A 139453-nucleotide genomic window follows, 5' to 3' on the forward strand; every position below is an offset into this window, starting at 1 on the left:
CCCCACCCGGCTGGGACTTGGTCCCCCTGGCCCAGTCCCGCTGGGAAACGGTCTCAGAAGAAACCATTGCACCCAGGAGGTGGCTGCCATGATTTCCCCCGATTCACAGGTGAGGGAGGGAGCGGGGGCTGCGAGGTTAAGGGACTTGTCCAAGGTCACATCAGCCAACCTGGTGGGACCCATAATCCAGGGTCTTGGCCCTGCCCCTTGGCGGGGGGGTTTCCATGTCTCTCCTCGGGGCCCAGGGCAGGTGGGGGCGGCACTAGAGGGTGTGTTAGGGCAGGGGCTCATCTGTGCAGCTGAGCCAAAGGCCGTGGGGGTGAAGCTAGCAGCCCCAGACCATCTGGCAGTTAGAGACAAAGCTGCTTTTTGCTGATGCCATCAGCCCCCAGCACCTGAGGTGTTACAGCAGCTGGATAGGCTGGGACCCACCAAACTGAAGGGGGACACCCTGCTCGGGGAGGGGAGTCAGAGAAGGGCCCTGCCGGGCCGTAAGGAAGAGCCCCAGAGACCTGGGTTTGCTTCCACACTTGCCCCCCCTTGCACCCCGAGACCTTGGGCAAGTGACTTCACACCCCCCCCCCCCGCCCCCGCGAGTGACCCTTTGCTAAGCCCAGGCTCGGCAGGCTGAGGAGTGTCCCAGAATGCTGGAAAGGGGGGCCCTCCATCAGCGGTGGTACCGGGGAGCAGGGCCTCTGTCCTTGAACCCTCCGGGCAAGCCAGCCCATCCAGCCCCGTCTCCCAGCAGGGCCCCCCCGGAAAACCTCGGAGCAAAAGAAGAGCCCCTCCTCCTCCCAAAGGTGTCCCCTCAGAGAGGTGCTGGGCCCCCAGGCTCCTGTGCAAACCTCAGAGAACGCAGGTCCGGTCCAAAGAGAGGAGTGGGTGTTTGTGCCTGGAGCCCTCCTTGGTCCCCTGGACAGCCCCCAACTCCAGGCCTGAGGCTGACGTGCCCCTCAGGCTCCGAAGTGAAGGAGAGGAAGGGAGGAACGTCCAGTCTCCTGGGGAAGTTTCCAGGCGATAATGGATGGGGTGGGGTGAGAGGGCCAGTGACCGCCCCATCCCCACTGCCTGGAGTGGGCATCCCCAAGAAAGCCACCGGGGGACGGAGGCTGTTCCCAGCCCAGACCGCCGTCTCCGGTGTGTGCGAGGGAAGGTGCTTGTCGTAACCCACGTGGCTCCTCTCCATCCTGCATTGTCTGAGGGGCTGCTCAGCACAGGAGAAGCGTGCTCCGTGTCTCTCCCTCCTCCATCCCGCCTTCATCTCTTCTTTTATCTTTCTTATCCCTCGCGCTCTCCACTTCTGCAGCTGCCTTTTCATCCTCGTTCTTTCTCTCTCTCCCTTTCCCCTGTTCTGTTTTCGTCTTTGCTTCCTCCGATCCTCACGCCTTGGGGTACAGGGCATCCCAGCCCGTGCTGTGAGGACGAAGTTGAAAGACCAGTTAACTGGGAGCCCCCACCTCCCCACCTGGAACGGGAGCCACGTAGCTTTGGTGCCTGTTACACGTCTAACTTCGCTTTACTTAAACATAAAGGGAACAAGAGGTCATGGACATGATGTAAAAGATGACCGGGATCAAAAGCGTGACGATGTGCGGCCCGGAAGAGGAGCAGGAGCACCGGAGGGAGGAGTCAGGGGGCTTCCCGGGGATGGTGCAGCTTTGTTTTCTGGCTCCGATTGCTGCTGGTGCCTCCATTCTGGCCTGAGCCTGGGGCTGAAGGTCATGGGCAGGCAGAGGTAGGGCTGTTCCCCCGCTCCCAGCGCAGGGTGGCAATGTCAATTCCAAAGCACCCGAAGCCCCCCCTTCTCCAAGGACCCCTGCAGGTCGGTAGAGCACCCCCAGGACGCACCCATTTCCTGCCCAGCACCCAGTCTGATCCCTCCTTTTTCCTGGCTGGAACTTGGCCCTCAGCAGGCCTCTCCTCCTGCCACGCCCTCCCGGACTGGGGGACCTAGATCCAGTGTGGCCCAGTGCGAGGACGGCACTGCCAGTGGTCCCACCTTGCTGTCTCCCAAGCTCCCTCCTGAGCCTCAGGCTGTGGGGCCTCCATCCCGTGAGATGGTGCTTGTTGAGCATCAGCTCCGAGCCTGGCTGGCATCACCCGGCGTGCCTGCTCCTCCCTTCAGTCCTCTTTGACTCCTCACTTTATTCCAGGTGTGGGGATGAGGAACAGAGGCTCAGAGAGGTGAGGAGGCTTGTCCAAAGTCACCCAGGATTTGGACCCATCACTCTGACCCCAAGCGCAGTGATTACACGTAGGCCGGTGACAGCCAGCTGGGATCGTCCCAGGGAAAACGGAGGGGCTGAGGCTCAGGGACCCAGGCAGAGGCAGGCAGCCATTCCCGGGGTGCCTTTATTCCGTGCTCACCTAGCACCAGCTGCGGTCCGGCGCTCTGGTGGGGAGTGAGCGCTCTCCCTGCCCCGGGGGTCCCCTCCCGGGGGTTTCCTCCTCTCCTCCACGGGTGGATCTGGGAGAGGGACCCCAGGAGAGACCAGAACCTGGGCTGGGTTGGGGGTGGGGCTCCTCAGTCCCCCGGGCACTGTCCACCTCCCCTGCCTCCTGACTCAGCATCAGTGCACAGCGTGGTGGGGGCTCGGGCAAGGGGCTGGAGTCAGGCTGAGCTGATGAGCCAGGGAGCCAGGGTCCTGTGAGGCAGCTCTAAGCATCTCCCCGAAGGCTACAGAGCTCCTGTCCTGGAACCTCTGTGGCTCCCCACTGCCACAGGACAGAGCCGGAGTTCCCGGCCCCAGCCTGGCCCCCGCCACCTAAGGGCCCAGCTGCTTTCACTCTGTGCCTTTGCAGACTGGTCTCCCTGCTGTCACACCCCTCCTCTCGGCTGGTGCTGCCCCCCTCCTTCCCCCCGCACCCTGCTCTTTGTCCAAGCCCAGCCCAGAGCACAGGGGTCAATGTCTGACCCAGGGCGTGGACGGCCGCACCCCTTCCTTTAGCTGTTTCCCAGCCCTCACTCCTTGGGCTGCAGTCAGCTCCCGACCTGCGTTTCCTACCTTCCTCTCTGCTGTGGCAGCACCCAGCATAGTCCATGTCTGTCTTATCGGATGTCTTTCTCCCCCTCGAGAATGTTGGCTGCGTGGGTGCGGGGACGGTTATTCTGTTCAGGTCTCTGTGTCCCCGGTGTCTCCCGTGCCCAGTCCTGGCCTGACACACTGCACGTGCTCAGTAAGGGTTTGTCCAATGAAGGAGCTCACTGGCAGCCAATGAGAGCGCGGGGCTCGACTGCCTGGGAACCAAGCCTCTCCTTTGCCCTTTGCAGCCTTCTCTCCCGTGGGGCTCGAAGCTGAGCACCCTGGGCGCCATGCAGAAGGCCGGGGCGAGGGGCCGGAGGGCCTCTGACTGCGGCCCTGCCCCTCACCGACCCAGGTGCATCACCAAGTTTGCCCAGGTGGGTCTCTCCCCCTTCTCCCATGGGTGCTCTGGTGGGCGGAGACTGGGTAGCAGGTCCTGGGGCTGAGGAGGAGCTATGGGGAGGACCTATTTCTGTGTCTTCCCTCCCTGACCCAGGCTCGGGAATGTGTGTGTCGGCACAGATGAGATGAGGCTTTGGGGGCTGAGGGGCTTGACCCAGACCACCTGCTGGGAAATAGCAGCGCCTGGACTCCGAGCACAGTGCTCTGTCACTGCTGCAGCTTACCCAGCAGAGCAGTGTGTGCTTGGGGGGGATTTGGGGATGGGGGTCAGGAGCCATGAGCTTGACTTCCCTCCCTCCCTCCCACCCCCACCCACGCCCAAGCAGTACGTGGGTTCCTTCTCCGTGGATGACCTGGACACCCAGGAGGGCGTGTGGCTGGTGCAACAGCAGCTGTGGGCACTGAAGGTAGGAGAGCTGAGGAGGGCACTTCGCTGGTGGGGGTCCCGGCCTTGGAATGGCCCCTGGGACCATCCATCTGATCCCCACCCCCAACCACAGAGAGGGAGCAAGTGAGGCCCAGGGAAGGCAGGGCCAAAGCCATGCTGAGCCACACCCAGGCTCGTGGAGCCACATGCCCTATGCCCAGGGACTCTCTCCCTTCGTTGTCACAGTGTCCCCAGGGCGGAAGCCACAGGTGGGAGATGCGGGGGATGGTCCTGGCTGCGGGAGGTCTGCCAGGGTCAGTCACCCTGCCCTGGCTCCTGCGGGTCCGTTGTCCAGGGCTCAGGCCCCTGGCAGGTGGGGGAGTTGGTTAACCACCCCTAGTGACTGGAACTGAGGCTGGGCTGGGCTGGGCAGGGCCTGAGAGGTAATACCTGCCCCCCAACAACTCTCTTCCACCAGGACTGTCCCCGACGCCGGGCCGTCATCCTGAAATTCAGCCTTCAGGGCCTCAAGATCTACAGCGGGGAGGGTGAGGTAGGAGCCCGGGGGGTGCAGGTGAGGACTGGGCAGGACAGGTGTCCTCCCTCAGGATGTACTTGCCTCCACCCAGGCCCTGCACTGCCCCCGGAGCCTCCCAGCTTCCCAGCCTGCTCAGGGCCTTTGCAGGCCTCTCTCCAAGGAGCCCCCCAAGGGGCAACAGTTTCTCATCCATCTTACCCCTAATCCCGGGGTACACGCCCTCCAAAATCTCCAGGCAGTACCTCCTGGCCTGAGCATCAGGAGCGACCATGAGGTTTTGGCAAGTTCCTGGGCTCCTTCGTAGCCTGCCCAGTGGGCTTGGCCAGCCTCTCATGACGGTGGAAGGGGGGCCAGACTCAGGCTGGAGGCTAGGGGGCCCCTGTTCCTTCGCCCAGCCTCTCCCGGTGCTAGCCAGTGTTTGTTGAACACTGCAGGCCAGACAGTACACACTAGGAGGCGGGGTGCCACTTCCTAAGAGGGGTGCACGTGGTGTCCCCAGGTGGGCACCGAAGAGGCCCCGTGTGCACCAGCAGCCCCATCACAGGGGGGCTGTCCTCACCTGCCCAAGGCGTGCAGAGGGGGACAGTGGCAGAGCCAGGATGCACACCCAGCTCATCCATCTCCGAGGCCAGGAGTGCACCCCAGGGCCTGCGTCACTGCCTCTGCGGCCCTGCAGGCGGGACGCTCTGCCCCTCGGGTCCGGCGGGTTGGCAGTGGGAGCAGGAGGTTGAAGCCCAGTGGCCAGGGAAGGATGAGGGTTTCGATTTGAGGCAGGGTTTGGGCAGGACTGGAAGGAGGGAGAATTCTTTACCCCCGGAGCTGGGTGGGCCCTAAACTGGGCACGCAGGCTGGAGAGCAGGCCCGGAGGCCTGCCAGCAGGTGTGTGGGGCCCGCAGGGCTGGCACACACTGGGCTGGCAGCTGCAGGCCCGGTGGTGGGTCTGATGGAGGCTGTCATGCCCGCTGCCTCCCCAGGTGCTCCTGATGGCACACGCCCTGAGGCGAATACTCTACTCCACCTGGTGCCCAGCCGACTGCCAGTTTGCCTTTGTGGCCCGAAACCCACGGAGCCCGGCCAGCAAGCTCTTCTGTCACCTCTTTGTGGGCAGACAGCCTGGAGAGGTACCTGGGGCCCAGGCAGGGAACCACCACTGAGGCCGGGGTGGAGGGGTGCTGTGCATCAGCATGGGGTTCCAGGGACCGAGAGGCCATGGAGGGCTTGGCCATGCTGTCCTGAGCCCCCTCCAGACCTGGACCCACTGCCACACAGGCTCCTTCTATGGCTCTGCCCACTGAGGACTCCACAAAGCAAGTCAGTGGCCTCAGTACGCCTTGGAGACTAGGCCATGCACTTGGGGATTGGAAGGTCCCCCTGCCACACCTTTGCTCTGCTGTTCTCTCTCCCTGGGTGCCCCTCACCTTCTCATCCTGGCAAATTCCAACTTGCCCTTCAAGGCTCAGCCCATGTGTCTGTGCAGCCCACTGTGACATAAACCATACCTTGGCATCATTGGGCCTGTCCCTAATTACAGACACGGGAGTTCTTCCAGAGCAGAGACTGGGCCCAGGCTCCAGTGTGCGGCTCCATGGAGCGGGTGGGCGGGCAGGTACATCCCGGAAGTCAAAGCCAGTGTGACCACCGCGAACGACAGCCTTGGCAGCCAGTTGTTAGGCCAGCTGAGGCTGGGTCTGGTTCCAGCCCACAGCAAGCACTGGCCATCACCCTGTATGCCCAGCCCGGTGCTGGCTCCTGGAGAGTGGCTGAGACATGGCCTTTGGTCTGGAGCTCACAGTTCCAATGGGTGGGAATGTGTGTGGTGGGTAGAGTGCTGGGCCTTTGCCCGGGAGTTTTTGTGCTTCGTTTTATTAAAGGAGCACGCGGAGGTGGGGATGAGGAAATGAGACCAGAGGTGCCATGCTCTGCGCAGGGTCACACAGCAGCTCCTAAGGGACAGAGCCCGGATCGGATGCCAGGTTCTGTGACTCCAAGGCCTGGGTTCTTAGCCAGCCCTCTAAGAGGGTACTGACCCAGTGCATGGGGTGGGGTGCGTTTAGCCCAGGTATTCCCAGCTGCAAGCATGATGCCTGGAGCAGAGTAGATGCTCAGGTAGGGGAGCTGCATGGTGGTGAGGTTTTGAGGGATAAGTAGGTGTTTTTCCACTTACGGGGAAGAGCATCCCCAGCCAAGGGGTGGCAGGCCCCTTTGGTGAGTGGGTTGATGCCTAAGGTGTTTGCCAGGAGACCTCCCTCAACTGAGCCCTCCCCGCCCTCCCCTCCCCTCCCTAGGTCCAGATCCTGCACCTGCTGCTCTGCCGCTCCTTCCAGCTTGCTTACCTCCTGCAGCACCCTGCGGAGCGGGCACAGCCTGAGCCCTGCCTGGGGCCCGCAGGGGATGTGCCCCTGAAGCCGCTGGCCAGCCCTGGGAGGCCCCCTGGCCTAGTCCGGGAGCCCTTCGTCCGTGATCAGCTCTCACAGAACGTGCGTGCACTGGTCTCCTTCCGGCGGCTGCCAGCAGAGGGGCCCGTGGGCAGTGGGGTATGCAGCACCCCAATCCCAGCCAGGGAGTGGGCAGTGGACAGGGAACTGGGTGAAGTTTGGGGATTATGTGGAGGTGGTTGCTGGACTTCAGAGGGAGGGGCTCGCCTGACCGGACATGGCTAGACCTGATCTGCCAACCCCTCTGGGCCCCTCTTGGTACCCTAGAAGGAGCTGCTAGAGTTGGAAGGCTGTGGCAGTGCCCGCCATTTCCGCCTGGGGAATCCCTACTGCTCCCCCACTCTGGTGCGCAAGAAGGCCATCCGCAGCAAGGTGATCCGCTCCGGGGCCTACCGCGGCTGCACCTACGAGACCCAGCTGCAGCTGTCGGCCCGGGAGGCCTGTGAGTAGCCGGAGCACGCCTGCCCCTTGCGGGCCTGGGGCACGGCCTGTGCACCCGTGTGAGTCGGAGGGATTGGGCCTGAAAGTCTTTCTGTAAGGCCTGGCCGGCGCCTCCGAGCAGAGGCCTGTGCTGTGACTGTGTGTCGTGCCCACGTGAGTGCGCCCGCGCCTGAGTGCCCGGGGCTCGCGGAGGTGATGGAGTGGCTGTGGATGTGCTTAACTGGTGTGGGGGTGCTGGTGTGTGGATGTGCCTTTTGGAGGGCTGGATGTGTGGCTGCTGGTGAGGAGACAAGTGTGGGGTCGTAGGGCCTGTGGGGGTGAGGTGGGCTGGGTTAGGACGAATCAGTCCCTCCCTCTGACTTCTGGATGGCCTTCATAGTTCCTGCCGCGTGGGAGGCATGGCCCCAAGGTCCAGGTGGCCCCGCGTGCCTGGTGGAAACTGAGGGCAGCCTGACCGAGAACATCTGGGCCTTTGCTGGCATCTCCAGGTAGGAGGGGCCTGGCCTGGCTGAATGCCCGGCCCCTTGGGGTGAGCAGAGAAAGAGGCGGTGTGGGCCCCTGCCCCTCAGGGCCCTGACATGTAGGTGCATATTCCTGTGCAAGGGCAGGGCGTTCCTGCTCTCGGGCCAGAGTCTCCAGCATCTTGGGCCTCAGTTTCTCAGCTGTAAAGTGGGGATAATAAGAGGACCTTCGTGGCAGGGCTGTGGGAGGATCAAGTGAGATCATTCAAAGGACTGAAGACCTCAGCACCAGGGGACAGCTCCCTAAAGGTCAGGGCTTTAAAATGCTCCTGATCAGGTCTTGAAATTGCCAGTTAAGGACGCCCTAGAAACCTTTCTGAAAGGCTGAAAGCTTCCTGTTGTGGAGGCCCTGTTCCTGGCAGGTACTTTGTTTAAGATGGTGTGGGCCCAGCCAGGTGGCTCAGTGGCTGAGCGTCGACCTATGTATGAACCAGGAGGTCACAGGGCATAAGTCGGGGTTGCGGGCTCTATCCCCCACTGTGGGACGTGCAGGAGGCAGCCGATCAATAATTCCCCCTCTCCCTTCCTCCTTGAAACCGACAAAACTATATATAAATATATTTTAAAAGATGCTATGGGGCTGATACCCCATTGCCTGGGAGCAACCTGAAGCAGTCCAGACTAGCGGTCCCACCTCCAGCCTCTCCCTCTGCCATCCCAGGCCCAGTGCCCTCGCCCTGCTGCGGAGAGACGTGCTCGGGGCCTTCCTGCTGTGGCCCGAGCCGGGCGCCTGTGGCCAGTGGTGCCTGTCGGTGCGGACACAGTGCGGCGTGGTGCCCCACCAAGTCTTCCGGAACCACCTGGGCCGCTACAGCGTGGAGGTAGGGTGTGGGCAGTCAGCCCCCCACTTGCCCGCAGGCCCCTCTCCCTTTAACTACTGAGCCCGCCTCACCCTCATTCTAGTCCCCCATTGGCTCTCTCTGGCCCCACCCCTTACTTATTTCCATCTAGCTCCTTAGTCAGTGTCCCTGCTGCCCCTGCCCCCACTGGTCCACTCAACCCCGCCTCTACCTATGGGCTCGCCCTCGGCCCCTCTCTAGAGGCCTTGGGAGGGTACCACGAGCAGAGTCTGGGGCTTCACATGCTTCACATTCTGTGGGAATCCCGGCTTTTAAGTCTGCTTTCCCACACCCTAACCCATCTCTTAGCAGAGGAGGAAGCTGACTCAGGGTAGGGGCTTGCTTAAGCCCAGACAGCCTCTGAGTCTCCAGGTGTGGAGTCTTGGATGATCACAGGTTTCCAGGGCCCGGGGTGGGCGGGGCCTTTTTAAATGTGCACCCTTACCTCCATGCCAAGTGCCTCGGTCCCGGCCAGGCTGGGAGGAGAGGAGGAGAGGAAATGGTGCCTGGCTGTGCTGTGAGCAGGACGGCGACCTCCCTGAGCTCGAGTTTCCTCCTCCCTGAAGTGGGGCAGGATCCCAGGCGAGGGGGTGGTTGGTGCCCGGCACCAGCCATGGGGAAGGGGACGCTGGGACTGAAGCCCCTCCCTCCCCCAGCACCTGCCGGCTGAGTTCCCCAGCCTGGAGGCCCTGGTGGAGCACCACGCTGGGACTGCGCGCAGCCTCTTCTGCTCGCTCGACATGGGCCGCCTGAACCCCGGCTACGAGGAGCAGGACTGCGGGCCCGAGGGCAGGCCTCCCCGGACACTCCGGCCCCTTGGCCATGCCAAGTCCGAGGCAGAACTGCAGGGCCTGGGCTAGGAGGCCGGGCCCCGCACCAACAGGCCTTGCCTCCCCCTGGTCCCTGGGCCTCAGCAGGCCACTCTGCCCTGCTTCCACCCCCCTGGTCAGTTCCATCCAGTCTCTCAGCCCCTTGGACCAGCCTTCCATCACGTCACTGACTGTGGCGGAGCCCTGAGATTGGGGGTTCTCACTCGACATGTGGCCCCTGAGACTGCAGGGGGCGTAGCAGATCTCCAGGCTCCTGTGAACTTGCTGGGTGGCTTGGTGCTTGCCCTCTGGGCTTCACTTTAGCTTCCTGGGGGGAGGGAGGGGAGGGTTATTCCCAGTGGAGGGGTAGCCTGTCCTAAGGAGGCCAGGCTGGGGGGCCCTGACTGGGAGTCTCTGGAGAGCGCCTGACTGAGGCAGCCAGACACGGCGGGTGAGGTGCCTGGGGAGGCAGGAGGAGTGAGGTCTCACTTTGGGCAAAGGCCTGGGGTGAGCCACCCTCTCAGGAGAGACAGAGATGACTCAGTGGAGCCTGTGGGCCGCCCCCTGGCTGCGCTTCTCAAGTCGTCTGGGGTGAGGGAGTCTTCCCTGGAGTTCTGAGGAGCAGGGTAGGAGGGTGCAAAGGCCAGGGTGGAGGAGCCTCCATCTGAAGCCCGTGCGCGGAGTGGACACCGTGTGCGGAGAGGGACGTGAGCCATCAGGGCAAAGGGTCGCAGTGCACCGCTTGGGAAGGCTGGTCTGGACTCAAAACCACAGGGTTGTGATTCCCGCTCACGGGGAAGGTTGCCCAGCCTCACCCACTCCCCCATGACACACACACACAGTGCGTTTCCTTTTGCCGGTTGACTAGGGGGGATAGCAGTGAGCTTAGAGGGCTTAGAGCCCAGCTCAGCTTGCAGGCTGCAGTGGGTTTGGTGGCTGCCTGGGAAGTCACCTGATGAGGGGATTGCCCTTAGCGTGGTGCTGACCGGCTGTCAGGAGCCGCCGTGCCTCCCTAGGCTAGTTCCATTGGGGAGGGGGTCAGAGCAGAGCCATTCTGAGTTAGAACTGGTGTGGGCTCTGCCAGGGGGGCTTGTCCTCAATGGACAGAGGGAGTCACGGACATGATTGTAGTCTACAGGACGGATCCCGTGCTGATTGGCAGGTGGACACGAATCTGCCAAGTTAGGGAGGAAGTTCACCGTGGGTGAATTTCTGTGTCTCAGGCGGAGGCCTAGTCATGAATCTGGGGCTGCCCTCCCCCTCTCCTGGGAGTTGGGTGTGACTGTTCGGTGCCTTGAAAGTAACAGATTCTGACTCCTCCCACGAATAGCAGCCCCGCAGAAGAGAAAGGGAGGGAGGGTCCCCACATTTCCCTGGCAAGGAGAGGGGTTTGGTGACACAGTGCCCAGGATTATGGCACTGGAGTCGCACATTGAAGACCTGGTAACTGGCCCAGGCGGAGGCCAGAGAGAGCTTTGCCTGGGTGATGGATGTGCTTTGTTGTGCAAATTATCCAGGTGGATAAGGTGTCAGGGATGTCCCAAAGCACTTTAACATTCCTCTTCACAGCATCTGTTGTTCACGTGGCACCCATAGGGCAAGGTTTTTGACCCGTGTGTGCAAACACGTCCGTGTCTTAATCGTAGATCAGTTTTCTCTCTTTTCCAACCAGCGCCACCTGGGTAGCCCAGTTCTCTGTACTGTATGTACTTGAAATAAAATGCATTTCTTCGGATTGTCTGGTACAGACTTTTCCTTTGAAAGGTGATGTCTTTGTTCAGTTTTCCTGTTTTGTTTTTGTTTGCCAACATACCTTCAGATGGTGCTGAATGGCAAACCAGACAGGTCTTGTTCTCAGAGGCAGAGAGAGGATGTCCTGAAGGGATCAGATCAGTATTTTCAAATCATCTCTCTCCTGCTTAAAAGCTTCAGTGGTTATTTCCTATGGGAAAAAGACCCAAGTCCTGTGCTCTGGCATCTCGGGCTTTCCTTCTGCTCCTGCACCATGCCACAGGACCTTTGCACAGCCTGGACAGGTCTTGTCCTCCCTGCCTTTTGCCTGGTTAGCGCAACCTTAGCATCTCAGCTCCTGTCACTCTCGGGAAGCCTTCGGGAGAGGGGTGCGGGTAAGGTTCCCTTGTTGGATGTTCCATAGAACTGATCCTTTAGTTTGTAATGATCCTTTAGTTTGAAATTGATGGGATTTTTGTAGGTGGGAGGTTTGTTTTTGATGTCAGTCTCCCCCACTAAATTAGACTATGGGCTCCAGGAGGGCAGGGATTGGGCGGTCTCCCGGCGCCCACCACGATGCCTGGCAGGTAGCTGACAGGACTTCTGTGCGGAGTGGAGCCTCGAGGCGGCTGTTCTGGCTGGAGGGACTTGTGCCGAGCCTGGCAGCCTCTACAGCTAAAAAGATTTTGGCTCTCAGAGTGTTTGTTTCTTAATCTTGAGGCTTAGAAAAAACGAGGGCGGCATTAGGACAATTTGCCTTGTTCCAGGGACTCTTTAGGGATGTGAGAAAAGCAAAATCCTGGTTGCCTGTCTCGGTAGGCCCCTGACCCTCGCGAGCGGCCCCTCCTCTTGTCTCTCTCTCCGAGGTGGAGTCAGGCCTGGCCTCCCCCGCTCCGCTGGGCAACCTCGGGCCAATGGCTTAACCTCTGCACCGGGGCTGTGGGCAGCGGGCGGAAGCGCCTGGCGCGGAGCAGGCAGGCAGCCCGCGTGCAGGCTTCGGGCCGGGAGACACCGGTCCACACTCCGGGCGGCAGAGCGCGGACAGCGCGTGCACGTTCTCGCGAGCCGCCACCTGTGACGCCACGTGCGTTGCTATGCAACCGCGAACGCCGCGGCAGCTTGAGGGCTAGCGGGCGGCTGGGAGCTTGGGTCCCGCGGCGCCTGCAGCGCGGATCCTCCACTTCCCCGCCCGGGCCGGGCCTCAGGGATAGACGAGCCCGGCCGCGGAAGGAGCAGCGGCCCCGGCTCCGGTCCTGCGACTCCCTCGCCGCCGCCTTCCTCCTCTCGGAGGCCCCGCGAGGCGTCCCGCCCTCCCTCCGCAGCCCTGTCCCCGCCACGAGGGCCCGCCCCCTGCGCCCGGCTCTCGCCGCGTCCCCCGCTCCAGGCGGCCCCGGGTCCCCTGCCGGGCGGTTGTCTGTCCCGACCGCGAAGTCCGGGCCGGCCCGGGGGAGCCCTGCCGCGGCGCGATGGCCTCGGAGTCGGTGAAGGTGGTGGTGCGCTGCCGCCCCATGAACCAGCGGGAGCGGGAGCTGAACTGCCAGCCCGTGGTGACGGTGGACGCGGCGCGCGGCCAGTGCTTCATCCAGAACCCCAGCGCCACCGACGAGCCCCCCAAGCAGTTCACCTTCGACGGCGCCTACTTCATGGACCACTTCACCGAGCAGATCTACAACGAGATCGCCTATCCGCTGGTGGAGGTGAGGGCGCCGGGAGGCCGCCCCAGGACTGGCTGGGCAGGACTTGGGGCCACCCTGAGGGGTCCTGAGGGACGGCGCAGCCCCCACGCCGCCGGAAGGCCCTTCTGGACACCAGCAGGTTGGTCTGAAGACCCCTGCAGGCAGGAGAGAGCAGGAACCCGCCCACGAGGTCTGTGCCCAGGTCTCCAGTGCACCCAGTGCCAAGGCCGCCCGCACCCCCATTCCTTACAGCCCCTTACGTTCCTTCGTTCCCACAAGAATCCAGCCTGCAGGACCACTTGCCCCCACCCTCACCCGGGAGCTTCAGACTTCTCCAACCCCCCCAGCCACGTCCTCCAGCTTCCTTCTCCTCCTCCCTCTCCCTCCCCCTCCCAGGCCTTGGCCTCTGCTTTCTCCCCTCCGCACTCAGAGCCCCTCTTCATCCTATGGGGAGGGAGGAGCTCTCAGCAGTCCCTGCTTCTGCTGCTTTGAGCTTCATAATTTGGGGGGGGGGGGGCAGGCACTCACATTTCACAGATGGGGAAACTGAGGCTGGGTGGGAGGAGAATGGCCAGGCCCCCGCAGGGCGTCTGATAGAGGTGGGGCTGGATCTGCACCTGCTGTCCGCCCGGCAAGGGCTCTTCCCTTTCTACCAACATCTCCCCAGCTGCCCGCGGAGCACTGGTTGAGCTGTGACAGGTGGTTCCAGGTAAAGAGGGAAAGTTTGGGAAATGCTTTGTACACCCAGGACGATGCCCAGAGGACGAGGGCCGCTCTCCCCAGGGGTGGTCCCAGGCTCTGGGGATGGCAGGCTGTTCCTCTCTGTCCCGGATTTCCGGGCTGAAGGGACCTGAGGGGTCATCTCGTCCAGTCTCCTCCCCATCGGATCCTTGTCCTTGACTGTCCACCCAGTGGAAGGGGCTCACTTTCCCCACAGCTTCCCAAAGTCCCCCCTTTGCTGCCGGGCTCCCAGAAGACCCTCGTACACTATAGCACATCTCAGTTCAGATGCGCAAGTGTCCCCGATAAAATTAAACAAGGCACACTAAACTGTGTTTAGTGGGAGAATACTTTATGCTGCTTCAGCTTTTAAGTGTAAATTAATTAAAATAAAGTAAGTGCAGTATCTCATTTGCCCCAGGCATGTGTCTAGTGTGGCTGGTAGCTACCCCCCTGGATGGTGCAGGGGTGTTTATGTTTATGCAGAGCGGACTCTTGTCGGGGTCTGGGTTTGGGTCAGTACGCGGGGCGCTGCACCATGTTCCTGGGACCTCGGGTGCCCCTGGCTCCGAGGAGCCCAGCTGTGGCCCTCGTTGGGTGCTGGGTCTGCCACAGCCTGTCTCCCCCCCCTCATCCCTGTGTGCAGCCCTCGCAGCGGTCAGGGTTTCCGCAGACAAGGGAGAGCTGATGCCTGTCCAGTTCTGCCCAGTAAAATGAGGCCTCCCTCCAAGGAACTGGGACTGGTGGCCGGTCTTCCTTCCCCAGCAGTCCCCTGGGACCGGAGCCCCACGCGGTCTCCGGGGCGGGTCTGTGCAGTGGAAGCAGGCACAGATGCCACGTGGGCCCTCGGGGCCCGCGAGCAGCTCTCTGGCCCAGGTTCTGACCCTGGGTTCCCCCCTCCTCACACGAGGTTCTAGAATTTGTGCCTCATGTGTGAGGGCGGGGACTGGGTGTCCGCCTGAGTCATTGTTCTGTCCCCTGCCGGAGCACGGCGCCTGGCACAGGGAAGCCAGTGCCTACGGAAGGAATAAATGCATCTGAATGAAGAAGGACTTCAGGGTGCCACCCGTTTGCCCTACCTTTCTTCTCAGCTGCTGCTTCCATCCCCCTCGCCCCAGCCTCTCTCCTCTCTGTCAAGCTGTCCCCTCAGCCTGGAATGCCTTCTTCTTCGGTCACCTGTCAAAACCCAAGCCTCCCCTTCAGTTCCCCCAGTTCCACTCACCCAGGAGGCTGTGCCTGGTTCTTCCCACACTGTCCCCTCCCCCACACTCCCTCTCCTGGCCCAGGGCCTGAACTCCCCACATTCCACTCGCCTCCACTTGCCTGTATGGGAATCACTCCCCCACAATCCATGTGACCCAGGTGGACATTGAGTGAGCACCTCTGTACCCCAGCACCCCCTGCCAGTGCCTGCAGTGCTTCTCGGGTAACCCTCACTCAGCCTTGCAGGTGGTGCTGTTCTGACCCTTCGTTTCAGAGGAGGAAACAGGCTCCACGTGCCTGCGTACCAGCAGGCCAGGGGCACGCAGTCAGTAAAGGGGGGAGACTGATGTGAACCCAGGTGGCTAGACTCCAGGGCACACGCTCTTAACCTCACACAGGGACAGTCTCCTACCCCAGCAGGCACTGAACTTGAGGACAGAGCTGGGCCTCATTCGTGTCTCCCTGCCCACCCCCAGCCCAGGGACATCGAGGTGGGAGGCCCAGGAGGGGTCCCGGGTCAGCCCCTCAGACCTGGCTCTGGCCCTGGCCCTACACCAGGCCGCGCTGGGCCTGCTGAGCACCGGGTTTGGGTCCTCCCCCGCAGGGTGTCACTGAGGGCTACAACGGCACCATCTTTGCCTATGGCCAGACGGGCAGCGGCAAGTCCTTCACCATGCAGGGCCTGCCCAACCCACCCACCCAGAGAGGCATCATCCCCAGGGCCTTCGAGCACGTGTTTGAGAGTGTGCAGGTACGGGCTCGGGAGGGCAGGGGCAGGGCTGGTGCCCGGGCGGCGGGTCCCAGAGCACTTGTCACTGTGGGATGAACCGGGGCCTCTACAGCTCGGATGAGCGGAGGCAGGCTCTGGTTTTCTAAATGTGATGGGAGAACTGAAAACTGAGGCAGTGACACCTCGCGGTTCCATGTTTTTCTCTTGCTATTTTTGGATTTTTTAAAAATTTCATTTTAGAGAGAAGGGGGAGGAATAGAGAGAAACAACGATGTGAGAGAGGAACATCCATTGACTGCCTCCTGCATGCCCCTTACTGGGGATCGAGCCCACAACTTGAGCACGTGTCCTTGACCAGAATTGAACCTGGGACCCTTCAGTCCGCAGGCTGACGCTCTATCCACTGAGCCAAACCGGCTGGGGCCAGCTTTCCTTTTTATTGAGCAGTTGCTACAGACCAAGCCTTGTGCAAAGCCCTTTAGTATCCTACTGAGCCCCCACCCGGGTCCTGCAGGTAACCATCGTCCCCATTTTCAAGAACGGGAAGCTGAGACTTGGAGCCTCTATGGGCTGGCTCAAGACCAGTCATCCCAGCCCTAGCTGGTTCGAATCTGGTCAAGGGCACATGCCCGGGTTGCAGGCTTGATCCCCAGTAGGAGACATGCAGGAGGCAGATCAATGATTCTTCCTCATGATTTGTTGATGTTTCTATCGCTCCCTCTCCCCTTCATCTCTGGAATCAATAAAAAAATATTAAAACAACCAGTCATCCCAGCGTCCAGGCTGCAGGTGAGAAGTGCAGGTGACATCTGTGGCAATGCGCAGAGATTCCTGCATCTGGGAGATGGCAACGTGGGGACCGGGACCCTGGTCCGCTGCAGAGTCCACTGTACCTGCACCCGGGACTCAGCTGGTGAGAGGGCTGCCAGGGATCAGCCCAGGGCCAGTGCGTGGTCCAGGCCTTACCTGTGGCCTCAGTTTCTCTACCTGAACAATGGGGAGGCCTCTCCCATTTCTTTTCCTTTGAGGCCTGTGGAGAGAGCATTAGACAACAGCAATATGAGAATGATGTGACTCTGTGAAGCCTGTCTGCCCCCCCGCCCGCCCCGCATTGCCGTGATGCCGGCTGCAGGGGCTCAGGTTGCAGGGCCAGGTGAGGCAGCAGGTGCTCAGGTGTCTGTCTGTGCTCTCTGCCCACTCCCTGCAGTGTGCGGAGAATACCAAGTTCCTGGTCCGGGCCTCCTACCTGGAGATCTACAATGAAGATGTCCGTGACCTCCTGGGGGCTGACACCAAGCAGAAGCTGGAGGTGGGTGCGGCCCTGGCATAGGCGGGTGGGGGCCGGTGGAGAGGGGAGGTTGGCATCAGGTGGTGGTGGTCCCTCAGAAATACAGGATAGGTGTCCTGAGTGCACAGGTGCTGGTTCAGAGTGCGGTGAGGACTTGTGACCCACGAGGTGGCTGTGAGATTCAAGAGGGTGATGAGGGCGCGCTGCTCAGCAGAGCTGGTGTAGAGCAGGTGTTGAGTGTGTGAGCGATTCCAGGCCATTGCGACTCCCAGCAAGGACAGTGGGTATGACTGGCGGCTGCACAGTGGAATCCCAGGGAGGAGGCAGGGCTGATGCACACGTGTTTTGTGCATTGTCCTCCGTCTCCCAAAAGGCTAGAACCGCAATGAAAGAACATTCTTTCCCAGCACGTGAAGCCAAATTAGATGCTTTGGGGGTTCCATCAAGATGACAGAACTGCCCTGGCCAGTTTGGCTCAGTGGATAGAGTATCGGCCTGAGGACTGAAGGGTCCCGGGTTCAATTCCGGTCAAGGGCACTTAACCTCGGTTGCTGGCTGGATCTCAGGCCCTTGTTGGGGCGGTGCAGGAGGCAACCAATTGATGCATGTCTCTCCTCCGCCTTCCCACTCTCTCTAAACATCAATGGAAAAGCATCCTCAGGTGAGGATTAGCAACAATGACAAAAGGATCCTTGCAAGATGACAGAACTGATCCTCTGGGCTCTTTAAACTCTGAGTGGGCCTGGGCAGGTCCAAGGAGGAGAGGCCAGTGCGGGGAGGTGCTGGCGGCTGCCCCCCAAGTCTGGTGCTTCTTATCTGACCAAGCAACCAATGGGGTCCAAAAGGCCCACACCCAGCGTCGGGGGTCGGGGGTCGGGGGTCGTCCCACCTCCCTCAGAGGCAGAATGTCCGAGTTGGGGGAGTGACAGTCATTAATGAGCATCAGCCCTGGGCGGTTGCTATGGAGATTCCCATGTTACAGGCGAGGAAACTGGCCTGGGAATGAGGGTCGCTCGGTCCCTGGGTAGGAAGTGGCAGAGTCAGGGTTGGACATTTTCCATGACCCAAACGGCTTCAGTCTCCCCAGGCCACGTGCCTCCACAGCCATGGGGGTGAGCAGAGCCTGCCTGTCCCCTCGATGGCACAGGACCCTGGAGCCGCCCATGGGGGGCAGGGTGTTTCTCTGCTCGGCCCCAGAGCCTTCTACTGGCCTCCTGACCCCCCGCTTGCCCTGGCTTCATTGGCGGGGCTGTGAGTGCCTCTCTGATGGGGGGCCACTCCATGGCCCCGTGGAACAGACAGACTCGGGAGCAGCTGTCATGCCATGGAAATGTGCCAAGTATCTGAGCCGGAAGGACCCTGAGAGAGCTTCTAGTCAGCCCTGTCCTGGTACCGATGAGGAAACTGAGTCCCAAGGAGAGGCAGGGGCGTGGCCAAGGTCACATGGCAAACTGCTTGTTGTTGTACCTGAACTCGTGGGATGTGCGTGGTCAGGTGCTTTCCTCCCAGTGTTTTGGGGCCAGCAATATAGGAAACCCCTGGGGCAGTAAGAAGCCAGAAATAAGGTTCCAGTGAGGGAGGGGCATGTTGATTCACTCATTCAACAAAACCTTACTGGGTGCCGGGGGCCAGGCCCCATGCAGCAGGTGCACACAGGTGTGCACTCTCTCCCTCCCTGCCAGTCCCCATCCAGACCAGGACCCCGCCCCTCCTCCTCTGCTCCTCCCAAACACAGCAGTGCTGTGCCCGTTCTGTGCAGGAGCTCCAGCCGCCCACCTGGATCTTTTATGTCTTTTCCAACAGCTGAGTCGCTCCTCAGCCCCCAGACAGGAAGTGGGGGGAGAAGCAGCACAGGGAGCTGCTCCCACTGGTCACCTGAAGGGCCGGCCCCGGGACACGGGCACAGGGCCCTCCCCTTCCTTGTGCCCCGGCCCCTCGACCGGCTTGGTCACCAGGCCCTGAGAGGCCGGGCTGGCAGCTACACGCGCTTGCCCCAGCTGGGCCGGGGCCTCAGGCCTGGGGAGCCGGGCCTCTGGGGGGCCGCCAGGGACAGATGTGCTCCAGGACACGCCCCAGGGTGCTCTGAGCTTTGACCTGGTGCCTCGCAGAGAAGGCAGAGGGTTCTCACGTCACCTCACAACAGCCTGAGGAGGAGGTGCTGCTCGTACCTTTATCACAGACGGAAACCGAGGCTGGTGCCTGGTGAGAGCGGCCACGGGCGCATCAGTAAAGGGCGGAGACCGGATCCGAACGCAGGTGGTCGGGCTCCAGCGCACCGCGCGGGGCCTGATCGTTTTGGTAATGGGGGTTGTTAGATCAGCGAGGGCCAGCAAGAGATTTTGGGGAGCAGAGTTACACCTCCTCCTCCCCAAACCATGAACTATCATGGAAACAACCCGGCAGTGGGCGGAGGAGGTCGGCCTCAGGGGGGGGCCCTCCGTCAGGCCCTGCACCCCGTGTCCCGGCAGCATCAGGACCCCTCCTCCGTGGGGGTGTTTCCTGGCTCCGGATCCGGATCTGTGGCCCACATGTCCTGCCTGTGCGCCAGGCCCAGCCATGCCACATCCCAGCTGGTTGTCATGGCGACGGGGCAGCCCTGCAGCTGTGGAGCAGTTACCAGGGAACTGGGCACAGCTGGTGGCTGTCACTCAGCGCCTCCCAGCTCCGCGGTGGGCGGGGCAGGAACATCAGGGGAGGGATGGAGGGAGCCCGGGATCATGAGGTGGGGGAACAAGCCTTCCTGGGTCTAAACATGGGGTGGGGTGACCCCTCCATGAGGGGGTGCCTCTCTGCCCCTTTTCTGCTCGTGAGAGACGGTGTCCTCACCTCTTCCTGACCTGTGCTCACTCCGCCCCTCCAAGCTCCCACAGAACTTTCTATCCGCTCCATTCTCTTCTCAGTCCTCATGGGCAGGCAGAAGCAGGCTTTATTGTCCTCACTTTACAGGTGAGGAAACCGAGGCCAGAGAGGCAAACTGACTTCCCCAACTAGAGCAGGTTCCCATCCCAGGCCTGTCTGACTCAATAGGACTGCCTTCTCCCTGAAGCCGGGGGCAGCCTCTCACCTAGACCTACTGTGTGCCAGGCAGCCTTCTAGGTTCTTCCAGGGAGCGTAAAGGCCGCTCTCGGGCACACAGGCGGGCGTGAATGCAGCCGCCAGGTGCCGCGGCCTCCCGCTGGCTCCACGCAGCTCCGTGTGCAGGGTCTCCCCCTTCTGTCCCACCGCCGCCCCAGGCCAAGGTCAGCCCGTGTCATTTCAAGCGTTAGCCACGGCAGGATGCTCCAGCCTCTCCCGGCCGTCCCTTTGGACTCTTCCGCTGTCCGTCACCCCAGTGACGGCGGCCACTGAGAGCTGTGTGACCCCAGCAAGCCGCTTCCTTCGCCCCCTGTGCCTCAGTTGTCACTGCCGCAGGGGGCAGCAGGTCCCAGCGCCCCCCGGGACCCTGAAGCTGCCCAGAGCAAAGCCTCTGAGCCTTCGGCGGCTCAGACCAGCAGACGGGCGACTTTTGTCCTGATTCACTGCTCTTGTCAGAGCGGTTTTGTTTCTTCTCACACTTGAGAAATATTGCGTTTCACAGCTCTGTGTCAGCAACAAAACAACTTGGCTGCCTGGATTGCAAGCAGGGAGCCACCGGAGAAATTAATTTACTCACTGCCATTGTGCGGAGAGCCACTTGAGCGGTGAGCCAGCGGGAGTTCTGGGCAGCAAATGGCACTTCACAGGCATGATCCGGGGCTGGAGGAGCATTCCTGTTGCCTGGGAGCCGTGGCAGAGGGCACAGAGCCAGGTTGATGGGGCAGAGGAGGAGCACTTAGAGCCCTGGGGTGACTTCAGTGCCAGCCCGGGGAGCTCACACTCCCAGACCGAAAACCTCCTTCACAACAACAGCACTCGCAGCAGCAGTGAGGGCAGCGGCCGGCACTGAGGGAACACTTGCCGCGTGCCAGGCTCCGTGCCAAGCGTTGTATGGGCTTTAGTTTGCTGAATCCTATAGTTTACCGTCTCCTTAGGAGATAGGTATCTCATACCCATTTTACAGATGTGGAAACTGAGGCTTAGAGAGGTTAAGGCACTGGCTCAAGGTCCCATAAGTAAGAGGCAGGGGTGGGTTGGAGGCTGGCTCCACCTGCAACAAACCCTCTGCCCAAGAGGGTATTTGAGGTGCTAATCGGGGCTTCGGGAGGGCAAAGCTGGTCTGAATTGGGCCCTTCCCTCCGGGCCCCGGGCCCCACCCGCCTCTGACCCGCGCCTCCTGCCGCAGCTGAAGGAGCACCCGGAGAAGGGCGTGTACGTGCGGGGGCTGTCCATGCACACGGTGCACAGCGTGGCCCAGTGCGAGCGCATCATGGAGCGGGGCTGGAAGAACCGCTCGGTCGGCTACACCCTGATGAACAAGGACTCCTCGCGCTCCCACTCCATCTTCACCATCAGCATCGAGATCTACGCTGTGGGTACGTGCAGCCGGAGGGGGTGGAGGGGGCCGGGGGGCCTGGGGCGGGATCCCGCTCCTAGTGGCCAAGACTCTTCACCTCTCGGAGCCTCAAGGGCCCCAGCTGACTCTGGGAAGGATGCTCACACTGCTGGAGGGAGTGCTAGGACCCCTGCTTCCTGGGTAAACAGCAGCCTCCACAGCAGCCGTGGTCCTGGCGGCTGTGGTCCTGGCGGCTGCGCATTGCTACGCGCCATGCGTTCTCTCTGCATGTATCTGGCCGTGGGTGGGGCTGCCGGAAAGGGCCTTACTCGTGGCCCGCTTCCCGCCAGTCCTCCACCAGGTGCTGCAGCAAAACTAGGCCAATTCTGGTTTTAACCAGCAGGAAACTAAGGAGGAAGCCCTACCCCTGCCCCCACCCCGTCTCATCTCATGTGGAACCATGTATGGTGTCATCTAGAGGCAAAGATAGAATTACTAATAGTAGAAAGAGCAACAAGCCATCGTTTAATGAGCACTTGCTACGTGCCAGGCACAACCCCGAGCCCTCGCACCTGTGCTGTTGATGCAGGCCTCGCCACACCCCTCAGGGCCTTTGGTTCCCGCTTTACCGAGAGGAAGGCTGAGGCTCAGAGTCAAGTGAAGTTTTTTCCCCAAGTTTCACAGCCACCGAGGGACGGAATCAGGCTTGAACCCCCTCAGGTCTGAGTCCTCAAAATCTGTGCTCCGAGCCCCTGCTGCCAGCCAGAGGGCAGGTGGGTCTGTTCCCTAGCACAGCCGCAAGTCGCTGCGGAACTGGGCTCGTCCTCAGAGGCTTGCGCTCTGTGCCAGGCCTGCGAGGACCCTGGAAAAATGTGCTGTCGGTTTGCTTCACTCCTCCCAACAACCAGCGTTAGGGGAGCTCTGGTTAGTCTCACTTTGTGGATGGTGGAACTGAGGATCAGAGAGGTGCATGGCTCTGCCAAGGTCACACAGCAAGTGGGATGGGAACCAGGTCCAAGAGTCTCCAAAACCAATGCTTTCTGCCTTAAGAATACAACTCCCGCCCTGGCTGGTTTGGCTCAGTGGATAGAGCACCGACCTGCGGACTAAAGGGTCCCATGTTCGATTCCAGTCAAGGGCACATGCTCCGGTTGTGGGCACGATCCCCAGTAGGGGGCGTGCAGGAGGCAGCCAATCAATGATTCTCTCTCATCATTGATATTTCTATCTCTCTCTCCCTCTCCCTTCCTCTCTGACATCAATAAATATATATATATATATATATATATATATATATATATATATATATATATATATATAAATAAAGAATACAACTCCCTGGTGACTCATACACACACACACACACACACACACACACACACACACACACCCCTTTGGCCTCACAGGCCATCTGTAGGAGCTGCTGTGATAGCCATAGAAGTCTGCTGCTCAGAGAATAGTCTACCTCCCAGCCCCTGCTTCCCAGAGTCAGACAGCCCTGGGGCTGATCCGGGCTCCACCGCTTAGCAGCTGTGGGCCTGGGGCAAGTTAAATGCCCTTCCCGAGCCTCAGTTTCCTCATCTGTAAGAGGGGCACAGTCAGAGCATCTCCTGCATGGGGCTCCTGTGTGGCTGAAATGAGGCCCTCGGTGGGTGGGGTGCCTGATGGCCAACTGCCCTCATTAATGGGGGGGAGGGTTGCCCACCAGAGGCCCTCACCTCTCCGCCGGGTCTGCCTGCAGACGAGCGGGGCAAGGACCACCTGCGGGCAGGCAAGCTGAATCTGGTGGACCTGGCGGGCAGCGAGCGGCAGTCCAAGACAGGTGCCACCGGGGAGCGGCTCAAGGAGGCCACCAAGATCAACCTGTCGCTGTCCGCGCTGGGCAACGTCATCTCGGCCCTGGTGGACGGGCGCTGCAAACACATCCCCTACCGCGACTCCAAGCTGACGCGGCTGCTGCAGGACTCCCTGGGCGGCAACACCAAGACGCTGATGGTGGCCTGCCTGTCGCCTGCCGACAACAACTACGACGAGACCCTCAGCACGCTGCGCTACGCCAACCGAGCCAAGAACATCAAGAACAAGCCACACATCAACGAGGACCCCAAGGACGCCCTGCTGCGCGAGTACCAGGAGGAGATCAAGAGGCTCAAGGCGATTCTGGCCCAGCAGATGAGCGCCGGCAACCTGTCAGGTGGGCGCCTCAGGACCAGCTGGCGGGAAGGGGCAGGGGACCCAGGAGAAAGGCTCTGGCCCTTGGTCTGCCTGCCGCCAGCTGAGCCGGAGAGACGGAGGCAACGTCCCACGTCCTCTCAGCTTCATGGAACCTGGCTTTGGACCAGTGAGGGAGAGCCCTGGGTGGTGACAGCCGGAGGTGTCTGCTCACTGATGCCCCAGGAGGAGGCCAGTGTGTCCATCCTGATCCATCAGCTGGCGGGGGGGGGGGGGGGGGGGGGCTCTGTCGCTGGCTCCCTGCCCCCTGTCTGCCCGCTGTCTCTGAGGCAGCAGCGTGATGCTGTGCTGCTCAGCAGTGGGGTGACTCACTCCCCGTCCAAACCCCACTCCCACTCGGCACCTTGTGATGGCAGCACTCACGCCCAGGCAGTGGGCTGTCATCTGCTGGTAGAAATCATGCCTGGCAGGTCTGCACGGTTCCTGCAGCTGCAGGACGCCAAGGTTTCTTCTCATCTGAGAAGCCTCTGGGGAAGGGAGCACAAAGGAGCCTGAGTCCATCTCTCCATTCATCCAGCTCCCCAGCCACCTTCCTCTCTCTCCATCCATTCTATACACCCCCATTCATCTACTCACCCATCCATCCATCCTTCTACTTACCCACCCACCCATCCATCCATCCATCCATCCATCCATGCATCCATCCATCCTTCTACTTACCCACTCACCCATCCATCCATCAATCCATCCATCCTTCTATCCTTCTACTCACCCACTCATCCATCCATCCATCCTTCCATCCATCCATCCATTCTTCCATCCATCCATCCATTCTTCCATCTATCCATCCATCCTTCTACTTACCCATCCATCCATCCATCCATCCATCCATCCTTCTACTTACCCACTCATCCATCCATCCATCCATGCATCCATCCATCCATCCTTCTACTCACACATTCATCCATCCATCCATCCATCATCCATCCATCCATCCATCCATCCATCCATCCATCCATCCTTTTATTCCTTTTTTCCTTCCTTCCTTCCTTCCTTCCTTCCTTCCTTCCTTCCTTCCTTCCTTCCTTCCTTCCTTCCTTTCTTCTACTTACCCATCCATCCACCCACCCACCCATCCATCCAAAGTTCTCTGAGCACCCCCTCCGTGTGGACCTGTGCTGGGCACTGGGGACACAGGTGAATCAGATCCAGGTTCTACCTCATGGTACCTCCTCTCCTGGGGAGGGGGCTCCAGCAGACCATCATGTGGGGTGAGGTGAGTGAGCTTCATCTGTTCTGTTTGCTGCCACACCCCCAGGCCTAGAGCAGGTGGTGCTCAAGAAATCTTTCCTAAATGACTGAGTAAAGTAGCACTTTACATAGACACGCTTCAAATAAGCTCAATACTTTGAAGTCCTTTAGAATGAGCCTGTGGTTGTCTTTGAGGAATGCTGCTTAGTTCCTGCAAACGGTGTGCACCTGGGTCACAGCCCCTCATTTCTGTCCCCCCAGCCCTGCTGGCCAATCAGGTGCTCCCAAACCCTGTCCAGACTGAGGAGAAGCCATTGTCCCCGCCTGTGATCCAGCATGACACGGAGGCTGAGAAGCAGCTGATCCGGGAGGTGAGACCCGGAGCAGGTGGGAGAGTGGGCGGGCAGGTGGGGCCCAGCAGGAGACCACTTTCAGAATGATGTCCTTTCACCCCCCTCACCTTGGGGTCGGCACTACAGCCTCCCTTTTGGAGTCACACAGCGGGCAGAGATCCTGGGGCCATGACTTGCCCAAGGTCACACAGCTAAGGAGAGTCAGAGCTGGGATTTGAACTTGGGTTCCAGACTCCAGAGTCCAGTTCATCCCACATCAGTGGGAGAACAGGGAGGGGTGTGGGGTGTCTGCAGGAGTGCCGTCTCTCCGCACAGCAGGAATGGGTGGCTGTGGGTTGGAGGAAGCCGAGAAGGCCTTCCTGGTAGTGCAAGTGGCCTGTGCAAAGGTGCGAGGTCAGTTGGAAGGAGTTGTTCCCCGCAGCAGGTGCCAAGAAGCCCGGGCGGAGAGCAGGGCAGCTGGGGTGGGCAGTGGGGAGCCCCTGGGTGCCCATTTGACTGGGGTAAGTGGGGTGTTAGCCTCCCAGAAAAAGCTGTCACTTGGGTCCTCCTCCCACATGTGGGCTCCTAGGATCCCGGAACAGCAGGGCAGGTAACACCTGATTTGCAAATACGGAGCTGATCTCTGGGGTTGGGGGGCGGGGGGCACTTAACACATCCAGCCCCCAACTCCAGGCTCTGTTAGCTTCCGGAGTTCCTGCTAAAGGGCACTTTCTGAGGCCCGAAAGTGATGGGGTTTGGCACTTGACAGTCCCCTTAGGGCCCTGGCTTTTTCTTGGTGGAGAACCCAGTGCCAGCAGGAACAGCTGCAGGGCCTGGGCCTGGACGTGTCTGTTGCTGGGCCTTTGCCCCTCAACTATGACCTCAGGTGGGACCAGCCCTGAGGCCTGGGAGCCTGGTCAGGCTGTGGGGGCCTGGGGCCCAGCCTCGGGGGGCAGGCCAGGTAAGGCCTGGGGGCCTCAGTCCTGTGGACTAGAGGGCTGGGGAAATGGACTAAGGGTCCCCAAGAGCGGCCCGTGGCAGGCAGAGGCTGTTACTGTTCGGGGAGCGGCCCAGCTGGACACTGTCCTGGCCCCGTGAAGGTTTGGGAGCTCAGCCGCTCTGTCTGCCTGTTCCCTGCTGGGAGCCCCCGGGGCAGGGTGAGGAGGCAGCCTTCAGCAGTGCCGAGCCCAAGCCCACACAATGAGAGGTCCCACTTTGGGGGTTCAGAGTGGGTCTGGCATCACAGCAACAGGTGGACGTTGGTCACAAAACAGTGGGGTGGGAAGGGTTGGCCAGGGGGTGAGATGGAAGCTTCCTTCCCAAGGAAGACCCGTTGGGTGGGCAGGCACTGCCCCCTAGTGGTCACCAGGGAGAAGAGACGCTGTGCAGGCTCCAGGGTCCATCTACCTGGGGAATGGGGGTGCCTGCCTCCGCCCCAGGGGGCAGCCCAGTGGACGCCACCAGAGGCCGCCACCACCAAGTCTGCTTCCTGACCCTCGAGTTTCTTCTGTGAGCCACACTTGGAGGAAGCGTGGAGAGGGCCTGTCCTCTCGCCCTCCCATTCCAGAACCAGTCAGGACGCTCGGGATTAGGGAGGTGGCCCCTGTGTGCAGTGGGTGGAGAGGGTGCCGGGCCAGAAAATGACTCTGCCACGAGCTGGAGGTGTGACTGTGGGCTTCAGTCTCCTAGCCTTATGGGGCAGGATTCGAACTAGAAGATTCCTAGGGTCCATGCAGCTTTCACCGTCTGCAAGTCCGGTTCTCACGGCCTCTGTGACCTTGGGCAGGTTGCGTAAGCTCTCGAGCCTGTTTCTCAGCTCTAGAACGGGTATAATAGCAGCTTTCCTGCTGCTGTGAGGGGGGACATGCAGGGGTCTTATTGCTGGGGTTTGCACTCTGGGGTTTGCACCCATTGAATCAGCGCTTTCTGAGCACCTTCTAGGCACGGGCACTATAGCTGGAGGCGCACATGGGATCCAGGAAGAGGTTTATTGCCTTTAATATTGGAAGTAATAGAGCGGATTTTGTAAACTGCTGGGAATGGTCTCGAGCCGAGGGAGAAGTCCGTGATGTAGGAGGGAGACGGGGATTGAAAGAGTGAAGTCCTCAGGTGGGGTGACTCAGTGTCAGATGGTTCGTCCACGGTCACAAGAGAGGACGCAGAGCTTTGGGGCGGGCGGACCTGCAGGTGGATGGAAGGTGCGGGGCTGGGAAGGTGAGGAAGTTCATGGCCAGTGGGCTTCAGAGTTCTCTGTGAAGTGAGAGACAGGACGTGGGCGGGGTACGGAGGGCTGGAGGGAGGGGAGTGGGAGGACTGGGTTGAGGACCCTTTGGTTAAAACCTATCCGTTGATGCGAAGAGGTGCTCATGATATATTGCTGTGTGGGAAAATAGACGACAAACACACACATGCATTGTTAACCGTCAAACATGCACAGGGGAAAGTCCAGGAGGGTCTTCAGCAATTAATTATCCCAGTGCTGGGTGGGCAATTTAATTCATTTCTTTTGGCTTACTTGTATTTTCTGGATCGCTTCGGGGGGGAAGGCATACTGAAGGCTGTGTTTTGAAATGGTGATAAAACGCTTGCCCTCCTGTGCTCCTCTCACCCCCCACTCCCCCCCCCCCCCAGGAGTACGAGGAGCGCCTGGCCCGGCTGCGGGCCGACTATAAGGTGGAGCAGGAGTCCAGGGCCCGGCTGGAGGAGGACATCACTGCCATGCGCAACTCGTACGACGTGAAGCTGTCCACGCTGGAGGAGAGCCTGCGCAAGGAGACAGGTGCGCGCCTGCCCCGGCTCTGGGGGCCCGCCTGCTTCCCGCCTCATTTTACTGTTGGCGTTTATAGAGCACTTTGTACGTACCAGGGGCCGGGCTGTGTCCTCCTCACAGCAGCCAGCGAGGTAGGTACCGCAGTGACTCTCATTGTATAAATGAGGCAACTGAGGCACAGAGAGGGTAAGTCACACAGCAGGTAGAGTGGAGACAGGATTCGAACCCAGGCCGTCTGGCCCCAGAGCCAGTGTCCTCACCCACAGCACTGCTTGCGTGGAGCCTTGGCCACAGGCTGGGGCCCTCGCCCAAGGCCAACCGAGAGTTGTAATGTATTCCCCGTGTTTCATGGGTAAGTCCTTTTCTAGAGTTTCTGCATTTTTTACTGTCTCCTCTCATTTTTTAGTCTATCTGTTACCAAAGCAGCCATAGCCCATAATAAACATTCAATCATTAGTAAGATCTTGAACCTTCCTGGAAGTTTTAGTTCATATATATATATATATATATATATATATATATATTAAAGGCCCAGTGCACAAAATTCATGCAGTGGGTGTGTGTGGGGGGTCCCGCAGCCTGGCCTGAGCCCTCTCGCAGTCCGGTTAGGCCAGTGATGGCGAACCTCTGACACGCATGTCAGTGCCATTTCTGATGACACGCGGCCGCTGAGGCGGCTGCATGCCGAGGATGAAACATTTATGTTATTTAAACTATAAATATTGCGAAACAATGTTTTTTCCTCAAAGGGACACACTACCCAAGTTATGCTCAGTTTTTTGACGAAGTTTGAAACACCAAGCTCAAAAGGTTGCCCATCACTGAGTTAGGCTAAGCCAGCAGTCGGACATCCTTAGTGCTGCCGCGGAGGAGGTAGAGGCTCCCGCCACCACCGCTGCACTCGCCAGCCATGAGCCTGTGATGAGCATCTGCCTCCTGGTGGTCAGTGCACATCATAGCGACCGGTCATTCTGCCATTCGGTCGATTTGCATATTAGCCTTTTATTATATAGGATATATATGTATATATTATATATATACTAGAGGCCCAGTGCATGATTACAGGGGAGCTGGGTGCCCGTCTGCTGGTGCACCAGGCCTTTCAGAAGCCTCCGGCGCCGTGGAGGCTTCTGAAAGGCCTGGTGCCTGAGCGGACAGGCACCCAGCTCCCCCGCTTTTGATGGTCTGCGGTGGGACGTGAGCTCGCTGCCCCAGAGGCCCCTTCTGTGCCGCAGCACAGCCATGGCGCAGACGCTGAGCTCGAGCCGCCGCTGGTGACGCAAGCTCAGCGTCCCGCCGGCCCAACCGGCCACCCCGGCCACCCCAAGTCCCGCCCCCCCGCACCTCCTGGCCAATCGCAGGCATAGCGAAGGTACGGTCAATTTGCATATTTGTCTATTATTAGGTAGGATTATTATTGATTTCAAACAGGAAGGGAGGAGAGAGAGAGAGAAACATCAATGATGAGAGAGAATCATTGATCAGCTTGCATATCCCACACTGGGGATCAAGCCCGCAACCCAGGCATGTGCCCTGACCAGGAATTGAACCGGTGACCTTTTGGTTCCTGGGTCAACACTCAAACGCTGAGCCACACCGGCTGGGTGTTTTTTTCTTCTTTTTGACATTCTAGAATGTTCCACTTCATCACTATCATCCAAACACCTATGGTGCCAAGCAGCCCAGGCTTCCTAGTACTCACCCAAACATTGTAAAATCCATCTTGTAATGATGACGATGTTGGACACATCATCAGTTCTGTTATTGGGCATTGCTGTGTGCCAGGCCCTGGGTAGGAAGGTGCTCAGGGAGGAGGGACGCACTGAGTCCTCACGTTGCAAATGTGCAAACTGAGGTTTGGACAGGTTCAGGCCACTGAGCTAGGGAACGTCCGAAATGTCTCAGGGGAGCCAGACACAAGTGGCAAAGAAGCAGATGGGATGTAGGGGAGGTGGTCTAGTGCCCATGGCTGGGAGCGCCAAGGAGGCCTGTGTGATCAGAGTCCGTCCAGGCTGGCAGGAAGATGCCACGCTCCGTGCACACCCAGAGGAAGGGCGAGGCAGGGTCTAGCATTTTCTGCGCCTCAGAGAGCTCCCTCCTGTCCCGTTTGAATGCTGTTCTCTGAGTGATTTTATTCGGCCTAACATTCATCCACAGTGTTCAACTCCCACGGGTCTAGCATATCCATCCTGTGGACAAGAGCCTTGAGCTGGGCACTTCAGTGGGGACCCCTTGGGGATTTGGGGGTGAAATCTGTTCATCAGCTCTCACCTGGGGAGGCAGTAAGACCCACAGGCTTGCTTGTTAAAAGCAGTCCCAAGGCAGGTGGTAAGAGCCCAGCACTTAACAGCTGGGCAGGGCAGAGAATGGAGAAACCGCAGGCTGGTCAGGGAAGGCTTCCTGGAAGAAGTGGAAGGAGACAGGGTTTGAGTTCTGCTGCGGGGGAGAGGGCTGGGGCAGAGATGGGAACCGATATCTGGGGGTCTGGGGGGCTCTGACTCTTCGGGTGGTCTCTCGGAGATGGCGGGTTTGGACCAGCTTCCAGGGAAGGCCTCCTCATTGCAACCTTTAAGGAGCTAAGGGAAGGTCTCCCTCTGCAGAGGCCGTCCTGAAGGCAGAGGTCCTCTTCAACGCCGAAGTCATGTCCAAGGCCGAGTTCGCCAGCGTGTCTGAGTACACACCTCCTTTCCAGTATGAGATGCCGGTGAGGCCTGAGACGCGCTCCGTAAGCGACACTCCGCCCAGCGAGGGCGTCTCCAGGGCCGGGCCTCCTTCCCAGCGTGAGGACCTGCCCAGGGCCGAGACCGCCAAGTCCGAGAGCTCCTTGGGGTCTGACGAGTCGTCTACACCGGAAGAACCCTCCACGCCCGAGGCCTGCCCTGGGCTCCAGGCGCCCTTGAACCCGGAGCTGTCCTCTGTGCCCGCGGTGGAGGCCAAGAGCAAGTACTTCCTGGATGAGCTCAGCCAGGAGGCCCTGCTGGGGGAGGAGCCCTTCCCCCAGGAAGAGGAGCCCCAGCTGATGCCCCTGGAGCTGTTCCCAGGCCTGCACGACCCGTTCGCCGAGGTGGAAGCCAAGCTGGCCAGGCTTTCGTCCACGGTGGCCCTGGCCGACGCGCCCCAGGCGGACGTACCCAAGGTCCCCATGCAGGTAGCCGACGCCGTGCAGGACGCCAGGCGGGAATTCGGCAGACGGAGCTCAGCTGGGAGGGGGCGGTCCCCGGGCGCACAGGGATGGACGGCTCCCGCTGCGGCTCCAGCTCCGACCCACCATCTCGGTGGTGGCTCTGGCCCGTGGCCGGCTCAGGGCACTCCTGTCCAGGGGTCTGGGAGAGACGAGCTGTGTGTCGTGCTCTGTAAATGGGTAGGAAAGTTGGGATCAAGATACAAGGCTATGCCCGGTGGGCACCTGCTCCGCTGATGAAGGGACACCTGCAGGGGAGCTGGCTGAGTTGCCATGGTTACACTGAGCTTCCAGGCCTGAGCGAGCTGGAGGAGGCCTTGGTCACCCTCATGCTCTCGCGGGTTCAGAGCAGCAGGCTGGCTGGGTCTGCGGGGCTCCAGCTACCATTCGGGGATCCGGCCGCGCTGCTCCTGCCGCCTTTCTGTCCTCTCACTTTCCAACCCTTTTTTTTTTTTAATGTTGAAATGTTTTCCTTTTTTATTTTTTTCAAATATATTTTATTGATTTTTTTACGGAGAGGAAGAGAGAGGGATAGAGGGTCAGAAACATCGATGATAGAGAAACATCGATCAGCTGCCTCCTGCACACCCCCCACTGGGGATGCGCCCGCAACCAAGATACATGCCCTTGACCGGAATCGAACCCGAGACCTCTCAGTCCGCAGGCCGACGCTCTATCCACTGAGCCAAACCGGTTTCGGCTCCTTTTTTATTTTTTAAAACATTTTTATTGATTTCAAAGAGGAAGGGAAAGGGAGAGAGAGATAGAAACATCAGTGATGAGAGAGAATCATTGACTGGCTGCCTCCTGCAGCCCCCTACTGGGGATCAAGCTGGCAACCTGGACATATGCCCTTGACCGGAATTGAACCCGGGACCCTTCAGTCTGCAGGTTGACACTCTATCCACTGAGCCGAACCAGCTAGGGTGAAATTTCTTCCTTTTTTGTTTGTTTCTTTCCTTGCCTTGCCTTTTCTTTCCGTGGGTGTATTATGTGTGTGTGTGTGTGTGTGTGTGTATACAGAGCACAGGCCTTTGAGTCAGACAGAGCTGGGTCCAGGTCCTGGCTGTGCCACTCAGTTGTGTGACCTTGGGCAGTTGCTATCTGGGCCTCGGTTTCTTCATCTGTAAAATGGGGCTGATGGGTGCTTCCTGTGAGGCAGGGCAGGTAACGCTCCTGGAACACAGCAGGTGCCCTGTCTCCGCTCTCCTGTTTCCTCTCTTCCCTGTTCTCTCCCTTCATCTCATCACTCTTGTTCCTGCCCCTTCTCTCCTCGGTGACGGGCAGGAGGAGGAGGTGGTGGGGGTGGGGAGCTGCAGGGGAGGCCGGGGTGGGGCATCAGAGGCTGACGCTGGCCCCACCGTCCCTCCTTCTCTCCCACCCGCCCCCCTGCAAGCACCCCACCCTGACAGATGTCCCTGAGCTCAGTGACTTGGGGGCTGAAGCTGAGGCCGAGGGCGGCCTCCTGCCTGAGACAGTGAGTACCCTGGGCCAGCTGGCTGTGCACTGGGAGGGACCCGGTCCTTCCTGTGACACTCCACTTGTCCCCTCCCTCTCCGGCCTCAAGTTTTTCATTCATAAAACAGGGACAACCACCCCAGCCCACCCCCCCACCCCCCCAGCTCATCGGAGGTGGCCATTGCAAAGCCATACACAAGCTGGCGGCACTGTCAGACCTCTTATTCACGGTTAAAAAGAGGCCACTGTTCAACAGGGATTTTCCAGCTTCCCTCTGCTCGGAACCCTTGTCTAAGGCAGAGAGGCCCAGAGTGCGTGGGGGGTGGGGCCCTGGGGCGCTGTCAGGGACCCCACCGAGGGCCAGGGGGGCATTTTGAACACTGCTGCTCTCAGACCCCACCCTTTTCTGCTTAAGAAAGCGCAGCAGGCCACAGGGAACGAGAGGAAAGCTTTAAATCTCCTTACATTTTTGGAGAGAGGAAGCTACCCGCCGACCTCTGGACCTGCACACTGGGTAGGAGCTGGCAGATGGCTCGTTCTTAGCGGGTGGCAGAGGGGTAGCCAGGGAGCCCTACTGTGAGGTGACATTGAGAGGGGACCCAAGAGGGACAAGGGGCCAGGGGAGAGCAGATGCCAGAGTCCTGTGGCTGGAAAGGGCTTGACTTTCTCAGCAACAGAAAACGAGGCTGGAGCAACAGCAGGGTGGATGGGGTGGCGGGGGGGAGGCCGGGGTGGGCGCGGAGGGCGCGGCAGGCCATGGAAGAAACTGGCTTTTCTGCAAAGGCAGTGGGGACCCCTGAAGGGCTGTAACCAGGAAAGGGCTGAGGTCAGTTTGTACCCACAGAAGCCGGGAAGCCGGGAGGCGGGCGGGAGAGGGAGGGAGCGGGTGCTGTGGAAATGGCAGCAGAGGGACTTGGTAGCTGCATTTCTGTGTAACTGGTGTCCCTAAGCCAGAGGTGACCCCCCCTCCCCCATGTGAGGGCCCCGATGCCCCGGGGGGGATGGAGGCCACCGTGAGCTTCTGTCGGGCTGCCTCCCACCTCCACTGAGGTCTCTCTGTTTCTCAGGAGGCTGACCTGGGCCAGGAAGGGGACACAGACAAGGTGTTGGCAGCAGAGCCTGGCGGGGGCCCCGAGGCCGAGGTCCCGCCCCTGCTGGCCACGACAAGTCCGAGAAGGGACAGTGTGGGCGTGGAGGTGGCGGTGCTGACCGACGACGTGATGCCCATGGTGGACCAGCAGCAGGTGATCGCCCGGTAAGCACCGCAGCATGGGACCCCTCATGGGGCGGGAAGGAGCTGTGCCCGGATGTGGGGTGCCCAGATTCTTCCCGACCCCCCACCGAGGCTGCACAGTCCCTTCTGGCCCTGGAGCACGCCCCGACCTGCTGTGAATGCCCGGCCTGCTCTGCTGCTGACCATCAGCTCTGAGGCGGGTGGTGGCTATGAGCCCGCGTCCCTTTGGAACAAGGCAACGTCTGAAACGCTTTGTGGCGCTTTGCGGGACAGCGAGGAACCCCACACGAGCCTCTCCTGTGGTTCCTCACAGCCTGTTCTTTAGAGAGCAGAACTAGCCCTGGCCAGTTTGGCTCAGTGGGTAGAGCGTCGGCTGCCGACCGAAGGGTCCTGGGTTTGATTCCGGTCAAGGGCACATGCCCTGGTTGCGGGCTCGATCCCCAGTAGGGGGCGCGCAGGAGGCAGCTGATCAATGATTCTCTCTCATCATTGACATTTCTATCTCTGTCTCCCTCTCCCTTCCCCCTGAAATCAATAAAATACATTTTTAAAAAAAATAAAGGGCAGAACTCTTAAACAAATTTGAACATTTTGGATATAAATATTTTTTAAAATATATTTTATTGATTTTAGAGAGGAAGGGAGAGGGAGAGACAGAAACATCAATGATGAGAGAGAATCATTGATTGGCTGCCTCCTGCATGCCCCCTACTGGGGATCGAGCCCACAACCCGGGCATGTGCCCTTGGCCGGAACCGAACCTGGGACCCTTTAGTCCGCAGGCCGACACTCTATCCACTGAGCCAAACCAGCTGGGACTGGATATATTTTAAAAATGTTTATACATGTCTCCGCCCGATGAAACATTGTGTGCTGGATGTGTTTCTTTTGCATTGAAAACTGAGGTGTGACGGACACATACGTGAGTGTCAGGCAGGCCACGTACTGATTCCCTGTCTGTGTCCATTGCGAAAAGATTGCCAGCGTGAGCCTAGGTAACATCCGGCGTCACAGTTACCACAATGTCTTCCTTGTGAGGACGACTCGTACAATTTATTCTCTGAACAACTGTCCGATGTGCGGCACAGGGTTTTCACTCTGGTCTCTGTGCTGTTCGGGGCATGCCCGGGAGTTATTTATACTGGAGGCTGGTACCTGTTGACCACCTTCACCATTTGGCCAGCCCCACCCCCAGCCCTCCAGCCTGATGGGTTCTGTGTCCGGGAGCGGGGCTGGCTGGCTTTGCTTCTGAGAGTCCGTGTGTGAGTGGGAGCAGCGGACTGGTCTTCGTCTGTCTGACTGACGGCTCTCGGCATGTGCCCGCGGGTGCTGGCTGTGGGGGATCTCCCGGCCAGGGCCAGCTTTCTTCCCGTCGCCAGGCTCCCGGGAGCACAGCGGTGCCTGCCCTGCGGCTGCCCATCAGCTCTGGGCGGCGGGTGGCGGGTGGGTGAGCTTGGGGTCCAGGGGAGATCCTCACCCTTCCTGTTGGGCACAGCCACCGCCGTGGTAGAGTGAGGTCCGGTAGGAACCCTGGTTCTGGCCCTGAACCTACGGCCTCGCCTCTCGGAGCCTCAGTGGAGGCCTGTGGGGAGTGGGGTTGTTGGGAGGATTCCGTGGGTCACACTGGACGGCGAGTGCTCAGTGATGTCACGCGTGCTCTCCTCCCACGCTGGCAGTTTGCAGCTGTTGGAGCAGCAGGTGGTCGGTGGGGAGCAGGCCAAGAACAAGGACCTGAAGGAGAAGCACAAGCGACGGAAACGCTACGCGGATGAGCGCAGGAAGCAGCTGGTGGCCGCCCTGCAGAAATCGGACGAGGACAGCGGGGAGTGGGTGCTGCTCAACGTCTACGACTCCATCCAGGAGGAAGTGAGGGCCAAGAGCAAGCTGCTGGAGAAGATGCAGAGGAAGGTGAGGCCTCGCGGAGGCACCACTGCCCCCCCCACACACACACACACAGACACGGCTCTAGGCGGCATTCACTCACCCTTTACCCAGCATCTGTTAGTGCCCACTGTGCCGTGCCCGCCGTGGAAGCAGCCACAGGGTCAGGTGTGTGTCTGCTGTCCTGGGGCTTACTTTTAAAACTATTTTTTTTTCATTGATTTCAGAGAGGAAGGGAGAGGGAGAGAGAAACATCAATGATGAGAGAGAATCATTGACTGGCTGCCTCCTGCACATCCCACAACCTGGGCCCGCAACCCGGGCATGTGCCCTTGACCAGGAATCGAACCATGACCTCCTGATTCATAGGTCAACGCTCAACCTATCTGTGACTACCCGTTGAAGGGATTTTTATTCACGTTGGGGTGTTGTGTTGCGTTTTTAATGTCTGGCTCTATGCCCTTGTGCTGTGAGGGGGGTTGCCTTCTGAAATGCACTGACATTTTCTATTTCTTGTGGTAGCTCTCTTCTGTTTACTTCATAACGACACAGCAGTTACACTCAAGAGAAATGAAAATATGTCCACACAAAAACTTGTACACTAACGTTCATAGCAGCATTATTCATTATAGCCCCAAATAAGCATAAATGTAAGGACTGTGGCATATTCACCCAACGGGATAATATTCAGCATAAAAGGAAGTACTGATACATGATACAACACGGTGAACCTTGAAAACACTATGTTACGTGAGAGAAGCCAGACACACAAAAAAGATGACATAGTGTAAGATTCCATGATTTCATTCATAAGAAATGTCCAGAATAAGCAAATTTATAGACAGGAGGTAGATTGGTGGTTGCCTAGGGCTGGGGTTGGGAGAAGTGGGGAATGGCTAATGAGTATGGGGTCTCTTTTGGGGTGATGAAATGCTCTCACACTGATTGGATAATGGCCGCACACATCTGAATATACTGAAAGCCACTGAATTAACTGTACACTCGAAATGCCTCGTTTCCAGCTTCGGGCGGCAGAGGTGGAGATCAAAGACCTGCAGTCGGAGTTTGAGCTCGAGAAGATCGATTACTTGGCCACCATCCGCCGGCAGGAACGTGACTTCCTGCTCTTCCAGCAGCTGCTGGAGCAGGTGCAGCCCCTGATCCGCCGGGACTGTAACTACAGCAACCTGGAGCGGGTCAAGCGCGAGTCCTGCTGGGACGAGGACAACGGCTTCTGGAAGATCCCGGAGCCCATGGTCATAAAAACCAGCCTCCCAGTAGGTCAGGAGCCTGGCTGGCCCTCGGCCCTCCCTCCCCTCCTCCACACTCTGCTACCCTGCAGACTGACCGGGAGCCCTGGGCCTCGTCCTGCTGGCTGTGGGTGAAACAGACACGTGACCCCAAGATTCCAAAACATGGGGGACCTGAGAGAAGGGTGTGTGCTGAGTCAGACAGGTGTGGGTTGGAATTCTGGCTCCGTCACTCCCTATGTGACCTCTTTGGGACTCAGTGTCCTCCTCTGTGAAATGGGGATTAATAACAGCACCTTCAAGGGTGCAGGTGGCTTAACATGTGTTAATACACGTAAAACCCTCAGAGCCTACCCAGGCACATCTTAAATGCGGGGTGCCCTGAAGCATCATCGTGATCCTGTCATTTCACCCCACAACCATCCTGTGAAGGACGAGGCCCAGTGCGCCTGGTTTGCAGGAGGAAGTGGAATCTCGGAGAGCGTGCGCGCCTGTCGGTCACAGCGCGAGGGGCAGGGCCAGGGATGCACACGAGCTGTCCCCTGCAGGCCGGCTCCACTTCCGCCTGTGCACGACCTCTGTGACCTTAAGACGGCCACAGTCCCTCCTGGGCTTTGGTGCTCTCATCTTCACAACGAAGGGTGGGATAGATGGTCTTCAAGGCGCCTCCTCCTCCATCGAGTCTCAGAGTCTGGCCCGACTGACAGTGGCTCTTTCTGCAGCCGCGCAGCTGGCTCTGCCCATGCAGACAGCAGTAGCTGTTACAGCCCACAAGGCCCCGCCAGTTCTCCCCCCGGGCAGAGTGTCGTCCAGGTCCCATGTCTCTCGTGTTGATGGCCACTGACACCATCTCTGCTGAGACTCCAGGCAGCTGCAGCCTTCCTCCCTCCCGCCCCCACCAACCTGCCGTCTTGCCTGGAAGCCGGGGAATGGCTTCTTTGGGGTCTGAGCCCCCCTGTTGTGTTTCCCAGAGGCATCCCTTTGCTTGGGCCGGGAAGTCCTCCCTTGGCCCCAAGCCTGAGCCAGGCCTAACGCCCCCCCCCCCCATGGAGAGAGGGTGCAGCCCACCCTGCCCTTCTGCCCCCATAGGGAGCAGCAGACACTTCAGCTTTTGTTTTCTCGTAGCAGTTTCAACAGGGCTGCAGAACAAACCGGTCCGCAAAACCTCCGCAGCAGACAGCGGCGAGCTAGGCCTGGTAAGACCCCGGAGGGGGGGGGGGGCTGAGGGGGCTGGCCCCAAGGTGCATTACCACGGGAGCTGGGCTTCCACTTCCATCCGCCCTGAGGATTCAAGCCGGGGGCTGGACCGGGTCCTCCCTGTGTCCCTGTTGGCACCCAGACCTTCAGCCCTCTGGCCCTCATTCAAAGCCACGTGTGGTCCTAGCGACCAGGGGGAAGGAGATGGTTCATGTCGGCCCCGCTGCTGGGGAAGCACAGAGGCGTCCGCTCGAATCCCAGGGCCCGCAGTCCAGTTTGGTTCCCTGGGCCTGGCTGGTCTAAAGCTCTGATTGGCTGCTTTTGATAGCTTACCCATATGAAAAAGGGCAAGTTGTTCCTGAAAAGCACACACACAACATCCTTACCCTGGGACCACTAAGGGTTATGTTAGTCAGAATGCTTTTACTTCCAGTGATAGCTACCCAAAGCAAACCATCACAAGCAAAAAGGGGAATTGACTGGTGCATGTTAAGAGGACCAGTTTCAGGCATGGCTGGATCTAGGGGCTCAAACAGTCAGGCTTCCCTTCGTATTCCAGCTTTGGACTCAGGCAGGCTTTCTCCAAGTGAGAAAGGCAGGAAAGATGGCTGCTGGCAATTAGTGACCCAACAGAGAGACCCGGTCTCTTAGAGCGTCCTCACACCAATGCTTGTGTAGATTCTGATCTGTTCTGCCTGGGTCCTGGGCCTGCTCTTGGACCAATGACTATGTCCAGAACATGGAGTTCTGTGATTGGTCCAGTGTGGGTCACATGTCCAGCTGTGTAGCAAGGGGTAGGTGGATGGGAGTGGTGGTATTAGGGCACTCTGAATGATCACCCCACCAGGACGATGTCAGGGGGAGAAGGATAGGTCCCTGAAGGGAAGAGATTCAGGGTGAAGAAAAAAGTCCACGAGAGTGAAAAACAATAGTTCTTGGTGATAAGAAGACTGGGACCCCAATTCTAATGATCAGAAATGTGCCCCTGAGCTGAGCACACTATTGCCTCTTCTGTGATGTGTCATGATGGGTTTGGGTGTGTGGTGGTGTCCTGGCCCTGCTGGAGCTGGCACGATGCTCTCTGTTGAGGTTTGCAGGAGGGAATGAGGCACTTCCCGTTCCCAAGGGAGGGGTGGGGGTGTGTAGGCTCGGCTGGCTCCCACCCCAGGAGGCCGGGTCTGTAGCGGACACACCGAGGGCAGAGGGCCAGGGAAGCCCCATCCCACCAGGCTGGCGGAGGCTGCTGAGCCCTGGGTGAGGGCCCACGTAAGAGCTGCACAAAGAAGGGGTCTTAACCCGAGAGGATTTGGGATCCCAGCAGGAAGAAGACCGCTACAAGCTGATGCTCAGTCGGAGCGACAGTGAAAATATTGCCAGTAACTACTTCCGGCCAAAGCGGGCCAGCCAGATCCTCAGCACAGACCCCAGGAAGAGCCTCAGTGAGTGCCCTGCCCACCTCTCGCCCTCCGGCCTCTTCCCGAGAGCCCTCTCGGCCCTCTGCCAACTGGGAGGGGCGTGACGGGTGGATGGAGTCGGACAGGCCTGGTCCTCAGCTATTCAATGCGGGGAGACACGGGACGAGGTAAAATGAAATGGGGACACGGCCCAGCCCAGGGCCTGGCACGCAGTAAGTGCTCAATACACAGTCTCCCCTTTCCTCCTGGGGGAGACGTGCTCTTTGATTCATCTGCCTCCCCTGACAGGCACTAGCCCCCCAACACTGGTCAGGGCCTGGCGTGGGGCCACAGGACTCTGGTCAGTGACCCGCTCCCTCAGCTGCCAGGACGTTGGCTTTCCCCTGAGCCAAGGGGGCAGACAGGGTCACAAGAGCCAAACACTTTTCAGAAACAAGAACTGAAAATCACCTCATTCTTCTGCTTTTAAAGATTATAGGACTTCCAGTAAAATACCCGTGAAAAGCCATCTCAGTCCTATATTGAGGTTATGTAAGAGACAAAGCGGGTGGAGGTGAGGAATAAGGAAAGAAAGGTTGGGCAGGAAATAAACCAACATCAGTTGAGAACCTGGCACTGTGCCCATGCGGCAGATGAGGAAACTGAGGCCCAGAGAGGCTCAGCCAGGCGTCTCTGACTGAGCTCAGGGTGGCTGCAAGGATGTCTCAGGCCGGCCTAAATCTCTGACCGGCTGCTTTTGATAGCTTAACTTTGTAAAAAAGGGAACGTTGTTCCTAAAAACAAACAAACAAACCAAAAAACTATTCTTAACCGAGGACCACTGAGGGGTTTTCTCCCAAGTGGTGGGGCTGGGCTTTGAACCCAGGCTTGTCCGGCTCGAGATCCCAGGCTGTGTCCCAGCCCAGACCCTTTGGACGCAGACATAGTGCTGGGCCTGAGGCCCCGACCAGGGCAGCGTCTTAGAACTTGGGGTCCTAGCAGTGGGACCAGGGCTCTGGCTGGGTGGGGGCTGGGCCAGGGGCTGCACCCACACCCCGTGCTGTCTTTCCACACCTGCACTCCTGGCTCACCAGCGCCCTCCGTGCCTCTCCTCCACAGCACACCACAGCTCGCCGCCAGGCCTCAGCTCCCCCCTGGGCAACAGCTCTGCCATCCCGCCCGCCCAGGCCCCTGAGATGCCCCAGCCGCGGCCCTTCCGCCTCGAGTCCCTGGACATCCCCTTCACCAAGGCCAGGCGTAAGAAGAGCAGAAGCAGCTTTGGCGGCGAGCCTCTGTGAACACAGCTGCCTGCTGGGGGCTCCTGTGACTGCCAGGCCCTCCGGGGCAGCCCCCGCTGGGCCTCCTCCCTCCTGCCCCCACGGTGACAGGGGCGCTTGAGGGGGCCCTCGCCCTGGAGGACACATTCCCTTCCCTGTTCCCCAGAGAGCCCACTTCTGCCCGGCGGGAGCCCCTCAGAGCTGGACCATCCTTGGGAAGGCCCACTCCAGCTCCCAGTGCCACGTCAGTATTGCCACCTACTCACCTGCCACGGAGCCCGCCACCTGTGCCCACCAGTGCTGTTCGGTGCCTCCACGGGCTCTGCCTGGAGGCCTTCACCAGCAGCCCCGGTGTGGTCAGCAACCTCCCCGGGATCGAGCTCAGCATGTGGTGCTGGAAAACTGCCTCTGTCCAGTTGGCCCACTCCCTGGGGGAGCCCCGCAGGACGGGTGCGCGAGGCCTGAGCAACTGCCCCCTGCTGCCCGCTGCCAGCTGCTCGGTGGCCCACGGAGACCGCTCCACAAGAAGCTGCCCCAATAAACTGTCTTTCACCTACGAGCCCCCTTCCCTGGTTCTCTGGCAGCGGCACTGGGCCCCTCCCTGCCTGGAAGCTCTTCCTGGGCCAAAGGGTCTTAAGTAGCTGAGGCCATGAGGACAAACAGGCCCCAGAGTTCCCGTGAGGCCTGCAGGTGTGCGCTCCAGGGCTTGTTTCTGGGGAAAGCATCTGAACTGTCATTAGGCTCTCAAAGGATCTGCGGCCCAGGAAAGCAGAGCCCTTGTGAGGAAACATGGGAGGCCCAGGTTGGGTCTGCCCTCAGGGGCTGTGCTGGAACCGGGTGCCCTGACATGGCCAGAAACGAATCCAGGCCACCCTAGCAACCTAGGCCACACCCCTCCCCTTGTTCCTTGTAGCCCAGGCCTGCCTCATGGGAGGGGCTCATACCCTTGAGGGAGAAGTTTTGGCCTTTGGTGCTGTCCTGAGCCTCATTTCACTCTGAGTCTCATCTGTGAAACAGGGATAAACACCCACCTCCTAGAGTTCATGTGGAGGTAAAATGAGGTCGTTTCTAACGTTCCGGTGCACAGCAGGTGCTCCGGGTCAGCCCATCCTTCCTCCTCCTCTATTTTATATTAGTTACTGTGGCTCATGCCACAAACCACATGCTGGGCCAGGGAGCTCACATCCTGGAGAAGCTGGGGTGGGGTGGAGGGTGCTTAGGTACCTACTGAGGCAGGCTGCAGATAACACTTTGATTAAGAGGCAGCCAGGTCTTCATGGGAACAAAGTCCCCTTGGTGAAGGGAGCAGCAGCAGGTGTTGCGGGGTGGGGATGGGGGTCTCCCATAAAGGATGGAGAATATCTGGGGAGGCTAAAGATGGGAATGTGGGGAGGAAGAGGGAGCTGCATGAGCAAACGGCAGGAGGTGGGGAAGCGGAGGGTATGCTAAAGGTCAGAGGAGACCTGTTCCAGGTAAGCCCTGGGTAGGGACTAAGAGGAGCACGAGGCTGCAGACCTGAGAGCGAAGAGCCTTGGGGTGTCCGTGGGCTGTGGCTGACTCCTAAGCAACGGTTTGAGTTAGAGGTGGACTGAAATCTTGGAGCTGCTTGTGGTAGCGTTCACTTAGACCTGTGATGGCCTGAGGCAGGTGGGAGGTGAGCCCTGCCCCTGATCCAGGTAGAAGGGGTGGGAGCCAACATTACTGAGAGGTTGCTCAGCCTCGCCCTGCACTAGCGCCTTAACCCGCTCTCGTCCTCCCAAGAGCCCAGGCCTGTTCCGAAGGCACACAGATGGGTAGGCGAGCTGCCTCTGGCCATTTTATTTCCAGCCTAGAACAGTGGCCTGGAGAGGAGTGAAATCCCCGGGTAAAGGGGCTAGTGAGGGACAGAGATTGGGAATGAGCCCAATTAGAGCTTTTTTGTCGCTGGGCTGGTCCACCGCCCTTTCGCTGCCTGCAGCGTGGGCCACCAGGCAGGGCAGGCCAGGCCACGCCAAGGACCCTGGGCCCGCAAGCCGCGGGAGTCTAAAGTGTCCCTGTCCCTGGTCTTATTTTTCCAATCTCTTCCTCTCTGGAGATGGTGGAGGTGGGGCCTGGTTCCCAGTCCCGAGGCTGTCCTGGACCAGAGAGAAACGAAAAGGTGGTCCAGGGAGGCCTCTGTCAACACCACGCGAGGCCGGACCGCTCAGACTAAGCGTCCTGTTGATTGGCCGGGGCTGCAGAGCTGTCTGTCTAGGATTGAGCCGTTTTCTTTAGGGAGGCGGAGCCTCGCGCCCCTTCAGCCAATAGGACTGAGAGGTTCCGCCTACAACGAGGCACTTCCGGTGGTGCTCCTGGCTCGGTTCCTATCATCTGAACGGCGGCTCTTGGAGCCCGGCCCCGGCGTACCCAGATCACTTCCGGGTGGAACTCCAGGATCCCGAGCCGCGATTGGCTAGATGGGGTACTTCCGGTGTCCAGGTGCTCTGGTTCCTTGGCAGGAGCAGAAAGATGGAACTTGGCGCCGCCGCCCGCGTTTGGTCCCGCTTGTGGCTGCTGCTGCTCCTCCCCTCGCTTGGCTTGGTCGGCGCCAGCGGTCCCCGCACCCTAGTGCTGCTGGACAACCTCAACCTGCGGGAGACTCATTCGCTTTTCTTCCGGAGTCTGAAGGGTGAGACGGGGGTCCGAGGGGGCGGCGGGTGAGAGTCTGAGTTTGGAAAGGTCCCCCAGCCCGAGGGCAACGGCCACCCTCCCTCGCACTCGTTTTCCACGAGCGGGCCGCCCAGGTCTGGCCTGGCGCTTGGGGGTGAGGGGAGGGCTGTCGTGGTCTCTGCAGCGGCGGTTTCCCTCAGCCTCATTGCCTCTTTTCTCCTTGTGCAGATCGGGGCTTTGAACTCACATTCAAGACCGCAGATGACCCCAGCCTGTCTCTCATTAAGTACGGGGAGTTCCTCTATGACAATCTCATCGTCTTCTCCCCCTCGGTAGAAGGTAAGGGCTGCGCGTCACCCCCACAACCGGGATGGTAGGTTCAGGGCCGATCTGTCACTTCGTTCTGGATCTTGGGCATGTTCTGGGTCATGGGATGGGTCACTAGCCCTGGCCACAGCTGCTGCCGGTGAAGAGGAACGTGTTAACTTCTGTCCTGGGCCAATCAGGGCACAGCTCCTTAAAAGACACAGCTGAGGATTGTAGGGTCAAGCGTTGCCACAGACCATGGAGCCTGGGGCCCTGCTAATCTGAGAAGTGAATTTTCTCTGTAAAGCGACTGATAGGAAAGATGGAGAACCCCCTAGCAGGGCTGGCCTGGGTGGAAGGAGGAGACGGCATGCTGTTAATAGGGCGTGCTGTGAAGAGGCTGTAGCAGTTGAACTTGTGGGTTCATAGTTCTCAGGCGGAAAAAGAGCCTGGCAATGATCTAGCCTGGCTCCCTGTTTGAGGCTGGATGGATAGGTCTAGACAGAATGAATATCTTTACTTCAGTATTCCTGTGACAGAGAGCTTACACTGCAGTCAACTCCACCACTGGACAACTGTTACGTTCTTATATTAAATTGGAATTTGCCTCCTATTTCCGACTTTATTTGGGGTGGGGGAGAGGGCCTTAGAGAGTAGGGCTAATGCTTTGATTACAGGCACAGCCTTCACGTAATCATAGCTGGTTCAGCTGGTTCTTCTCCAGACTAAATACCCCAGTTCCTTTGGCTGTTTCTCTTTGCCAAGCTTTTTGGGGAGCATCCAGTCATTCTCTTCTTTAGTGGCTTCCATTTATCTTTTTCTCCGAGGGCTCAGGTTGTGCCTGTCTGAGGTAAGACAGGATTGCCATTTCTTCCTTCAGCTGATGAAGTTCAGGAAGTCTTTCGTTTCATTGGCATCTACTTTATTCTCTGTAGTTCCTGTGAGGTTGGATTCAGCCAGATCCCTGAAGTATTTTTCTCTCGGCTCCCAACAGTTATCATGATTCCCCCACCTCCCCTGCAAAATGTGCCTTTCGTGTTGGCTTTTCGGAGGCAAGTGAGTTGGGTGGAGGTGAGCCCAGGTTGTACAAATGAAAATCCTCAGGTTGCTAAGGGCGGGGGGCGGGGAGAGGTGAATGGAGCCTTCAGCTGGTTCATTGGCGTTTGTCCAGTTTTTTCTGTGTCTGGAGCTCTGAAAGAGATCCTCACGGCGACAGAGAGCCTGCCCCTGAGGAGTTCTTTCAGTCCGTCTTGGAGGCGATAAGAATCAGGACCTGAAATGAGATGCCAAACCCTGTGTGGGGGTGTACCCGGTGGAGCGCAGGAGCCGTCTGCGTTGTGCTCAGGAGGTAGAGTGGGAGTGTCGCTGAGGAGGAGGGAAACGGTGGCTGAGACAGGGAGAAGGTGGGTGGGAGAAGGTAGGTGTCAGAGAGCCTCACAGTGTTTCCCAAGTGACTTCCCGTACCTCCTTCATATTTACCATATTCCATATCACCTGTGCTAATAGTGTTTTTATTTAAACTGACTTTTTAAAAACTAAAGTAACATTTTAAAAGGAACCCAGTAATGAACCCAGTATCGCCACGGAAATGGAGTCGGTGTCACCCTTGCCTTCAGGAGAAGGCAGCTATGAATAGGTTCCCTGCAGTGCTGAGCTCTAACGGATTCTGTTTTCTGCGAAGGCTTTGAAGTCCTATCAGTCGCTTTACAAGAGGAGATGAGAAAGTGAGGGAAGTGTTAAAGCCCAGAATCAAACTGAGACACCCTCTCTGACAGAGGAACTCTCTCTGAGATTTGACGTTATTTAAAGCTCTGCCCCACATCACCTTGTCACCTTTCCTGTCCTTGGCAGAATGGGTCCCACACTTGGGGAAACACGGCCGCAGTCCTTCGGGCACTCCTGGGAGGAGGCTTGTACCTGCTGGTGGGGGTCAGGGTAAGGGTTTGGTCCCTGCTTCAGGGGCCCTTCTGTGGCCCTGGGACCACCGTTAGCCCTCCCGGGTGTGAGAACGCTGGCCTGGCTTCCGTTGCCGAGTCAGTGGGTTCCTTGCCCTCTCTGGGATCAGGAAGCTTCCAAGTTGAATTCAGTAAAGTAATGACTACAGAAGAAGGATCCTCTGTACCCCCAAAACCTGGGTCCCTTTTTGTAGGTAGGGAAATGGACTTAGAAAGGTGAAGGGATGCCTAGATTTAAGCCCAGGTGTCTCCATTTCAGCAGCGGCACTCTTGACATTTTGGACTGGATAATTCTTCATTGAGAGGGCTGTCCTGTGTACTACAGGATGTGTAGCAGCATCCCGGGTCCCTCTACCCACTAGATGGCAGTACACACGCCCCTGGTGACAACCAGAAATGTCTTAAGGCATTGTCCCTAGGGGACCACTGTACCGTAAGGAGCTGTTACTGAATTGTCTAAGACTGATGGCTTCTGTAGGAGAGTGATGATGGCTTTGTAAATGTAGTTCCCAGATACATGTTCTGTCTGAGCCTGAAGGAAGAGTAAGGTGCTTTGTTTTTGTTATTTATGTAAAAATTACCAAATTAAAGAGGGTCATTCTCATATTCAGATCTTTACAGCTAGTTTTGGATGCTTATGGCAGACACCTGACCAAATTGACCAAAAAAGGATATAATCTCACAATTACAGATGTTGGAAATTAATGACCCTTTTTAGTGATCACTTTTTTTTTTTTTTTAAAGCACAGTATATGAAGTGGCTCTGTTATGGCTACAATGGATATAAACCTGTAGGATTTCTAGAAAAAACTCTACTCATGTTGGGCAAATGAGTACTAGCCTCAGTGACAGACAGCATCATCCTTAGAGTCAAAAGTGCTCTTTCTCAGACAACTTAGACTGAAGTGAAGTTGATGGGCTCTTGCAAACCATGTTAGGTGACCCCCAGAGTGGCTCTAAAGGTGCAGGCGATGAGTTTGAATGAAGTTGTTCCATGAAGTGAGTGGGAAAATGCAGCATTTCTAAACAAATATTTTATATAGAGGCCTGGTGCATGAAATGCGTGCACTGGGGGTGGTGGGGTCCTCAGCCCAGCCTGCGCCCTCTCGCAGTCTGGAACCCCTCAGTGGACATCCCTCTTACAGTCCGGGATCCTTCGTTCCTTACCACCTGCCTGCTCGCTGCTCCTTAGCACTGCCGCGGAGGCGGGAGAGGCTCCCGCAACCACCGCTGCACTCGCCAGCTGGGAGCCCGGCTTCTGACTGAGCGACACTCCCCATGTGGGAGCGCACTGACCACCAGGGGGCAGCTCCTGCATTGAGCGTCTGCCCCCTGGTGGTCAGTGCACATCATAGCGACTGGTTGTTCTGGTCATTTGGCTGTGATGGTTGCTTAGGCTTTTATTATATAGACTAGAGGCCCGGTGCACAAAATTCGTGCACGGGTAGGGTCCCAAGGCCTGGCCGGCAATTAGGGCCAGTCGGGACCTTCCAGCTGCCTGCAGGGCCTTCCATCGTTCTGCACTGCCCCCAGGTGGTCAGCACACGTCATAGTGAGTGGTCGAACTCCTGGTCGATCTAACTCCTGAGGGGACAATTTGCATGTTAGCCTTTTATTATATGGATTATATAGATTAGAGGCCCGATGCACGAAATTCATGCAAGGGGCTTGGCCCCCGCTGTGGCAGTGGCTGCCTCTGCCTCAGCCCCCATTCGCCGTGGTTTCATCCAGAAAGTCATCCGGTCTAATTAGCATATTATGCTTTTATTATTATAGATGTAACTTGAAGAGTGTATAAATAACGTGACAACTATAATTGGTGGGTGTTTGACTATTTAATTTATACTTGTAAAAGTTGAATTCGAGCCATTATTTTTGGATCATCACATTGGGAAAAATGGGAGAATTGCCCTGTATCAGGGCATATATGGTAAACATTCCTCTCGTTTTGGGCCTCCAGAGGGCAATATTCTGTTATTGTGGCTGGTCCGCCCCCTCCCCTTCCCTACCCCCCCCCCCCCCCCCCCCCCGCAATGTCAGAGGAGCAGTGAGAGGAACCTTCTGGATCACTGAGTCTGGTACTTTTTTCAGATTTTGGAGGCAACATCAACGTGGAGACCATCAGTACCTTTATTGACGGTGGAGGCAGTGTCCTGGTAGCTGCCAGCTCAGACATTGGTAGGTCTGATCTCAGAAGTTCTGGTGCTTCCCCCATTTCTCCAGGAAGCTTGGAGAGCTTTACAAATGGAAGCTGCCAGATTGTCCTTCATTGGGTGGTCCTTGCCAGCGAGTGAGTGAGGGAACTACAGAGCCATTTAGTCCCTCCTGGCCTGTGACCAGAACCAATGAGATGCGGGTCCTTTTAAGGGCTGGGAACCGTTTTTCTCTGTTTTTGTCCCCTCCCCTCTTGTTTTGTGGTGATTCTTTCCTTAAAAAGAGGAGACATGTAGGGAGACCCTAATTGGGTAGAACACAAACATTGGACAAATTTTTGTCTTGTTTACTATTTTGGAAAATTTTAAAGATACTTAGAAGTAGGAAGAACCATGAACAACACCTGGCCAATCTTGTTTCACCTTTTTTAGTATTGACAGCTTTTAAGAACCACATTGCGGGGAGCGGTGGGGGGGAGGGGGGTTTGGTGAAGTGATGATGATGAAGAGAGAAACCTTGTAAGCCGGGGCTCATTCAGGTCAGGTTTGCTGAGGTGGTACTTTGCTTCAAAGGGGGTCTTGTGCGGAACCAAGGGCACTGTGTATTTGTGGAGGGAGAAGGCCAGGTGTGTGTTGTTGATTTTTACCATGCTGTCGCCTAGGAATCCAGCTGGTGATGCTGCAGGGCCCTGGGGAGGATTGGGAGAGTGAATCATAAGGATGCCAGGGCAAGTGACATGGCTCGGCCCAGGCCACCCCTAAGGGCTCAGCCAGGCATCTCTTGGGTCTGTGCAGGTGACCCTCTTCGCGAGCTGGGCAGTGAGTGTGGGATTGAGTTCGATGAGGAGAAAACAGCTGTCATTGACCATCACAACTATGACATCTCAGACCTTGGCCAGGTAATCAGACCATCACCTTCCAGGTTTAGTCCCATGTAGCACAGCTCACCCTAGTAACCGTGCGGGAGCCGGGAGGGACCCCTGTTTGGGGGGCACCTCTCCCTGACCACCGGCCTCCCCTCTGCTGTTGCAGCATACGCTCATTGTGGCCGACACTGAGAACCTGCTGAAGGCCCCGACCATTGTTGGGAAATCGTCTCTAAACCCCATCCTCTTTCGAGGTGTTGGGTGAGTGAGCAAGGAGAGGCCAACAGAAACCTGGGAGGAGCGGGGTCACTTTGTTTTGTCAGGAAACCTACCAGACTTGTGATCATTTGAGCGTATTCCTTCCTCCAGAAGATGCAGGTGGGATTAAGTCATAATGTAAGAGTCAAAGCTTCATAATTACAGCAAGAGGAGAGCTAAGAGTTTGCCTATTAAGGAAGTAGGATTCACTCCTGCGAAGAGATGGCCCTTAGGGAGCCCCAGGTCCTTTGGGTGCAGTTCTTGGGGTCTGAGTTGGGTGGTTCTTTTCCTTCCCCAGGATGGTGGCTGATCCTGATAATCCTTTGGTGTTGGACATCCTGACAGGCTCTTCCACCTCGTACTCCTTCTTCCCAGATAAACCTATCACCCAGGTGAGGGGCCTTTGCAGACTCGAGACCCCATCTCCTGGGCCTGGTAGCAAAGCGCTTTTTTATTGAAGAGGAGAACTAAGCAGGGAAGCATGCTGCCGAGGCTGGTGAAACAAGAAGTGGGGGAGGGGGAGTGGGCAGAGTGGTGTCTCAGGTAGGGCCTAGGTTGTTCAGGTCCAGCCTGCGGTCCTCTTGCGCTCGGGGCCCAGCGGCTGTCCTTGGCCCTGGCTCTTGGGGATGACAGCCTCATGTTGCTCCTAGTATCCCCATGCCGTGGGGAAGAACACCCTCCTGATTGCTGGGCTCCAGGCCAGGAACAACGCCCGGGTCATCTTCAGTGGTTCCCTCGACTTCTTCAGCGATGCCTTCTTCAACTCGGCAGTGCAGAAGGCCATGCCCGGCTCCCAGAGGTACATGCCAGGGGACTTAGAGGCCTGTGGTCTGGGTGATGGGGTCCGATGGGAAGGAAGAAGCCTTTTGGCTAAAAGTGTCAAGAGGCTTAAGTATCCGTAGATGCTTTAAAATTACTTAAGGATTTGACTTTGTTGCTGTATTGGTAGTGCGGGCACTCCAAGCTAGTTATGCCTCTCGGGAGCACTTTGAAAATGGTGTCCTTGCTGTACAGGTGACACCCAGAGCAGCGCCACCTCACCTTTTCATTCCCGTGTTCCCACTGGGAAGGAGTTCGCTCTGGTGCTCCAGCCTCTGCTGTTTCCTCCTGCAGGTATTCCCAGACAGGCAACTATGAGCTGGCTCTGGCCCTCTCCCGCTGGGTGTTCAAAGAGGAGGGTGTCCTCCGTGTGGGGCCCGTGTCCCACCATCGGGTGGGCGAGACAGCCCCACCCAATGCCTACACTGTCACTGACCTTGTGGTAAGAGCTTGGAGAGGGGGGCCCGGAGGTTTTGGCCAAGTTGGCCCAGCTCAAAAGCATTTATGCAACACTGTGTTGGGCCTACGGGGTCTAAATGTGGATGACTACGTTAACCTCTGCCCTGAAGGAAGTCAGTTTGGGTGCAGAAAAACGGAGATCTTGATGGCGACCTTGTGGGAAGTGCGGGAGCAGGAGGGGCTTCTCTGACTCACTTGGCCGACCGTGGGATCCCTAGAGAAATGCCATTAGAGTCGGGTTTGAGGCAAGAGACGTGGGGAAAGGCAAGAGAGCAGTGAATGTGGAAGCAGGGATGCCCAAGAGTACTGGCACCCCAGGGGTGGAGCGCAGTTTGGGTGCAGGCTTCCACTGGCTTGTGAACAGGTGTGGATGGCAGTTAGAGGGGTTAGCCTGCAGGTGGTATTTCAGTTACTGCCGGGGGTGGGGCTTGCCCAGGTTTTCACAGCTCCTGGGAGTTCCTGCCGGATTTGTGATGGGGACTCGGCAGCTCTGAGGGTGGCAGCCTCCCTCCAGTCACAGGCCCCCTGCTAACTGGCCTTTCCTCTCAGGAGTACAGCATCGTGATCGAGCAGCTCTCGAATGGCCAGTGGGTCCCCTTTGATGGGGATGACATTCAGCTGGAGTTTGTCCGCATCGATCCCTTTGTGAGGACCTTCCTGAAGAAGAAAGGTAAAGCAGTTCTCCCAGGAGGAGCTGCAGGAAGACAGTCCCCGCCTGTACTCTCTCAGGAGGCTGACCGAGCAGCACTCTGGGAACCCCTCCTGGTTATGTGTTGATCTTCCCCAGGTGGCAAGTACAGTGTCCAGTTCAAGTTGCCGGACGTGTACGGTGTGTTCCAGTTTAAAGTGGATTACAACCGGCTTGGCTACACACACCTGTACTCTTCCACTCAGGTAAGCACAGGCCACAGCCCATTTCAGCCAGCGTGTCCCACCGAGCTGCTGGCGGCCGGGGCCCGTCACTCTGTCCTATTGCAGGTGTCCGTGAGGCCGCTGCAGCACACGCAGTATGAGCGCTTCATCCCCTCGGCCTACCCCTACTACGCCAGCGCCTTCTCCATGATGGCCGGACTCTTCATCTTCAGCATCGTCTTCTTACACATGAAGGAGAAGGAAAAGTCGGACTGAGGGCCTTGGGACTCCTTACAGCACGGAGACCGGAGGGTTTTTAGTAGGATTGGTTTCCCCCCCTTTTTTATTTTTATTTTTTTTAAGCCATGGGACAGTGGCATAGCCGTACCTCAATGGGAGATGCAGCACTGAGTACAAAAGAGTGGGGGTCCAGGGATGATTTTTATGTGAGTTTTTCCATCTCGTGCTGAGTGGTATTTTTCAAATGTGCAGCTACTCTCATTTCTAAAATAAATAGAAACATTACCCTCAAACTTCATCTGGCTCCCCCTGTACTTTGCTAAAGAGGGTAATGACTGGACACAAAACATTAAGTGTCCTCTTTTAATTTTGCCGAAGACTAGACTGGACTTTATGAAATGATAGTGTTTCCAAACTTCTCAAGGGATAAAATAAGGTTAATACACCGAGGCCAGTGGGGAATTGCTGAAATGGGAAATCTAAGGTAACAGCACTGGCCTTTATAACAGACACAGAATGGTTTGGTTTTCAAAAGAACCTTAAATGTACATTCACTTGCTTTAGGCCAGCGGTCGCCAACCTTTTGGACCTTGCAGACCACCAATGGTCTGTGGACCACCCAGTTGGCAACCGCTGCTTTAGACAATAGCCATATTCCTAAAGAGCTTGTGCAAAATTATATGCGAAATCCCTTCCATTGTTGATCTCTGCCCACAAAATTTTTTTTTCTTTATGGTATAAGAATCAGTCTTAAAGCCAAACAGTCCAAGGCACATATATATTCTGCAGTTGTAAATATGCATTTAATTCTTCACAATTCCTGTAAGAAATGCTAGTCAGGAGGAAACCGGCAAGTGTAAAACACCATGCTGTTCGTTCCCATTCCATTGGTCATTTTAGCTCTGCTAGACTCAATGCAATAGCTGGAGCGCACAGGCTCTTGTTTTCCAGGACTGCATGTTTTTCATTCTGATATCTAAATATACTGACCTGTGCAAACGCTTGCCTTAGCTCAGGTAGCATGCTGCTGACAGCGCTGCCTTGGCCTGGATCCGTTATAAAGTGGCGTGCAGGTCCACCCCTCCCCAGCCCAGCCTCATTTAACAGCCCAGTCATCTACTCTTCAGAGGTCTGTGAAGACAGAACATGAGCGTAAGGTAGGGCTTTGTGGTCAGCATTTAACACCTGAGTATATCTTCTCACCTTTGTAGGCTAAGATCTTACCACAATTTTAGCATCCATACACATAGGGGCCAAGTGATTAGTGCTTTTTTTTTTTTTTTTTAGTTTGGCCCTTTGACTTCATCCAGATCAGGGGGTTGGCAAACTATGGCCTATGGGCCAATCCAGCCTGCTGCCTATTTTTGTATGGCCTGCAAGCAAAAATTTTTAAAAACCATTTAAAAACGTAAAAAACAAGACTATTTAAGTGACACATGAAATTCAGTGTCCATAAATAAAGCTTTACTATTGACATGCGGCCACACTTGTTCGTTTCCATATTTAAGACTGCTTTGTGCTACAACAGCAGAGTTGAGTAGCTTCAGCAGCTTGGGTGTTTACTCTGGGGCCCTCTATAGGAAAAGTAAGAGAAATTTACGTAGATGCGCCCACAATCGCACTGCTAGAGTTAATAGCTACACACCGTGAACTTCACTCAACTTGTTCCTCCCATTTGCCAAACCAGATGCCTTCTTTTCCACTGACCAGCCCTCTCTGTGCCACCTTTTCTCCTGACTCTCCCCTCACACCTCAAGACACCCCTGCCCCCCTTCAGCATTCACAGACCATCACGACATAGATGCTGCCAAGTTCTTTTAGTAATTCACCAGCTACAACAGCCTTCATGGGGCTGCCCTCCAAGAGTAGAGGAGGAGGGCTGCCTGGCACAGCGCCTCATATTCCAGGTTGGCCAGAAATAACATCTTCATTTTTGTTTCCACACAGCTCTTCTCTGTAAGCCTGTCGGCCAACAGAGTGGCTGCTGATTGTTGGAGGAGCCAGCCAATCATCTTGTCTAGTTTCAGATTCTTCAGGGCCAGAGTATGTTCACCCCAGAGGCTTAAATGAAGCACGTTAGCAGCTACTCGGGCAGATGGTCTCTGCAACAGGAAGGGAAGCTGAGGCTTAGAACATCTGTGACAAAGTGTTCGGCCCACAACCCTCTTCGGAAAGGAATCCTCATTTCAGGTTCTTCCCTCCCCTGGTCCCAACCAAATTCTTCTCCGCTCTTCTCTCTCCTACCACACCTTTCACTCTCCTGACATATTGGCTGCTTTCTACCCATGCTCCAGACTTTCCCATGTTTACAAATTTGCCTGGGGGCAGTGTGCTCCCAATGGGCCTCCCCATCCTGGAGGGCCCACAAACCGCCTCCTGCTAGGAACACTGTCTGGAATGAGTTGTATCTCATAGTAACTAGTAGCAGCAAGCATTACTGTGACCATGACAGCACACTGTGCAAGACGGGAGGTAAGTGGAAGAACAGAATTTGAGACCAGGTCTGCCTCAGCTCTTCTCACTAAGCATGCCACCTGAACAAGACCTGCCACTCCACTGTGTGGCCTCTCATGTTAGCCTTTAGATTCCTTATAGTAACTTCAAAATGTCCAGATCTGCTGTCATACATGTCTTCACACCTACTGTCTCATTAGATCTCAGCCGTTTCCATAAACTACATCTCCAACAGACATTTCTTAAAAATGCATCTTTCTGCCCTGAGTTGTTTGCCTCAGTGGATAGAGCGTCGGCCTGCGGACTGAAGGGTCCCAGGTTCGATTCCGGTCAAGGGCATGTACCTGGGTTGCAGCACATCCCCAGTGGGGGGTGTGCAGGAGGCAGCTGATCCATGTTTCTCTCTCATCTGATGTTTCTAACTTTCTAACACTCTCCCTTCCTCTCTGTAAAAAATCAAAATATATTTTTTAAAAAAATGCATCTTTCTCCCTCTGAGTAATGTAAGCAACTAAAGCCAAGAACAGTTGACTTGCTGGGATTCTAATTTGGTGGCTAGTTCCCCTATTCCAATTCATACTAAACTCTATTTTGCTCTCCTATACTTGTTTTTTAAATCTCTGTAAGGCAGAAGAGTTGTTGGTCACTCTACATCAGGCAGGGGTGAGGAACCTTTTTATATTTGTAACATCATTCTCAGGCTACACAAAATTAACTTAAAAATTAGCCTGCTATATTTATTTGGTCAAACATTTAATTAACTCACCCCTAATGCCTTGGCAGGGACAGTCCAAATGATTTTGCGAGCTGTATGCCCGAGGGGCACATGTTCCCAACTCCCGCTCTAGTGCTTGCCCAACACTGATATTTACTCCGAGGTTTCTACCTGCAAAATCCCTGCAAAACCTGGGGATGGCCTCACCTTGCTGGCCTTCCGCTGCAGCAGTGATCTCACCAGCTGTCTGGCATCCAGAGGCACCAACTCGGGCAGTGCAGGCAGCTGAGTCTCTTGGTAGCTTCGGCTTTCAAGGTAGACTCCACCCTCGCCGTAAAAAGGATTGGGGAGCCCGAAGATTTCATAGGCGAGTGCTCCCACGGCCCAGGCATCAGCCTTGCTGTAGTCAATCACCGCCCTGGGGCCAGGGCAGGCCGTGGACACCTGCTCGGAAAGCAATGGATGAGCAATCACGTTGCTGGCATTTCTAAGCTACTCATGCCCCTGCATGCCACCTGATTCATGGGCTAATCTGAACTCTCCTAAGGAACCTAGAATTTTGGTAAGTTGTAGCTCAGACCCAGAAGAATCTGCCCAGGCTGTCGACTTTGTGCTGACAAAACATGCATCTCCCAGGAACATTAGGGCGATCCAGACTAAAGCAAAGTGGCAGGAAAGGGACTGGTGCCAAATCATGGGTCATGAAAGCTGGAGGAGTTGAGAAAATGATGAGGCATGAAGTCTTGTTCTATCAGTGGAAACACCAGAGTCGCTGATGGTGCATGACATCTCAGCGGGACTCACCTCAGGAGCCATCAGGCAGCCGTTTCCGCCCCGATCCACATTCCAGCTGGTGAACGGCAACTGCAGGCCGATGCGTTCATCAGCCAGGCAGCAACCAAAATCCGAGATTACCAGCCAGGGGCAGCCGTCTGGGGAAGAGACAGGAGGTAAGCGACTGCTTCTCCATCTTTCCTCTGAGAGGCCCTCCTAGGAACCTACTAAAGCCACCATCAAGACGTAGAGGGGAGGGGCTAACAGGGACTCGGGGTTGGTACAGGAGAGCAGAGGCTCTCCAGAGAGCCAAATGGGAAGGCCAGCTACACGAATACAGAAATGCCTCTAGAAAATAAAGGCTCCCTGACAAAGCCCTCGAACAAAGAACTGGATAAAAGTTTGGATCAATCTAGGTTGGCCGGTGTTCTCAGTGGTTAGAGCCCATGCACCAAAGGGTGCCAGGTTTGATTTCTGGTCAAAGGCAACCAATTGATGTGTGTTTCTCACATCAATGTTTCTCTTTCCCTCCCCTCTCTCTCTAAAATAATCAGTGGAAAAAATATCAAGTGAGGATTAACAACAAAAAAGTTGGGATCAATCTAAATAATGAAGTCACTGGACCTGTCCCAGGGCTGAAGGACTGCTCATAATTTACTCAACAGCTGGTGCTTGGCTCAAATGACCTCTAAGGGCCCTTATTTGAACCTGAAAACCCAAATCCAAACCTAAGAATGAGGTGCATTAGGAATTCGTTATTTGTAAAAGGATTCACACAGACTTCCTTTAAGAAGCCAGTTCCTGCCCTAGCCAGTTTGGCTCAGTAGATAGAGTGTTGGCCTGCGGACTGAAAGGTCCCAGGTTCAATTCCGGCCAAGGGCACATGCCTGTGTTGTGGGCTCGATCCCCAGTAGGGGGCGTGCAGGAGGCAGCCGGTCAATGATACTCTCCCATCATTGATGTTTCTATCTCTCCCTCTTCCTTCCTCTCTGAAATCAATAAAGAAATATATTTTTTTAAAAGAAGAGAGAAGCCAGTTCATCTGGTAATTTAATTGCGTATTTACTTATTTTAAATCTAGATCAAACATGATCGGATGTATGAACTACTTTACAGTATCCCCAAACAATTAACCATCCACCTTCTACTTGAATGCTTCCAGTGATGGGGAGGGGGGACTCATTATTTCCAGAGGCAACTGGGCTTATATTTGGACAGCTTTCAGTTTGAAAATTCTTTCTTATATTGAGCTAAAGTCTACCTCTTTTACTTTAATCGAGAAAACTTCCACCACTAGGGTTGTTCTGTAAATGGGCAACAGAAAGGAACTAGGGAATGTTAATCACTCCACAAATCCCACGGAGAATGAAAGCTTCCACTTTGAAGGACAGATTGCGCATGTCTTGTGTACAGAGCTAAATATAGATACAGCTTATAATAGGACATAAAAACCAAAAAGGACTTATGTCCCCAGACCCCTGGAAAGCTGCAGTGTGGGCGGGCACCTACCTGCATCCAACTCCACAAGGATGTTGTCAGATTTTAGGTCTCTGTGTGCGACGCCCTGTTGAACCAGATGATCCACTCCTTCCAAGAGCTGCAAGATCATCACAGTGGCGAGGCGGGGGCTTGGGGTCTTCTCTCGAAGGTACTGGCGCAGGGTACAGGGGTAGCTGGTGGAGAAGGTGACGGAACCTCTATCATGCACTGACACTTGTTAGCATCTTATTTATTACTAGGATGATGGGCTTGCCTCTTTTTCCTGGAGATGTTTTATTTCTTTTTGCCCCAAGTATCCTTTGTTCCCACCCACTATCCTGAAATTAGCAAGAGCCAGGCCTCACATGTTGAAAGTAATAGTATAGATTTCATTTCCTTAAAATGTCCATGACTGCAGTGTTAAGGGGTACAGAGGGGGAGAAGAACTGTGTATGTTAAAAAACAAACAGCCCTAGCTGGTTTGGTTCAGTGGATAGAGCATCAGACTGTTGACTGAAGGGTCCCGGGTTCAATTCCAGTTAAGAGCACATGCCCGGGTTGCAGGCTCGATCCCCAGTAGGGAGCGTGCAGGAGGCAGCTAATCAACGCTTATCTCTCATCGTTGATGTTTCTCTCTCCCTCTCCATCTCTGAAATAAAAAATATATATATATATATCTATATATATATACACAAACACACAAACACACAAAACAAAAACAGGTAAGGCAGCCACAGAGAAGGGACAACAGTCAAATGCACTAAAAGCACTAGGTGAGCCAAAACCGGTTTGGCTCAGTGGATAGAGCATCGGCCTGCGGACTCAAGGGTCCCAGGTTCAATTCCGGTCAAGGGCATGTACCTTGGTTGCAAGCATATCCCCAGTAGGGGGTGTGCAGGAAGCAGCTGATTGATGTTTCTCTCTCATCGATGTTTCTAACTCTCTATCCCTCTCTCTTCCTCTCTGTAAAAAATCAATAAAATATATTTAAAAAATAAAAATAAAAAAATAAAAGCACTAGGTGAACCCAGCCGTGTGGCTTAGTGACCTATGAAGAACCAGAACGGTTTGGTTCTTGGACAAGGCACATGTCCAGGTTGCAGGCTCAATCCCCAGTGTGGGGCATGTGGGAGGCAGCCGACCAATGAATTTTATCTCATCGTTGATGTTTCTATCTCTGTCCTTCCCTCTCTAAAATCAATAAAAACATACATTTCTACTAATAGAGGAATATGCAAATTGTCTGTGATGCTGTCACAGTAACAGTAATGACCGAACAGCAGGCTGCGTGGGGCGACCAGGCTGGCAGGGGTGTTAGTGAGGGACGACCGAATGACTGAACAGCAGGCTGCATGGGGCGACCAGGCCAGTGGGGGCGGGGGGCAGTTAGGGGTGACCTGGCCGGCAGTTGGGGGTGATCAGGCTGGCAGGCAGAAGCGGTTAGGGGTGATCAGGCTGGCAGGGGGGGCAGTTAGGGGCGATCAGGCCGGCAGGCACGTGTGCAGTTAGGAGCCAGCAGTCCCGGATTGTGAGAGGGATGTCCGACTGCCCGTTTAGGCCCGATCCTACCAGAATCGGGCCTAAACGGGCAGTCGGACATCCCTCGAGGGGTTCCAGATTGGAGAGGGTGCAGGCTGGGCTGAGGGACACACACCCCCGTGCACGAATTTCATGCACTGGGCCTCTAGTCTATAATAATCTATAATAACAACAGCATAATATCCTAATTAGACCGGACGTCCTTCCGGATGAAGCTGGGGCTGCAAGGAAAGCCCGGGTCCTGGGTGCCTGCCAGCAGCCAGAAGGAAGTCTGGGTCCCGAGTGCCTGCTGGTAGCCGGAAGGAAGCCTGGGTCCTGGGTGCCAAAGGGAAGCTGGTGCCAGCAGCTGGGGGAAGGAAGGCCTACCCTTGCACGAATTTCATACATCGGGCCTCCAGTATTTTAAATAAAAGCACAAGGTGAAAAGTCTCTTCTAAATGAAGAGATTCTGTTTATGGAAACTTGCCCTTGGCATGGCCTTATCTCCCAAAGGATGAGGATCCTCTTCCCTGTGACCCTGGACTCCAGGTGCACAGAGGCAGGGAACAGCTCCCACTCACTCCAGGTCCTGCCGTACTCCTGCCACTTACTTCTTCATAACGAGGAAAAGTGTCCGCCCGTGGCCCACGCCTTCGGGGTAAAGACGTGGGGGCAGCACATCTGGGTAGTCGACCAGGGCCCCTGGCAGCAGTGGGACAGACGATGTGAAGGCGCGGAAGACCCGGATGATGTTAGGGTGAGGAGCCAGTTGCTTCGGACCTCCCTTAGATTTTCTGTTTCAGTCAAAAGGGACAAATGTATGAGGCCAGTAACAGGTAACAAGAGTTGGAAAGATAATCTAAGGCCACAGTAAATACTGCCATTCATTTATTCACCGTTTATATCGAACATTTACTACAGATCTGCTATGTTCCAGATGCAGAGCCTGGTGTTAGAGAAAAAAAACCATTAAGATGACGCATCACATTTGATGAGCCCAGAGAAAAGCCAGTCCTTCTTTCCATCCATCCTTCGTCCATCCACCATCCCATGTGGCAGATACAGTTGTTAAAAGCACCTGGAATCAGACTAGGCGCCTGAGTTTGGACTCCAAGTCTGCCACTGTACATCCTTGGCCAAGTAAACTTGTCTGGGCTCAGTCTCAAGTGCAGGGAAAAAGGTAGTAACATACCTCATAAGGTTAATAATACTTGTAAAGAAAGGACTAGAATCTCTGTGATTCCAAGTTCTCGCAATAACACTTGGTGTGGAGTATGAGCTCAATAAACCTTTGTTGAATGAACGAATGGATTCAGACAGTTGGGAGTAGAGCTGTCACCTACCTGCCCTCCCCACCCTCTTTCTCCAGGAGCCCCACACTCACAGCCTCAACCAAAGACGACTGGACTAAGGGTAATAAGCCTGGACACATCTGAGATCCAAATGGCTGACAGGAAAAGGGAAGGGACTAGGTGGAATCTCTCTTTGAGGGTACGAATGCAGTGGAGCTGGTGAAAGGATGATGAGATGTGCTTGGGCCACTGGAAGCCAAGGAGGTGTGCAAGCCAAAGGCAGGCAGGGACAGAAGAGCCATGGGGTAAGAACTGAGGACACTGGGTGGCAGAGGAGAATGGAATAGAAGCCCAAAGACATCAAGATAATTCTCAGGGAGCATGACGCCTGCCCTGTCCTCAGAGCTGCCTCAGTTCCCGAGCTCTGTAGGTCCAGCCCATGTGTGGCTTCTGCTCTTTCTATTCACTGGGCCCCTGCTCTGTGCAATCAAGAGTCAAGGCATTGTTCCCTTGGGCCACTGGGGCTAGTGGCAGAATCAGGATCACAGCTGAAGGCTGTCAGTGCCACATGGGAAGGCTCTGCCAGCTGTCACGGGAGTCCAGAGAAGAGTGTGGCTGTGCTGGGGAGACATGTGCGTGTGGGTGTTGGAGCAGGACAAGAGGCTGTGGGGAGGGCAGCCCAGTATGGCTAACTTCATGCAGAGACAGAACAGTCATGGAGGAGCTTGGTGCCTTGGGGAGGGCAGTAGGAATTCGGTATGGTGGAGCGTAGCCTGTAAATGGGACAAGATCCGAAATCAGGGGGGTCCTAGCCGGTTTGGCTCAGTGGCTAGAGCGTTGGCCTGTGGACTCAAGGGTCCTAGGTTCGATTCTGGTCAAGGGCACATGCCCAGGTTGTGGGCATGCAGGAGGCAGCCAATCAATGATTCTCCCTTTCTCTCTAAAATCAATAAAAGTATATTAAAACAAAACAAAGAAATCGGGGGGAGTGGGGTGGGAGAGGGCAATGGGGGAGAGGGGGAAGGAACATATGTAATACTTTCAACAATAAAGATTTATTTAAAAAAAAAAGAGAGAGAAAGAAATCAGGTGGGAGAAGTAAGAGGAGCAGATGCAAAGGGCCAAATCTGAGATCTCTAGATGAGCAAAGGCTCAGCAGAATACACCCAGGGGCTCTCAGGGAAGAGTTTCTCCTGAGACCGCGTTAGATGTCACCTGTACTTCAGTAACAGACCTTTGGCCATATTCACCTAACCATTCAACAGACACTCGCTGAGCTGAGGGGGAACGCAGGAAACAAAACTTGAAAGTCCTGGCCTCAGAGAGCATCTAGCACAGCTGAAGAGACTGGGAATAAATAGACACACTCCTCTATGATTTACAGTCTGATGGTGGTAATTGTGATGAAAAGAAACTAAGGCACGGTAAAGGAATGGAGAGTGGCAGGGACTGTTTCAGACGAGAAGTCTGGGCAGGACTCTGCGGCAGGGACATCTTAGTGCTCACAGCACCCTGTCAGCAGGCTGAAGCTGACACCACAATATTAGCCCCCGAATGCAGCTGACAGTGTGGTCCACTTTCCCCACACAGGAATCAGGAGAAGAGGACAGTGCTGAGCCCACAGAGCTGCCAGACCCTCAGTTATACTGGTGCCTTCCAAGCAATGCAAGAGGTTTTCCATGTACATTCCCTTAAGTCCCTATTTCTACCTTCCTGCTTCTGACAGAACTAGATTGATAAATCAATCCTCTAGTAAATCACCCGACGTGCAGCAGGCCCACCTCCTCCTGGTGGTCTGCAAATATTACAGTGAGCACAATTCCTGTTGTCATAGCTCAAACCTATGGACTTACGGGTCTTACGAGCCACCGTCCGCAAGGCAGCTGTCCACTGCTCCTCCGAGGGCAATGCTCTTTTCCTACTGCTTTGCCGAGCTAATGACTAGTCATCCTTCAAAAGGCACCACGAACTGCCCCTTCAAGAGGCCTTTCTGAATGGCCCCACCCTTGCCACGCACACACCACCTCTGAGTTCCCTCAGCACCTGAGCGTACACCATTCTAGAACTTACCACGCCTGACTGCTCCTGAGACATCTGGCTCCTGGGCCTCATGGAGAACTCTTGGGGAACAGGCCACTTTTTTTTTTTAATCTGTCAGCACCATTAGGTGCCCTGCAGCTGTTAGAGGAATGAATGCTACCTCTGCTGGGGGCAGAGTTCAGTTGGTACAGATAGGTGGTGCTCCACTGGGCATTACTTAGGAAGAATCAGAAATCAGATCCATTTCCTACTTTCTGAAATGGGCGTTTTGGGATGGCCCTCTCTCCTCACTCCAGTGTGCATGGGCAGGTAATCTACAATCTTTCCCAAGTTAATGACCCACCAATCGAAAATCCATCATTAACTACACCATTCAGTAAGCATTTGCTATCATCTGCATGTCGTGTCAGACACTGTGCTGAGTGCTGAGGACAGATGATGGTTTTGCTCTCAAAGAACTCACAGCCAGTCTGGTGGGCAGATGGGTGCTTACCTGTAAGTGATGTCTCCATACTCCCCGGCCAAGGCCATTCGACTAGCTGGGACTAGCTCCTGGCTCATTGTTCTAAAAATGGCTTCGCTGGAGGAGCCCGCCTGAAACAAATCCACAATGAATCCAGGGTTATACAGACCCAAGCAGAATGGCAAGTCCAACCCCCTCCTTGCAATCCAGATCAGAACAGCTACTGCTTAGGATTGATTTTGACCTTCAAGATAAGCCCAGCTGGCGTGGCTCAGTGGTTGAGCATTGACCTATGAACCAGGAGGTCACGGTTTGATTCCTGGTCAGGGCATATGCCCAGGTTGAGGGCTTGATCCCCAGTGGGGACCTGTGGAAGGCAGCCAGTCAATGATTCTCTCTGATCATTGATGTTTTTATCTCGCTCTCCCTCTCCCTTCTTCTTTGAAATCAATAAAAATATGTTTTTTATCGAGCTTTCTTTCCAATGATAAAGCTTCATTTTTGAAGTGTTGAAGCTGTTGCTCCCATTAAACTGTGGCAGGAAAGGAGACTAAGGTAATTACAAACGTAGTTCTATGTTTTATAAGCACTTTGTTTGGTCTCTGCAAGGAAATACCAGTCATTTCCCATGAAATACAGATGTTTCTACCAACATAATATGTTTTGACTGAAGGAGCATTATGCTTTGGGCAGTATTACAAAATAGCTGGCAAGTGCTTTCTGTATTTAAATATTGTAAAAAGAAAATAAGTTATAATTGTTAAAAAGCAGAACTTTTGTTGCATTTTTTAAAATGTTGAAGTCAATTTGTATGTTTGTTTGGTCAATGTTTCCGCAGTATTTATTAAAACATACTTTTTATTCTCCTTCAAATAAAAAAGTAACCATGTCTTTGTCAAAAAAAATAAAAGTATGTGTTATTTTTTTGGGGAAAAAAAGATAAGACAACCTCTTAAAGTGGCAAGCCAAGGTTAGTCCCTCCTGAGAGATAGGGCAGAGGTGTCATCCATGCCAACTCAGAGGATGCTTCCCACACCTCAAGTCTTGGCAGTTCAGATGCCAGAGCAGGAAGAGATATCAGGATGGTCAGGGCATGGGACCCTTCTTCCTGCCACAGATGCCTCTGGTAACAACCAGACCTAGCCTCTAGGCTCCCTTCAGCAGACAGGTCAGAGCCTCATCAGCCCACTCTAGGTAAAGTTGTGCTGAGTCACAGAACAGCTTTCCCATCTCCCAGTAAGAAACAACCAACCAATAATACCAAAGAGGAAGAAAATCACCTTATTCTCCTCTCTCACTATGAACAGCTCTCAGTACCCATGAAACTTGAGCATCAAGAATATCCTGTAAGAATCAAGTCTTTTAAGTTTTCTGAATGCAAAAGCTCTCACGCCCCAACCAGTGAAGTTTTGACGCAAAGGGTTCAGATGCTTGTTAGCTATTAACTCAGCTTGGAAGGGCAACAGTCTAATAACCTTCCTTCCCCAAATCAAAACAAGCAACTGCACTTCAGGGTCCAGCATGAGCTCATGGCTGTTTTCCACCTTAGACTTGGATGTATGCTCTGGGCAGGAGAAAGAACATCAGGTCTTGATGCATTTTCTAAGCCCGCCTATGTAATGGTAAGGTAAAGAAATTACTCTCAATAGACAGAAATCTGTTTTTGTGGGGGGAATACCGGTTAATAATGCAGATTTTTTCCCAATAGATGGAGTTATACATGTTGATATATATGCGATTTGATATGTATGCTATTTTGTTGTATTGACAGCAGCTTCAAAACTTCATATGTCAAATTTGTTGAAGGTGTTAACATCATAGATATTTTTATGCTTAATAATGTCGAATTTCGTGCCAAAAAGAGCATTTGCGGGAAGTTTTAATTCATTACTTTATTTTTTATTTTTTATTTTTAAATATATTTTATTGATTTTTTTACAGAGAGGAAGGGAGAGGGATAGAGAGTTAGAAACATCAATGAGAGTGAAACATCGATCAGCCGCCTCCTGCACACCTCCCACTTGGGATGTGCCCGCAACCAAGATACATGCCCTTGACCGGAATCGAACCTGGGACCCTTCAGTCCGCAGGCCGACGCTCCATCCACTGAGCCAAACCGGCTTCGGCTCATTACTTTATTTTGAAGAAAATTGCTGCTGAAAGTTATCGTATACTCTGGGAAGCTTACGGTGAACATGCTCCATCTCAAGATACTTGAGAACGCTGGTTTAAATGCTTTAAAAGTGATGATTTCAATGTGAAAGACAAAGAACATCCAGGTCAACCGAAAAAGTTTGAAGACCAACAATTACAAGCATTATTAGATGAAGATGCGTGTCAAACTCAAAAACAACTTGCAGAAAGATTAAACGTTGCTCAGCAAACAATTTCCGATTGTTTACAAGCAATGGAAAAGATTTTAAAGAAAGGAAAATGGGTGCCACATCAACTGAACGAAAGACAAATGGAAAAACGAAAAATCATCAGTAAAATGTTGCTTCAACGGCATGAAAGAAAGTCTTTTTTGCATAGAATTGTGACTGGTGATGAAAAGTGGATTTATTTTGAGAATCCCAAATGCACAAAATCATGGGTTCATCCAGGTCAACCATCAACATCGACTGCAAGGCCAAATCGCTTTGGAAAGAAGACAATGCTCTGCGTTTGGTGGGATCAGGAAGGTGTGGTGTATTATGAGCTTCTAAAACTAGGTGAAACCGTTAATACTGATCGATACTGACAACAAATAATCAAATTGAACCACACTTTGATCGTAAAACGACCAGAATGGGCCAGAAGACATGGCAAAGTAATTTTGCTTCATGATAACGCACTATCACACATTTCAAAACCGGTTAAAGACACGTTATAAGATCTTTCCTGGGAAGTATTAACCCACCCGCCGTATTCACCAGACCTTGCTCCTTCAGATTACCACTTGTTCCGATCGATGGCACACTCACTTTCTGAGCAGCACTTTAAAACATATGAAGAAGTGGAAAATTGGGTCTCTGAATGGTTTGCCTCAAAACAAGAAACGTTCTATTGGGACGGTATCCACAAATTACCTGAAAGATGGGGGAAATGTGTAGCTAGCCATGGACATTACTTTGAATAAAGCACTTTTGATGTTTCTCTTGAAATTATCGTGTTTTCTTTGATTACAAAATCCGCATTATTAACCTTTACACCTGGTATACTCAATATCCCAACACCTGGAGTCCTCCCAGAATTGACAGCAGGGAGGTGATAAGCAAGCCTCTGATCTGGAGGTAAGGTGGAGGGTGAGGCTAGAGATAAGGAGTGTGGCTCTTCTTTTCCAGTGAGGCGGGTCATGGGAAGGAGAAAAGATGGTGGTAACTGTAGTCCTGAAATGAACTAACTGATCAGCCAGGACTGCCAGCTGAGAAACCAATGGTTTAGGCACTTGTTACTCAAACTTTGTTTTACAACTAAGCTTTGGGAGCTTATTGACAGGCAGAATCTCAGGCCCACCCCAGACAGATCAGAATCTGTCAATCCCCAGGTGATTCGTGGACATACTACGTTTTGAGACACAGGGCTTCATACTCCTGACTACATAAGCACCTGGACTGTGGAGAATCTGTCTTTTCCTATCTACTTCCTGGGAAAAGCATCATCAGGTCCCCGAGATTGGCACTCTGAAGATGGAGGCCCATTCTTACCCTGATGTTCCACATCATCTTGATGGCTAAGGGGAAAGCAGGGGGCTGCGGAGCTCGTGCCTCTTCTCCTGGTGGGATGACATCTGGGGCTCTCCCTGGAAGAAGCCGGAAGCTCTTTGCCACCTCCAGGTTCCGGGGCAACACAGGCATGGTGGCTTCATACACAGCAGCACTGCAGCCCTTGCCGATGGACTGCCCTATCAGATACTCCTCCAGCTGGAAGCCCTGCCAGCGTCTAGTGTCCAGTGGGTCAGGGAGCAGCTTGCTTTTCTGTGTGAAAATGGTCTGTGAGGAAACACACACACTGTGAGAGGCAGACTAGGAAGGCTAAGTAATGGGAAATGGGGGAGGGAAGGATAGCGGGGCAAGGTCTTCAGGTACAAGATTGGGAGCTGGTAAAAACACAACCAAAGTAGGTTTCACTGCTCAGCCGGGGCTCAGGCCATCCTGCCTTCCTCATTACTCAGAATAATTTTTCTCACAGTCGCTTCACTGCATCAGAGACAACTCAACACTGAACATCGTTAGTTAAGAGGTCAGGACTTCCAATTTCTGCAGTTGACACCCGCCACTCCTTTGCTGCCCGTCAAGCCCCAGCACAATGTTGGAGGTTTCTGATTATGGAGACAGCTCTCTCTGCAAAGACCTTGGCAGGCGGCTAGTGGATGGCTGCCAGGAGCTGTAGATGGGCAGGAGTATGTGGTCAACAGCACCCTCCACCTGTGAATGACCTCAGGTCACTTTTGCAGACAGGGGGTAAAATCAGGAGGGTCCCTGGAGCTGAGTCATTAAATCCTATCTCTACCTCTTAGGAATCTGGTGGATTCACTCTGTTTTCAGAAAGAAAACAAGAGTATAATTCTGATGGAAATAGATGGAAATGCAGGTGTTGGTGGGGATGCAATCCCCCAAATCAGAGTCCTTATGTACTTCAGGCAGGTAACATCATTTGAAGTCACCCAAGCTTCACCTCAAATCCTATCTGATCTGCTGATCCCTTCCATTCCGTGGTTAGTTACCCACCTCTAGACTTTCCTACTCTCACATCATCCCTTCACCTGCTTCTGAGCCAGATCAAACTACAATGCTTTCAATGTCACTCTCTTTTCTGTTCAAAAACCTAGCCAGTAGGTTACTCAGGACCTTGTCCTGGTATTTTGTGTATTTGAAAACTATTTCACCAGCTGGTCTGTGCACCACCCATATTTACCTTTCATACACCACTCTCTGAACCTTTGCTCACACTATTCCCCTCCCCTTCTATTTCTATTGTATTATTTGCCTGGCTCTTCTCTACTCTTCCATCAAGTCCCAACTCAATCACTTCCTCCCAGTATAACTAGCCCTGACAAACCAGCCCACAGCAACCTTTCCTTCTGGAGGAGTCCTAAAGCACTTAGTGTCTGTAAACGAATACACCTTGCACCGTAATAAAAGAAAGTCTATCTGGTCTTGTCAACTCAATTCTACACTCCATGGAGCAGAAGCAATATTTTGTGGCATAATCCTTTATCAAGTATCTGTTCAAGTTCCTGCTTTCAATTCTTTTTTGTGTACACTAAGAAGAATTGCTGGATCATATGATAATTCTATTTTTATTTTTTGGGGAAGCTGCCATGTTGCTATCCACAGCAGCTACTCATGTACAGGTTTTTGTATAAACATAAGTTTTCATTTCTCTGGGTAAATGCCCAAGACTGCAATGGCTAGGTCATACGGTAATGCATGATTTTGTTTTCTTTTTAAAGAAACTGCTGTTTTCCAGAGTGTTTTACCATTTTATATTCTCGCCAGCAGCCCAGCTTCTCTGCATCCTCACCAGCATTTGGTATTATTACTATTTTTTATTTTAGCTGTTCCAATAAGTATGCAGTGATGTCACATTGTGTTTCCAACCTGCATTTCCCTAATGGCTAGTGATCTTGAACATCTTTCCATACGCATGTTTAACATCTGTACTTCCTCTGGGTCAAATACACTCGCATGTCTTTTGCCTATTTTGTAACTGAATTCCCCTCCATATGCCTCCATCTAAATGGAGCAGCCACTCTTCTACTGTGACACCATACGGAACTTTAGTATTAGAGATGCCAGATCTGGTGATTTTTCCCCCCAAAGAAATCAAACACCTGAATTTAAAAACTGTAACTAATTAAAAAATTTAAGTGAAGTGTGAGAAAAGGACGTGTAGAGGGTAAGCTTAGGAGGACAGAGCTCCTCCGTTACAAAAAGCCTCCATAATTTTAAGCAGGATTATCAAGTTTCCCACCCGTGGCTTCTGCCAGTTGAGCAACAGCAAAACACAAGGACAGTAAGTAGCAGTGGACTAGGTCAGATGTCACCTGTCATCCCAAACTAGCCAGAGCTCAAACATGACACACTCCAGTGCTGAGTAATAAGAACTGGGCCTGGTACCAGGAAACAGGGGAGAGACTGCTTGGTCCTGAACCAGCTGTGTCCTCGGGCAAGTCACTCCATCTCCCAGCCCCGCAGCCCTCCACGGTCAACTGCAGAGGCAGTACTAACTCAGTCTGCGGCTCCAAGCCCAGGCAGAAGACGGACTCCCTGGAAGAGGGAATTCTGCCAGCAGATGACCTTCACTCTTGAACTGCAACGATGGCTGTTTCCTGGGTCTGCCCACCTACCCTTAAGGTTTCGGATTTGCCAGCCTCCAGAATTGCAGAGCCAATTCCTTAAAATAAATCTCTTTTTCTATAAACATATCCTACTGGTTCTATTTCTCTGGAGAACCCTGACTTATGCGGATTTTAGTAGGGTAGAAACAGAGGTCTCTGAACTGTTTTTAAGCAATTTTTAAAAGCCTAAGAGCCCGCTGGCTGGTGTGGTTCAGTGCTGGAGCCACCATCTGCCAACCAGGAGGTCACGGTTCAATTCCCGGTCAGGGCACATGCTCAGGATGCAGGCTCCATCCTCAGCGCGGGGCGTGCAGGAGGCAGCCGATCAATGATTCTCTCTCATCATTGATGTTTCTCTCTCTCTCTTTCTCCCTTCCTCTCTCAAATCAATAAAAATATATTCCAAAAATAAAAAAGCCTAAAACCCCCTACATATCCACTCACTCTAGATAACTCCACACAGGTTAACTAAAACCGTTTGGTGTGATGTCTTCCTTTCTGTTAATTTTAATTTGGCTTCAGCTGCGTCACTAACTGTCTGGCTAAACTGTGGAGGCAGCCTGGCTCAGTGCTTAAGGGCACCACTCTTTACTGTTTTGAGTTCAAGCAAGGTATTTTGCCTCTCTGAAAACGCTTCCTTATCCATAAATTGTGGACGACAACTACCTCAGGGATAGAATGTTATGACTTGTCATTACATTTTTAAAAACTGACACAAAGCTATGAGCAATGGTGCAACAGTACGTATAATTAGCAGCTTATCTCCCAAAGCATGTTTGAGGAAGGAAACACAGTAAAACGAAAGTGAGATGCTGTCCCTCCACCAGCAGACCAGCAACACTCAAAATGAGCCTTATTTGGTGATTTTCAAGGAATGTCCCAGTCTGAGGAGGGAGGATAGATCGACTTAATTCAGGGCTCCGGTCACTAAATGCCCCCAGGCCCCGCCCCTCCTGGCCCCGCCCCCACCAGCTGAAATCCGCTCCAGCCTAACTGCGGGCCCCGCCCCGCCCCGCCCCCTGCGGGCGCTCACCTGGATCTCCTGACAAGCCGAGGCCGCCCGCCGGCCCTCCGCCTGCTTCTCCTCAACCAGGCCCAGCCCCAGCCCGAAGGCCAGAAAGACGGCCCGGCCGCAAGGGCCCGCGCCGCCCCGGGCCCGCACGACGAACTGCCGCTGGAGCCGCGCCGCCAGCCCCGCCACCGACTGGCGGAAGAAGCGGTAGCGGTCGGGCAGCCCGAGCCCGAGCCTGCGCGGCTCCGCGCCGGGTCCCGCGGCCTGGCCCGGGCGCTCTCCGCGACCCCGGGCCGCCGCGGGACCCGGCCACTCCGGCCGTCCCCAGCCGTAGGTCGGGCCAGGTTTGGCCGTGAAGCGAAGCAGCAGCGCTCGACCCAGCTGCAGGCCCCGGCCCAGCGCCTGTCGCACCGCCATGGTAGCGAAGCAGGCGTCCGGCACGCGAGTCACAACAACAACAACAAACTCCGGGGGGCGGCGCCTCTGCGCAGGCGCGTGCGCGTGCAGGTGGCGTCGATGGGCGGGGTCACGGGTCCGGCAGTTCCAGCGCTGAACGCGCGAGGGCGCTGTGCGCGAACCTGGCGCTGGATAGTTTCTTGCCCTTTTGCACTTTAGACCCTGTGTAGTGGTGTTGCATGTCAGGCAGGTCCTGAAAGAACATTGCTGGCCCAGGGAATCTGGAGTATCACCCACTAGACTCTTTACTACTGTTAATTTATTTAATCTTCCCACCGAGGAGATAGGAATATCATTTTTATAGATAAGGAAACAGGCATTTAAAGGGCAGTGACAACAATCACAGTGTCAGAGCTGAGGTTAAAGTTCATGTTGCCTTGCCTACTGAGTCCTTCCCCTCCCCAATGCCCTTAGACACCCCTCTACAAGCCAGAAACCCTTGCTAGTTTCTTAGGACCCCAAGAGAAATATTACCCAAAGGCCATGTTTTTTCAGATGAGTGAGCTGAGTCCCCAAGATGTGGGGGGACTTACCCGAGTGATACAGCTTGTTAGTGGCACATCCTTGTTACCCAAACCAGCTGTTAGGAATGGCTGATAAAGGGATTCATTTTCTTTTTTCTTGTTTGTTTGTTTTTTAATGGGAATGTTCAAGCATACACAAAAATATAATAGTATAGTGAACTCCATGTACCCATTAACCAGCTTCAACAATTATCAATAAACTAGAGGCCCGGTGAACAAAATTCATGCACGGAGGGGGGGTCCCCTCAGCTCAGCCTGCACCCTCTCCAATCCGGGACCCCTTGGGGGATGTTCAACTGCCGGTTTGGGCCCTCTCACAATTCTGGACTGCTGGCTCCTAATCGCTCACCTGCCTGCCTGCCTGGTCGTCCCTAACTGTCCCCCTGCCTCCCCCCGGCGGCCTGGTTGCCCCTCATGGCCCCCAGCTGGCCTAGTCGCTCCACACAGCCTGCTTGTTTAGTCATTTGGTCGTCCCTCACTAACCCCCCTGCCGGATTGGTTGTAGGCAGCCATCTTGTGAGGGCATGAGGGTTAATTTGCATATCACCTCTTTATTATATAGGATGGTCATTATTTATTCACCTATAAAAAAAACCCCACACAGGCCCAAAATGGCAACACTCCTGCTAAAAACCCATGATACCAAACCCAGATTTAATACCCAATCTAACTGCAGTTTCAACCTCTCCCAGAGACATAACCAACATGGAATTTTCTGGTCAAGCTCAGTAATCTGTTACTTAGGCCCTCTCCATCTCCCATAGATAAAGGTGCTGTGAGCAAGGGGGCGTCTCTGAAAGGAGTCACTCACACACGTTTGTGTCTTTCCACAATGCCAGTTTTATTAGGGGAGACCCCACTAAGACAACAGTCTCACGCAGGTTACACACAGAAAAGGGGGAGCTTACATGACAGGAACCAGCAGACTGAGCATCTGGTGGGAAGTCCTGCGTTCTAGGTGGAGAGGCGGCGTCGGTCTCAAGCCAGGTGGCTACAGTGGCAGCGTGAGTCTGGTGGAGTGGAAGTCCAGCAGGGCTTTGAGGGTGACCCATCGTACAGCCCAAATTCCTAGCTAAAAGAGAGTCATGGGGCCTGGCCAGCGTGGCTCAGTGGTTGAGCATCGACCTATGAACCAGGAGGTCACAGTTCGATACCCGGTCGGGGAACATGCCCAGGTTTCAGGTTCAATCCCCAGTGTGGGGCGTGCAGGAGGTAGCCGATCAATGAAATCTCTCTCATCATTGATGTTTCTATCACTTTCTACTTCCCCCTTCCTCTATGAAATCAATTAAAAATATTTATAAATAAAAATAAGCCGAAACTGGTTTGGCTCAGTGGCTAGAGCGTCGGCTTGCGGACTCAAGGGTCCCAGGTTCGATTCCGGTCAAGGGCATGTACCTTGGTTGCGGGCACATCCCCAGTAGGGGGTGTGCAAGAGGCAGCTGATCGATGTTTCTCTCTCATCGATGTTTCTAACTCTCTATCCCTCTCTCTTCCTCTCTGTAAAAAATCAATAAAATATATATTTTTAAAAAATAAATAAATAAATAAAAGAGAGTTGTGGTAGGTAGTCCCTTCCTAGGCCTGTAGCTTCCTTGACAAAGGTCAATCTTTACCTTAAGTGAGCCTGTCTATTGTCTTTTTGCATCTAGGATAACATACCTTTGAAATATCAGAGTAATCTTTTCCAGACCCTCAGGGCATGACCAGTGGGCCAGAGCAGAGACCACAGACTCGTCCTTGTTACTCTTGTTTCCTGCATACCATCTCCACGTGCTGTAAATATTAATTACTAGCTATCCTGTATCCACCGATGTAAAAGAAGTATGTGTCTCTCCATTTTGCTTTTTATCCAATCATAGAGATTCCCTCCCCCGCTTTGCTTCCTCCTGCCTCCTTAATCTACCACCAATGGGTTTCATATAACCCTTCTATATCTCCTCCTTTTATTTCAATGTATGAAATAAGCTGCAGCCCTAGCCAGTTTGGCTCAGTGGATTGAGTGTCGGCCTGTAGAGTGAAGGGTCTAGGGTTCGATTCCAGTCAAGGGCACATGCCTGGGTTGTGGGCTCAATCCCCAGTAGGGGGTGTGCAGGAGGCAGCCAGTCGATGATTCTCTCTCACTGATGTTTCTATCTCTCTCTTCCTCTCTGAAATCAATAAAAAAATATATTTTAAAAAATAAAATAAAATAAGCTGCAAAACTGCCATTCTCCAGAGCATTTTCTCAATCCATTGATATTTTTCTTCCCGGCAATTGTCATTAGTTTGGCTCAAATAAACTAAAAAATTCTAAACGGGTTTGGGTATTTCTTATGTGGACACAGAGGCACATGGAAATCAGATATTAATTTTCTTTATTGATCTCAGAAAATTACAATTTAAAATGCTCTGTTGAGCACTAGCCGGTTTGGCTCAGTAGATAGAATGTAGGCCTGTGGACTGAAGGGTCCTGGGTTCAATTCCAGTCAAGGGCATGTACCTCAGTTGCAGGCTCCTCCCCAGCCAGGGCCCTGGTTGGGGCTCGTGCAGAAGGCAACCATTCGATGTGTTTCTCTCACATTGATATTTCTCTCTGTCTTTCCCTCTCTCTTCCACTCTCCAAGAAAATCAATGGAAAAATATCCATGGGTGAGGATTTAAAAAATCCTATATAATAAAGAGCTAATACGCTAATTAGACCGAACAGCCAAACGACCTTCCAGACAAAGCCGGGACTTGGAGGGCCAGCCGAGGCTGCGAAGGGCTGTGAGGACCAAGCCCCTTGCACGAATTTCGTGCATCGGGCCTCTAGAAATAAAATAAAATAAAATAAAATAAAACAAATAAAATAAAATAAAATGCTCTGTTGAAATTGTCCTTTGGAGAAAGATAACGAAGAGAAGATAGCAGAAACTTCACAGTCCGGTGACCACAGGCTCACTCCTGGAAACTTAGTTGGGGCAAAGGTCTCATTTAAAGTTTAATCTATTCATCTGCTCTGTGTCCTTATCATTACAGCTCTTGTCTTTAATGTCTACTGAGAGGGAACAAGAGGTTGTCTGAGATCTTTAGTTTTCAGTACAAGGATTTTCTTTACTCTTCTAGGAATGTAACATTTTACCAGGAGGCTGGTGATGACGACTTACTCCTGAAAGGAACATTGAATGGATTGTTTTGAGCTAAGGAGTGCATTTGTTATCAGCCTTTGGATTTAGTCCCTGAAGGTGCAAATAAACTCGCCAGACCTGGGATTCTTTTTTAAAAAAAAAAATACATTTTATTGAGTTTTTACAGAGAGTAAGGGAGAGGGATAGAGAGTTAGAAACATGGACAAAAGAGAAACATCAATCAGCTGCCTCCTGCACACCCCCTACTGGGGATGTGCCCGCAACCAAGGTACATGCCCTTGACTGGAATCGAACCTGGGACCCTTCAGTCCGCAGGTCGACGCTCTATCCACTGAGCCAAAGCGGCTAGGGCCAGACCTGTGATTTTTAACTCACCCTCCTGTTGTTGTAGTGTACCCCCATCTTACAAAGGACGCCTCAAGAAGTCGAATTACGGAGTCACTTATTAAAAGCCGGCGGCATACGAGGGAGCTATTCAGCACTCCAAACCTCGCAGCCCCGAACAGCTTGCCACATCTGGCTTATATTGGCAGAATATCACAAAGGTATTGATTACATCTTTGGGTCTGGAATGAGGAACCTGTTTCATGCAGAGCATTTACAGAAGCAAAATTAAGCAAGTTAGTTATCTAAAGTATAGTTTTTGGGTCTACAGATCACTGAATCAACAGAAACACATTATCTGGGACCACCGGGACAATTTAGAATAATTGTGCTGTCCAGATTCCGGGACCACTGAGTCAACAGGAATGCATTATCTGTAGCTGCTGAGGCAATTTGGGGTCTGTTCTGATTCCGGGACCACTGAGTCAACCGAAACTCGTTATCTGTAGCTACTGAGACAATTTAGGATAATTGAGCTGTCCTGGTTCCCAGAAGAATGTGCTTCAGTGACCAGTGAGATCACAATCAATGGGATATTCAAACCATCATCAACGGAGTATTGGGATAGCATACATAAGTTCAGAAAATCAAAATAACTTTCTATTGTTTTAGCAAACAAATAAGTACAGAAGCCAAACAGCAGTTTCTACCTGAGATGATTGCTACCATAACTTCACTGTGAAACCAAAATCTCCAGAGCGATATTACTTAACCCTCCATTGTAGGCTGTGTAGTTTCTTATTCAACAGAGAGCACTGGACTTCCGGTCAAGATGGCGCGGGACTGGTTCACCTCTGTAGATAAATCTAAATGTCTCTGACGGGTCTGAACCAAGCACAGTATGAGGCTGGATTCTTTGGCAGCCGTATGGATTGAAAGGGCAAGCAAGATTACTACACAGAGATGCTTCCCGGAGGAATTGCTGGGATTCTGTTCTCCCTGCTGGGGCGGAGATACGGTTTATCATAGAGGAGCACCCAGCCAGCTTTCCTAGGACCTATGGCCCTGACTCCACTCGTGCCCCTCTGTTCTCTGGAAAAGGGAAACCCCATGGTGGCACCAAGTCTCAGGTCTTAAGAGATGGCCTGAGGCTCTCTGATAACATCTTCTGTCTCTTCAGTGCTGTCCCAAGAAGGGCAATTTGGGGTATGGTATATGGTTTTCTGCTGAGGTATCTGTTTATACTAAAGACTTAATATTCTATAGGAGAGTGTCACTCATCCCTACACCGTTATTATTATTATTTAAATATATATTTTATTGATTTCAGAGAGGAAGGGAGAGGGAGAGAGAGATAGAAACATCTGTGATGGGAGAGAATCATTGACCGGCTGCCTCCTGCACACCCCCCACTGGGGACAGAGCTCGCAACCTGGGCATGTGCCCTTGACCGGAATCGAACCCGGGATCCTTCAGTCCCCAGGCCGATGCTCTATCTACTGAGCCAAACCAGCTAGGGCCCTAGGCCCCAGTGGTCGGCAAACTCATTAGTCAACAGAGCCAAATATCAACAGCACAACGATTGAAATTTCTTTTGAGAGCCAAATTTTTTAAACTTAAACTTCTTCTAACGCCACTTCTTCAAAATAGACTCGCCCAGGCCGTGGTATTCTGTGGAAGAGCCACACTCAAGGGGCCAAAGAGCCGCATGTGGCTCTCGAGCCGCAGTTTGCTGACCACGGGACTAGACCATTATTAAACATCCCCAGGTACCAGGCAGGCTTTGATAGGCTCAGCCACAAGAATCAGAGAATGGAGGGGGGTTACTGGCGAGACCACAGGGGTCTCCCTGCTCTACACTCAGCTCTGTGGGCGCCCTTCTGTCTTCGTTGTACCTTCCTTTACTTTCCAGGCAGCGAGACTGTGTAGTTTTCATAAAATACATAAGAAGCATCACTTAACCTTCCCCAAAGGATACGGTGTGTGTGTGTGGGGGGGGGGAAGCTGATGCTAATGGAAAAATGGAAAAAGACAAGGAAAAAACCCACACCCGCCAAGGGCATTTTGACCTTCTTGTCTGGCACCGTTTCAATACCCTTTGTCTCCTCCTGGCAGGAGACAGACAAACTTTCCCAGGGCAGCCACATCCTTTATCCACAGCCCATTTCAGACACGCTATCTCTGAATTGCCAGCAGAGGTGGAAGGAGAGTTTGCTAAAACTGTTGACAGCGCAAAGCCGCTGCCAGATGAAAATCCGGCCGCTTGAAAGGCCGGGAGCCGTGTTTGGAGGTTCCAATCAGACAACAGGGGCAAAGAGTGAGATCTCACGGGGACGAAGTGCCTCTGTTTTGCCGGGACAAGATGGATGAAAACGTGCTGGTGGTGGATTAGGGCGATGTGTTGTTGAGAAATTCAGACAGTCTGTGGTTCAATCGGCTGCCCTGCAGCGATTATTCGAAGTAAAAATATGGTTCTGTGGCCTGCTGCCTAAAGTCCGTCACAGGCTCTTTGCCCCTGCCAGTGCCCGCAGGGTGAAGACTGAGCTCCTTAGCTTGGCACAGAAGGTCCTTTACCATTTGGCCCTGGCGTCTTTCTTGCTGTCCGTCTCCCCTGCCTCTATGGTCCAGCAATGCTGAATTCCTTGCAGTCTTCCTAAACATCACACGGACCCCCCTGTCTTTTTTTGCCTCGCTTTTCCCTTGCTTGTCCACAAGTAACTAATGTTGTTAATATTTTGTGCAATCTCAATTTCTCTGGGTTATATATGGGGGATAGATAACTTTTGACTTACATTGTCAGACACCACTATCCCAAATGCTGGAAACAGCTCACAATTCAAAGGAAAATCTTTGAAAACTTGCTCCGTTGATTGTGTTGAGAAGTGAGCAGAGCATGTGGGAAGATGACTCATTCTGTCTTGATTTACCTCTTAAAAGAATCTTTAAAAAAATATTGTTATTGATTCAGAGAGGAAGGGAGAGGGAGAGATAGAAACATCAATGATGAGAGATAATCATCAATTGGCGGCCTCTTGCACATCTTCCACTGGGGATCGAGCCCGAATCCCAGGCATGTGCCCCCGACTGGAATCGAACTCAGGACCCTTCAGTCCTCAGGCCGACACTCTATCCACTGAGCCAAACCAGCCAGAGCAAGAATCCTTATCCATACTTGAGGTCACCTCTTCCAGGAAGCCTTCTTTACCCTTTCCTAGATTGAGCGAGATGTTCCTTCTCTGGTTCCCTTTCTGAAGTGTGAGTTCTGTAAGGACAGGGATAGTGATTTTTAAACCTTTGATCCCCCAGCTCCCAGCACAGGGCCTTCTGAGTCCCTAGCCCTTGCTGGGAGCCATCTGGGAACACAAGCCCTCAGTGGGCAGGCTCACTGCTAAGGAGGAGGAGAGAGAAAGGGGCTGGGCTAGCCTTTTGAACTCCCAGTCACCAGACTCACACCTCCTTTCCGACAGTGAGCCAGAAGGGGATGGAGGAAAACCATAGGAATGTTGAGTAGCTCACCCCCCACCCTCAACAGAATCACCCACTGCATTTGTGCTCTGGAATTTACCGATATTGACAAATGAATTTCCTTTCTAGGACTTCTTTCTTTGTATTCCCTTTTTGTGTGTGGTTTTTTTTTTAGATTAAAAAGTCCTTCAAATAAAAGGTTTAAAACACACACACACACACACACACACACACACACACACACACACACATATATATATATATATATATATATATATATATATATATATATATTTATTTATTTATATTTATACATACTAGAGGCCCAGTGCACGAAATTCGTGCACAGGTAGGGTCCCTAGAGGCTGCAGCTGCTGGCCGAGACCTCCCTTCCCCCCCGCGCCCCCCCCCCCCCCAGCTGCCTGCTGCAGGCCTGGGCCTCCTTTCCCGTAGTTGGCTGGCTGCCCCGCCCCCCCCCCCCCCCCCCCCCAGTTCGAACTCCCGGTTGAGGGGACAATTGGCATGAGGCTTTCATTATATAGGATGCTCATCATGAAAAGCAACAATCTCCTTTTCTAACTTCTAAGCTCAGAGGCAAAAATATTTTACTCTTTTAGCTATTTTTGCTATGGTTTCCTTCAGATCTCTAATACCTCTTTATTTGGCAGCCTGAGCTATTTAAGGCACAAAGCTGACCACGTCATCCTGCTGCCTGAGACTGATGGCCTGCTTCCCCTAGCCCTGCTGCCACCCTTACCTACTCTTCCATTTTTCTTTACTGTTCCTTGCCCATGTGCGAGAGCCCAGCCCCTGGTATTCATGCCTTTGTGCAATCCCCTCCCCTTGGCTGTGGACTGGACCTTAAGGACCTGAGGAATAGAATTTGGCAAAAGTTATCGGCTGTCACCTTCATGGTTAGGTTGCAAGAAGACAATGTGGGCTTCTGTCTTGCTCACCCTTTCTCACTCTCCTGCTCGCTTCTTCATAGGAAAGCCAGCTACTATGTGGTAAATTGCCCTGTGGAGAGGCCCACGTAGCAAGGAAGTGAATAGCCACAGCAACAACCCACAGGAACTAAATCCCGCCAACAACCATGAGAGTGAGCTTTGAAGTACATCCTTCCCCAGTCTAACCCTCGGATGAGACAGCAGCCACCAGATGACCCAGCTCTGCCCAGATCCCTGACCTGCACAAACTGTGAGATAATAAATTTCTGTCGTCCCAAGCCGCTAACTTTTGGCATAATTTGTTACACAGCAATAGATAACTAATGCATCATTATGCCTTTTTTTTTTTTCTGTTCAGTCATAGAGTTTTCAATTCCCCCCACCACCTTAACTTCCCCTTCCCATACCCCTCAAAAATGGACAGACTGGGTGTTCCTTCCAAGCCTGTTTCTGTGCCCATATAATCATGTTCACAATATTACGGATGTGGGAGACCTACTGGGCCACCCCTCATTCTTGAACAGTGTCCTCTGGCTTCATATCTGACACAGGCACCCCAAGTACCCAGTGTCCGTCAGAGTTGTGCCCTCTTCCCTGCCAAAAGGAGATCCTAAAGAATCTTGTCGCCCTAGCTGGTTTGGCTCAGTGGATAGAGCGTTGGCCTGCAGACTGAAAGGTCCCAGGTTCGATTCCGGTCAAGGGCATGTACCTTGGTTGCGGGCACATCCCCAGTAAGGGGATGTGCAGGAGGCAGCTGATTGATGTTTCTCTCTCATCGATGTTTCTAACTCTCTCTCCCTCTGCCTTCCTCTCTGTAAAAAAATCAATAAAAATATATTAAAAAAAAAAAAGAAGAAGAATCTTGTCATTTACATAAGCAATTAGCAGCAGCTGGCAAGAGCAGCGGACATCTGCATGCTTCTATTTCTTCCCATGGGAATCTGGGACTCAGCTGTAGGGTCCTAAACCCCACAGAAGGCTCTGAGCAATAGAACATGTGCTGCTCTGAAATCTTAGGTCCTCAGAGCACGGGGACTGCAAAATGAAAATAAATTTTTAAAATTATATTTATTTATTTATTTTATTGTTGAGAGTATTACAGATGTCCCCCAACCCCTTCCCCCATTAACCTCCCTCCTCCCAGCCCATCCCATCCCAGGCCTTGTGCGTATATTTTAAATAAACATCCCAGCCCCTCTCCAGCCAAAGGAGTGTTGTTCTTCCCAGTGGACATTAGTCAAACAATTTCTGGCGAATTGCCTTTGACAATCTGTTCCAAGGAGTTTATAATGCTGGGCTTTAGTCCGTTAGGCAGTCCTCATTCTTTGCCCCTCCCCAAGCCCTGGTTCCTAATGCAGGACCCTGCTGATGCCCTGGCTGGAACCTCCCCTCCTCAGGACTGCCCTGCCCCTTCGTAGGCCAGCTCCTCTCCTCCTGGGAGTGCTCCCCTTGGGTGACGTGAAGTTCTAGAGCCATTAGCTCTCAGTTCCCACAGGTACAGCCAGAGCCGTGGAGGGCAGGGGTTTTATCTGTCTCATCATTGCTACCTCCCCACAGTTTGGCCCAAGCCCCAGAACAGAAGGCACTTCATAAATAATTTGCAAATCAATGAATAGATCGGCTATAAAAGACGGCTGCCTGTTTGCAAAAATCAAACCCATGTTCAAACCAAAATGTGTCACCTTTTACAGCTGCCCTGTACCAAGAGCTTACTGAGGGCCCAACACTGGGCTCTTCTTAATGTGCATTATCCCGTTCAACCCGCACAGCAGCTCCATGGGGGGGGGGGGGGGGGGGGGGCGTCCCCTCCGCTTTAGATGATGACAGCGAGCGTCAGAGTAATGAAATCACTCGCGCAAAGCCACACAGTTTGGAGGCTGCCCGACTCCAAATATTTAACCATTGTGCAATACCATTTGGTTCTTATGAAATATTCAAAAGTTTCGGAAGTTTAAAAAATACAGATATGAACAAAGAAAAAATCACCCATCTAGATTCCCACTGAGCAGAATTTTAACTGATATTAGCATCGTGGTCTCTTTAATTCCAGCATTCTCTTGTTTTCTTCCCCTCTCCCCCCACCCCCATTCTGAGACCACCCAGAAGGGTGCACAGAAGACCCGGCAGTCATGGCTCAGGAAAGGCAGAGCGGGGTGCTGCATCTGCCAGATGGCACAGGTGGGTCGGGGTGTGCTGTGAAGCCAGTCCCCCCAGACACATCTGTAGCTGCTCCGGATCCGATCGGAGTGGGGGACTCCCAGGAAAGGACAACACTTCCTGTGCTCCCAGCAACGCGCTTGCCTAGAAGGAGGAAACCGGTGCTCTGTTCCCACCCTAGGACTCAGGCAGCTCCTCCAGGGAGGACAGACACTCAGAGCTGTCACCCTTAGCAGGTTGGCCTGGCTCTGTCCCTTATTCAATCCCCACCTGCCTAAGAGAGAGAGAGAGAGAGAGAGAGAGAGAGAGAGAGAGAGAGAGAGTGTGTGTGTGTGTGTGTGTGTGTGTGTTGCAGCCAATGCACTAATGGAACAGACCCTCCTCACACCCCAGTACCTACCTTGCACTTGGGACCTGCCTGAATCACAGTATTTCTGTGCAATAGATCTGTTTACACCTCTCTCTCCTTGTCAGAGTGCAAGTTCCTCAAGGTCAGAGACTTTCTTATACATCTTCTCTCTGCAGTATTTGCCATATAAATGGTACTCAGATACATAAAGGCAGCCAGACATCAGCGGTGGGAGAAGGGAAAAACACTTGGAATCAGGCAGACCTGGTTCAAATTCCAGCCTGCTACATATTAGCCGTGCAACTTTGGGCAAGTGACTTAACCTCTCTGAGCGTGGATTTTTGTCCATTGGTAAAGGGAGGGCAGCATACTCTGAGCTTGATAAGTGAGGACTAAATGGGTTCATATGTGTTGATCACCTTAGCACAGTGCCTCGCCAAGAGAATGCACTATTTCTAGAGACCACCGTGGAACTTTGCCATAGTCCTAGAGCAAGTTACTTACCCTCACTGAAGCCCAGCCCCTCGTTTATAAGAAGAAGGAGCCCCAAACAGACTGGAAATGGCCACTACAGAGAGTTAGACCCAGCTGGGGGAGGGGGAGGGTCATCTCCCTTCTGGAGACACAGGGCCAAGAAGCCCAAGAACCTCATCTCGCCACACCGAGGGGCACACAGTGCCAAGGGCCCATTCCTCTCCCCGCGGCCAGCGGCCAGGGCTTTGCACAGAGACAAATCGCCTGTCCCTCCCAGGAGCTGCGGGCAATGATGGAGACGAGCGCATGTGCTCTCCCGATGTTTATAATTAGAAAAGTCGCTCAGAACGGGATAGAACTTGGGAAGGCTAATGGGGAAGCCGTCCGAACTTGGCCTGGATTTTAGCGAGGGCCCACAGGAAGGAGGGGAAGGCATGGGGTTCTCTGGTCTGGGTGGCAGGAGGGTTCCAGGGAGGGGCCATGACCCAGGCTGGAGTGAGACCCTCGGTCACTTCAGTCGAAGACCGAAGTGCTTGAGGATCATTCGCAAAAGTCATCTCTGCCCAACCCCTGTGGGCTCGGGGCCCATCCGGCCGGTGTCCCAGGTCCGTGCGAAGGTCTTCATGAGGCATTCCGACGGCTGGCTCCTGAAGCACTTGTGGGAAGCCAGGCTCTCCCAGGCGGTGGGCGTTCTCCATCTTTCACTGGATCTTCTGCAGGTCCTCAGGCCCAAAGGAGGCAGGCAGCAGCTCCTGGACTGTCCTGACAACATAGGTACCGTCCGGCTTGGTCATGTAGACAGCCCAGTTGGAGCCAAACTGGAAAAAAGGCAAAGCTCGTGTGAGGGAGGCAGTGTGGCCGAAGGGTTAGGGCAGACCTGGGTTTGAGTATGGCTCTACCTCTTCCTTTCTAATGTTCCTCTCCGTGCCTCAGTTTCCTCATCTGTAAAATGGGAGTGACAATTACACCTGATTCACAGAGCTTGAGGGAAGCGCCCATGAGAGATGGCATGTTAAGCGGTCAGTACAGTGCTTTGCACATTGTTAATGGGCAACGAATGTAATTATGGATTCACCCAGGGCTTTATGAGAACAATATCGAACCCCTGGGCGGCCTCCTCCTGCCAGGACAAAGAACGACCAATACCTGCTTCCCTTCCTCCCAGCATCTCGGTCACTCCTCACAACCAGGAGAAGGTGCACCCCGGATACTGCACCTGAGTGATTTCATCCTTTACCCTGGAGGTAGGTGCTATTATTACCCCCATTTTACTGATACGAAAACTGACGCTTAGCAGGGTAATGTCAGCAAAGCAGAATTTTAGCCCAAATCTGTTTCTACATGTTTTCTTTACACGATCAGGACTACCCTTGCTTGTGACCTTGGGCAAATGACTAAGCTCTTTGGGTCTCAGTGTCTTATTCTGTGAAATGGTTTCAGAGACAGAAGGTAGCAGGCAGGAAGATGCATAAAGGAAAGAGACTTGACGTGGGAATCAACAGACGGAGGCCTGCCTGGCCGGGTGTTGTGATAATTACAGGTGATGGGCTGTGTAAAGCACCTGTATGCAGTGCCTGGCACATAGTAAATGCTCAATTATTGGAAGCCATTCCTGTTGATTGCTAGCGTTTGCTCATGAGCGCTCAGGTTTGCAGCCTGCTGTTTCCACGCCTCTGTCTGAATCTCCAACTTATTACCAGGCACAATCAGCCTTGTGGCTTTTTAAAAATTAATGTGCTCAGCAGGCTGTGCCTGAGGGTGTGGGTGAAAGGGAGTTTTACGGATGAAAGTTGAGTGAGTTTAAGTGCCTGGTCCCTAGTCCCCAAGCTTCATCTCGTATGATTAGCATTTTGTTTTCCGTGTTGCCTCTCTCCCCTTAGGCCTTCTCATTTGCTTTCTCTCGTTTGCCAACCAGCAATTGGACCAACTCAGGCCTCAGGAGCCAGGGAGCTGCCATCCTGATGTGGTTTCCTGATGTGGCCTTGGGCTTGCCGGGGAGTTGGGCAACCATTTCTGCCCCTCTAAAGTGCGATGAAGTCCACACTGTGAAAACAGCGCCTTCACGGTGGCATTCTGCACCTGGACTCGGGAAATGCGTTCTGCTAGCCGTGTCTGCTTTGCAAAAACAGGGAGCCTGCATATTTGACAGATGCCTTGAGACCCCAAGGCACAAAAGCAAAACTGAAACAACCCATCTGCCCCCAAATATAAACAATCGCAACAGCAGGAGCCTGGCGGAGGAGCAGCTCCTATTCTGCAAAGCACACCGTGTCTCCTCCAGGGCCGCGATGAACTTGTCCTGTTTGCCAAACCATAAGGGAAGGAGTCAGCCGCAAGGAGCAGGCTTCGCAGCCGGTCTGCTCCTGATAATGGCTCGTCTCTGCTGTGGTCCGGCGGTGATTGCCAGCTCCCCGCGACCCGCACCGTCCTTCCCAGGTCATTTCACTTCTCTGAGAAACGGGGATAAGGACCCACTCCTCCCGCCTAGGCTGGGGGCAGGGATTACCTGAGATGCTGCGCTTAGTGGGGCTGATGATATCACATCAGAGCTCAGAGGTCTGTGGAAGCTTGAAGCTGGTGGCTTTAACCTTTTGAGATTCTGGAGGACACAGACCTTTCTCAGAGTCCGCGGAAGGTCCTGACTTCCTTTTCCCCGAATGCACACGCACATGTCAGAAACGTCCACTGAGCCTGGAGTAAGAATCCAGCCCTTTGCCCTGGCTGGTTTGGCTCAGAGCGTTGGCCTGCAGACTGAAGGGTCCCAAGTTCGATTCTGGTCAAGGGCATATGCCTGGGTTGCAGGCTCAATTCCCATTAGGGGGCATACAGGAGGCAGCCAATCAATGATTCTCTCTCACCACTGGTGTTTCTATATCTCTCTCCCTCTCCCTTCCTCTCTGAAATCAATAAAAATATATTAAAAAAAGAAAGAATCCAGCCCTTTGTTTTTAGAGTTGAAGAAATCCAAGCCTTCCGTCAAGACGATCTTTATAAAAACTACATTGGCTTCCTTAAGTCCCTTCTTTATTATTATTATTTTTTTTTACCAACTTTTGTTTTAATGTCCTAATCCTATATAATAAAAGCCCAGTGATCCAATGGCAGAACTATCAGAACAGCTTGACCAGTTGCTATGACATGCACTGACCACCAGGGGGCAGATGCTCAATGCAGGAGCTGCCCCCTGGTGGTCAGTGCACTCCCACAGCTGGAGCAGCCACTCAGAGGGCAGGTCACAGCCACTTGACTGACCGGGATGAGCAGTGCTCCCACAACGAGCGATCCCCACAGGCCACGCCCCCCACCAGTGCACGAATCCCGTGCACCGGGCCTCTAGCATATACATAAGAAAAGGCTAAGTGACCGACCATATGTCCATCTAACCATCTGACCAACTGGCTGGTACATATGACGTGCATTGGCAATTTAAATGTTGATTCGCACATGCGCGATACATGTAAAGCTCTGGCTGGCCAAAACCGGTTTGGCTCAGTGGATAGAGCGTCGGTCTGCGGACTGAAGGGTCCCAGGTTTGATTCCGGTCAAGGGCATGTACATTGGTTGCGGGCACATCCCCGGTGGGAGGTGTGCGGGAGGCAGCTGGTCAATGTTTCTCTCTCATCAATGTTTCTAGCTCTCTATCCCTCTCCCTTCATCTCTGTAAAAATCAGTAAAATATATATTTTTTAAAAAATTGCTCTGGCTGGCACCAATCGCACACATGTTTTAATTTTATAATACTATATAATATATACTATTTTGACATGTAATTTTTTGCAGTAATGTAATTACCTCACTAATCTCTCTTCTAATTAATTTTCTTTCAATGTTCATGAATCCGTGCACCCAGCCACTAGTATATGTATATATATAAAAGTCTAATATGCAAAGTGTCTCCTCAGGAGTTCGACCGGGAGACCGGGAGTTCAATCACTCACTATGACGTGCACTGACCACCAGGGGATGGCACAGAACAAAGGAAGACCCCAGCTGGCAGCTGGCAGCCAGGGAAGGAAGGCCCTGGCCAGCAGCAGAAAGGCCCCAATTAGCCCTGATCACCGGCCAGGCCTAGGGACCCTACCTGTGCACGCATTTCATATACCAGGCCTCTAGTATATATATAAGATGTATCACTATAACCATTTTTAAGTGCACAATTCAGTTTCTTTTATACTTGGAATAAAATATACCCTCCATCCCATGGCCTACAAGGCCGTGTGTGATCTGGCCCTGCCCATCTCTGACTTCATGTCCTACCCCCCTTATTCACAGTGTCCTAGTCTTCTTGACCTTCTCATGACTTGTCAGATTCACCAAGTGATGGGCATTACGCTTGCTGGTTGCTCCGCCGGAAATCTTCTCTAGACCTCTGTCTGCTCCGTCTTTTCTCATTGTTTGTACCCCGCTCAAATGTCATCTTCAAAGAGAGGCCCTTCCTGGGCATCTAGAGCAGGGGTTGGCAAACTTTTTTCCATTGGGCCTTTTGGATGTGGACGAAAGGGGCCACATGCTGACCGGACAAGCTCAGGGGAGGCCTGCATGGTGGTCTTGCAAGCTCAGAGACCTAAAGTAACCACAAAGGATGGTCTGAAATTAAACTTTAACTAAACGCAGTTATGGTAGGCAGTTACATCCTAGGCCAGTATCTTCACTGACAAGGTCAACCTTTACCTTAACTGAGCCTATCTGTCTTTTTGCAACTATGATAACATACCCTTGAAATGTCTGGGTAACTTGTAACTTCCCTTTTTCTGGAGCCCCTGGGGCACAACCCAATGTGGTGGGCGCCAGGACAGATACCACAAATTCCTTCATTATCATGTTAATTGTTCCTGTACCCACCTAAGTATGTGTCCATCATTTCACTTTTTATCCAATCCCAGGGGTTTTCCCTGCTTTGCTTTCTCCCCCCTCTCTAATCCATCACCAATGAATTTCATGTAACCCACCTATGTCCCTCCTTTGATGGCAATGTATAAATACAAATGTAACCCGCCATTCTCCGGAGCATTATCTCAATTCGTTGAGGTTCTGCTTCCCGGCATATGTCGACAGTTTGGCTCAAATAAACTCACAAAAATTCTTTACAGGTTCCAATGTGGGTTTTTTTACGTTAACACGGGTCATAAGGTCTGTGTTGTAATGGCTCATCTCTGCTGTGGTCGGGTCAAAGCAGCCATGCACCATGTGTGAATGAATGGGCGTGGCTGTGTGCCAATAAAACTTTATTTAGAATAAATAGCTGTAGGCTGGATTTGCCCATGGGCTATTGTTTGCTGACCTCTGGCTCTGACCTAGAGTATTACCTGCTGCCCCTTCTGTCACTCATGACTCATTTTTCTGCATTTTTTCCCTCCATAGCCACGTCCTCACTCTCAGAAACTCTACTGTTTGCTTATTTTGCTCCTTGTTTATTGTTTGTCTCCTGCACTATAAACTCTGTGAGGGCAGGACCTGGCCTATGTTTTCACGAGGGGAGGACACCCACTCAGAGAGTATCTGTTGAATGAAAGAATTACACCCAGTGATTCGGGTAGGCTCAGGAAGGCCTTTGAAATCAGCCAGCCCAGCAAACAGGGCAGCTTGGCTTCCCTCCCACAGCCTGGGGAAAGCGGGGAGGCATCCGGTTTGCATTCCAGAAAGAAAGAGCTGCTTACCTCTCTCATGACTTGCCTGCAGGCCCCACATGGTGAGATGAAGTCATCTTGCAAGTCACTGGGGAAGGAGAGAGTCACAGACAGGTCAGTTTTTCCTGAGACATGAGGACAATGGCGGAGATTCAGGCCCCCTTCAGGGTAAGTCAGGCTGCCAGGCAGTTCCTGACTCACAGGCTGTGTCCTAGAGGCTGGGATGCAGTGCTTGGAGGCTTCCCAAGTTGCAAAGGCGAGGCCATGGGCAGGGCCATTCTTTCCATTAGTGCATTTAATAAACATTTAGTGAGCACGTACTGTCACCCACACCCTAGGACACAAAAGTTAAGGAAAATTGGTCTCTGGCCTTTAAGAGATTGCTCAGTCCAGTAGGAGACAGAGAAAACTGCCATTTTACGCAAAATGCAGTAAGAGTGCATGGTAAGAAGGAGACAATCTCGCCGAAACTGGTTTGGCTCAGTGGATAGAGCGTCGGCCTGCGGACTGAAAGGTCCCAGGTTCGATTCCGGTCAAGGGCATGTACCTTGGTTGCGGGCACATCCCCAGTGGGGTGTGTGCAAGAGGCAGCTGATAGATGTTTCTCTATCATCGATGTTTCTAACTCTCTATCCCTCTCTCTTCCTCTCTGTAAAAAAAAAAAAAAAAATCAATAATAAAAAAAAAAAAACTGGAAGAGACAATCTCTGCCTACAAAGGGAGAGAGATTATTTTTTAAAATATATTTTATTGATTTTTTACAGAGAGGGAGGGAGAGGGAGAGAGAGTTAGAAACATCGATGAGAGAGAAACATCGATCAGCTGCCTCCTGCACACCCCCTACTGGGGATGTGCCCATAACCAAGGTACATGCCCTTGACCGGAATCGAACCTGGGACCCTTCAGTCCGCAGGCAGACGCTCTATCCACTGAGCCAAACCAGTCAGGGTGAGAGAGAATATTTTACGGAGGAGGTGGCATTTGGCCCAGTCCTTGGAGGAAGTGTAGAGTTTATAAGTCATCATTAGTGAGCACCTGCTCTGCTCTGCATCAGGCACTCAACATCCATTATTTTATTTTATTCTTGGTACAACCTGAGTGTCAGAATGACCAGGTTACCTGCAAGGAAATGAAGCAACAGAGGTGCTATTCTGAAGCCCTGGTTTTTCTGTGTTGCAAGCAAAGAAAATGGTATGTGCAAAGCCCCCGAGACATGGAAGAATAAAATGCATGTGAGTAGCAGGCTTAATCCCCATCCCTGGTCAGGGAGCATGCAGGAGGTGCCTGATCAATGTGTCTCTCTCACATCAATGTTTCTCTCTCTCTGTCTCTCCCCCTTCCTTCCACTCTCTCTAAGAATCAATGGGGAAAATATCTTCAGGTGAGGATTAACTCCTCCTCCTCCCCAAATGCATGTGACTCAGAGAGAAGACTGAACTTGCATCCCAGAAAGTTCGGATAAGAGGAGTTTACAGCAAAGGGGTTGTCTCTCAGAACTAAGACGCCTACAGGCAGTCTTGCAGCTCTGAACAGGACAAAGGATGGGTGCTTAAAGAAAGTGGATTTAGCCCTGACTGGTTTGGCTCAGTGGATAGAGCATCTGCCTGTGGACTCAAGGGCCCCGGGTTCGATTCCAGTCAATGGCATGTACCTTGGTTGCGGGCACATCCCCAGTGGGGGGGGGGGGGTGCAGGAGGCAGCTGATCCATGTTTTTCTCTCATCTCATTGATGTTTCTAACTCTCTATCCCTCTCCCTTCCTCTCTGTAAAAATCAATAAAATATTAAAAAAAAAAAGAAAAAAGAAAGTGGATTTAACTGTGGGAACCTCCAAGCCTGCTGGATCCCCAGAGGTTAAGCCAGCAGCCACCATTATCCTTGTTCTTCTAGACCCACAGCTCTGTGACATCTCTGAAGATTACAGAATTCCAAAGTTGGTTCTTGGTCAGTTCCTCCTTTTGATAAACATGTGTGACTTTGATCAAGTCATTTTAACTCATGCGGGCGAGGCTTGCTTCTTTGCCTGTAAAATTGGGGGATTAATGTCATCCACTTTGTAGGAATGCGATAAAATGAGAAGGTGAGAGAAGACTTTGTAAACTTTAGAATGCTATGCACATATTGTCATTGCTTATACTAATTATCAAGCAGATATTCCTTCATATATATAAGCTCTGTTGTAAATTTTGTACCTTACCATATACAGCTTTATTATCTACTACGTGCTCTATATAGTATTTGATAATTAATTTATCGTATGATATATTAATAATTATCATATTGTTTAATATGGCCCCCGGTTTGGCTCAGTGGATAGAATGTCGGCCTGCAGACTGAAGGGTCCTGGGTTCGATTCCAGTCAAGGGCATGTACCTCGGTTGCAGGCTCCTCCCCAGCCAGGGCCCTGGTCAGGGCGCGTGCAGGAGGCAACCAATCGATGTGTTGCTCTCGCATTGATATTTCTCTCTGTCTTTCCCTCTCTCTAAAAATCAATGGAAAAATATCCTCGGGTGAGGAAATAAATAAAAAATAAATAAATATTGTTTAATATGTGTCCAGAATGTACGAGGCACCCTGCAAAGCACTTTCTAGGCATTATTTCATTTTAACTGACAAATATTTATTGAGCACCTACAAAGGCCAGGCACTATGTTGCTGGGGATACAGCAGTAAACAAAACAGGCAAAATTCATTGCACAATGGAGGTTTTTTAAAAATATATTTTTATTGATTTCAGGGAGGAAGGGAGAGGGAGGGAGATAGAAACATCATCGATGAGAGAGAATCATGCATTGGCTGCCTCCTGCATGCCCCCTAGTGGGGATCGAGCCTGCAACCCGGGCATGTGCCCTGACTGGGAATCGAACCGTGACCTCCTGGTTCATAGGTCGATGTTCAACCACTGAGTCATGCTGGCTGGGCCATGATGGCTCCCTTTTATATTGAAGATTCAGTTAAAGAAAGGTTCTGCTCTTTGAAAAGTCGGGTGCTCTCTGAGCACATCCCTCCCAGCTTCAGAACCAAAGCCCGTGGGAACGTGAAAGAGTGGGGACCCCTGCCAGGATGCACACGGAGCCACATGAGCCCTAGTGATTAGCAGGTGGCAGGTGTTGCAGCCAGAGCCTTTCATAAGCTCTTGAAGGTTGGACTCTTGTTAATTTTTTCTTCATTCCACACATGTTGACCTAGAGCCTGCTCTATGCTAGGCAGCATGAGGAGAGAGCAACAAAGACCAATTGGAGAATCCCTGTCTTCAGGGATGTTACCAGCCGGAAAGTGAGATAAATCTGCACATGTAAATCCATAACATGGACAGACTGGTTAGGACTCTGGGACAGGTGCTCTGAGTGAAATCCAGCCTCCCTTCCATGGCCTGCTAAGGCCCTGTATGATCGGGCCCCTGCTAAGCTCACCACCTCCTTTTTTCAATCTTGTGACATGCAGAGCCAACTGTCCAATGGCCAGCTGGTTGGACAAGGTGACCTGCATCAGGGTTTTAAAGGGGGGTGGGATAAACGTGAATTCCACTGGGAGGCTGGGTTGGGCCTAGGGTTCAAAAATCACAAGATGGTGCATCCAGGCAGCATACCTCTAGGGACTGGGAGACAGCCTGATAATAATCCTGGCTTACACTTAACATCGCAGTTCTCTGTGCCAGTCACTCATTTAACCCCCTATCAACCTTATAATATAGGGGCCACGTGGGTACTTTTATTACCCACATGCTCCAGATCATGAAAGGTGATGTGACCTGCCCAAGGTCACAGAGCTGTAAGTAGCAGAACCAGGACGTGGACCCAGGATCTGTGGCCCCTGCCTTTGGTAGTTTTGTACTTTGCAGAAGAAATAATGATAACGTTAAAACAATAGTTTCAATGTACTGCACACTCTGTGCCAGCAACTTCACTGAAGTCCTTTCCTGAGTCCTCACCGCAGCCCAATGGGGAGGTGTTCTCCGCTTTATAGAGGAAAAGCCAGGCTCAGATTGCTGAAGCAACCAACGTGCTTGAGGTTGCTAGTGGAGCCAGATTTGAGACCAGGTCTCAATAACACCCAACCCTGGGGTTTGATGTTGTCGCCTTCTAAATCTTCACCGGAGGATATTTTTCCCCCCATTGATTTTTAGAGAGAGTGGAAGAGAGAAGGAAAGACAGAGAGAAATATCGATGTGAAAGAAAATATCGATGTTGGTTGCCTCCTGCATGTGCCCTGACCAGGGCCTTGGCCGGGGAGGAGCCTGCAACCTCGGTATGTGCCCTTAGATCGGAATTGAACCCAGGACCCTTCAGTCTGCAGGCTGATGCTCTATTCACTGAGCCAAACCAGCTAGGGCCCCAAGCCTGGGTTTTTAACCATTACCCAACATTCCTGCCAAGAGTAAGAACTGAAGCTTGAAAGGTATCCCAGAACGAGCTGGGTGTCTCGGGACAATCCCTCCATGCTTTCCCAAACTCTCTCCCTCTCCTGCCTGTGCTGGTGTGGAGGGTTTCCTGTGGTTTGTGCTGACCTTGGTCACACGTGGAGGCCAGGCTTATCAGACTCGACCGGCTGGAAACTTATTGACTTTGATGACTGCAGCTGGGACCCCAGTGGGACAGGCTTATCTCCTCATTAGCAAAATTCCATTCTGGGCTCTGCTCTCTCTATCTTACAGACCTCACAGGGGCTCTCAGACTCTGCTCACGGTTGTCCATGCTAACAGGGGAGCTTCCATTCATCCTCTAAGTCCATGCTCTCAATTGAACCAACAACTAATGCAATAATGACTATTTCTGGCTCGGGGATGCTGGTGCAGGCTGAATACCCGGAGCGGAGCAGTTGGGTACTGGGAAAATGCAGGTTTTATGTAAATAGGGATATTTGCTAATCGTCGCTAGCAATACCCAGTCATGTTTAAAAGTAGATAATGAACAAGAGAAAAAGCCTTTCGCTGGGAGCATGCTAAACAGAGCAAGGCTACCGGGCCATTAACCTTTTGTTGACTTTGGCCTCTTTTCCCCCAGAATGTCATTATTTTCTTGGATCAGCTTTGAAATGGAGTGATTTTCCACCCCTCTTGACTTTTTTTTATAAAGTGTAATTCACATCCTGATCTCTGCTTATCCACAAACAACGTTCCCGGCACAGCCTCGTGTATTCCTCCAAAGCCAGGGGAGCCAGGAGCGGCCTTGGGCTCTGGAAGCCGGCCTTCTCCATAAGTGGCTGCAGTTACTCAGGGAAAAAAACCTTTAACAACCTGGTCCACCTCGGGGCCAGACAGAGGCCAAGTTTAGAATTTTATAAAAGAAATGGGGGCGCTTTCTCTCCAGGGAGCAGGCCCATGGCATTCCCTTGGGCCTCTCCGTCCCCCATAGTCTTGTGCACCCTAACTTCGAAGGGACCTCAGGAGACTTGCAACCAGGGCAGCAATGGGCATTACCAACTCAGTCCCAGGGAATGTAACCCTAACCTCTAAGGGGCCCCGTGATATTTTTGCTATGGTCAATAAATTCCTGCTTTTCTAAAAATAAAATAAAATAAAATAAAAATAAAATAGCCCTAGCCGTTTTGGCTCAGTGGATAGAGCGTCGGCCTTTGGACCAAAGGGTCCCGGGTTCGATTCTGGTCAAGGGCACGTACCGTGGTTGCAGGCTCCTTCCTGGACCGGGCCCTGGTCAGGGCTCGTGCAGAAGGCAACCAATCGATGTGTTTCTCTCAAATCGATGTTTCTCTCTCTCCCTAAAAATAAATGGAAAAATATCCTCAGGTGAGGATTAACAACAACAAAAAATAATAATAAAAATTAAACAAACAAATAAATACAATGAATGGAGGCTTGTTTCTATCATGCATCCCTCGGGGTCCTTGCTCTAGGTCCTTATGTTTCTGCCAGAAAGGTCTGGTAGCTTCACCACGATGGAGAGATAATTTACTCCTGCGCATGACCCACGCAGCCAGATGTCTCGAAAGACCAACACTCGGTCAGCCATGCAGTCTCCCAAGTCATTTTCCAGGCACGTGAGCAATTTGCCATTAAATCAGAAGCATAATGGGGTCCACATTCGTGAAAGAGCTCATTCATACGCTCAAGTCCCAGAGCCACTGCGTCTGGGTCCAGGGCTGAGAAGACCTGAAGGAGCTGCCCTTGAGGGTATGTGTGTGGGAGCTTGGAAATGTACGTCCAGGGCCTGTGGAGGGTGTTGATCAGTGCTTTTGTTAGTCAGAATCCGGGCTGGAATCTGACTAGGTGGAACCATGCCCGGGTCTACCTTGCTGCCACCCCACCAGCTGGTTTTGTATCTGGTGCTTAGCACCTACAGATGAGTGTTGTCAAGGGCAAGAGTCCACTTGCACCGTGACGGGTCCCAGTGTCAGCTCAAGGAGAGCAGGGAACAGTGTTGGACCTCCTGGCACAGCATGGCGCAGTGGAATGAGCCCTGGGGTGAGACTCTACAGATCGGGTTTTGTCCTGGCTCTGTCACTAATTCCCAGGAAAGTTGTTCAACCGCCCTGGGCCTCAGTTTCTTCAGCTGTGAAATGGGGGTAAGTGACAGGTCTAGGCAGCCAGGTAATTTTTTGGTCCCTCTGGCTTTAGGTGTCTACGCTGCTTTTCTGTTGCATCTTGGAGAGACTCTGTTGTACTTTGTGCTGAAATTAGAACACAAAGACACCTGCCCTTGTCGTAGTTGCCTTGGTTGTACACCTGCTCTGCAGTCTCACCGAGGTCAGAGTCCATTTCTTGTTTACCTCCTTACCCTCAGCACTCAGCCCACCGTCCTCTACAGTGCCTGGCACAGAGGAAGTATGGAATAAACATATGTCAGATGAATGAATGGAAGAATAACAGGTGCACGTTGGCTGAATAGATGAATGACTATGGCTGTGACCCAGATTTCCCACTCACCTGGCAATAGCAATTGCCCTGAAATCTTTGTATCCTTCTGAGATGGCCTTCTGGATAGCGGTCCGTTCAGCACAGATGCCCAGCGGGTAGCAGGCGTTTTCTACGTTGCACCCTGAGGAGAGAGGAGAGCCCAGTGATATTCCGGGCAGAGTCACTTTCTATTGCATGTGCTGAGTAAGAGGCTTGCCCCATTCCAGTGCAGGGAGGGACCAGTTACTCCAAACAAGGTGGAGAGAAGAAGAGGGCAATTTGCCCTGGCCGGCTTGGCTCAGTGGATAGAGCGTTGGCCTGCGGTCTGGGGGGTCCCGGGTTCGATTCCAACCAAGGGCATATGCCTGGGTTGCGGGCTCAATCCCCAGTGGGGGGTGTGGTGTGCAGGAGGCAGCCGATTGATGATTCTCTCTCATCATTGATGTTTCTATCTCTCTCTCCTTCTCCCTTCCTCTCTGAAATCAATAAAGAAATATATTAAATAAAATAAATAAATAAATAATTTTAAAAATCTTTAAAAAAAAAGAAGAGGGCAATTTGACTCAAACCACTGGGAGCGTCCCTTCCCAAGAACCTCCCACTCTTATCACTTTACAGAGCCCCCATCTGGAAGCACAGCCAAGGAGCAGGGGCAGGATAACAGAGCAGGTTAAGCCAGCCTCATCTCCCCAGCAGCCGTCAAGGCCAAGGGAGACGCTGAGCTTAGGAAAGTGAGCACAACCCCAGCCCTGAATCTAAGAGACAGAAGCTACGGGGTGGGGATGGGGGTCGGGGGTTCTGATTCAAAGACTGGGCCTGTGCAAAATTTTTGGTGCTGGTTACCAGCTATCAGGGCTCAGCCAACTTCTCTCTGAGCTGCATTGCAAAACAAACTGTCAAGATCAACAAACTAACAAACAAAACACTGGCAAGGCCCGGCTGGCGAGGCTCAGTGGTTGAGCGGCGACCTATGAACCAGGAGGTCACGGTTCGATTCCTGGTCAGGGCACATGCCCAGGTTGTGAGCTCGATCCCCACTGTGGGGCGTGCAGGAGGCAGCCAGTCATGATTCTCCCTCCTCATTGATATTTCCAGCTCTCTTTCCCTCTTCCTTTCTCTCTGAAATCAATAAAAATATATTAAAAACAAAAACACTGGCAAGCTTTGCAAAAGGTGCCTGTGATTGCACAGGTCTTAAGGTGATCCCCAGTTCTCCAATGGGAGATGGGGTGCTAAGGTGGCATAGCCCACAGTCAGGGAGTCCTCCCTGTGTCCCTCTCAAGGGTGTCCCAAGGGGACAATGGACAAAACAGGTTGGCTGATGAAACTCCCCATTTTCAAGGAAATGAGACCAGGAGCAAATGGCACAGAGTCTGGGCTTTCCCTGCCCATCGGGATGTGTCGCTCTTCATAGCTTACCTTCCTCCTTGAGGCAGAGATATTGTTTCCCAGTATTCATTTCCTCCTTTCTTTAAGTAATACAAGTGACTCCCATTCCAATAACCAGATCACATAACCAGGCAGCTAGAGACTATATTTCCCAGACTCCCTTGCAGCGTAGTATTGTCATGTGACTAAGTTTCTGCCAATGGGATGTGGCCCAAAGCGATGAAACTTCTGGATCACATTTTTTTGTCAGGAGATTGCTTGTCCATTACTTCCTTTTCCCCTCCACAAGCTGGCAAGGGGCGGGACACCTTTGACCACATGGCTTATTGTCATAGGGATGGAAAAGCAACAAGACAGAAGGAATCTGGAGCAGAGTCGAGTTGCCTCTTTACTCTGATCAACTGCCTACTCTGAATTGTTGTGAGAGAAAAAGAGATTTGTCGTGTTTGAATCACTGTATGTTGGGATTTTTGTTACAGCAGCTTAACCTATTCCTAATGCAGAAATTTATGCTGAAAGTGAGATGCAGCTTTAACAAAAACATCTAAAATACGTGGCCTTGGCTTAGCAGGTGGGCAATGTGAAAGAACTACAGACAGCCAGGTGGGAAGCGGCTGCACTTGCTACTCGGTGACGTATTATTTGAAAAGCCCCACCCTGCGATAACCTGGAAGGCAGAGGATATAATCTGCCACTAGGATTTCTCCACTTGGCAATGGGAATCAGCCCTGTGGCCAAGATCTGATTAAGGGGATCATCTTCTCATCTGTTTCCAGTGCCTGGGGGTAACTACCACAAAGGTGAGGCAGCAGGTGTGGGCCAATCAGGGAAACCAGCTAGTAAAAAAAAAAAAAAAAAAAAAGTTGACAGGCTTAAAAACTATGCCCATAAAGGATTGTTGGGTGTGGAACTACTGTGTGAAAGTGATAGGAAAGAGACCAGGAGGTTTCTAAGATTTTGATAGACTTAGATAGCCAGAGAAGGAAGCCACAGGTCTGGTCTCCAAAAGCCTGTGATTGTTCAGTCCCTAAGAAACCCCTGGCCCCCCAAACTCCACCCTCAGAAGTGAGCTGAAAGCTGTGTGCTCCCAAGGAGGGGAAGTCCTTTCTAACACTCCTTTCAGATGTGCAGCCAAGAATGATAATGGTCAAGGAGGAAGTTCTCAGAGGGCCACAGGGGGTCCTGTGGCAAAGACTGTTCCCAATGTTCACGCTCCCAATAGAATCCACTGGAGTTTAGCTGGGCAAGTGGCTACTCAGCTGGAGACTACATTTCCCAGCCTCCTTAGGAGCTATATGTAGTCCAGTAGTTTTAGCCAATGGGATGTGAGGGAGTGTGCGACTTCTAGATGATGTTTTTATGGGATCATTGCTTGCTGCCCACTTCCTCTTCCCTTTCCCAGGGGTAGAAACACGGATGTGATGATGTGTGCCAGTTTTGAACACGTGGATTAAGACACCACTCTAGGGATGGCAGGACAAGACAGAAGGAATCTTATCTCCTGAACAACCTTGCAGAGCAGAACAGCCCATTTGACCTGGGCTCCAGCCCAGTCTGGTCTGTTAGATGAGAGAGAAACAAGCAGCCATCTTGTTCTAGTCGCTGTATTTGTTTCATCGGCTCATTCTGTTCCTTCTCTAGCACACTCCCTTTTTTAAAAAAAAGTTTTTATTGTGCTTATTTATTTAAATATATTTTATTGATTTTTTACAGAGAGGAAGGGAAAGGGAGAGAGAGTCAGAAACATCGATGAGAGAGACACTGATCCAGCTGCCTCCTGCACACCTCCCACTGGGGATGTGCCCAAAACCAAGGTACATGCCCTTGACCAGAATCGAAGATTTTGGGTTGTGTCCACAGGCCGACACTCTATCCATTGAGCCAAACTGGTTAGGCTGTGCTTATTTATTTATTTAAATATATTTTTATTGATTTCAGAGAGGAAGGGAGAGGGAGAAAGAGATAGAAGCATCAATGATGAGCGAGAATCATTGACTGTCTGCCTTCTGCACACCCCACACTGGGGATCGAGCCCGCAACCCAGGCATGTGCTCTGACCAGGAATCGAATGGTGACCTCCTGGTTCACAGGTCGATGCTCAAGCACTGCGACACACTGCCTGAGTTCACACTCCCTTTTTCTAAGTCTGAGTCTTCATTGTGATTATGCAACGTTTTTCTCTTCCTGTATTCATCCAATCTGAAAATTGTTTGGTCATTATCTCTTCAGATATTTTCCTCATATAGTTTTCATTATTTACTGGACAAGTTAGGAGGAGTTCAATTAATCATGTAACTCATTAACCATTATCATGAGTCTCAGGACCAGGGCATTCAAAGTCCCGCTGCTGGAATGGAATGGCTGTCACTAGACAGCTTGCCCCCAGGGCGAGTGTGTGCACGAACAGTGGTGTAGGGAATGGCTGTGCAGTGTTGGGTGGAGGCAGGTTTGGGATTCTACTTTGGGGAAGAAGGCAGGTGTATATACTGGTCACCAAAGCATGGACTATAGGGAGCATCTATTATTTTGACAATTAGCACCTCTTCCTCTTTTTTCCCTGGGAAAGAAGCCTCACCTCATTCTTTAGGATGTTTCTCTGTCTTTCCCTCTCTCTGAAAGATCAATGGGAAAATATCCTCTGGTGAGGATTAACAAAAAAGAAAAAAAGAAAACAAAAAAAAAGAGGAAGACAGCTCTTGGCCATATACTATAATCCTGAAAGGCTGGACAATTTTGTTTTGTTTCCTTAAGCCCAGAAAACGTGTCAGTGACCTATCCAGTCAAACCAGCTTTATCCCTGGTATTGCCTTGGCTTAGTCTGAAACACACAGGGGAGGCTGGGATGGTGCCAGCTGAGAAATCCGTAACGATAAGATTGAGCCAAATAGTGCTGTGATGACGGTGCTATTGTGACTAATTGCTTTCCTTTGTTTTTGTCTTTTATTGCTTTTCTTTTGAGATACAGGGAACTGTTTCTCTCCCCAGCCAGCTTCCTGATACTCACCTGAAATGATGGTCCTTAAACATGCCCTCCCCGCTTTGCTGACCTTGACCGGCACTCCCTGGAGCACGTTATCTGCATTGTCATTAATCCTTTTCACAACTCCGACAGGCAGATACTATTATAATCCCATTTTACAGAAGGTAAAGATGGGCTGGTGGAAGGGGGTCAGGACTCACATCCGAGCCTGTCAGAGACAAGGACTGTTCTTTTTCGCTGGCATTTCAGTGAGGCCACGTTTCAAGGTGGTTTGGTGCTTAAGGCAGGGCTGGGGCCAGATATTATCAAGACATCAGCAAGGAAGGAAGGTCACCAACAGCGAGGTGGTCCTGACCGTCACGCAGAGAAGAGAGCAGTGCCAGAGAGCACGGTGCCCACCCGCTCTGCTGAGATTAGCGCGGTGGTTCTCACATGCAGGCATGTGGGCATCAGCATCTTCTGAAGGGCTTTTCGAAGCAGATTTCAGAGCCCCACCCCTGGAGTTCCTGCTTCACTAGGTCTGGGCTGGAGCCCAAGGTTTACAAGTTCACAGGAGGTGCTGAGTCTCTGGGGGTCTGGGGCCACCTCTGAGAATCAGTGGACTAGAGAAATGTCACGTCCATGTGCTTGAAGAAATACTACACTCTCTCCATGTTCCTGCCTCCCTCTACACCACAAATGTAATGCAGTTTTATGTAGGAATTATGTTCTAACTCAACTGTAGAGTTAGGGTGGGAGGTTAGGGAAGCTCTTCTTTGTAATGAGGTACTTTTGAGTGACAGTGGAGAGGGCCAAGGGATGAGCCTGTAAGGAGAGGCGGTGCTTTGATTGCCCTGGAAGTGCTATGGGAGGGGCGGGGCCTGCAGTAGGCCAACCACTGTGGAGAGGGGTCAATATAAAGCACCAAAGAGTGGTTGTGGAGGAGGAACTGAGTGTAGGGAGGGAGTCCGGAGGGCTGGGCTGATCTAGGGGAAGACAAACGAAGGATCTGATGTAAGGGTTAAGCCAAGGCAAGCTGGACTCAGCCATTAACGGGGACATCCTTAAAGGTCTCTGTTTATCTGGTTTGTTCCTCCCAGCATTCATTATGGATGATCCAATGAAGAGGCTTTTCCCCTAAATGACAATCGCATATAAAAGTGCTGAAGTCACTCTAGAGAGAGGAGCGATGGGAGAGATAGACGTGTCCCAAGGGCATGAGCTGAGGAACAGAACCCACCCTTCCCTGGGGTGGAGCCAGCAAAGAGTAGACCATAATTCTCCTCTACTCGACGCCCATCTGGCATTCCACAAACACTGGCTGAGCCCTGCCACGCGGGAGGCCCAGGGCTGACTCCATGTCCCTGCCCAAAGCCCCTTCTACCCCGTCTTAACTTCTCTTTGTGTCCTCACCCCCTCGGCCCTCAGAGCTCTTTCTTCCCGGTGAGCCCCTCTCCCCGCAGCTCCCCCACAGCCACCACAGAAGGTAATTCTTGTAGTTATCAATTACCATCCTGGTGGCCCATCTGTGAGGGGCATAAGGCCTGGCCAGAATGGGGGTAATAGAGAGAAAATGCTCATTACGAGATCCTGACAGCAAGGCTGTCCTTGCAGCCAGAATTGCTTGGACACCAGCTGCCTCTGAGGGTGGAAACTCCACAGGCCGGTCTTCTGTGCAGCTGGAGAGTCACAGAACTGGGCAGACTTGTCCCTCTAGCAGCTTTTTAAAATATATATATTTATTTTATTGATTTCAGAGAGGAAGGGAGAGGGAGAGATAGAAACATCAATGATGAGAGAGAATAATTGATCGGCTACTTCCTGCTTCCTGGGGATTGAGCCTGCAACCCGGGCATGTGTCCTGATTGGGGAATTGAACTGTGACCTCTTGGTTCATAGGTCGAACACTCAACCACTGGGCCACACCCGCCAGGCCTTTCCTTTATTTCTAACTAGAGGCCTGGTGCATGACATTTGTGCACTGGGCGGGGGGAGGGTCCCTCAGCCCGGCCTGCGCCCTTTCGCAGTCCGGGAGCCCCCGGGAGATGTCCAACTGACAGCTTAGGCCAGCTCCCGTGAGCTGTGAGCCCAGCTTCTGGCTGAGCGGTGCTCCCCCTGTGGGAGTGCACTGATCACCAGGGGGCAGCTCCTGCATTGAGCGTCTGCCCCCTGGTGGTCAGTGCGTGTCATAGGGACCAGTCATTCCACCATTTGGTCTATTTGCATATTACCCTTTTATTATTTAGGATATAGCTCATCCCAGGCCTGGTCCATTATCCCATACAATAGCTCTCAGATCTTTCCTTCCTCTCCATTCTACCTGGTACTGTTCTAGTCTGAGCCATTCATTCACGTGTTCACTGAACCTTAAATGAGGACCTACTTTATTTATTTATTTAGGAGAGAGAGAGAGAGAGAGAGAGAGAGAGAGAGAGAAAGAGAGAGAGATTATTTATGGATTTATCGGTTGCTTCTTGTATGTCCCCTGCCTGGGGATCGAACCTGCAAACTTGGCATATCAGGGTGATGCTCTAACCAACTGAGCTACCCAGCCAGGGCTGAGGACCTATTCTAGGTCAGGCAATGTGCTGGCACTGTGGACAGGTGAGCAAACCAGATCGACATGGACCCCTGACACTCCTTTCTCTGGCCCAGCCCTCCTTGAGTACCTGTCAGACTAATTGTCCACAAACACCAGTTTCATGTTACTCTTCCTTGACTCCCTATGTCCTACCTCATCGAACCTCAGTGTCTCTACTTGGCCTTCAAAAGTCCTCCACAATCCTCCAAATCATCATATCAGCATTTTATTATTGTTGCCATAGGAAAGCGAGTGGCAGCTGCAGGCATTATGCTGACCGGTGCTGTCAAAGTCTCTCCAGGTTGCTTGCGCATGCAGTACCCTATCGTCAGTTCCATCATACTGTCAATAGCAGCGGTAGAAACAGCCACCATGTGTGACCTTCTTATTGCCAGCCAGAAACGGTGCCAATCACGTTATAGGCATTAGCTCCTTTAAAGCCTCACAATCCGAGGTGAGATTCAACACTGTCAGTGACTGAGGCAGACGGGCACCCACAATCAGGGAGGACCTTGGCTGCCATACCAGGCCAGGCAAGCTAGCTCTGACCACAGCCATCCTGAAAAGCGGCCATTATGATCCCCAGTGTACAAACGTACGCTGAGACACAGAAGGCACAAGGGCCATGCCCGGGGACACACCGCTGACCAACAGAAGTACCAGGATTCAAATCTGGGGGCCTCTGACTCCAGAGCCTTCCACCTATCGGAGGAGCTCCCTCAATCCCCAGGGCACAACCCCCTCTCTAGTGATACCGGGTCCTTCCCTGCCATTTAAACAGTCCACGCTCCTGCTCCCCTCACTCATTCACTCCTACAATCATTGGCTGTGGGTGTACAAGAGGAGGGGACCTCCCTGGGCGCAAGGACTATGCCGGTTCTGCTCACAGCGCTATTCCCAGCGCCCGGTACATTACCTAGCACATAACTGGTGCTTGGCAAATGCTTGTTGAATAAATCCACGAATGAAGGGATGAAGAGGGGATGTGGAGGCATTGGGAGGAATCAATGGCCCTGGTGCCAGGGGGCCGGGCGGGTTGCAATGCTGTTTGTGGTGGTGGTTAATGTTTAATACTCATCTGAGCCACCAGGCCAGCCTGCATTTCCACATGATTCTTTATTCCCTCCGGAGGAGCAGGCGTGGGTGCAGAACTCTGGGCTCCAACCCCAGCTCTGTGGTCTTGGGCTTCTGCTTCCTTCTCTGCTAAGTGGAGCTGTAATAACAGCCTCGAAGGGTTGTAGGGGTGAGATGGATAACACTAGCAGCCTCGGTCCTTTCACATACCAGCCCTCACTCGAGGTTTTACTTTTCCTGTTCAAAGATGTTTAAGACCCAGGTGACTCATGAAACCCCCCCACGCAGAACCTCAAAAGACAAGAAATAACGTAGGAGAGCCCAGAGGGGCGCTGCAGAAGGGGCGGTGTGGGCCCCTGCTGGACGCAGAGCTGAGCAGCAGTGGGAGGAGTGGCTCACACCTGCCCCGGGGCTGCGGGGGGTCGCTGATTAGATAGATGTACGGTGTGGGCCTCCGGTCCCTTACAGAGCTGTCGCCAAGCGGGAGGGGCATTCTAGGCAGCGGGCGGGGCAGTTCCCTCTGTCCCTCTGTGCCAACTGTCACCTGCCCTCCGAGTGGTGGTGGAAACGGCAAGGGTGGAGGGGGCATGGCTTCCCGGCCCCCTCCACACCACCTTCCCCACGGCCCTAAAAGAGAGCGCCCCTCGCTTAGCAAAAACAAGTCTGAGTTTTTGTTCAAGTGAGTTTTTCTATCAAACCAACGAGCCAAAGAAAAAGAGCTTAGTGCCAACTCAGATTCCTGTGCCCACCTCCCCAGACTGGCATTCATTGCTGGTCACTCAACGCCCCTCCCTCCCTGCCCCCCCCCCCGCTTCTTTCCTCCAAGACCCTCTGCACCCCATTCATTAACAAGTCGCACCCACCTGGATTCCTTGCGTTGCCTACAGCCATCTCCCAGCACGGAGGGTGGGAGGAAGAAATCAGGATTTGGGGGATCCTAGCCCTGGCTTCCACCTCCAGCGCCCCGTGTGACCTTGAACAAGTCATGTCCCCTCTCTCGGCCTCAGTTTCTTCACTGAGACATGGGTATACCACCTAGGATGCTGGTGGGAGGTGGGGATTTGCTGATGGAACTTGTGGAAGCCCCAGCAGGTGCGGGACCCAGAGGAGGGCTCAGAAGGTACCCTCCCTCCCAGCACCCAGGTCTGCTGATGCTCTTGATTCGTGCCTTCCCCTTCCAGCTTCCTTCCCCATCCCTCCTCCGCCTTCCAGTCTTCCAAGCATGGAAAGCCCCTAGATTTGAGCAGCACCTTCCTGCCCACAGCCTGGGACATTGGGCAGGGCAGGGGCGAGTGGCATTACAGGGGAGGCTCAGCCAAGAGGGGGCAGCGCTGGGCTCCTATCTTCTGGAGCTTCCCACCCCTTCCCGCTAATCCTCCTCTCACCCCGCCCCGCCCCCCCAGGCTGTCTCGGAGGGGTGCCCCGGGGCGATCCCCGGGGGGCCTTACCGGAGAAGATCTTCCCGTCCCAGGTGAGCAGGGCGGCCCCCACGGGGAAGTGACTGTAAGGACAGTACGCGGACTTCTTGGCCTCCTGGGAGCAGAGCAGCAGCCGCTGGATGTCCTCGGGGTCCAGGGCGCGGGCAGGACGCTCCTGGGCCATGTCGGCCCCGGGGTTCGCGGAGCAGACGGGGAGCTCCCGGCTCGGCTGGGCTGGGCCCCGCGGCCAGGGGCTCCTCCCCCGGGGTGTCTCCCTGCCCAGAGGCTCCCAGACGCACCTTCGGGGATGCGGGCGGGGCCAGCTCCGGAGCGGAGCCGCAGCGCAGCCCCTGGTTCGGAGCCAGGGGGTGTGGCGTGTGTCCGGGCGTGGAAGGACGTGACGGCCCACACGTGGCTCACCCTCTCCCCCGGGGCCGCTCGCACTGTAACACACGGGTGGGGGGTGGGTCCGGGGGCTGGTGTCGCTGCGCTGCGGGTGACCGAGGGCACACTCCTGGGGAAGGCGCTGCGGGTGGGTGGGAGGGAGGGCTAGGAAGTCCTGCTTGTTGAATGACATTTTCTCTCCTTCAGGAGGGAAGGGATGAAGCTGAAAGGGCAGGGCCGGGGCAGCTACACTGGTTTCCTGAGCGAGGAAGTAAGACCAAACTATTTCTTTATTTTCACCTGGGCGGGTGGCGGGGGGGGGGGGGGGGGGGGTGTTCTTTCAGCGTGTTCCTGTCTCAACCCAGGATTGAAAAGGATCTCAGTGGTCCCTGGCGGGTTTGGCTCCGTGGATAGAGCATGGGCCTGGGCTTGATCCCCACCCAGTAGGGGGCGTGCAGGAGGCAGCCCATCAGTGGTTCTCTCTCATTGATGTTTCTATCTCTTGGCTTCTCTCTCCCTTCCTCTCTGAAATCAGTAGAAAATACATATATTTAAAAATATATATATACACACTAATAAAAGGGTAATATGCTAATTAGACCGGGAGACCTTCCAGGAGACCGGCCAGGCAGGTGAGCAGTTAGGAGCTGGCAGTCAGACATCCCCTGAGGCGTCCCAGATTGGAGAGGGTGCAGGTCAGGCTGAGGGACACCTCCCCCCGCCCCTGCATGAATTTCGTGCACTGGGCCACTAAAATATATATAAATATATATCTCAGCTGGAGGGAACCTCTGAAATCATCTTTCAGGCAAAACAAATATTGGGGTGGTGGTAAAAGAAATGGGTTTGCATCCTGGCTTCACCATGTTCCACATGTACAGCTGTAGGCAGGTTACTTGACCTCTCTGAGCTAGTTTCCTCTCTGCGGTGGGGATAATAACTGGACGGTGAGCTGAGGTGTTTTCCCGGGGTCGTGTCTTGCGCTGCCGAAGAATGAGCTACACGGACGGGAAGATTTAAGCAAAGTGTGGAAAATATATTACAAGCAGATTCCGACTCCCCACAAGAGGAGGGGGACCCAATAATGGGGTGCCCATTAAAACCTCGTAGTCCAGAGGTATATATTTGCCACAGGCTGCTTCTTTGTCTATGTGTGTCATCACCTGATTGATTCCCTCAATTGTTTTTGCCCAGCAGTGGACCTAAATTTTCCCTGTTTCTGTGTGTTCTTTCTCTGTTCCTGTGCTGAGCTTTTTCTGTTTCTGTGTGTGCGTACATTTTGTTTACTGCAGGCCCTCCCTTGGTTTCCCATGCCTCCCACTTTGAGTGCAGAAGCGTTTTATTATTTCTGTTTGGTTGGTTCCTGTGGTTAGGCTGGCTCAAACTGCCATGTCTGCCCCTGCCTATGATTCACCCGCCTTTGTTTTCCACTGGACCCCTGCCCTGCCTGCCTGCATTTCAAGGTAACCCTCTCAAGGATAGTGATGCGTTTAGCAGACCCTAGTTTGAGTTGCAGTTCTGCCATTAACCTTGGGAAGCCATAAGACCTTGGGAAGTTAATACCACCTCTCTAAGCTCAGTTTTTCCATCTGTAAAATGGATGCACTAATGGTATCTGGCAGAGTTAGGACTGAATGAGATAATGTGTGTAGAGCAAACATGATTGGAGGATCCTGAGACATCATGATGTGCCCACTCTTTGTGACTCCAGGAAAATTGGGTTATTGTCATTGAGTGACTTAGGAAGGGCAGAACACCAGTTAGGGTGTCCAGAGGCATCCAAATGTCCCCAGACCCTCAGCAAGGATTGAATCAGTGGCTTCTCTGAGGGAAGGGCAGGGGGTGGGAGGAAATGAGGCAACATCTCCATGTCCTGTATGCTGACATCTCTGTGTCCTGCTGCCTGGCTCCTGTGTCCTGAGTTCATCCATCCCTCAGAGAAGCAGCTGGTTCCGCCTCCTGCTGTTGCATGTTTCTCCCGGATGTGTATCTTTATATATATATATATATATATATATATATATATATATATATATATATATAAATTTTTTTAAAAATATATTTTATTGATTTATTACAGTGAGGAAGAGAGAGGGATAGAGAGTTAGAAACATCGATGAGAGAGAAACATCGACGAGCTGCCTCTTGCACACCCCCTACTGGGGATGTGCCCGCAACCAAGGTACATGCCCTTGACCGGAATCGAACCTGGGACCTTTCAGTCCGAAGGCCGACGCTCTATCCACTGAGCCAAACCGGTTTCGGCTATATATATTTTTTTTAATTGATTTTTTACAGAGAGGGAGGGAGAGGGAGTTAGAAACATCGATGAGAGAGAAACATTGATCAGCTGCCTCCTGCACACCTCCCCCTGGGGATGTGCCCCCAACCAATGTACATGCCTTTGACCGGAATCGAACCTGGGACCTTTCAGTCCGCAGGCCAATGCTCTACCCACTGAGCCAAGCCGGTTAGGGCCCGGATCTGTATCTTTGACATCTAGACCAGTTTCCTGGACCTGAGGCAGGGCTGGCAAAGAACCTGGGGGGATGCCCCCTGCCTCTATCCCAGCACTGTCCAGGCATCCTGAAGGCCCCTCCCCCTCAGATCCAGGAAAGAAAGAGAAGGATGTTTGGCTCCATGTGTGCCCACTCGACATGGGAATAATTCTAATAATCTCAGCCAAGTATAATTACAACTGGGGAGAGGATTATAGGGCCCAGCTGGCCGGCCAGGCCTGTCAGACACCTCAACATGCAGTCCTGTTCCTGTCCCCTGCCCTGTCTTGACTCATGCCTTCTCAGCCCAGCCCTATCCAGGCTCCCTAACCAGGGGAACTTTGGTCACCTCCAGGCTAATCGTGGCCCTTGGCACCTTCAGAGCTCTTTACCTTCACAAGGTCATAAATGGGGACAGTGCCCATTGCAAACCCAGCGATATGTAACTTGAGAGACAGTGGTGGTTCTAGAACAGTGGTCGGCAAACTGAGGCTCTCGAGCCACATGCGGCTCTTTGGCCCCTTGTGTTTTTAGCAAAGGCCAGCTTAGGAGTACCCTAATTAAGTTAATAACAATGTACCTACCTATATAGTTTAAGTTTAAAAAAATTTGGCTCTCAAAAGAAATTTCAATCATTGCACTGTTGATATTTGGCTCTGCTGACTGATGAGCTTGCCGACCATTGTTGTAGAATCCGTACAGAAGGGGCTTGGGCCATCTGGATGGAAGGGGAGAGTGGGACTGGAAACTCGCTTAGAGCTAAGTTATAGGCCAATAATACTAACAACATTTTATAAACATTGCTTTAATCCCCTATCTGCAGAAAATGAAGACATTCATTGTCCAGCTCAAAGAATAGGAATATCCAAGGAAGATGTTTTGAGTGGTGGTGGAGATTGCCAAGGCTCTAAAGCCTTCCCCATCCCCACCCCCAGGCCTTTCCTCTGTGAGAAGACCCACCAGAGTCTCCGTGTTAGAGCTCAGATACCACTCATTTGCTTACTAATTCAAGGAACAGTCATTCATGATAGCAGCTCACTCTGATTTAGAGCTTTCCATGTGCCAGGGCCAGTGCTAAATGCATGATTTGAATGATTTCATGTAATCTTCACCCTAAGATAGATACTGAAGAAGTTTGTTAAAATCTCTAACTCAGCTATTAATTTTATATGTGTGTGTGTATTGTGTGTGTGTGTGTATATACATGTATATGTATACTAGAGGCCCGGTGCACGAAATTTTTGCACGGGGGGGGGGTCCCCTCAAGCCAGCCTGCACCCTCTCCAATCTGGGACCCCTCGAGGGATGTCCGACTGCCCGTTTAGGCCCAATTCCAGTAAGGTTGGGCCTAAATGGGCAGTCGGATATCCCTCTCACAATCCAGGACTGCTGGCTCCCAACTGCTCGCCTGCCTGCCTTCCTGATTGCCCCTAACCGCTTCTGCCTGCCAGCCTGATCACCCCTTAACCACTCCCCTGCCAGCCTGATTGATGCCTAACTGCTCCCCTGCCAGCCTGATTGCCCCTAACTGCCCTCCACTGCAGGCCTGGTCACCCCTAACTGCCCTCCCCTGCAGGCCTGGTCACCCCTAACTGACCTCCCCTGTAGGTCTGGTTCCCCCCAACTGCTCTCCCCTGCAAGCCTGGGTCCCCCCCAACCTCCCTTCCCTTCAGGCCCTGTTGCCCCCAACTTCCCTCCTCTGCTGGCCTGGTCCCTCCCAACTGCCCTCTCCTGCTGGCCTGATTGCCCACAACTGCCCTTCCTTGCAGACCTGGTCCCTCCCAGCTGCCCTCCCCTACTGGCCATCTTGTGGCAGCCATCTTGTGTCCACATGGGGGCAGTCATCTTTGACAACATGGGGGCAGCCATCTTGTGTGTTGGAGTGATGGTCAATTTGCACATTACTCTTTTATTATATAGGATAGAGGCCTGCTACACGGGTGGGGGCCGGCTGGTTTGCCCTGAAGAGTCTCCTGTATCAGGGTTGGGGTTCCCTTTGGGTGTGGGGCAGCCTGGGCGGGTGGCCTGTGGTGGTTTGCAGTCCAGCCATGCCCTGGTATCTGGGATTTATTTATTTTCTATAATTGAAACTTTGTATCCTTGACCAGAGCCAAGCCTCCTGCTTGCTCCATGGCTGCAGTCATTTTTGTTGGGATTTATTTATCTTCTATAATTGAAACTTTGTAGCCTTGAGTGGAGGCCTGGGCCAGCCAGGGTGTGCGGAAAGCTTGGCCTCCTCCATTGCCGGGGAAACCCAAGCCTCCTGCTCTCTCCATGGCTGCAGCCATCTTGGTTGGGTTAATTTGCATACTTGCTCCTGATTGGCTGGTGGGTGTGGCTTGTGGGTGTGGTGGAGTAATGGTCAATTTGTATATCACTCTTTTATTAGATAGGATTTTTAAATCCTCACCTGAGAATATTTTTTCCCATTGATTTCTAGAGAGAGTGGAAGGGAGGGAGGAGTGGGATAGGAGTAAAAGATATTTTGGGATGATGCAATAAATTGATATGAAAATATTTATGAATAGAGGCCTGGTGCATGAAAATTCATGCACTGGAGGCGGGTCCCTCAGCCTGGCCTGCTCCCTCTCACTGTCCGGAGCCCTCAGGGGCGGGAAGCGACCCAATGATCAGGGGAAGGTGATGCCCCATCACACCTCTGCTGCTGCCACTGCTGGCAGCACAAGCCTCGGCCGGCCCTGGTTACCTGGGCCTCGGGCGGCCCTGAGTGGCTGGGCAGCTGCCATCCAAGGCTTGCCTGGGCCTCAGGCCAGCCCTGGGCGGCTGGGGGGCTGAAGGGACTGGGGTACTCCGAAGGCAGGTGTGTGGAGCGGCGGGGTCCGGCCTTGCTGGGCTGAGGGGACTGGGCACCACCATCTTGTGGCTGTGGGCGCCACCATCTTTGAGGGTGTGGCAGTCATATGCCCTGCCCGGGAATTGAACTGTGATTTCCTGGTTCATAGGTTGCCACTCAATCACTGAGTCACGCTGGCTGGGTGGCCTTGCCTTATTTTTAATCTTTTGGTCCTTTGTTGTAAGTGAGCCTATTATAAATGACATATTACTGGCTTATAAAATCTTTTCTGAGAGTCTTTGTCTTTTACACTTATTGTAAAACTGTCCCATTTATACTTATTATAATTATTGTTATATTTTAGTTTGCCTCCTGCCATCTTATTTATCAATATATCAGTTAGAATTAGGTTTGACTTATAGAAAACTCCAAATATAGTGGTTTAAATAAGATATCTCTCTCTTTTAGTCTAAGACTCTGCAGTCATCAGGGACCCAGTTTCCACCTTCTTAGCTTGTAACTTCCATCTTCAAGTTCATCTCATGACCCTAAATGGCTATTGGAGCTTTAGCCTTCACAAACTTATTCCAAGCAGCAAGATGGAAGAGTGGTGGAAGAATATAAAGGATGTGCCTCTACTTAACATGTCATTCGCTAGAACTTAATTATGTAGTCTCACCTAGCAGCAAAGGAAGTTGGGAAATGTTTTCTGTTGGCTGGGTACATCAATGACCTGAGTAAAATCAAGGTTAGCTTATTAAGGAAAAAAAGGACAGTGCATTTTGAGTGACTATTAGCAGTCTTTGTATTAGTCTTCCCACCACAGCTCAGTGCCCAACTGTCAGCAGTGGCTCTGAACCTTCACTAATCCACCTGATCTGGAGACGACTAGCCTGCCACCTGGTGGCAGGTTGGTGACACTGGATTCCTTTAATTATGGAGGCAGCATCAATTTGTCCTCAGTGGAACAGGCATTTTTTACTAGCTAAGGGTTTGCATTCTCTGCCTGTCATGCTTCTGCCAGCAACATCATTAGCAGATTTACTGAGTAACTTATTCACAAATCATCATAGTCCAAATAGCATTGCTTCTGACCGGAGACCTCATTTTTCAGCCAAAGAAGTAAGTAAATTGGCAGGTGAGCTTGAGATTTATTGGTCTTGCCACAGGCTCTTATCACCAGAACCATCTATCTTTGTGGGCTGGTGACATGGCCTACTGGGACTCAGTTAGCATCGTCTAGAAGACAACCTTGTATGAACCGGAAGTGTTGGCCTAAAGTTGGCATCTGCTGTGAACCAGCAGCCAATGCGAGGTGATGTTTCTCTCTTTTCTAGAATCCATGGATCAGGGAATCTTGGGTTGGATAACTTACAACATTTCTGCTTCCCCCCCCCCCCCCAAGACTTTGGGTTCTGCTAATTTAGAGGTCTTCGTATGTAAAGAAAGACTATTTCCACCAGCGCACAGCACAGAGTCCCACTAAATGGAAACTGAGACAGACATATGGGCATTTCAAACTCATCATGCCCACAAACGGGGAAAAGGAGGAGTGTGGTTCAGGGTTGGCTGAAGTGACTGATTCTGGTGATCAAGGGGGAGTACATTTGCACAATGGGAACAGGGGGAAGTGTGTTCTGGATCCCGTGAAATCCTCTGGGTTACTTTCTACTTTCACAGCAACCCAGTATGAGCAGGACAACCATGGGTTCAGTTTCCTCTTGAATGAAGCTCAGGTGATCCCATTGGGTTAAAACCTCTGAACATGTGAGGTTCTTACTGAAGGCAAAGGAAAAATGGAATGGCTAGTTGAGGAAGGCTCTGATAAATGCCTCATGACCCATGGCAGAAATGATAATTTATAGCCCTTATTTTGCTATGTCATGCATATATGTATTGATGGTGCTAACTGTCCTTCTTTCTTTCTCTACCATTTATATAGGGTGACTTGTTGCTGGTACACTTATGATTTTAGTGCATGGAATACAGAATATCAGCCAGACTCCCGGAGGTAGGAGCTGGATGCAGTAACTGTGGAACTTTGGATTCTCTTTTTTTTTTTTTTTTTTTTTGAGAAAGGCTAAGAATGTTCTTGATTGAGATACATTTGCATTAGGTTGGGCGGTAACATGCTGTGGTTGTGGTTGCTTTTGGAAGTTTAAGATGGAAAGTAGGATGGGCATGGATGGTGAGGAACTAAAGAGTGAACTGTAGCAAATACTGAAGACTGAGCCTACCTAGTACCCCTCCAAACCTCCTTCCACCATAACTGCTTCTGCTTTAGAGGCTGGATGGCTGCAGAGGACATTTCCAGACTCTCTTGCAGCTAGGCTCTCCATGTCACCTGGCTTCTGCCAGGAAGGTGCAGCTGAACCGGAAATGGCAGGTAGAACTGATTGCTGGGAGGAGGTGGCCACGTGGCTCTTCTGGATGTGTGGTGGTGGAGGTGTTTCTGTTCTCTCGAGGCGGCTGTGGTGGAAGCCCTAATGCCAGATCTGTTCTGAGTTTCTTGGTTCAGAGCAGGAGTGTCAGCCCCTTCCTCCCTTGGCAGCTTTCCCAACTACAAGTTGGACAGGGAGGTTCCTGAGTCAGCAATGGTGGCAGAGGTTTCCCTGCAGGCTAGTTTTGCAATGACATTGCCGGGTTATTCCTGGAATAGAGTCTGCTTCTCACCCCTTCTGAAACCGACCGAATCACCTTTTAAACCTGGTGGGTGGAATATTTTGTCTGCAATGGAACCCTGACTAATTCATTGTACTTAAGTTTTGTGTCTTTTCCCCTTCTTTTTAAAATTCAGATACTCGGGACATATACTGTTATTTTAGTTTCAGGTGTACAACATAATGATTTGATTTTGTATCTATTGGGAAAGGATCACCACAATAAGTCTAGCTAACATCCATTACCACACATGGTTACAAATCTTGTGCCTGTGTGATGAGAACTTTTCAGATCTACTCTCTTAGCAACTTTCGAAAATGCAGTACAGTTTTATGAACTCTAGTCACCATGCTGTATATTACACCCCCAGGACTTATTTTATAACTAGGAGTGTGCACCTCTGGACTCCCTTGGCCCAATTTGCCCACCTCAACCCCCACCCATATCTGGCAACCACCAATCTGTTCCCTCTGTCTATGAGCTCACGACGCCTGGCTTTCTCTCAGCCCCACATTCACTCTGTCACCATGCTCTGGGGAGAGCGTCAACATATAAAAAATTTTGAATTCAGCTACTCCTCCCCACCTTCACCACTATAACCCTTGTCCTTGGACCTCTAACTGGGTCTCCTGCTTCCTCTCTTCCTCTCTCTTCCAATTATGTTCTTTAAAAAGTGGCCTGAGCGAGCTTTCGGAAATGCAAACACTCCAGAAGTTTCCACTACTTAGAAGGGAAGCCAAGGTCTTCACCAGGATCTATGTGGCCCCGCCCACCTCTCCAGCCTCCTGCCCCGCTCGCCTCCCCACCCTCCGGACACATGGAACCTGCCAAGGTTTTTCTCACCAATGGGTCTTTGCACAGACTGCTGTCTCTCCTGGGCCTCTCTTCCCTGGCATCCTCAGATGGCACCCCCTCTGACAGCCTTTCCTGGCTGCATCTCCCCCATCCTCTCTCCCCTCACTTTCCATCCTCTCCCCTCACTTTCCTCTCTCCCCTCATTTTTCATCCTCTCTCCCCTCATCTCCCCCATCCTCTCTCCCCTCACTCGGTTCCCTTTCCTTCATCTCTATCTGATAACACTCGTTATGGGTTTCCTGTCTGTCTGTCTGTCTGTCTGTCTAGAATGGCAGATGGAAGTCTATCTTGTATCCTGGGCCCAGAAAAGACCTGAGTTGCTTGGGTACTTGACCTTAAATAGCTCCCTGTTGGGGTCACCTGGCCTCTGCCTGAACTTCCTTTCTTCCCCCATTTTAGAGTAGTCAGGCTGAAGCCCACCCAGGCAGCCCTTACCCTCCCCCCTCTGCAGCCGCCACAGGCCAATTTAAGGCGACCTCACAGAGTTCTCTAGCATCAATTCACTTCACACTTGAATAACTAAAGAAGCCAACAGGGAGGGCTTCACAACAAAGAAACTGGCTCCACATCATCTGATAATAATAATAACTAGATGCTAGTGAGCTAGTATTTTGTACCAAACAAGATTTTAAGTGCTTTCTGTGCATTTTCTCATTCAATCTTCAGAAACACGCCTTGAGGTCATCATATCAGTAATTGATCGCTGCGTTATAAACCACCTTAAACTGAGCGGTTTAAAAGAACAACCATTTTATTTGCTCACGATTCTTGTGAGCAATTTGGGCTGGACTAAGCTGGACAGGGCCCCGACTCCATGACAGCCAAGAGGCTTTCTCCTCTGGACAAGAGGCCATAGGGCCACAGCACTCACACCCTGTGCCACCCTTGTGCACAGAGCAGCTGACCCAATCCAGTTTCCCACCCAGAGCTTGGTTTATTTTCATGTAAAAACAGAAGGGAGCCTGGGTCCTCTTTCCCGACTTTGAGGGACACACACGATTGTCAGGTAATGACTTCAGTGTCCACGCCGGAGAGCTGCCCGGCTTCTAAAGCCTTCCTGTGCTTCATTTTCGAGAGGAGGAGACAAAGCCCAGAAGAGGCTTGGCCAAGGTTGCACAGTGTTCGGGTGACCAAGAACTTCTGGACAGTGCTCCACACCAGTCCCAGAGGAGAAGGGGTCCAGGTCCCCGCCCTGGGCAAGGCAGCAGGAATGCCTGCGGGCAGGACAATGGGCAGCCAGGGCACACTTTAGGAAGAGGTGAGTTGGGGCAGGGAGGAGAGATGAGGAGAGACCACTCTGAGCTCCAGCTGGGAGCGCAAAGTGGGGGTCAAGCGGAGAGGAAGGTGAAGGCAGCAGGGAGAGGTGGTGGCCTGAGGGATCTGGGAGAGGATTCAGAAAGGGGCTTGGGTCCTGGCTTTGAGGGTGGAAAAAGAGCATCCTCCTGACTGGTCACACCTGAGCCCTTTAATTCTATAGGACCCCTACCCTCTCCCCAGCCTCTAGGAAGCTGGCAGCCAGCACTCTCCAGGAGCCAGAGCCACCAGCCTCTGCAGCCCTGATGTAGCAGGGACACCCCTTGGCGTGGAGGGTGCATCACTGGACCAGCAGTCAGGAGACTTGGGCTCCATTAAGTCAAACGTTGTGTGGGTTTTTTTTAAATAAATATATTTTTATTGGTTTTAGAGAAGAAGAGAGAGGGAGAGAGAGACAGGAACATCAGTGATGAGAGAGAAATATTGATTGGCTGTCTCCTGCATGCCCCCCACTGGGGATCGAGCCCACAACCCAGGCATGTATCCTGATCCAGAATCGAACTGTGACCTCCTGGTTCACAGGTCCACGGCTCAACCACTGAGCCACGCCGGCTGGCTTTACTAAGCACCTACTATGTGCCAGGCACTGCCCTCAACAGGCAAAGTGTCTGCCTCATGGAGCCTCTATTCTAATGGGGGAGATTGCTATTGAACAAGGAACCAATCACATGCTCAGGATCACTTCAGAGAATGACAAGCACTGTGAAGTCAACAGGCAGAGAAATGCGACAGATGATGCCCGGGTAGGCCAAGGTTAGTTTGAGTTGTGTGTGAGGGTAGGGGGTGGGAACAAGAAGGGCCTCTCTGAAGAGGTGACATTGAGCTGAGATCTGTGTGTGAGAAGGAGGCAGCCAGACAAAAATCGGAGGGAAGTGTGGTCCCTGCCTAGGAAACGGCAAGTGCAAAGGCCCTGAGGCAGAAATGAGATGGAAGTGTTTGGCGAATCTGACTGGGGAGGGGGAGGAGGCAAAGTCTAAAAAGAGGCTCCTTCCCTTTGCCATTCATTGTCTGTGGGATTTGAATATATCTCATTTCCTTGTTTCACCCCTAAAATTTGGGTATCTGTGAGCTGAAATAAACCTTTCTTGGACCTATTTTTATTTTAACAGCTTTGCCCCTCCCGCCCCTCCCTGTCGTTAATCCTAACCTGAGGGTATTTTTGCCCCCATTGCTTTTTAGAGAGAGTGGAAAGGAAGGAGGGAGGGGGAGAAAGAGAAAAACCTCGATGTGAGAGACACACATCGACTTGTTGCCTCCCACATGTGCCCCAAGTGAACACCTGCACCAGGTACGTCCCCAGTGACTGGGAGTCGAACCTGCAACCCTTCGGTGCGTGGGCAAATGCTCTAACACTGAACAACACCAGCCAGGGCTATTTTAACGGCTTTTGTCCAGAGGAGAGGACATCGGTCTGAGAGTTAGAAGACCTAAATTATGGCCCCAGATTTTTCAGTAGCAAGCTGTGTGACCTTGGACCGATCCCCTTTCTTCTCTGTAAACCAGGGATTGGACCACACATTCTTTTTTTTTTTTTTTTTTTTTTTAAATATATTTTATTGATTTTTTACAGAGAGGAAGAGAGAGGGATAGAGAGCTAGAAACATCGATGAGAGAGAAACATCGACCAGCTGCCTCCTGCACACCCCCTACTGGGGATGTGCCCGCAACCAATGTACATGCCCTTGACCGGAATCGAACCTGGGACCTTTCAGTCCGCAGACCGACGCTCTATCCACTGAGCCAAACCGGTTTCGGCTGGACCACACATTCTAAGGGCCTTTCCAGCTCAGACTTCCCAGCACCAGGAACTCCCGTAAACTCTTCTTGATCCTATTGATTTCCAGCCCACACGTGGCTATGCTCAGCTTGCGTCGGGCGGTGCAGTCTGGAGATCTGCATACAGCAGATAAAAACACCAGACAACCCGACGTGCTTTAGCAGGCATGGTCAAATGCACTGTGCAGCTATTAAAAGAAGAATGAGTTCAATTTCCATCCATGGGGCTGGAGGGAGGCCCATGATGTAAGTGAGAATAAAGCCAGTTGCAGAATGTGTCTGAGAATGACTCCATTTCTGTGAAACCAAAAGGCAAACTCTCTGTGTGTGTATATGTGGCTTGTTTACGTCGCACATAAGGAGATGGGAGGGAGATAACAATCCCCAGTCGGTAACATTAGTTACCCAGGACTGTGTGAGGGTGGAGAGTCTGGGGGATGGGAGAGCAGAGGGGGCTAGAGAAGAGTCATTAGTTTTTCTTACATATCTGCTGTTTCCCTGGTTGCAAATGTATTGCTTTTATAATCTTGGAAGAAGAATTTAATACATCTCTAAGGAGTCAAACCACCAGGGGATCCATCCTCGCAGACACCTCCTGTCACGGACAGCAGGCCCTGCCCCGTGGGCAATGCTCAACCCCATGGTAAGCCAGCCCCATGTGTGCGTGCGTCCCCTAAGGACCGGAGGTCCAGGGCCCACCCTGTGTCCAGGCCCTCGTGTCAGTGGACTTTGGCAGAGGGGTTGATGTGAAGTAAACCCCGAGTCTTCTGCCCTTTGGGGACTGAGTGAGTGAGCGTCCACTGTGGTCTTATTGGGCTGACCCTCTCCCCTGTTTCAGAGGCTGCCAGTGGTCACCTCTGAGGCCAGCTGTCCAGGCAAACGACATCACAAGCGTGATCCCCACACGGGAAGCAGGTGCTCCGGGCAGCTCTTCCCCAGGCCTGCGTTAGAGCTGCAGAGGCCGCTGCGGCTGCAAGCGTCTCCCGGGGCCTCCCTGGCCATGTCTCTGACTGCAGACCTGGATGCGCCACTCAGCCCTCAGGTCCGCCCTGGGGCAGGGGTATGTGTGTGGGGGGGAGGGAGGGGGGGCTTATTGTTTGAGCTCCACAAGCTGTTTCCTGGTCATGTCATCCTCCCCTCCAGGAAATCCCCGCAGATGTCTGTTTAAAACCTCCCTCGCTGTCTGTGCTCATTTCCTGGGCAGTGGGCTGCTTCCTCTAAACAGGAGCCTGAGGCCTGGATGTTACTGAGCCGCCTCCCCCAGCTTCCTTGTCTTAGTGCCAATAAGGAAGCACCCTGCCCCTGGCTCCTGTATGATTTTTGATGCTTTTCAAAGTCCCCACGAATTCTATTCCATTTGAATGGTCCCTAGGAAGAACCCTCTGAAGCAGGAATGCAGGGATAATAGTGAAAATGGAGATTTAGAGCAGTTTAGTGACTTGCCCACATCCCGGAATAAAGAAAGGGTCCTGGCTGGGTAGCTCAGTTGATTGGAGTGTCATCCTGATACACCAAGGTTGTGGGTTCGATCCCTGGCCAGGGCACATACGAGAATCAACCAATAAATACATAAATAAGTGGAACAAGAAATCGATGTTTCTCCCTCTCTAAAATCAATAAATAGCCCAGCCAGTGCAGTTCAGTGGTTGAACATTGAACTATGAACCAGGAGGTCACAGTTCAATGCCCCGTCAGGGCACATGCCCGGGTTGCAGGCTGGATCCCCAATAGAGGACATGCAATAGGCAGCTGATCAATGATTCTCTCTCATCATTGATGTTTCCATCTCTCTCCCTCTCCCATTCTCTCTGAAATCAATAAAAATATATTAAAAAATAAAATAAAATAAATCAATAAACTTTTTTTTTTTAAAAAATAAAGAAATGGCAATTCTAGGCCTTTGCCTCTGAGACCAGCTCACTCAGCCATTCTCCATCATCAGAGGTATCCCCTCCCCACTGAAGGTCCCCCAAGAAATGGGCTTAGTAGACCAAATTTCATCTAGTGATCCCACTCCCAATTGCAGCTGAGTGACCAGGGTGGATTCATGATCTGGGATGACACCCAGAGGCTGGGCTGACCCATCAGCCTCAGATTCTGGCACTTGAAGGAAGGCCTGAGGCTTTGGTCAGACTGAGGAGGAGGCGTGTGGAGCCGGGCGCAGAGCCATGTGCTGATGGAAGGCACAGAGGGACAGGTGCTGTGAACAGCGAAGAGGGCTGCTCCATGGGGAGGAGACTGGGAAGGTGGGTGAGAGGCAGCCATGGAAGACCGGGTGGTCCCAGGGAGGGAAAGGGCCCGGGGACTCCTGGCTCTCAGGAGCAGGCTGGATGTGCCCTCAGGCCCTGTAACAGACCCGGAAGCTTTTTCCGTGACCCCTCCTCCCTTTTCCAGAGCTGGGGGCCTGATGAGAACAGTGACAGCAGGGCCAGGGCTTTCTCAGATTCAATGGACAGAAAGCCCAGCTGACTTACGCTAAAAGCACAACTTACTGGCTCAGTGAACTGAAAACTCCAGGGACAGATCTGGGCAGGCCTGTTGGGATTCAGGGGCTCAAGCAATGTCATGGGACTTTGTCTCGCTCTCTCCATGTCCTGCTCTGCTGTCCACTGGGCAGGCCCCCTTTCCTCATGGGGGCAAGATGGCTGCCAGTGACACCAGGCATACGCCCCACCTCTCAGCAGCTCCACCAGAAACAGAGTGTCTCTTCCCAACAGTTTCAACAAGGTCCCAGGATTCAGTTCCATTGGTTCTGATCATGTCACGCGCTCATCCTGGAGCCGATCTCTGGGGCTGAGGAGGTGGGATATTCTGATTGCTCAGGCCTGGATCACATGTCCTCCCCTGGAGCCCATGTGTGTAAAGTCATCTCTGCTAGAACCCCAGGAACCAAGAGTGGGGAACTGTGGTTTCACCAGGGGCATCAAGGGCAGTGAGTCACAATAAGAGTGTGTTGGTCAAGGTAAGCTCTGTGCTGCTGCAAGCAACCTTTCCTGTCAGTGGCTAGCACAATAATGTTTTATTTCTTGCTCCCATTGGTGGCAGTGGTGGGGCTCAACTTCATGTGGCCACTCAGCGTCCCAGGCTGGTGGAGGTCGTTGTCATCTTCAACGTGAAGGACATCCAGCGGGTAGGCAGGAGGATAAAGCAGAAGTTACGTTTTGCACAGCCCAGGCCTGGCAGTGACAGTCACATGACCACGCCTCAGTGCAGGGGGGAACGGGAGAGTTTAGATCTGTGCCAGGAGGGAGAGGAAGCAATCTCTACCATGAAGTGGGGGAGGGATGGGTACTGGGCAGGCAAAAACAAGGTCTGCCTGAGCATCCCAGCACAGCAACTCCTCTAGCCTTCTTGTCAAGGGTTCCAGCAGGCAGCAGTACTGGCTCAGTCTTCCCAGTGAAAGTTTCCTTTCGGATGGCTTGAATTCCAGCTTCCCTTTAATTCCTTGCCTGCCCCATGTCCTTCCCACTTTTGAGCGGTGATTAAACTCAGTCATTCCGGATCAGTCAACAAACCCATGTGTGCTTTATGGACAGGCAGGCAGTGGGGCAAAGGGAGAGAGAGGACAGTTCTGGCTCAGAGACTGGCCAGATTTGCATGTTAGCCTCTTCAGTCCTTTTCAGCTGTCCTTTACTGGGGACCAGCTGGTCCCTAAGCCAGTAGCATCTTCCTCTTCCCCATAGCCTATAGCTAAGGGCAAACAGGGCTGGGGGAGAGGGGAAAGCTGACTCATCCCTCACAAAGGAATGACATCCTGCTTTCTGAAGACCTTGGCTGGGGAGGCTACCTGCCAACATTGCAGCTAACAGCGGCTTTTCACTCATCCATCCATCCATCCATCCATCCATCCACCTGTAGGTGTTTTACTATGTGCCTGGCATTGTGCTGGGTGCTATGGTGAAAAGGATGTACAGAAAGCATAAGATACTGGGTTGAATCTAGCGTTAAGGCAATCGGGCTTATATCAGTTGAACAACTAGAGACAGAAATAAGACAACCTGTGGTTGAATCTGTTACCATGATTTAGAGATGAATGGGACTGTAGGCATGTAGGCACCCCGGGGCAGGAACAAGCAACATATTTAGTGTCTCAGAGACCAGGCACCTGATCTCCTAATCCCGGAGTTGTCAGTTAGGTGGTGCATTTGTTAAGATGATAATAACAAACAACAGTAGCACCTATCACTTATTGGGTGCATCAAGCATTGTTATAAATCAATTACTCAAGTGCACCACCTTACTTCTTTCTCCCAATAACTGTATAAGGTCTAGACTCACCTGTCCCTGTTTTTACTGATGGAAAATCAAGGCCTTCAGAAGTTATACAGCCATCAGGTGGCAGAGCGGGGACCAGCATCCAGGTCTGATTGAGGCCCAAGCTCAGGTTGGACCGCCTGCGTGTTAGAGCCTGCAGCTGTCTGAATGGTCCTTCGCTGCCCAGCTGCACATCTGGAGGGTGGTTGGCCGCCGCCAGGAGCTGCTCTGTATTTTGAGTGTCAGCCCTGTGCCGGGGGTTGGACTAGTTCAGAGAGTGGGAAGGCCTCATCCTACGGACAGAGGCCTCAGTTTCCCACCCTGGCCTCATCTCTCAGGCTGCTGATCTTCTCCCTAAGAATAGCCGTCTGTCTGAGCAGGGCGCCTGAGGATAGTTCTTCAGCATCTCAGGGCAGAAGCTTGGCAGAGGGAATGCTTCTCCACCCACTTACTTCCCTGTTTCAAGATGGCCTATCCATCTGACTCATTCATTCATGTATTCATTCAACAGACTATCATTGAGCACCAACTCCCTGCCCTGCCGTGGCCAAGGTACTGGAGGGGACGGGAAAATGAAGATGGATCAGTATGAGAGACAAGACACTTACACAGCAACAGTCAACCCAGGTGTACTAGTAACACGAGGACCACGAGGAAGCACAGGCCACGTCCTGAGTGAGTTTGAGAAGGGTCACCCCCAGATTTGGCAGGAGTGGACTGGGGTGTGCATTAAGGAAAGATTCAAGGAGGTGGAATTTGAGCTGGGGCTTGAAGAGAGGGTAGGATTTGCAAATGCATAGCCCGAGGGAAGGACATTCCAGGTCACGAGAATAGCATGGGCACAAGCCTAATGGTGGGAACACGTGGCTCTGTCTGGGGAACAGGGACAGGTCCACGCGTGGAAGAGAAGCAGTGGTCAGGATGGCACTGGTGGGTGGGCCGGCCCGTTGTTCTGTGAGCTGTGTGCTGTGGCATAAATCACAGCAGTCACAGCCTAGCCCTCTGGAGTCGGTTGGAGAGAGCTGGGAATCAGGCCCAGAGGTCCTGGGAAGAGTCTTGACCCCACGTGGCTGGCCTAGCCGGGGTCACACTTCCCACCTTGCCCTGGGCTGCCTGTTCTAGGCAAGCCCTCCATTGCCACCTGTACACCCTCCAGCGTTACACCTCAGGCCTATCAGCCCTTAGACACATGGCATCGGGGCTGGAAGGGAAGTTTAGAGAGCATGCCACTCAGTGATTTGCACTTAAAAAGAAATATCTATAGGATCCCATTATTCAAAGAGAATCACAGGAACCCCGAGGAGAAAACAGAGAGGCTGCTCCAGTTCGAGCAGGTTGTGGGACTCCCCACTCCATTTCCCATGGGTCCCACAGCAGCTCCAAGGGCACCCCTGGGAAATCTAGGACCCGGAGGAACGCAGTTTGAAACCATTGTCCACCTCCTCCCAAGCTTCATCTTACAGGTGGGGAAGCGGAAGCCAGGAGAGACGAAGGGGCCCCAGACCGCTTGACCAGGGTCTTCTCCATTTTGGTCTACGATCAGGGAAGATGGCAGTGGGCCTGGTTTCCCAGGTTTTGTCTCCCTCTCTTGGTAGCAATGATGCCTGGGGCCTGGGGCTGGAGCACCAAACACCCCACTCTGCGACCTGGTGGCAGTTGGCACTGTCCTGGCTCACTGGTGGCTTATCTCATCATTCATCCCGGGTCCACTGCTGCCAGGGAGAGGGGGGTTGGGGGAAGGCACAATAAAATCCTCCTCCACGGAGCAGGGCCCTCTGGGTAACATGATTGTCCTCCACATGTGCTGGGCATTTTATTATTTACCAAAGCCTTTTCAAAGACGTGATTCTATTTAATTCTGACAGTCAGCCTGCAAGGTAGATAGTCTCTTCATTTTACCACTGATAAGGCTCAGAGAGGTTGAATGAGTTGCTCAATGTCACCCAGGAGGTAAGGAAACAAGAGACAGTCCTCTCACCTGGGCCTTCTAACTCTGGGTCTACAGGGCAGAGGGGGAGCAAGAGAAGGAAGGAGGTGGCTGTGTGTGTGTGTGTGTGTGTGTGTGTGTGTGTGTGTGTGTCTGTTTTGGGAGGCTGCCAGAGAAAAGTGGAGAACAGGCACTGAGGCTGAGAGCATGTCTGTGAATGATTACATAGCAACTGCTCCTTTAATCATGTGCATCTCACTGGAGTCTGTAGGAGCCACAAGGGAGGGACCCCTGGACTTCAGAGCCTAGTTCGGTGCCTGTCCCAAGGCAGGCGCCGAGCAAATGTCTGCGGCACGAACCTGATTAAAGAGGGCATGCTCGTGACCTTGTTTCTGGGTGAGGTCTCACACCCCAGAAGCTGCCTTGCCCACAGCCCATCCTCCTCTCCCAGGTCTGACATCTTCCTACTTCCTTTTCTCCTGCCAATGTGGAGAAACACCAACTAACCTCCTGTCATGACATAAGAGGGAAGCAACGACCATGCAGGGCATCCTTGTCACCCCTCCCCACCCCGAACATGTGGAGCCAACCCCAGCTGTCCCCTCCCAAGGCCCCTGACCAGGCCTGGCATCCCCAGGGCGAAGTGGCAGTGGCCCCCTCTGTTCCCGCAGCTCCAGGAAACCGAACAATCATGCTCACTGGCGAATGCAGAGGCCGCTCGGCTGGGCTCTGGATAACTCTGGGATCAGTGCCCAGCTCAGCGCGGACTAAAGAAGCTTTCCCCCCTCAAGGCGCACACCGCCACAAAGGTCTGGACAGATTTCTCCAGCTCCTCTGAAAAAAAGTGGGTTGCCCACCCCTCTCATTTCTGTTGTTGTTAATCCTCACCTCAGTATATTTTTTCCATTGATTTTTAGAGAGCGTGTTAGTGGGTGGGGGAGGATGAGAAAGAGATGGGGAGGATGAGAGAGAGAGAGATGAGAAAGAGACACATCCATTGGTGGCCTCCCCCGGGGCTGGGGATCAAACCTGCCACCCGGGTACAAGCCCTTGACTGGGAATCGAACCCGAGACTCGGGTGCGCCACTGAGCCATGCCAGCCAGCCCGCGCCCCCCCCCCCCCCTCCTTTACAGTCTGCCTCCTTTCTCAGCCCCGAGGAGACAGTGTGCATAACATGTTCTGATAGACACAGGAATCTTCTCAAAGATACACAGCTGACGAGAAGCCCCCTGCCCAGTGCTCTCTTCCTGCCCAATGTCCCAGAGACACTTGCATCTGAGGACCCAGGAGGGGACGCACTCTGGGAGGCTGAAACAGGCAGTGGGCACTCCTCCAGGGCTTGACACAGGTGATCTGCAGACGAGGACCTGCTGCCGTCTCATTCCCTGACATCCAGGGAACAGCTTCCTGGCATAGCCCTCCTACCTCCCGGCCCTGAGAGTTGGTCCCAGCTGCTAAAGGGGCCGCTTTCTGGGGTCTTCTCCTTCCCTTTAGGGTTCTGATGAGACTCTTTTCACCCCCAGCAGGCCTGGCATCAAACACAACACAGGAATGATGACACGGCTGAAAAAGCAAATCCACTTTATTTACAACGATCCGTTGGTGACACATAGATCTTTGGGCTTTTTGTGACCTTGTTGACAGACGCCTGGGCAAGGGGCCCACTCCCTCTGCTGGGGAAACGCACCCTCCTTCCTCACCCTGCTTTGAGAACCCAGCTGCTGGCAGGTCCCTCCTGCTCTGACAAGCCTCCACTTGGGGCCATCCCACCTACATCCACTTTCTGGGTGGCCAGTGTCCCCCAACCCCCTGCCAAAGGTTCTCCTTACCTCCTCTGGAGGCCCTGTCTTGGTCCTGGTTGTGGGGCACCTAGTGGGGAACCACACACATCTGTCTGCAGAGAGATGGGGTGGATGAGGAGTCCTGTGGGGATGCCAGGTGCGGGCACAGGCTTGGTGCAAAGAGCCGTTACCGGCCTCATCTGTTGTTTGGGTTGGTAGAACCATCCCAGTCTTCGCCAGAGGAGGAACAGTGAAGTCCCAGAAGCTCTCCAGGGGGTAGAGAGGCCGGGCATAGGGCCTGCGAAGTTTTCCTTTTGTGTAGACAGCAGACTCAGTTCCCATCTTGGGGCTTGGGGCTGGCCTCAATCCCCGGAGTCACTATTCTTCCCCTACAAGAACGCCTCACCTGGGTCGTCCTCATCCCAGGGAGAAAGGCTAGACTGCCAAGGGCAGGGCCACTGCCTCCACCTGGCCAAGGTCCAAGGCCACCCTGGCTGGGTTTCTGGAAACTTCTCCCCCTTTATCTTGAGAGGATTTTTTTTTTTTTTTTTGGTCTATCAAAGAGACTTGGTGTAAAGCGTAGGAGGCAATTCCACAATGGAGGGCGCCCAGAAACTCCGGATTGGGTGTGTGTGTGTGTGGTGGGGCAGGTGAACCTTGGCTACTCCTCCCCCCAACTTGTCCCCAAATAATCAAGGGCAAGTCAGGCGTCACCCTGAGGCAGGATGAGGCGCAGAACAGACAACGGAGACCACGAGGGAGGCAAGGGCCAGGGGCCAGGGAGGAGCCAAGCGGGTAGGGCCGGGGTTGGAGGCTGTGTCTGGCCGGCCGGGCCTGGGGCCGGGAGTCCTGCCGGGTCCGCTCTCAGCGCGCCTGGCCCGCCCGCTCCCTCAGGCCGGCCTTCCAGCGGCGGGGCTGTGCGGGCGGCGGAGGCGCCGGGGCGCCCCGCAGGCTGCACGTCCTCAGCTCCCGGGTCAGGCTGAGCACCTCGGACCGCTCGGGCTGGGGGGCCCCCTCCTGGCGCTCCTCCGTGTCCTGGTCCTCCTCCTCGTCCTCCTCCTGGATACTGCTGAGGCGCGGCACCCCACGGCCGCGCTCGGCGGGGGGCGGCCGGTAGGCGCACTTGGCGTTGAGCTGCCGGCGGAGCGGCGCGCGGGGCACCGAGGCGGCGGCGCCCCCGGCGCGGAGGTGCTGCTGGCGCACGTGGCGCGCGTCGCTCTGGCGCTGCAGGCGCTTGAAGTCGCTGAAGGCCGCCAGCGCGGTCTGGCGGAGCAGGCGGGCCAGGGCGCGCGCCTTGTGCGCCCGCGCCAGCAGCACGGCGTGGCAGCGCAGCACCACGGCCTTGTGGCGCGCCTGGTGGCGGTAGACCCAGGCGAAGACGCGCGGGTGGCGCCCGTCCGCCGCGCAGTAGGTGATGCGCGGCAGCAGGTAGGTGTGCGCCGGCCGGCGGCCCCCGGGTCCCCCCGCGGCGCTGCGCTCGCACGGCTGCATGCGGATGCCGTGTGGCCCCAGCGTCAGCTTCATCTTGGTGCCCCCGCCCGGCCCGCAGCGCGCCCAGATCTTGCTCACGGCGTCGTCGGTGCAGCCCTCGCCCTTGGCGTGCAGGGTGACGGCGTTGCCCAGGTACCACACGGTGTAGGTCGGGTCCTCCCTGTTGAGCTCCACTTTCTGCCGCCGGCTGCGGAACACGCGGCCCAGGCGCTCCAGCGGCCAGTCGGGCAGCAGGTCCGGGCAGGAGCGTAGGAAGCTGGAGAGCAGCGACGTGTAGGTGAGCCCAGGGCTCAGGCTCTTCGCCTTGCACTTGGCCTCATCCTCCACCAGCACGAATTTGTTCCGTCTCCAGGGCAGCATCGCGGCGGCGGCCGAAGGGGCTGGGGTCGCCGGAAGCTCACGGGCGTCCTGCCCAGCGGCCGGGGTCGGGGAGGGCGCCAAGTCCACGGCTCGGGAGTCGCCAAAGAAGCTGGGCGGCGCCCGAGACGGTAGGTGCCCGGAGATGGCCAGTGCCAAACAGGGCTGGCTTCGCAGATGCCCGGTGCCCAGCCGGGCTGGCAGCCGAGATGCTCGGGCGGTGGCCGAGCGTCCGGGAGCGGCTTCCCCCGGGACTCGCTCAGCCGTCCGGGAAGCTGGGAGGGGTAGGGGCTGGGCGTGGTGGAGGCGCCCCCAGGCCTGAGCAGGGTGGATCCCGCGGTCCCCGAAGCTTCAATCTGAGGGCTCCGCAGCTGGGGCTGGCGGCTGCTGCTCCGCGGGGTAGACGGAGCGCGACTGCGGTGGGGACTCCTCAGGCTAGCGGCTCCACCTCCCAGGGCTGCCTGCATCACCGGGCGGGACCACTAGCTTTCTCGTCCCCTCCCCTCGCCCTCCTCTCTCTCCTCCCCCTCGCAAGCTAGCGCTGCTCCCAGCCCGAGACCCAGCACAGGCGCGCTAGAGCGGATTTAATCATTATTACTGGAGCGGTGGGGGTGGGAGGGGCGGGTAAGGAGTAGGAACCGCCTGCAGCGTAGGGAGGGCTTTGCCAATGCAGATTTCTCTGGCCTCCCCGGTGGTCTCCAGGCTCCCAGAGCCGCACTAGCGACCCCCTCCTCTCTTTCTAGGATTCCCCCTGCCGCTCAGCACAGCGTGTCCTGACCCCCAGGCCTCAGAGTGGTTTTGGGTGGGTTCCTGATGGGGCGGCCTGGCTCCCTTTCCTCCTGTCTGCACAGCAGAAAGCCAGCTGAGGTGGCCGGAGCGGTGCAGTGGAAAAGTACTGTCGCCTGGGGAAGCTCTCTCCCCGGTTCTTCCAAGGTCGTGGGCCAGGCGCTCCGTCTGAGCTGCGGGGCCCAGTCACTGCTCCAGTGGCCGCTAGTGCCCCTCGCTTGGCACGAAGCAGGGAGGGCATCCTTTGAGGGTGGAGGAAACTTCCAGAGCATTTTGGGGGCCTGGGGGCACAGCAGATGAAAAGCTCCTTCTTTCTGGCCAAAGGACCGCCTCTGGGTTCTCCAGAGGATTAAAAAGAGAAAACTGACGGTGACTTCGTCCAGCCTCGCCCCGCACCCCTGAGGGTTTGCATTGGGTGTCCCATTTGACCCTCGGGACAGCCCAGGTCAATTAAGTGACTTGGCCAAGATCACAAGGCTGCTAGGAGGTGGAACTAGGGCCCACTCAGGCTTGTGTGGCCCATGAGCGGGCCCTGACTCTTCTGCATCCATAGGCTGCTTGTGGATGGGGCATTTTCCATCCCCCGCCCCGTGGGGGCTCTTTCTAGGGAGGGGTTCTAATGTGCTGGGAAAGAGACAGTTGTCCCTGAGTGTGGGGTCATGCCTCCCCTTTCAGGATTTAAGACACAAGCTCCCTAGACTCCCAGGTCTGCTCTGATGGGGGCCCAGGAGCTACCACAGGGGGCTCTCACCTGAGCCCTTTCCTTGGCTCCAGAACAGGTCATCTGGGGAGTCCTCAGGTCAGACATGAGCCTAGACTTTTGGGCCTGGCCAGACCGAAGCAAGTCCTCGGAGAGTGGGGGCAGTGATGTGCTTCCCAGTGGGGGCAACATTCCGGGTAGAGGGCAGGAGTAGTGAGTGGCTGAGTTCAGAATCCTGAGGGGAATAAAAGCAAAAGATCCACAACAAGGCTGCATTTCTGCATGCTCCTAAAATGACATGCAAATAAAGAACAAGAAATTACTTAGAATTACAGAATCTTAGCTTTGGAGGGGCCTCACAGATTTCTGGCCTATTGCAGCCTTAATTTATTTTATTTACAATGTGGAAATGTCTTTACTGCCTTTGGCTGATTATAAAAGTAATCCGTGCTTGTGGTATGGTAAAAATTGCACCGGAAGGACATGGAAGTCTCCTTCTGTTCTCACCCCGGAGATGTAGACGTGACCTCATTTCCCCACAAGAGAACAGGCTCTGAGAAGCCCAGGGATCATTTGAGTGCTTTTCATGGTGCCAGATTAGCCCCTGGGATCTAATGAAGACATTAACTCAACCAGCCCCCTTTTTAGAATGGACTTTGGTGGTTTTTGACCTGAGGGACATTAAAAAATCCTGCTGTCTCCTGCCTTGGGTCTCCTAAGTAAACCCTCTGGACCTTACTGCCTTGGGGCTCCCCTCCCCCAAAATGGCAGGGGGCTGGTGGAAGTGGCCAACAGCAAAGTCTCAATTTGCAAGGCTGAGATGCCCCCAAGCCTTTGTCCAAGGCTAGCCTCCTGGCGTTGCTGGGGTTAACACATAAAGACACAGGACAAATTTGTTCCAGATAAACAACAATTGTTAGTATAAGTATATCTCTGGTATTGCACGCATTCTACCTGGTAACAAAGCCTTCTGCCTACCAGAGAATAAGAAAGAGCACGGAGCCACAGACAGGTGGCTTGCTCACCTAGACCTGGTCCTGTGCTGTTCCCATTGCTTTTGGAGAATCCTCTCTGGGGGGTGAGGACCCAGGACCGTGTGAGATCGAAGTATACAAAAGTTTGTTTTTATGTTAAGTCCTTGGACCTCAAAGCAGTATTGGACATGGTTAGCCCTTGTTAACCAATCACCTGGGCTTCCTTGGCAGGGATTCCCATTCTCCCTCCCACCCCAGGACCACTCCTCCCTTCAGAGGCTCCTCCATGCATCCCCAGGCTTGGCCTTCTGTTCTTCTTCCTCCAAACTTGTTTCTTGAGACTCTCAAGTTTAGAGGACTCAACTGCTCTCCCAGCTTCCATCGTCCTATTTCCTTAGCGGGCACACTTCAAGGCCCAACTTTGAATGTTTACATAGTCATAATAATTAAACACTGAATAATGAGGCCCCAACAACAAAATATTCTAACTGAACTGGGAGGGAGGATGCAAAGTGTGTTTGCTGGGAGTAGATAAAAGGGCATTAAATCTTCATGTTCCATAGCAGGGAGGCAATAGGTCATGTCTTAAAAAGTGGGACATTTGAATTAGAAGTGTTATTTAAGAACACATATGACAGAAGTGCCATCTGAAATGTGTAAAAGAATTGTCTTTGGAGGCCCAGAGGAGTTGACCTGCCCTCCTCACCCTCCCCACACCTCTCCACTCTCCCCACCCTCTCCACCCTCCCCATCCTGTCAAAAAAAAAAAAAAAGAAAAAAAAGAATTGTCTTTGGAAATGAGAATTGAGACTGGAGAAGGGTGGGGCAGGGGATTAATGTATTTTATTTATTTATTTTTTAAAAATATTTTTATTGATTTCAGAGAGGAAGGGAGAGGGCGAGATAGAAGCATCAATGATGAGAGAGAATCATTGATAGGCTGCCTCCTACACACCCCTCACTGGGGATCGAGACCAAACCCGGGCACGTGCCCTTGACCGGTATCGAGCTTGGCACCCTTCAGTCCTCAGGCTGACACTCTATCCACTGAGCCAAACCAGCTAGGGCGGATTAATGTATTTTAAATTGTGTCTCCTATAAACCAGCTGTGTGACTTTTTAAACTAATACAAAAAATAAAATAAATAAATAAAATAAACTAATACAAATTCCACTGCATGCCAATCTATGAAGTAGTGATGGCTGAGGCAAAGTTGGGAGCTTTTTTCAAGGACAACTTGTTTACTTTTCCAGAAGTATGTAATCAAAGAAACCAAAAGCTTCCTTGCAGACCTATCACTAATTCATCTCCCAACTGTCAGCCTGGTCGAACACACCGGGTGATCTTTAGGTCTCCGTGTTTCTTAGAGACGCACCCCTCCTGGAGGCCTCCTCTCTCTGCTTAGATCTGGACTACTCTGTAGACCTGTGTGGCTATTGTCCTGGGACTTTGCTCTGCTACCATCCTAGGAATTTCCTCTGCCTTTTTCCTGGGCTGGATCCAGTTTTCTGGATCCCTTGCCCCACCCCCTCCACGCCGCCCTGATTTATTTCCTTGTTTTGGCAGAGCATATAGTCCAGTAGCTTTGACTGATGGTTCTGCTGGGTGTAGAATTCTGGATTGGAAATAAATTTCCCTCAGGTTTCTGAGGACATGATTGACTGCTGCTGTTGAAAAGTCAAATGACATTCAGATACCTAATCATGTATGTGTGAGCCAATTTTTCTCTCTGGCAGTTTCTAAAATTTTCCAGAGGTCTAAAGTTTCATAATGATGTGCATATACTCTGAGCACTTGGTGGGTCTTTTGGTCTGTAAATCAATATCTTTTAATCTGGAAATCAATTTTGGGGACATTTCTTTGGGCTAATGTCCTCCACTCTTCTGGATTTGTTTATTTTCTAATTTAGTTGGATATTGGGCCTCTTGGATTGAGACTCTCATTTTTCAAAATGTTCTTTCCAATTTTTCATTTAAAAAAAGTTTTGTTCTATTTTCTGGGCCATTACCTCAACTTAACCTTCCAACTTTTCTATTAGATTTTTTCATATCTCTTCTCATAATTTTTCACTTCTAAGAGCAATTTCTTGTTCCTTTTTTATAGCATCCTATTCTTGTTCATGGGCATAATATTATCTCTAAGAATGTTACTTATAATTGCTTTGAATGTAATTGTGATAAAATACACACATAAAGTTTACCACCTTAATTATTCTTCAGTGTATTCTTAAGTTCATATTAAGTATATTCAATTGTTGTACAACCCATCTTCAGAACTTTTTCTCTTGTAAAATCAAAATTCTGCATCCATTAAACAATAACTCCCAATTTCTCCCTGTTCCTTGTTCCTGGCAACCACTATTCAACCCTCTGTCTCTATGAATTTAACCATGTAGATACCTCATATAAGTGGGACCATAGAGTATTTGTCCTTTTATTACTGGCTTATTTCACTTATGACTGGCATGATGTCCTCAGTGTTTCTCCATGCTGTAGCATATGTCAGAATTTCCTTCCTTCTTAAGGACGAATAATATTCCATTGTATGTATAGAACACATTTTGTTTATCCACTCAGCCGCTGATGGACACTTGGGCGGCTTCCACCTTTTGGCTATTGTGAATAATGCTGCGATGACTCTGATTTCAATTGTTTTTTGATATGTAACCAGAAGTGGAATTACTGGATCATATGGTAATTCTATTTTATATTTTTTGAGGAGCCACCATACTGTTTTTCATAGCTGCTGCGTTATTTTACATTGCACAAGAGTTCCCATTTCCGTATACCCTTGCCAGCACTTGTTATTTTGTTTGGTTGGTTTTTTTATAGTAACTATTCTGAGGGTTGTGATTGTGGTTTTGGTTTGCATTTCCCTAATTAGTGATGTTACACATTTTTTTACAAATATATATATTTTTTAAAATTGGTTTCAGAGAGGGAGATAGGAACACCAATGATGAGAGAGAATCATGGATCTGCCGACTCCTGCACGCCCCTCACTGGGGATCAAGCCCACAACCCGGGCATGTGCCCTGACTGGGAATCGAACCGTGACCTCCTGGTTCATAGGTTGATGCTCAGCCACTGAGCCAGGCCTGCCAGGCTCTTGCACATTTTTTAAATGTGCTTGTTGGCTATTTGTATACCTTCTTTAGAAAGAAGGGCCATTTAAGTCCTTTGCCCATTTTTAGATTGGGCTATTGCTTTTTTGTTGTCGTTGAATTGTAAGAGTTCTTTCTTTATTTTATTTTATTTTATTTTATTTTTTTAAGAGGAAGGGCAGTACTTTATTTTATTTATTTATTTATTTATTTATTTTCCAATTTTTTTTATTAAGGTATTATATGTGTACATATCTTACCATTGCCCCCCCCCACTCCCATATATGCCCTCACCCCCCAGAGTTTTGCGTCCATTGGTTATGTTTATATGCATGCATACAAGTCCTTTGATTGATCTCTTATCTTCCCCACCTCTCCCTAACCTTCCTGCTGTAATTTGACAGACTGTTTGATGCTTTACTGCCTCTGTATCTATCTTTTTGTTCAAGTTTATAATGTTCTTTATTATCCATAAATGAGTGAGATCATGTGGTATTTTTCTTTCATTGACTGGCTTATTTCACTCAGCATAATGTTCTGTAAGAGTTCTTTATATATTCTGAATGTTAACAATTTATCAGATTTATGATTTGCAAATATTTTGTCCTGTTCCTTATGTTGCCTTTTTTATTCTGTTGATTGTGTCCTTTGATGCACAGAAGTTTTCAATTTTTTAAAAATTTTATTGTTTAAAGTATTACAAATAGTAGTACATATATCTCCTTTTTTTCCCCATTGACCTTCCCCCAGCCTCCCCTACCCCCTGGCACATGCCCTCACCCCCCCCCCCCACAGTGTCTTGTGTCCATTAGTTGTGCTTATATGCATGCATACAAGTCCTTCGGTTGATCTCTTTCCCCCCCCTCCCCAACACTCCCCAGCCTTCCCGCTGTAATTTGACAGTCTGTTCAATGCTTCTCTGCCTCTGTATCCATCTTTTTATTCATCAGGTTATAATGTTCTTTATTTTCCATAAATGAGTGAGATCATGTGGTATTTTTATTTCATTGCCTGGCTTATTTCACTTAGCATAATGCTCTCCAGTTCCATCCATGCTGCTGCAAATGGTAAGAATTCCTTCTTTTTTATAGCAGCGTAGTATTCCATTGTGTAGATGTACCACAGAAGTTTTCAATTTTGATGTGGTCCAATTTATCTATTTCTACTTTTGTTGTCTGCATTTTGGTCAAATTCAAGAAATCCCTGCCAAATCCAATGTCATGAAGATTTCTCCCATATTTTATTCCCTAAGAGTTTATAGTTTTGGGACTTACTTTTATGTCTTTGATCCATTTTGGATTAATTTTGGTGCATGGTGTAAGGTAAGGGTACACCATCATTCTTTTGCATGTGACACTGTATTTATTGAAAAGACAGTCTCTTCCCTAATGAGTGGTTTGGGCACCTTGTCAAAAATCACTCACCTTAGCTAGTTTTGCTCAGTGGATAGAGCGTTGGCCTGTGGACCAAAGGGTCCCGGGTTTGATTCTGGTCAAGGGCATGTACCTTGGTTGCAGGCTCCTCTCTGCCCCGACCTTGGCCAGGGCGTGTGCAGGAGGCAACCAATTGATGTGTTTTTCTCACATCGATGTTTCTCTCTGTCTTTCCCTTTCTCTTCCTCTCTCTCTGAAAGGTCAGTTAAAAAATATCCTCTGGTGAGAATTAACAACAACAACAAAAATCATCTGATCATATATGCAAGCACATGTTTCTGTCTCTATTCTATCCCATTGGTTTGTATGTCTTTTTATGTCACTACCACACTGTTTTGATTACTGTAGCATTGTAATAAGTTTTGAAACCAGGAAGTATGAGAACGCCATCTTTGTTCTTTCTCAAGATTATTTTGGCTACTCAGGGTCCCTTTAGATGCCATCTGAATTTTGGGATGGATTTTTCTATTTGTGCAAAAAATGCCATTAAAATTTGGATAGGGTTGCATTAAATCTGTAGATGACTTTGGGTAGTACTGACATCTTAAGAAAATGAAGTCTTCCAATCCATGAACACAGATGTCTTGCCGTCTATTTGTGGCTTCTTTACTTTCTTTCAGCAACATTTTGTAGTTTTCAGTGTATAAATCTTTTGCCTAGACTGCAACTCGTGGGAGACCCTATGCTGCTCCCAAATTCCCGACTTACCAAAACTGTGAGATAATAAATATTTATTGTTGTCTTAAGTCACAAAGCTTTAGGAGAATTTGTACTAGGTAACTAATAGGGTCTCTAATCTGTCACCCTGGCCCCCAAAGCTCTGTATGACCAGCCTTCTGTGCTAGCCTCCTTCCAGGTCCTCTAACTACTGAGCACCTTCCCGCCTCAGGTCCTTTGCACATGCTGTTCCCTCTGGTCCCCACCCTTCCTCTTCCAGCCTACTCATCTTTCAGGCTAATGCTTAAATGTCCCTGCTCTAGGGAAATAGTTCCCTGGCCTCTCCTGGCTTCCCTGGGTTCTGCCCTTCACAGCAGTGATCAGAAGTTAATTCCTACATATTTTATTCTTTTGATGCTATTGTAAATGAAATTGTTTTCTTTGTGGAATTTTAAACTATAGTTGTCTTTAAAAACCCTCTTAAGTTTTATGCATTCCTTGGCTCCCTGAGTTCCTTCTTCCGGTTTTTAATTTTTTTAAATAATTAATTTTAAAAAATGTGGATTTTGACTTTCATGTTTACAGTTTCCCCCTGACATCTGGTAACCATTGTGTCTGAGAGGTACAGGAGTTGATTGGGGGTTGGGGGGCGGTTGGGGTCTTGCTATGTGGGGATCTCATTAGTTATCTCATGTAACTTAATCCTGACAAAGACTCTCCTTGATCAGATTTTAGCCAGGCTTCTCTGAACTAATCCCATCCCAGCCAGTCCTGCATTGCCCAGTTCCAGCAATAATCTTGTTAAGTCAGTTTAACTCCCAACCCTGAAGATCTGATCAAACTCTTCACCCCTCCTGCCCCTCCTCCGCCTGATATTTGATCATCCCGGCCTGCCTTCAGCAGGACTCCTGTAAACTCAGAATCCCTCCTACCCCTGATGTTCCCACTTAGTATTTTTCCACACAGACTCCCCTCTGCGCCTTGGCTGTAAATCCCTACTTGTGCCTGCTGTATTCGGAGCTGAGCCCTGTTCTATTTTTTTAAAATATATTTTTATCATTTTCAGAAGGGAAGGGAAAGAGAGGTCGAACCGGCAACCCGGGCATGTGCCCTGATGGAGAGTGGAACGCCCAACCACTGTGCCACGCCAAATGCGGTCTTTCCCTGCCTCTTGCCATAGTTTCTGGTTAAATGTGCTTTTACCATTTTACCTGCTGTTCTGCTCTGATTTTTCTTTAACGACCCTCAGATGTCTGTGGGTATTTTCTTTTGGGCTGGCCCGCGTCTCCAGGGAGAACTAGAGCCTTCTGCCCACGGGGCCGGGGCCCTGCACATCTGGCTGCCAACATTCCGGGAGTGGATGGAGCTGAGACCTCTGTCTCACTGATTGGTGCGCAGGCTGCCAGTCAAACCGCGCTCAACATGGTGCCTCCCTCCACGCCCGCTGTGCCTGGGCTCCTCAGTCCAGAGGTATTTCGGGTCAATTTCCCCAGAGAGCAAAGCTTCGGTGTTTTGGTGCAAGGGGCGGGGTGGGGATCTCCGTGCTGCTCGGGAGAGGGAGGGGACCTGGGGTCTCACTGCTAGCTTTCACCCGATCCTCGCACCCTTACAACCAGAGCTGTCTGGAGCCTGGAACCCCTGGGTTCCCCGGGGCTTCCAGCATTGTGCTGTGGTTTGATTCTTGTTGGGTTTCCATCTTTTCCACTCTACCGAGCTTGTCACCCCTTGTCCATGTGCCTGTCACCCTCCAAAATGTTGGCACCTCTCGGCTGCTGTCATCACCTCTTTCTTTTCCCTGCCATTTATGCCACTTTTATTCCTTCGTTATCATTTTCGTGAGGCTTGGGGAAGGAATGCGGAGTTTGTCTTTAATTTTCCACGTCTAACCGGAATCTCGCCTCAGTGCTTTTCTGATGCTTGATAATTGTGCTCAAGATTCATACATCACAGTCACATGGTCTCATGATCATTTCCTGGGAATGTAAAGGTACCTCAGTGCATATCAATTGATTGATTCATGCATGTTTTTAATGCATTTAAGCAGTAATTTTTTTCTGCCAAATGAAGTTGGACTAATCTGCAATAGTCCCTTTGGGTTTGAACAGTCTGCCATCTTAGGGACCATTTCATTAAGTGGGTGCTGAGTTCAATACCAGACCCAGTGAGCCTCACCCCCTGGGATTCATGCCTGTGAGCAGTGCCCTCCCACCCTGAGTCGCGCCGACCTAAGTAATGAATAAGATACTGTGAACACGAAGTTGTGTGAGCTGTGAGGCTAGGCCATGCAGGACACCGTGGCTTCTGCCTTGGTCTCTCTTGGGTCACTCACCATGGGGAACCAGCTACCATATCATGAGGACACTCAGCGGCCCAATGGAGAGGTCGAGTGTCAGGGGATGGAGGCCTCCCACCAACAGCCAGCACCAGGCTATCATGCACGTGAGGGAGGCGGACTCTCCAGCCCCAGAGTCATCTATTGAAGCCTTTACATGACCATGGCCCCAGCTTATACCTAGACTGCAACCTCGTGGGAGACCCTAAGCTGCTCCCAAATGCCCGACTTACCAAAACTGTGAGATAATAAATACTTATTGTTGTCTTAAGTCACAAAGCTTTAGGAGAATTTGTACTAGGTAACTAATATGGTCTCTAATCTGTCGCCCTGGCCCCCAAAGCTCTGTATGACCAGCCCCCTGTGCTAACCTCCTTCCAGGTCCTCTAACTACTGAGCACCTTCCTGCCTCAGGTCCTTTGCACATGCTGTTCCCTCTGGTCCCCACCCTTCCTCTTCCAGCCTACTCATCTTTCAGGCTAATGCTTAAATGTCCCTGCTCTAGGGAAATAGTTCCCTGACCTCTCCTGGCTTCCCTGGGTTCTGCCCTTCACAGCAGTGATCAGATTTGTAACCAATTCATTATTTGTGCAACCCTTTACTTAATGCCTGTCTCCTCTTCTCCTAAGACTGCGAGCACTCTGAGGGAGGGGTTGCATCTATCTTTTACACTGTCGACTCAACGTGCCCTGGACAACAGCTGGAACTTAGTAGGTGTGTAGCTGAATGAGGTGTGTCCCCACCATCTGACTCCATCTTCATCCTTTCCACTGCAGGAAAGACAGCTCAGAGCAAATCCCTGATTGAGGGCAGGCCAGTACATTATTCTTAAAGGACAGCACATACACATTTATTTTTATGTATTTTTTAAAGTCTCACTTCCGACAGTGACTCATTTTGTGACCTTGGGCTGCCTGACTTTCCTCTCTGAAAAATGTAGGTAGCAATTGGTATGATGCTTCTCTTGAAGGCTGGGAACTGTTTCTTTTAGAGAGATTTTGGCAAGGTTTTCAATGCTCTCACAGTACAATTTTCTTAATCCCCAGGTGGTTGTAAGTGATTATATAGGTGATGAATAGAAATGAACTATGATTGATCGTGTGGCTGTATCTCAGTTATAGGTGTGTGCGTATGCCTTTTGGTGCTAGATTGGTATACTTTGTGTGTGCATATTTTTAAAAGAAGAGTCTCTGCTTTAGAATGCTCATGAACATCCAAAAATTCTGCTGCAGATTTGTTTGAAGCTGTATTTATTTCTAATTCACTTGGCTCTGTTCATTTCTAACGATAACAAACCGATATTTACTTAAAGCTTGCTATGTGCCAGGCATTATGCAAAACCTTTTCCTCTCTTGTAGCCAGTCCTCACAATTACCTTTGCAAAGAAGGAACTATTAATTCTTATTTTACAGATGGGGGAACTGAGATGAGGCTCAGAGAGGTTCAATGACTTCCCTAAGGCCGCTCAGCTAGTAACTGGCGGAGCAGTCACTGAAGTCAGTCTGGCATGCTCTTAACTGCTGGAAAAAATGCTTATTCATGACTAAGGAATAAAGAAAAAGAGGAATGTGACAAAAACGACGATTCATTCTGAAGCATATTAAGCATCAAGGAGACTTCAGAATAGCATCAGTCTACCATCAGATGAGCAGTTCCTGAGTGGTCTGACTGCAGGAGCTGCTCAAAGGTGATGGATGGAGATGTTCCTTTCAGTGCGCCTGTGTTTGAGAGATAAGCTCCTGGGGCATCCATCAAATCACAGCCTAGCTCAGAGCAAAACCCTGTTCGCATAACAAGCAGAACAGGCTAACCGGAGGCCAGTGCGAGGATCCGCTGGGTCTCAGGAACGGGACAGGTCAGAGGAGATAGCGGCAGCCCACCAGGCGGTGAGCCAGAGCAGCTGGGATCGGAGACAGGGCCAGAGGAGGGGGTTTCCAGGTGGGCTCCCTTTCGTACTGACTCTGATGCCCACATGAATCCCTTTACTCGAGTCCCTAATGTGACCACGTGTGGTTGGTTACTCTTCATTCACTCAGCCAGCCATTCAACCAATGATTTCTGAACACTTGTTCTGTGGCAGGCACAGCGCACAGAGGAGATCGAGGCAAATGTGGCCCCGCTCCTCTGGGGCCTCAGTTTCTCTTCCTGGGACGGCTTGAGTGTCTTCGTGGCCCGGCGGCTGATTTTCCCCAGAGGGAACGAGCCAAGAGGCCAGAATGGAAGCTGCGAAGCCTCTTATGCATTGTCCCAGGGTCACGGAGTGTTTCTCTGCCACATTCTATGGGTCACGCAGGGCCAGCCCCGATCCAGTGTGCGTGCTTGGCGATGGGGTCATTGGGAGGCATTGGGAGGCTGGATAAAAAGGGGTTAAATGGGGGTCCTTCCATGCAGTGTTTTCCTGCAGCCCTCTCAAGAGATGGCTGGTGCCCTAACTGGTTTGGCTCAGTGGATAGAGCGTCGGCCTGCAGACTCAAGGGTCCCAGGTTCGATTCCGGTCAAGGGCATGTACCTTGGTTGCAGGCACAAACCCAATAGGGAGTGTGCAGGAGGCAGCTGATCGATGTTTCTCTCTCATCGATGTTTCTAACTTTCTCTCCCTCTCCCTTCCTCTCTGTAAAAAATGAATAAAATATATTTAAAAAAAAAAGAGATGGCTGGTCCCCATCCCACACCCCTCAAACCACTGGGCCTGCAGTGGGGCAGGTGTCCTTGTTGTTCTCCTTTGTTGCTCACAAATCAAAATCCTCTTTTCCTCCTAGATCTCCCTTGTCCTCCGAGGATCCTGTCCTCCACGCCATCTCAGCATGCATCCCCACTCTCCTATCCTTGACCTAGCTATTACCAATAACGGCAGCCCTTTGTAATGTCAGTTTAAAGCACCCCACGGTATAAGAATTTTCCTTCTGGTGTTCCATCTCCAACAACTCTTTGGTTCCACCTGGTCCTCCAGTTCACTGACCTGACTACCTTTTCATCCTTCTCAGAGCTCATTTCCCTCCTCACACTCCTTCAAGCCATGACTTCCTCACGCATCCCTGTGATAGTTTCTTACTGCTGCCATAACAAATGGCCACAAGCTTCATTATTCTCTCACAGTCCTGCAGGTCAGAGTCTGAAGTGGGACCCACTGACCATGTCCCTTCTGCTCAAGGGGGAGATCTGTGTCCTTGCTTTTCCGGCTCCTAGAGGCCACCCATATGTCCCTTAGCTCATAGACTCTTCCTCCCTCTTCAAGTCAGCAACCCGGGGCTGAGTCTTTCTGATGCTGCCACTTCTCTGCTTCTGTCTCTACTGCCTTTCTCTGTCTTCTTATAAGGACCTCTGGGATGACATTGACCTAGGTGGACAATACAGGATAATCTCCCCATTTCATGGTTCACTGATTACCAACCTTCATTCTATCTGCAACCTTAATTCTAATTCCAGCTGTCCACCGACTCTACATCTGCACCCGTGCAGCTCAGCCTGGCTGGAGAAAGACAGAGATCACAGGCCACACTACATGGACAGCCAGGCATCGTCAGTAAACTCTTACACTGCCAGGCAAGTCAACTATACTTCCCCAGTCCATTCACTCTCCCTCTTTCCTACACGATGATTTCACACCTCCTCCTCTCTCTTCAGACCTCCGTGCCTCTTTCCTCGTTCTTGTTCTCAGCGAGGCTCTTGCTTCCTACTTTTCCAAGGAAATTGAGACAACAGGAGAGAACTTCCCCAGACTCAGCAGCGCAGCCAACTGCCCACCTGCGTCTGTGCTCAAACATGGCATCCCTAGCGCTGCGTGGATGAAATGCCTGGAGCCACCCCTCCACTGGTCCCTGGTCACTTCCTCAAGGTCTCACTCCAGAGAGCTCCTGAACTTTCTTCTGTGTTATCTGTTCCCCCTCTTCCCTCTTTTGGATCATCAGCATACAAACACGCTGTAATTTCTTTCATCATATAAGACAAATACAAACACAAACAAAATAACACTCTCTTGATCTTACACCCTCTCTCCAGCCGATGCTTATTTCTCTGCCTTTCTTTATAGTAAACCTTGAAAAGTGTTCTCTGCGTCTTGGATCCAATTCCTTCTCTCTTCCATCACACTTCTCAATGTCACTGATGACCTCCAACGTGCTAAATCCATGGCAGATTCTCACCTTCCTGAGCTCCAACCAGCATTTGGTACAACTGACCACCCTTTCCTTCTTAACACACTTCCTTTACACCCTTACTTGGTGTCCTTCTTGATCAATGACCACTCACCTAAGCTCCTTTGGTGAGTTCTCCTTATCTCCTTGACCTTGACATGTTGGTGATAAGTTCTCCTTATCTCCTTGACCTTGACCACATTATCTTGGTGATCTCATCCATGCCTTTAGCTTGAAATACCATCTTAGAAGCTAACAACCTCCCAGTTCTATCTGCAGATGATCTCTCATCTGAACTCCAGACTCTTTCCTACCCTCCACTTGGAGGTCAAATAAACTTCTCAAGTTTAAAATGACCAAACCAGGATGGCCAGGCCAGCCTCCCCAGTTGCTCAGGCCA

At 52.6% G+C, this 139453-nt stretch overlaps 6 protein-coding genes across 7 annotated transcripts; 3 read left to right on the forward strand and 3 right to left on the reverse strand.

The window, feature by feature from the left end:
* Nucleotides 1-3294: 3294 nt before the first annotated feature.
* On the forward strand, nucleotides 3295-9426 carry SH2D5 (SH2 domain containing 5; the record flags this gene model as incomplete). Of its 2 annotated transcripts, none has more annotated exons than XM_079778406.1 (9): nucleotides 3295-3400; nucleotides 3752-3832; nucleotides 4271-4345; nucleotides 5305-5451; nucleotides 6616-6864; nucleotides 7033-7207; nucleotides 7586-7694; nucleotides 8389-8548; nucleotides 9223-9426. In XM_079778406.1, 9 exons carry the CDS (start codon nucleotides 3314-3316, stop codon nucleotides 9424-9426), a joined length of 1287 nt encoding a protein of 428 aa, XP_079634532.1. The 2 variants fall into 2 exon arrangements, with proteins under 2 accessions (XP_079634532.1, XP_079634533.1); XM_079778407.1 differs by having other exon boundaries at nucleotides 3314-3400; nucleotides 3749-3832.
* Nucleotides 9427-12572: 3146 nt separating this feature from the next.
* Nucleotides 12573-40552, forward strand: KIF17 (kinesin family member 17; the record flags this gene model as incomplete). Its single annotated transcript, XM_079776105.1, has 15 exons — nucleotides 12573-12803; nucleotides 15310-15456; nucleotides 16643-16744; nucleotides 20985-21174; nucleotides 22876-23328; nucleotides 24819-24928; nucleotides 27521-27668; nucleotides 30260-30807; nucleotides 32237-32317; nucleotides 33366-33553; nucleotides 35209-35440; nucleotides 36436-36694; nucleotides 37789-37859; nucleotides 39182-39299; nucleotides 40374-40552. The coding sequence occupies 15 exons, from the start codon at nucleotides 12573-12575 to the stop codon at nucleotides 40550-40552; spliced, it is 3057 nt and encodes a 1018-aa protein (XP_079632231.1).
* A 2425-nt stretch (nucleotides 40553-42977) lies between these two features.
* Nucleotides 42978-51365, forward strand: DDOST (dolichyl-diphosphooligosaccharide--protein glycosyltransferase non-catalytic subunit). Its single transcript, XM_079776534.1, has 11 exons — nucleotides 42978-43178; nucleotides 43388-43498; nucleotides 47512-47598; nucleotides 48369-48472; nucleotides 48606-48700; nucleotides 48996-49089; nucleotides 49348-49496; nucleotides 49811-49958; nucleotides 50525-50645; nucleotides 50763-50869; nucleotides 50954-51365. The coding sequence occupies exons 1-11, from the start codon at nucleotides 43019-43021 to the stop codon at nucleotides 51101-51103; spliced, it is 1326 nt and encodes a 441-aa protein (XP_079632660.1). The 5' UTR covers nucleotides 42978-43018; the 3' UTR covers nucleotides 51104-51365.
* A 481-nt stretch (nucleotides 51366-51846) lies between these two features.
* PINK1 (PTEN induced kinase 1) lies at nucleotides 51847-69613 on the reverse strand. Its single transcript, XM_079776533.1, has 8 exons — nucleotides 69158-69613; nucleotides 65489-65773; nucleotides 61833-61933; nucleotides 58619-58801; nucleotides 56520-56683; nucleotides 55041-55168; nucleotides 54444-54680; nucleotides 51847-53169 (listed from the first exon to the last, which is right to left on the reverse strand). Exons 1-8 carry the CDS (start codon nucleotides 69551-69553, stop codon nucleotides 52912-52914), a joined length of 1752 nt encoding a protein of 583 aa, XP_079632659.1. The 5' UTR covers nucleotides 69554-69613; the 3' UTR covers nucleotides 51847-52911.
* Nucleotides 69614-80572: 10959 nt separating this feature from the next.
* Nucleotides 80573-103153, reverse strand: CDA (cytidine deaminase). Its single transcript, XM_079776106.1, has 4 exons — nucleotides 102873-103153; nucleotides 93452-93563; nucleotides 86600-86657; nucleotides 80573-81760 (listed from the first exon to the last, which is right to left on the reverse strand). Exons 1-4 carry the CDS (start codon nucleotides 103024-103026, stop codon nucleotides 81644-81646), a joined length of 441 nt encoding a protein of 146 aa, XP_079632232.1. The 5' UTR covers nucleotides 103027-103153; the 3' UTR covers nucleotides 80573-81643.
* Nucleotides 103154-122798: 19645 nt separating this feature from the next.
* On the reverse strand, nucleotides 122799-125330 carry FAM43B (family with sequence similarity 43 member B). The gene is made up of 2 exons (XM_079778409.1): nucleotides 123136-125330; nucleotides 122799-122834 (listed from the first exon to the last, which is right to left on the reverse strand). Exon 1 carries the CDS (start codon nucleotides 124936-124938, stop codon nucleotides 123952-123954), a length of 987 nt encoding a protein of 328 aa, XP_079634535.1. The 5' UTR covers nucleotides 124939-125330; the 3' UTR covers nucleotides 122799-122834; nucleotides 123136-123951.
* Nucleotides 125331-139453: the final 14123 nt, after the last annotated feature.

The sequence above is a fragment of the Cnephaeus nilssonii genome, assembly GCF_951640355.1.
Source record: "Cnephaeus nilssonii genome assembly, chromosome: 7".
Classification (NCBI taxonomy): Eukaryota; Metazoa; Chordata; class Mammalia; order Chiroptera; family Vespertilionidae; genus Cnephaeus; species Cnephaeus nilssonii.

What these genes read in the sequence shown, in the direction of transcription:
- FAM43B (XM_079778409.1), bottom strand. Translation starts at nt 124,938, where the DNA reads ATGCTGCCCTGGAGACGGAACAAATTCGTGCTGGTGGAGGATGAGGCC.
- CDA (XM_079776106.1), bottom strand. Translation starts at nt 103,026, where the DNA reads ATGGCCCAGGAGCGTCCTGCCCGCGCCCTGGACCCCGAGGACATCCAG. An exon ending in GGACGGGAAGATCTTCTCCG is followed by an intron (nt 93,564 to 102,872) that starts GTAAGGCCCCCC and finishes CTCTCTCCTCAG; the next exon opens with GGTGCAACGTAGAAAACGCC. An exon ending in GCAGGCAAGTCATGAGAGAG is followed by an intron (nt 81,761 to 86,599) that starts GTAAGCAGCTCT and finishes CCTTTTTTCCAG; the next exon opens with TTTGGCTCCAACTGGGCTGT.
- PINK1 (XM_079776533.1), bottom strand. Translation starts at nt 69,553, where the DNA reads ATGGCGGTGCGACAGGCGCTGGGCCGGGGCCTGCAGCTGGGTCGAGCG. An exon ending in AGATGATGTGGAACATCAGG is followed by an intron (nt 61,934 to 65,488) that starts GTAAGAATGGGC and finishes GATTTGTTTCAG; the next exon opens with GCGGGCTCCTCCAGCGAAGC. An exon ending in CCTTGTGGAGTTGGATGCAG is followed by an intron (nt 55,169 to 56,519) that starts GTAGGTGCCCGC and finishes TCTCTTCCCCAG; the next exon opens with ACGGCTGCCCCTGGCTGGTA.
- DDOST (XM_079776534.1), top strand. Translation starts at nt 43,019, where the DNA reads ATGGAACTTGGCGCCGCCGCCCGCGTTTGGTCCCGCTTGTGGCTGCTG. An exon ending in TTTCTTCCGGAGTCTGAAGG is followed by an intron (nt 43,179 to 43,387) that starts GTGAGACGGGGG and finishes CTCCTTGTGCAG; the next exon opens with ATCGGGGCTTTGAACTCACA. An exon ending in ACACTGTCACTGACCTTGTG is followed by an intron (nt 49,959 to 50,524) that starts GTAAGAGCTTGG and finishes CTTTCCTCTCAG; the next exon opens with GAGTACAGCATCGTGATCGA.